General features: G+C 46.5%; 2 protein-coding genes, 1 non-coding gene and 1 pseudogene across 3 annotated transcripts; 3 read left to right on the forward strand and 1 right to left on the reverse strand.

Moving 5' to 3' along the window:
• The first annotated feature begins 24,332 nt into the window (after positions 1 to 24,332).
• Positions 24,333 to 24,474, forward strand: LOC126528694 (U4 spliceosomal RNA). Its single transcript, XR_007599083.1, has one exon. It is a non-coding gene; the product is annotated as a U4 spliceosomal RNA (small nuclear RNA).
• Positions 24,475 to 46,742: 22,268 nt separating this feature from the next.
• LOC126528315 (uncharacterized) lies at positions 46,743 to 63,997 on the forward strand. Its single transcript, XM_050176193.3, has 3 exons — positions 46,743 to 46,868; positions 49,909 to 51,064; positions 63,437 to 63,997. The coding sequence occupies exons 2-3, from the start codon at positions 50,099 to 50,101 to the stop codon at positions 63,902 to 63,904; spliced, it is 1,434 nt and encodes a 477-aa protein (XP_050032150.1). The 5' UTR covers positions 46,743 to 46,868; positions 49,909 to 50,098; the 3' UTR covers positions 63,905 to 63,997.
• Positions 63,998 to 65,081: 1,084 nt separating this feature from the next.
• LOC126528677 (U2 spliceosomal RNA) lies at positions 65,082 to 65,227 on the reverse strand (annotated as a pseudogene).
• A 6,007-nt stretch (positions 65,228 to 71,234) lies between these two features.
• On the forward strand, positions 71,235 to 121,591 carry LOC126528316 (thiopurine S-methyltransferase-like). The gene is made up of 9 exons (XM_050176197.3): positions 71,235 to 71,926; positions 72,133 to 72,231; positions 75,448 to 75,540; positions 76,862 to 76,991; positions 97,737 to 97,789; positions 100,760 to 100,834; positions 103,900 to 103,985; positions 107,217 to 107,261; positions 111,868 to 121,591. Exons 1-9 carry the CDS (start codon positions 71,904 to 71,906, stop codon positions 111,966 to 111,968), a joined length of 705 nt encoding a protein of 234 aa, XP_050032154.1. The 5' UTR covers positions 71,235 to 71,903; the 3' UTR covers positions 111,969 to 121,591.
• Positions 121,592 to 123,083: the final 1,492 nt, after the last annotated feature.

Here is a 123,083-nt window from a genome sequence, read left to right on the forward strand (position 1 = left end):
GCGTCAAGGTGTAAGACTTTGCTGGCGAATCTTCATTGCTCAAATCGAAAGAAAATACAGGTAATTGTTGGGAGCAATAGTGTGAATAAGTGCAGGGCGACAATTCCATAGATCCCAAGCGGCCGCCTTTACGAGACGTTCGTCTGCGGGATCGCCAGCCGTTTGTGCGCAGGCGCGAGTAAGAGCGGGCGCGAGTGAGGTAATCTGCCTGTGCACTACGGAGGAGGCTTCTTAGCGCGTGTTGTAGGTGTTTGTCCCTAGGCGTGCCGATATTGCGTAGTCCATCGGGTCGAGTTTTCTTACGCTCGAATGCTGGCTTCCGGTGCGCTAAAATAGGTGAAGCATCGGGACCATAACGCCCGATTTGGCGACCGCTGCACCGGACAGACTGTGTGGCACCTGCGCGGCGCTCGTGCTAAGTCAGTCATGGCGGATCATTGCTTTCTCGTGCTTTACGCCGATGTATATACCTTGTAAATAACATCACAGATGTTCCTGTGGGAGCAGCCAGTAGCGACGTACCGTAGTAGCCCGGGCCGCATATATTGTAAAATGTCGCGGGGCGTGGTAGTGCTGAAGGTAACGTCACAAGTTGGCGGCTGGATGTAATTATATTTATTCAATCGTGTTTTTTTACTAATTGTAACAACGTGTCATTATTTCGCATTATTGGCGGCCCCTTCACGATACCACAGCGGCAACGGAGACACCAAAGCTAGATCCCGGACTGGTCCGAGGGTTAGGGCTCGCCGACGCCCCAACACACGGGCCACCCTGCTTCCAGCTTTGATCCCCCGCTACCTCTTGGGTGCCCTGGAGATCCTGTGCCGCCTGCTTTATTGTAACCTCAGCCAGGTACTCTCCTGAGGCCTCCGTTTGTCGGTTACATGCGCCCTCCTGGAGCAGTGCTTGTAAAAAAGGCAATCTATTGTCGCGACGAAAAAAGCGACCCGCGACTTATACAACACCAGTCAGAACCTTGAGCCTTCAGACACAGCGATCACCAAATGGCGCGTCCGTGCCCACTGCCTCACCGCGCGGGCAGCCAGCGGCAGAGCGTAAACGAACTCGACCGCACTCAGCAATGCCGGCATGTCTAGGGGACAAACGCATACAACACGAGAAACCTCATCCGTACACTCTTAGGCAAAGTTACACCCTTTGGCTTGCCCCTTCTGCCACACAACAATAATCGTTATCTGCCTTGATGCGTTTCCTTTCTTTAACGCTGCGAGCCCGGAACTTTCCAGAAACGAACGGCACGCAGGTTATCAGAAGGGGCACTCCAAAGGGTGTAAACTGCTCTATGCTGATAACGCGCGCGCCGTTCGTTACTGGAAAGTACCGGGCTCGCAGCGTTAAAGAAAGGAAACGCATCAAGGCCGATAACGATTATTGTTGTGTGGCAGAAGGGGCAAGCCAAAGGGTGTAACTTTGCCTAAGAGTGTAGCGCCAAGCAGAGTCACATATTCAAGGAGCAAAAGCCCACAGATTTTCTTTCTCACGTCAGCTCTTACTCGCGCCTGCGCACATACGGCTGGCGATCCCTCAGATGAACGTTTCCTGCCGGCTTTCGCCTCGTAGGCGCCGCCATTTTCCGTCGTGTATGGCGGTGTCATTGCAGTGCGAAAAGAAAATCGCCCGATTCTGCCGAAGAGTCCAGTCCGGCCGATGTCCGGCCAACAAGGCCGTCAGCGATCCGTCTGCACGCTCTAAAGAAAGTTTCCACCCTTTGGAGCTTATCTTGTACCACAACAATAGTCATAATCTGCCTTGCTTGCCTTTCCTTTCTCGAAAATTCCGAGCTCGTTACTTTACTATTGAGAATGCTGTGTCACGCTGATATGGGGCATGCCGTTCCTGACCTGAAAGTAGTGGACGCGCAGCTTTAAAGAAACGAAATACGCAGAAGGCAGATGACGATTATGATTGTGGGATAACACACGTCCCCAAAGGTGCCAGCTTTTTACGGCGAAGTTGCTTATGGCTAGGATTCCGGGACTTTTACGTGGTGTAACGTCGACAGATAACTATGATCTATGGCTCATATCGCCGTAAGTCAGTGACACTGGGCAAGGTGAAGCGAAAAGGCATACATTCTTTGTAATGACGCATAAAACATGAACAGCATACGTTTCAATAAAAAAACAGGCTCAAAAGAAGCATGCGAACCAGGTTGGGGAACTACCAAGCACAGTTAAGAGCACAGGGTTTTATTTGTACGTCGCTTCACTTGATCTACCCCATCGTTTCTAACTCCTCTTCCTCATTTCTTAAGCCACACCCTCTACTCGCTCCTGTACGTCTAAAACCAGCGACGCGCCAGATGAAGAAAAGTTTGCCACAACATCATTAATGACAAGGCCCTCCTGCACCTACATCCAAAGCGAAGCACAGAGCGCTCCCCGCATACATTTCCCGGTAAAGATTGCTGTTCCGCAAGCTGCCGCGGAAACGGTACCTTGACTATGGCATACGAAGCAATGAGTGACGTAGCCACACTCTTGCACGTAAAAGAAGCCACCTAGCAACTGATTTGTTTTGCGACAGTGCCATGGGAAGGCCTCCTGAAGAGCAGCCTGCATGCAAGGTGCGACGAATTTCTTCTATCTGGTCCGCTCTTTGTAGGTGCACGAAATAGCGGCACAAGCCAACCAGCAAGTCGTCCAAATGATTGATTGATGGAGGTTAGTTTTTGCCGCAAGGGCCAGAAATGGCCAAAGAGCGCCATGGCAATCGGTGATGAATGGCAATAAGAATAGTTGAATATGGTGGAAATCAAGTGGCTGTGTATTGACCTAAAATATTCGCTGTCATCATCATCATCAGCCTGGCTACGCCCACTGCAGGGCAAAGGCCTCTCCCATACTTCTCCAACTACCCCTGTCATGTGCTAATTGTGGCCATGTTGTACCTGCAAACTTCTTGATCTCATCCGCCCACCAAACTGTTTGCCGCCCCCTGCTACGCTTCCCTTCCCTTGGAATCCAGTCCGTAACCCCTAATGACCATCGCTTATCTTCCCTCCTCAGTACAGGTCCTGCCGATGCCCATTTCTTTTTCTTGATTTCAACTAAGATGTCATTACCTCGCGTTTGTTCCCTCACCCAATCTTCTCTTTTCTTATCCCTTAACGTTACACCCATCATTTGTCTTTCCATAGATCATTGCGTCGTCCTGAATTTAAGTAGAACCCTTTTCGTAAGCCTCCAGGTTTCTGCCCCGTAGCTGAGTACTGGTAAGACACAGCTGTTATACACTTTTCTCTTGAGGGATAATGGCCACCTCCTGTTCATGATCTGAGAATGCCTGCCAAACGCACCCCAGCCCATTCATATTCTTCTGATTATTTCAGTCTCATAATCCGGATCCGCGGTCACCACCTGCCCTAAGTAGATGTGTTCCCTTACCACTTCTAGTGCCTCGCTACCTATCGTACACTGCTGTTCTGAGACTGTTAAACATTACTTTAGTTTTCTGTAGATTAATTTTTAGACCTACCCTTCTGCTTTGCCTCTCCAGGTCAGTGAGCATGTATTGCAATTGGTCCCCTGAGTTACTAAGCAAGGCAATATCATCAGCGAATCGCAAGTTACTAAGGTATTCTCCATTACCTCTTATCCCAAACTCTTCCCAATCCAGGTCTCTGAATACCTCCTGTAAACACGCTGTGAATAGCATCGGAGAGATCGTATCTCCCTGCCTGACGCCTTTCTTTATTGGGATTTTGTTCCGTTCTTTATGGAGAGCTACGGTGGCTGTGCAACCGCTACTGATATCTTTCAGTATTTTTACATACGGCTCGTCTATGTCCTGATTCCGTAATGCCTTCACGACTGCTGAGGTTACGACTGAATCAAACACTTTCTCACAATCAATGAAAGCTATATATAAGGATTGGTGATATTCCGCACATTTCTCTATCACCTGATTGATAGTGTGAATATGGTCTATTTTTGAGTAGCCTTTACGAAATCCTGCCTAGTCCTTTGGTGGACAGAAGTCTAAGGTGTTCTCGATTCTATTTGCGATTACCTTAGTAAACACTTTCTAGGCAACGAACAGTAAGCTGATCGGTCTATAATTTTTCAAGTCGTTGGCGTCCCTTTTCTTATGGTTTAGGATTATGTTGGCGTTCTTCCAATATTCCGGTATGCTCGAGGTCATGAGGCATTGCGTATACAGGGTGGCCAGTTTTTCTAGAACAATCTGCCCACCATCCTTCAAGAAATCTGCTGTTACCTGATCCTCCCCAGCTGCCTTCCCCCTTTGCATAGCTCCCAAGGCTTTCTTTAATACTTCTGGCGTTACTTGTGGGATGTCAAATTCCTCTAGACTATTCTCTCTTCCATTATCGACGTGGGTGTCACTGGTACTGTATGAATCTCTATAGAACTCCTCAGCCCCTTGAAGTTGCATTATCCTAGTTTCTTCTTCACTGCTTGCAGGCTTCCTCCCTTTCTAAGAGCATGTTTAATTCTACCCATATTTTACTTCCTTATGTCAGCTACATTACGCCTGTTCATTAACTTGGAAACTTCTGCTAGTTCTATTCTAGTTGTAGGGTTACAGGCTTTCATACATTGTAGTTTCTTAACCAGATTTTTCGTCTCCTGCGATAGCTTACTGGTATCCTGTCTAACGAAGGTACCACCGACTTCTATTGCACACTCCGTAATCTGCCACACAACGATAATATTCATTTGCCTTGCTTGCGTTTCCTTTCTTGAAAGCGCCGCGCCGGCTATACTTTCCTGTCTGGAATGCTATGTGATGCTCATAACGCGCATGTCGTTCGTTACTGGGAAGTACCGGGCTCACAGCGTTAAAGAAAGGAAATGCGGACAAGGGAGACGACGTTCAATGTTGCGTGGCAAGATAAAAACCCAAAGGGTGTAATTTTGTTTTACATCATACACTCTAAAAAAAGTTTACACACTTTGGGGTATATTTGCCACACAACGATAATCGTCATCTGTCTTGCCCGCATTTCCTTGACGGCGTGACGTAGATGCGACGCATACAAAATAGCGCTGATGGCCCCATATACTTTCGTATCGTGACGAGACCATGACGTTTTGCCTAAGAAACTGAAATGAAGGCATGAACCTAGCGTTCTTCATAAAACAAAACAGTTTTCCTCCTGGGTGAAAAATAAAGCAGCTAGCTCAAAGCCTATGATTACTCCATCGAAAACGCTTCTCGCTTCCGTCGTCTGCTTCATGAGCTAGGATGCGTGTGCCCAGAAAACAAAATGAGGCATCATACGTTGGCGCCAACGCGCTCGTGTTCTACCTTCAGACAACGTACTCGACCTAGCAGGGGTGATGAGCGCACGTTCTAGGCCACGTTATCGCTATCTCGCGAAACGCAAGTGACTCAGCTCGACACGGCCGGCTGAGAAACGCCGAATATCACCGATAGCGTTGCGCGCGCGGCAGAGGCAAGCGCCGGCGCTGCCATCACTTGTTCAGTTCGCCGGTTACTCGTACCGCGTGAAGAAACTTCAAGGCGCCGGCTTACGTACATTCCTTTTCATAAATTAAAAAGGCGCCGTTGTCATTATTTGTGATTGTGCGAAAAGGCCATTAATCTTGATTAAAATATAAACGCAGCACCGAAAAATGGACAACGCTCCAGAAAATTTGTTACGTTGAACCAATATTATTTCACACAAACGCGTTCTTTTAAAAAAAAAATGACGGCGCAAAACACAAATGCCAAAACTACCCGAGAGCGATGCAAATACTATGAGCACGCGTTATGAATAAAAGATTTTCATGGCGCTAAACAACGGGGAAAATGTAGCGATACGCATTCCTCTCGGCCGCCATTTCATATGGCTGCTCATTACCATAATTCGCGCAGCTCGTTGCACCACAAATTATGGTGGAAAATCTCTACAATGGCGGCCCAGCGCAACGTCACGCAGCGTCAAACTGACGTTTACTAAACGGCCCTTCCGGTGACGCTCCCCACAATATTCCTTCAGCCAGTCAGCAAGCTGACATGGCGCCTATTTTGGATCACCACCACATATTCGCGAAATCGCAGATGCACTGCAATGGCTTCTGTACGCTACCGCTCAGTTTCTTTTTGAAGCGCTAACGTCGCAATATAGCTGCCAACAACAACAAAAAAAATGTATTAGTCGATAAAATTTGCAACCCCGGACACGTCACGTTTCGTCACCTTGACGAAAACGCAAAATTGCATTTTGCGAAAATTCCGTTTCCCAGCACAAATTTCAAGCCACGCGTGCTCTCGACAGCCAATCAGAGAGTCAACATGGCGGATAGTGGCGGCCGTGCAGCCGCCATGCGTGTCGAGAGTAGAACATATGCCTTCGTTTCGCTGGCGATGATGCCGCCATCTCGCGGATTTATCGCAGAAGAGTATTCATTGTGCATGCAGCGTATAAAAAAAATAATCATGGGTGTACTGCAAAGCAGGCGACCACAAAGTAAGACGACACTTACCAGACCCTGTGAAAACGGGAGCACGTAATAGACGAAAAATGTCGCTCAAATTGTCGCCTCGGGAACAGCACAATCACACGACGGAAACGTTCAGGACCGGTGAGGGCAAGCTGCATGGCGTCATTCACGGTTCACGTCGCTTTCAGTCTGGTGCAGCATTAGTCGCGCAACACCACCAAACACGACGACCTGGTAAGGCATGAACTAGCGAGTGCGAAAATATGCAGAAATAATCCATACCCGACAGAGGGCGCGTGGGTGACCGTGACGTCAGGGTTCACAGTTACGTCTGTTGTGGCGCCACCTCGCGTACGCAAGCAAAAACAGCCACTGGCAGCGACATAACCTTAGAGATTTACACGGAAGAGATGCGAACAAAAACGTGGAGACAACCTTTATTGGAGTATGGCCTCTGAGACAGCCCGCTGTTAGGCCCTGTGCCAACGTTGGTGCGAGCCGCCAGACACGTGCTTTAAAGGGCTCACCAGGCCCCATATCAAATTTTGGTTATACGCTGGAAGTTGTTATGTGTCCTCGAGATAGCGTTCTGCCTCAAAAATTTTTTGAAATCGGCTCATTATAGCCGAGATAGAATTATTTCAGTGTCGCGAACCCTTGATTTCATCAGGTGGGCTCCACTGCCAAATAAGACGCTCTCCACTCGCCCCGTCTGGCCTACGCAAACGAAATGCTTTCCTTGCATTCTCCCATACGGGATCTCGAGGATCGCGTGACGCATACGTCACAGGCCCCGCCTGCATTTTTTTTTTTTGCTCCTCGCTTTTTTTCAGCGCTACGCACTTCCGCCGACGGCGTCGCGGTTGAGCTGTTGTCTCGTTCGCGCTGGGCACAAGGAAACATGACTAGCGGTATAATTCAGTGCTACACGAATATTGAGGCAGAACAAGCGGATCACAGAGCGTGATCACGCGCTGGAACACGGTAGAATGACGTAGTTTCGGTATCTGCGCACGTGACCGCACGATCGTGCGAACAAACTCTCTTGCTTCGCTGCGAAGTAAAACAAAAAACACGCAGACATTCCGTTTGTGTGTATTATTATTTTTCTAAACTTCAATTCGGTGTTTTTCCGTAGCTCCGGATTTTTGCCCCGTTTGCTGGTTTTCTTCCCCGCTACTGGAACTCTGTTGTTTATGGACCGCTTTGGCGGTTCGTAATTACTACTAGCGCCTATCTACAAGGTCCGTCGTCATCTACACCCTCCTGCTGAATCGTCCAACTCGAGTTCTTGCGCGGCTTCGCGAGTGCGAGTGCCCCCGCGGTACTCGCCGCGTCGGCGCGGAGCATCCAAGCTGTTGTCCGCTGCGTCAAAAAAGCGGAACATTACCGATGCAACTGCCATCCAAGTCAGGAGCGTCTCCTTTGGGGGGACAAGTGCGACGTGCGAAAACGGTACCCTGAGTATGGATACCACCATCATGGAGCAGAACAGTCCTGCTATCGTGGGGCACACCTCGGCCAAGAAAACGAAGGAAGCTACTGGCTTTCCATCGGATAAAAATGTAGCTCCAGCAGCCCCGAAAGGACCTCGCTCATCCCAAGGCCTGCCCGCACGACCGACACACACGTCTCCGGAGTCGCCAACGACATCGTGGTACAAAGTGGTTATCAAGCCTCGTGCTAGATATGACTTGTCCACTCTGCACAACCGTATCATTCAAGCGGCCCTGGACGCCTGCCTCGAGACTTCCCGATTTCAAGGTTTTCCTCTACACAAACCCACTAATACGGTCTCAGTATGGGTGTCTGCTGTGGCACTAGTTTATAAACTCGAAGAACTGCAACAAATACGAGTCTCGCAAGAATGTGTCCTTCCAGTCCAGACGTACCTCGCCAGTGGCACCGATTTAAGACGCTACGTAGTTAATGGCGTTGACCTTGACGAAGAACCCTTGAGGCTCCTGCAGGAACTATCGTGTCCCACACACAAGGTCGTGGCTGCTCGCTACCTAGGCAGCGGTCGTACGTGCCTAATCACGCTTCAAGATCCTAATTCCCCTCATGAACGTATCCTGTATTATGGCTGCGTACTGCGCCCGTGTCCGTTGAAGCCTTCCGTTGTGTACTGCTACTCCTGCTTTAGACAGGGACACATGAAATCATCCTGCCCCTACCCAATCAAGGACGACACCATGGAGGCTGAACCGTCAGCATCGTTTAGATGCGGCCTACGCCAAACAAACGATCATGACATCACTTCCACGACGTGTCCTACGAAGTTGAAGGCCACTAAGAAGACTCGACAAAGCCATTCTCGACAGCCAGCAAGGACCCCTCGAGATCCATCAATGAAACAAGTCCCTGTGTACAACTGTTACGCCGTTCTGGCCTCGCTGGAAGAGGACGCTAGCCAGGTGACAATAGCAAGTACAGCGACAAGTGATGCTGCCACTCCTACATATAGCGCAGCTGTTAGGTCGTCCACTTCACAACCGCAACGGGCATCACAATCGATAGAAGACACGCCGCTTCCTTTGGCAGGCGAAGAGTTCGAGATCGACGCTCGCCTGGCCACCCTTGAAAAGGAAATCCAACGTCTCAAGGAACGCCGTACAGTGCTCTGGCGTCGTCATGATGGAGCGCGGCCGTCGCATTCATCGTCGACGTCTAGTCCTGCTCATATGGCTAACCCGGCATCTGTGTCGAAACCTCTTTCACCCAAGAACTCTTGCGCTTCGTTGCGCAACAGCTTCAGCATCTCACCTCGGTTCTACTGGCCAATCTTAACCTACAATGGCTGCTACGTCTTCAAGTGTGCCAGAAGGCATCTTACAGTGGAACTATCGCAGGGAAGGTCGGAGAGCTGCGTCAGCGTCTCAGATATGGGAAGCTGTGTGTTTGGGCTCTACTGCTTCAAGAATCCAACGGCCTGCCACCCATTTCAGGATTTGTGGCATACTCATCGCCTTCAATGTTGGATCGTAGGAGTGCTACACCCGATGTCCCTCCAGGAAAGGCAGCAGCGTATTAAGATGCACTCTTGATCAGACCCGCGTTGATCTTTCACGGTGGTGTACTTTATGGCAAGCAGTCGTGGCCGTATTGGTTCGTCTCCAACGCACGCACGTTATAATCGTTTCATACTATGCCCGCCCCGACAGCGGTCGTGCGGCTCGGTTGTGTCTCGGCTGGTTGGCGCACCTACGACAGAAACATCCTGGTTGCCCCATTATCGTAGCAGATTTTAACGCGCCCAACATGTCACGGGGATACGCTATTTCCAGAGCGCGTGGTACGTGTGTGCTGGACACATTTATGGACGCCCAATTCACTCTGCTTAATAATGTGTCAGTGCCTACTCGTCGGCGTGACCACCCTCGCGCGCCGCCACACTCACCGTACTTTTCTTGGTGGCTAGGAAGGACGACCGTCTCGTGGTCATGTGAACCCGACTGCTGGGGTAGCGACCATCATCCGATTCACCTTGGCTTATCTTCGGGCGAAACAGGCCGCCTCCGCCGACTATGTCGAGTGGTGAACTGGGATTGATACAGGGCGGTATCAGAAAGCAATGTATCCAACTCCATGCTGGACCCGTCCCATTGTCTTAAGGCGTCATTAGTTGCGGTGACACGTGCGTCGTGGATTGATGAATCGCGAACCGCTCCTGATTTGCAACTTCTGCGTTTCTGGGCGTCGCGCCGCCAAGCAGAACTTGCATCAGAACGTGACCCTGCATCAAATACCCCTCGGTTAGAGGCCCAACGCCTTAGTGCAGTAGCTCGGCGCCATGAACACCGCTTAGAACGTGGCCGCTGGATGGACTGGTGCTCTTCTCTCGGACCTTCGTCGTCCAATGCCTCCATTTGGCGCACCTTCCGAGTAATGGAACGTGGTCGGTGCCCTCTAGATACCGCAGCCTGCGCCCTGTTGGCATCGGGCCAGACACCAGCAGTATTCGCAGAAACTGTCGCCCACACCTTTTCCGGCTTTGGACACAGCACCGCCTCCCTTCGTTGTTCAAAACTGCCTTCCCGCGGACGCAGGCACGCCGCCTACGCTCTCCGACACCGAGTATATACAAGCTGTCTTCACTATCGCGGAATTTTTAGCGGCAATAGACCTGTCGAAGTCATGCAAGGCACCAGGAGCGGATGGCATACCGTATGAACTTTATAAAAACACGGAAGGCAAGGTTCTCGAAATTCTGTTGGGAGCCATAAACGAAGCTTGGGCCACAGGATCATCCCGATTCTTGGCGGCATGCAGAAATGGTCCCTATTCCCAAACCCGGAAAACCCTAAGATAATATCGCTCATATGCGTCCAATAGCACTAACCTCAACGTTAGGCAAGCTGATGGAGCGTATGTTCGCGACACGTATTACATGGTGGCTCGAGCGGTACTCATGGTATCATCCTGGCCAAATCGGCTTCCGTACTCATCTAGGCGCAGAGGATGGCCTTGCGTACCTATCTTCTATGGTTCTCATCGGAGGCCGCTCCCGAAGAATTCGTACGATTCTGGCAATGGATATTCGTAGAGCGTACGACCATGTGAGTCACGAAGCAATTGTCGGAATTCTCCATTGGCTTCAGTTCCCTAGCCGTGTCTGCACATTCGTCGAAGCCTTCCTGTGCATTCGCACCTTCTCTATTCGCCTGGCTGGCCAAGCAGCAGGTCAGTTCGTCGCACATCGGGGTGTCCCACAAGGATCTCTGCTCGCACCAGACCTCTTCAATATTGCTCTCCTTCCACTAGCTTGGAAGCTAGCCTCGATACATAACGCACAGTACATAATGTACGCAGATGACATCACTGTCTGGTCAGTTGATCCTGAAATCTGCCACCAAGAACAAGTGCTCCAAGAGGCCCTAAACGTGACGCACAACTGGTGTGCTAAGATAGACCTTGATATTTTCCAGGACAAGACGACGTACATGTCAGTAGCGAACAAGTATGGGCGCCGTCTATTGGCACTCCGGCCTCTTCAGTTAACACTGGATCAGCAACCATCACACGAGGCTTCAACTCTCCGTGTACTCGGCCTTGAAATGGATTCTTCCGGATCAGCGGGACCATGGGTCAAGAATACAAACCAACAGGCCGCAGAAACGATAGAGTTGATACGTTGGATTGCGAAGAAATCTGGCGGAGCGAGCACCAACATGGCTCGCCTCCTTGTCCGTTCTGTATTGCAACCACGACTCGTCTACAGAGCCCAGTTTCATCATCTCACGAAGGCACAATGGGCTCGCCTTGAGGCCATTAATAACGAAGCCATGCAGGCCATAACGGGACTACCACGTCTCACTCCGTTGCCAATCCTACAGGCCGAGTCCCAACTCAACACTATCGACGAACTCGTACACCAACATCGATGCGTGCGTGCCCTAAAGCCATCATATTTCTGCTCGGCTGATTCACTGGACCGGTACATGGGACACGATATAGACAATCCAGCATCTACGAGACCCGATGTAGCTCGGTGGAAAAGGGCACAATTAAGTGACAATAAGTCTCTTCGTCGTCTGTATAGCCCGGTTCCTCGTCAGGCGAATGTCCAAGTTTCCCGCCTTCGTCGCGCCGATGATAATCAAGACGATGCGACTCTTGTAGCATACACTGATGCCAGTGTTAATGGCACCATGATTCACACAGCTCTCGTGTGTCCATTGATACCAGAGGCAGGCCAGACTTGCTCGTATGTTGCCGATCCTGCACCACCGGCCTACCTTGCTGAGCTCGCTGCCATACGAGACGGCTTGGCCGCGTTGCTACCTACTGTTCAAGCTGCTCGATACTCTCAACTCATTATACGCACAGACTCTACTCAAGCCATCCACGACATACGTAGGGTATCTCGGTCCACTCTATTCTCAGATAGCATTCACCGTCTTGCTGCCACTACAAATATCCTCATACGCATCCAGTGGGTGCCTCGAGCAGACCTGCCGGGTCTCCTTGAAGCAGATATGGCAGCCCACCCACAAATTATAACATACCCGCTTCCACATTTTCCTGAAGACGCCTGTGGACGGCTGATTCGGGAAAAGGAAAACCTCCGACGTACCACACGAGCTCTCATACCTCCGTGTGGGTCAGACCTCCCTGGTGGGTCAACCCGCCGAGAGGAGGTTACGTTAAGGAGGCTCTGTGTCGGGGTCGTACTCACCCCGTCTGTGACCGCTCCCTGGCCACAACAGTACCATGGTCCTTACGGCTCATCGTGCCCATTTTGCAACACAGAAATCCAAAATGTGACAGTGACACACCTATTATGGACGTGCCCAGGACTTAATCTAAGCCGTCTCCGCCACCTCCGGGCAACAGGCCTTCGGCCTGGCCGCCCACCCGACCTTGAACGTTGGATTCATAGAGGACATCATCGTTCCCTCCTAGATTTTTTGCACAAGTCTAATTTGTTCGTGTATTTTTAACATCCTTTGTTATATGCCTAAGGGCATGCTTTCGAATTAAAAAAAAATCAATTCGTCAATTCAAGCGACAGATGTCGCAGATAACCAATGTTGTCTAGAATAATTATCGAAGGCGTGTGTCACCACGAGGCGACGTCACACTGCGGACACAATTACGTAGGCGCAGGCGCACGATTACGTCACCATCCGGCTTGGAGCGCGGCGGCCGCGAGTAAAGAGGGAAACGGCGTTCGGATATAAATTTCAGATCTTTCCACTGCGCGTAGCGATGTAATACTTTGCAGACACGATTGTTATCGCGCTGGTCAGCTCAATATTGCCAGACCTGGTGACGGTCCCTTCAAGAAGGCCCGGCTGTAAACGCGAATTTCCGTGCATTCGCTTGCACGAGGTGGGCAGCCCGATCATTACGAGCGCACGGCAGACGACGTGTGTGCTTCAAAATACCCATCGTAAATGCAATGCAAAATGACCAACCAGGACATCAGAGACAGCGAAGCTGCATAAGCGAGCTCTCATACCTTACCTAAGCACTAGGATCCTATTTACTGCATTTTTTTAGGGTCGATTCATAATCCAAGGTTCCTGATTCATAATATGACGCCCGAGTCAGACTGAGCTGCTGATCACAGTCACCGCAGCGGTACAAACTCCTAGATGACCAAGAATGTGGAACCGGCACAACATGAGGTGATAACACAAAATTACGGATTACTGACATGCCTAGTTGCTATGGAAGTTGGAATGAATTAGTACAAATAACTTTGCATTACTGCTTTCTGTAAATTCAAAAAAATGTTTCTTGCGTTCTCGAAACAATTGTTATCGTCTCTCTGCTAATACCTAGTTTTTAGATGTCTTCAGCTTTGTAATATGTGAAATTACGTAAAACTGTACAACTTCGCACCTTTTTTGTTATACTTGTGTTGTGAAGTAGGTTCGTCGTGTATTTTTCCAAAGACTTGTATTATCCTTGAAACCTCGTCGCAACTCACAGCTGCGAAGTCTTGTAACCTCAGGGGGCTAAGTGTGTGTCAAGTATCATCTCCAGCTTCTCTTTGGTTCTTCCTTTAGTTGTCAGAAATCTATGCAGGTTTCCCGCTTATATGTCTGATGCAAACAGCTTGCACTAGTGATGCAAAGCTACAGTCAACAGCGGAGCTTGTGATCACCTAGCTTTTACGTGGCTTGCCTAAGTTGTTTGTTGGGTTTGGGAGGTTATGCTATGTTTTTCTAAGTTGTTGTCTCGGCGGTCTTGACGCTAGAAGTTTTCGAGCAGTCGCAGGCCGGGATCGCTTTCTCGGCAACATCGAGCGTTCAGGCACCTATTCTCGCGTTCCTTGTGGAGCACCTGATGTGACATCAGCTGTTAGGGATTTCTCGTTGTTAATTTCGACAAACTGAGTACGGTTAGTGAAGTAATCGATAATCCACTATAAAATTGGGCCAGGTCATAAGGTTATTTCAAGCTTCCTAATAAGTTTTGGGTGTGACACACGGTCGAAGACTTTCAAAAAGTCTAAGAAAATGAGGTCAACTTGTTTCTGGTGATCAGTAGAGGTGGTTACGTCATGCACGAGTTCGATTAGTTGAGTAACGGTAGAAAGTCCCTCACGAAAGCCATGCCGGAAAGGTGTTAGAATTTGGTGATCATCTAGATAGGTTATGTGCTTTAAAACGATGTGCTCAAGTAGCTTGAATATTGTGCTGCTTAGTGAGATTGGTCTGCAGTTTGAGGGATCTGATGTGCTGCCTAATTTATTTATTGGTGTTATTTTAGCTGTTTTCCATTCTTTAGAAAGGATGACAGGGATTTGTTAAATAGTATTACTAAAAACTTCGCAATCCACTCGGCATATCTGCGCAGAAATGTGTTAGAAATGTTATCAGGTCCGGTCCTTTTTTACTGTCTAAATTTAGTAGAAGGTTTAAAACTCCAGCTTTGGTCACAGTAAGGGGCCCTAGTTGCTTGCTGGTGCAGAGGCTATTGCGAGGTGCATTTCCATGGTATGTAGTAAAAATGGAACAAAAGTAGTTATTCAGTGTGGTTGCAGTATTTCGGTTTTCCTTCCCAGGACGGATGACCTTCATTATGTACTTTAGGATTTAAGTAACGCCAGAACTTTTGGGGAGAGTCCTTTAGAAAATTTGTTAGCGTATTTGAAAAATAGAACGTTTTAGCTATTTTGATGTTAGATTTTAAACCGTTAATGGCTAATTTTGATTTTTCGGCTGTTCCTTTTTGATGAGTGGCGTCGTTGTGTGTGTGTGTGTGTGTGTGTGTGTTTTTTATGTCATTGAACCTTACGCTTCGCATGAATTACAGTCCGAGTAATCCATGGATTATTCTTTCGGGTTATTTTAGTCTTGGTAGGAACAAAATTTGTAATGCAACACGATAGAATATTTTTAGACCTACGCCATAGGGTTTCCATATCGGTATTAGTGTCATCTGAAAGTTGACGAAACAATGACAGCTCTTCAGATAATGTGTCAAGTATGCTAGTGTCATCAGCTCGGCTATAGTCAGGATATGTTATTGTTGATAGGGAAGAGGGTGTAGTGTAATGAAACGGGACAGAACACATTATTAGTTTGTGGTCAGACAGGCCTTCTAGTATTTCTACGTTCGCGTCATAATAAGGGAAATGATTGCTCAGGAATCCTAAATCTAAAACGTTAGAGCTAGTTCCTTTACGCGGGTAGGTTCTGTTACGATCTGCGTGAGGTTCAAAGAAAGCATTATATCGAAAACAACTTCCGCGCAAGGTGAATGACGTTGCAGTGTACTCCAGTCGATGTTAGGGAGATTGAAGTCCCCTAGCAGTATTAGCCTGGCACCCTTAATATGACGTTGCATGTAAGTATGCAATGGCTGAAATAAGTTGAATCAGAAGAAGGACTGAGATAAACGCATCCAAAAATGATAACGCTACCAGAAAAACAGATTTTGCAAAAAACTCGCTTCCACCCCGTCAACTTCAGGCATTGTAACGAAAGGCACTTCATCTTTCATTAACAAGCCACGCATCTACCACATGTCGGCCAATCCTTACGAACTATAGCCTAGTTCTGGGAAATTATTTCAAAATTGTTAATGTCTTTTGTTATCCAAGTTTCCGTAATGGCTAGGAATTCCGGCTCGAAACCCACTAGTAATGACTGAAGGTGACCGAGCTTGTTGACAATGCTACGCGCATTTATGTTCATGAAAGTTAATTGGGACATTGCGGGCGGCGAGGGCGTAGGATTCGTGCTTCCGTGTCCAGGTTTTTTGTTTGGTTTGAAGCACGTGTAACAGGGCACACGTCTTTTTTTTTACATCGTCCCGAATGATAAAATATAGCTTCCCGTTTATGTTTAGTTTGTCATAAAAAGGAGACACTTTATCGCGGGAATCTTTTTTTTATTTGCCGTATTTCCATAAGTCTTTTTTTCTGATGTCGCGAACGCGGGGTGAAAAATCTTCACTGATGGTGAAGCAGTCCCCTTTAGTTTGTGGCAATTTCGCAAAATTTTCGCTTTGTCCCTGAAATCTAGAAGCTTCTGTATTATTGGCCTTGTTTTGTTTTCTTCCGGTCTACCTAATCTGTAGATGCGTTCGATCGCGACTTCGTCCAATTTCAAGGAACCTTTGACAACCTTTTTATTGACAGAGCGCTCCAGCGACTCGTTATTTTCATCATCTTCTGACATACCGTAGACTATGAGATTCCACCTTCTTGAGTGATTCTCGAGGTTATCTAGCCTTAGTTCCAAGGATGACACCACCTGCTGTATATTAGTGACCTGTTCCGTACACGAGGAAAGCTTGTCTGCAAAGAAAGTTAAGCGCTCTAATTTGTTGTCGATTGATGTTAACCTTCTTCTTTTATTGCTTCTATGTCCTCTGCAATATGTTTTAGCTGTCGTGAAAGTTCCGCCATATCGGGTCCGGGGTTAGTTTCAACATCGCTGGCATGCAATAGCAACTTTGTTATGTGCACTACGTCAGACACTGCATCGAGAAATACCGCAGGGCACGGCAGCACGACAAGACAACGCTCGCTAGAACGAAAGCATTTTCCAAAATGCTTTCTTACCCGCACGAGGAAGACAAGCGGATTATCCATCTGTGCGCAAGCCCAGCTGCCGTGCCCTTTGGGTTGTGGTGTCTCGGCGACAGCTTTTATAGCTCAGCACGCCCGCAGCGCCGCTACGCACGACTGGAACACTGCACTGTTGCTGCCGCTAGGAGTTGATGATGGTACGTCACAGAACCCACCCGAAGATTGCAGTATCAGAGGCGCCGAAGAACTGTCATTCTGGAGCAGTGGCACATGGGTGGCTCGGAAGTGCTGACACGGTTGCTGGTTTACCACCGGTATCACCAGCAGGCTGGCGATGAACTGCACGAAGACGACAAGCGGATTATTCATCTGTGCGCAAGCTCAGCTGCCGCGCCCTTTGTGTAATAAATGTGTAACACATAAATTTTGTCCGCTCTAGATGCGCTGTGAGATGCAATTCGCGGAATTGTGATATCATTTTTTCATTGCTGAGATACGGAGTTGAAAACTTCATAGTTTCGACAAGTGGACTTGTCCTTTTAAAAAAACGGCAAGTCCACTGGTCGTACCATTGACTGTCGCTTTCGCCTTGTTCTCGTTTTGCTCATTGTCTTCACGAAAGTCATTAACTTAATATTGTCGAATACTGTACCTGCAACCCGGAGCCGATTCGTGCAACGCACACCCGACGGTCCGCTGATTGCAATTTCGATGGCACTGACGAAAACGACTCGGCGCCGGCCAGTAAAGTTGGCTTTGCAGCGGCGCAGTTGAACATCGGACGTAATTTCGCACCCCGTGATAGCGCTCGGCGAATAGCGGTGCGAGCGGCGCAGGAAAAGTTATGCGCCACCGCCACCGTCATTCCAAAATGGTCCTCGCTCCCGTCGGCGGATGGCAGACTAGCCAATATTCTAGGGGCCATAGTTAGATATAGAACATAATAAACGACAAGAGAGGACACTCGAGCCCATGGAGGAAAGAAAACTGCCCTGGGGTACGCTCGATTCGCCTGCACCACCTGAACCAGTTCACGAGGTCCTGCACCATGCCATTCGCGTCAGCGGTGTAGCAATGGCGCTCGCTGAACCACGCCGTTCGTTTCAAAAGGCACAGGAAAGGTGCAGGGCTGTTTCATGATTTTGATGCACCCACTCCACAGTTTGTGCCTACTTGGCGCAGGCGTACAGGTGCGAAGCAGCAGCGCAGCAGACGATGCACTACAAGGGCGCGAGCACCGTTAAAACCCCGCTTACGCACGTCTGATGTGTATACGCAAGTGGGTGTGGTGGTGTGGGGGTGGTGGTGTGCATTTACGCCCCAGAAGCCCATGATACCTGCAGTTAAGGGAGCTCTCAAACTTACGCACTCCGTGCACATTAGTCTGAAAACATAACGCCCGCACCGCGTCCGCACCTTTGCATTCGTTTCGAGTGTCTCGCTGGGCCTGTACATCAGAAATCTGGCTGCACAATTTCTGAACTTCTCGTGAACTGCCGTGAACTAGTTCACAGTGGTGCTGGTGAATCGAACTGATGTCACTCTTTGTGAAGCTAGGTGAAGCCGGAAGTTGGCGTTGCTCCGCCATCACATAGGGCCGGTTCTGATCTCTTGTTTACATTTCTAGGGAAACCACGCCGCGCTGCTCGAACGCGTGCGCTCCGCAGCAAAACTAAACAAAAGGACGTAATCGCGATGTCTCATTGCATTACGAATGCCGAAGTTGTGTTGAAAAAAGATCATAACGAACTTCGCAAATTGGGCCGTGAGGTCGAATTGGCAGCTTTTAGTGGCTTTTATTAAAATAAACAAGCTTTATAAGGCCATCCAAATTAGATGGGAACTAAATCGAAAAACACTAGTGCACTTCTGTTTAGGCACCCTGTGCACTTCTCACCTTAGGGGGTGAGAAGTGTACAGGGTGCCTCATAATCATATCGCGAGACGTAAAATGCGAGAATGTTGTTTAATTAAAAAAAAAAGAAGACAGTTGCGTTTTTCGGCTTTTTCCTAGGGGTGCAAACGAAAGAAATTATTCTCGAGTCTTATTTCTGAGAAGAACATATTACGCTTATCTTACATTTCATACCTAAATGTAATGCCGTGCCAAACTGTACGTCCGCGCAACTAAGCAGCTTCTGTATTAAAAGCAGCTGCTTTAATTCTGTTATCCGGTGCACTATCATAAGGACAATAAGGAAGCAATTGAAGGAACGGCATGTCTCACATACACGTAGAGATCTTTGTATATCTGCTGTGTTTGTTGAAGAAGACAAGTATGGTACCACATTGGGCACCCAGTTTTATTGCATTGCAGACATGGTGAGACTGTCAAAAAAACGTTTTCCTTGCTTGAATCAAGTTAATAGATTTATACACTGCCCAAGACGGGTCGTTTATATTTAATGACAGCTATATGAATTGTTCAGCAGAACCGATTAGCACCCGTGCGTTTCCTCAGGAGCTAGCTCGCCTCTGCGCAACAGCCATGCCTCTCCAGCAGCACAATCCTTCGGAATAAGAGTCCTCATTTGTGTCGGCCCCTCACCTTCGAGGCTTCAGAAGTGCCGTTATGCGTTACATTCGAACTCTTTAACCGTGGTGAACCCTGTGAACTGCGGTTACATATATCTGCTCGTGTGATAGGCTGTTCACTGTGCTTGGGTAAACCAACCGCACTTCATTCTTCTTTTATCACAAATGAATCTCTCTCGTGTGCAAGTGCGACATATTGCGAGCCGCCAGTTTGCTGGCTAGATTTCCTGCTTTTGTTGGGCGCCGATTTCCGTCACTCAGATATCGTACAGCATGGTGACAAGAAGCGTACAGTCATGCACCTCTTGTGTAGCATTCAAACAGATAAATACTGCATTTTACTTTTAACACCAGCCCTCGCATTGCCCTGTTGCGCAGCTACCATCGTAAGGGAGTTTAGCTTCTCATAGAAAACTTCGTAACACTGAGCTTAGTGCCAAGAATTGGTGGCGCCGCGCTACCCCTGGTCGTCTGTTCTGAGTTGGATTGGTGCGGCTCGCTACGTGCTTGCGCTCGCATTTCCGAGCACAGCCTGGGGCCGAATCTTATAATGGTTCGGTTGGGGAACCGTTCGTTTGGCTTCACCTGATTGGCCAAAATTTTGGTTACGTCACAGGTCGTCAGAGGCAGCGGGGCGGTATCGCAATTTATGAATACGTCATGCATCTGTCAATCATCTGGCCAGCCAATGCGCGTTTCATGTGTGTCTTGACCCGACAGCGTAAACGCCCTGTATCACCTCCAGCACATCCGCTTCAGGCTTTTCGTTGCTCCTCCGCACTTGCCTAATTTCTCGGCGTCTCATGGGTGGTTGTTTGGAAACAAGCGCCCGTTATTCTAGAACGTCATTCCACTCAACGCTCCACCTCGGATCAACAAAGTTGATGGCAGCGCCGCCAGCCGACCGAAGTGGTCACTGCGCTGCGTTGATACAATTCTAGAGAAGCGCGGCGTCTTCTTCAGTCAAGGTGTGGCGCTCTACTCAGTTCAGTAGAGTGGAGGAAGAGCTTCGCGTTGAGGATTGTTTGAGACTATGGGGGAAAGTCTTCTTAGCTGACTACACACGCGTTTGGTGTACGTGGGTTCCGTGTATTCACTACCAAAAAAAAAAGAAAAAGAAGAGAAGAAAGGCTTTCTTTGCGCCCCAAGAGCACTGTAGCGAGTAGATAATGGTAATGAATTGTAGGGCTCAACAAAGCGAAGAGCGCGAACTAGTAGCAGAGTAGGTTAAATCAACGGTACGGGCGTAATTTATTACCAATGTATCCAACGCACTACACTCCTGTAAAGGATGCACCACCGTAGGTATAGTCATGCTGAGGCAAAGCCGCTGTAAGCGAAGGTTGCAATGTGGGTTTGTTGGTAACGCATCTTGAACAGGTGTACGGTACGGAATAATTTCGGGAAATGGACGGAATTCATTTGGACTAAACAGAGCTCGACCGAGGCAATGGTGTCTGGAACGCGGCTTCACCGGTGCCCACTTCGCTCGTGCGGGCTCGACGCCTTTTATTAATCTGACGTCCGAGAGCCGCGGGTTAGCAGCGGGGTCGCAAAACACGAAATGTCGTGCACCACCGAGTTGACCAGGGGGCTCACTCCATCTATTTGTCTGGCTGGCGGTTCGCTCCTCCTCCAAGCTTGCCGCTCGAGCCGTTAGCGGGAAGGTGGGCGCGGGTTTAAACTGTCGGACAGTTTGCGAAACAGTGCGCAGGGACCTCTGGCTCTTGCTTTCCCCTTTCTCTTGCTGGCCTTAACCAATGTCCTAGATTCATGCTGGGTGCGTGCAACCTTTCGTTGTACTTGTTTGGCAGGCTACACTACAACACGCGGCTGAACTCGTGCGTATGATCGTACACTGGGCCGAGTGCCTCCCGGATGGCTATCGAGCTAAATCAAGGGTCACTACATTGCCATGGTATCAATGCCGCAAGGAGTCGTCCAGCTATATTGACGAGGCTCGCTGGGCCTCGTCATCAGCCTAATCTGAAGCCTTTCAACAGTTTTTTTTATATGAGAGGGGACCGGACAAGAGACTCTGAAGAGTCTTGGAGCGTGCAATATTTTCACCACCATCTTCATCCCCATAATCAACATCTTCTCTATTATATCTGCCTACACCCTTTCCCCTACCCCGAACGTCAAGTAGGAGGTCAGAACGTTGATTCGGGCCGACCTCTCAGCTTTTCTATCATAATAAATACCTATCTTTGGTTTGCTGCAGCTTCGGTTCACGTGCATCATGCGGATGGGTTATAACAGTTTGATCGCACCGACGTCTACGACAATAAAACGCTTTCATTGTGATTGGTATTTTCTTCGGGCTTCGCTCTCTGGCTCCATGTGACGGCCTTCTTAAGCGTTGGCTTCGGGCGCAGTCAAATACACGTGACGGTGATTACGGTCCCCAGTGGGCTCGAATCTTCGCACCTGTGTTGTTGACCTATTCGCGCATAGTTCAAGACCAGGATAATCAAATTCCATAAATATCGAAATCTGACGTCATGCCAATCAGTATTGGAATATGCGGCTCATAATGGAGTTTATCGACGAGAGCTGCATGCCATTGGCTCGCTTCCAGAGGAAGCACAACTATCTGGAAATAATATGAACAGAAATAAGTCAGGAACGTTGAGCTAGACAGTGCGCCGGCTGCCGACTCATTAAAAAGAACACGCACACATACAACGTATTCAAGTGCATCCAGTAACAGTAACACAATCACGCGAACTTTTCGGACCATTCCGTACACCGTGGCTCTTTCGTTGTTTATTGGGCCATTCCACGCCAAATCAACCAGCGTGTTTCCGGACATTACAGATATAGCTAAAAGATATTCGAGATGTTTTCTCAAGTTAGAGGCTCATTCTACACGTTTATTTTGCTTCCCCAAAATGTTCTAGCATTTTGGCGATAGTTTTCCTTCGTGCTCAGCGCAGCTAGAAGGCATCAATCAACATTTCTTTTCAAAGGCGCCCCACCCCATCTTTCAACGCCTTATTTTTCACAAAACCTGATATAACAGCAAAACGGTGGATGAGCCCAAATTTGTAAAATTAAAAAAAAAAGTAAATTCATGCGAGCTGGGAGGTATGGCCTATACCTGCCACTTTTCCTGGTGCAAAATGTATGGGATGCCACATTTTATATTTGTAATATTTCGTTTGATTCGTTATAGTGCTTCAGTCAGAAAGAACTGTTTATTATGTAAGCAAAGCAAAGTGTGGTTGGCCTACTCATGCAGCCTCTGCAAACTGCACGCCACTCGAAAGCAAGCCACTTCCAAGTCGCTGGACCGTGCCTATACACAAACTTTCTTCTAACAGATGACAAACATCACACCACAAGGGCAGTTGCATCACGGCAGTGAAGCGCCGTATCCTTACATCATTTGCTTCGATCTTGTTCTCGAAGTGGTCGATGACCTTGAAGTAGCTGTAGTCGAAGAGGGTGTCGCCGTAATCGGCCACGTCTTTGCGGTTGTCAAGCTTGAAAATGGATGGGACTACGTCCGAGAGCCGCAGCAGCTCGGCCACGATGGCGTTGCCCCTGAAGACGAGGTGCAGGAGCGTCAGGCCATAGGCGTTGTTCTCGGCTAGGAACTCCATGGCGCCAAGTCAACTGCACCGTTTAAAAGACGGCGTTTCAACGAACACAGCAGTTCACACGGCGTGTCATAGAGACGGGTTTCTTCAAGCGTTAATTGCTAGCTGTAAGTTTCGCTCGGCAAATGTCTCCAAACAAATCACAAACTGTGTGGCAGCACTATCTGCGCCAAGAAACTTTTCAAAATTCTTTCCTGCGTCCAAACCCAAGGCTCGACTGGGCGGATATGCTGCGCGATCTTCCATGCGTGAAGCGAAGCAGTGATTAGCTTTGGAGCTACAGTTGCCTTTTGTCTTGGTGCGATGATTCCCAATTTTCATGTCACATTTGCCTGAAGTTCCAATAGGGCCCGCCAAATGCCCATACAAGGCGCACTGCAGCCTTTACCTCGTATCAAACGTAGTACGTGTTGTATCAAGGCGTCTTTTCACAGGTACGAAACATCGTGCCGCACCGAGTGAGCGTACCACTGACACGTTATCGTATTGAACATAACTGATGAAAATTTGCGGCTTCGTTCATGACAGTACTACGGCGTTTTATTGTGAAATCGAGCAGAGAAGGCAGGTTAATTAAAGACGACGACTGACCCAAACACTCCACCCCTTGAACTCAGGCGCATGTGGTTTCGAAAAGTAATCGACTGCAAACGGCAAAGCCACAGCGAACTCACAACACAATTACGGACGGCATTGATGAGGCCCTTTCGGACTATTTGGACGATTCATGCACTAATTTATGTGTTTGCACAACATCGCAAGCACGCACATGAGAACGAAAACTTGCCCCTCGTTCACTGGTCCGAGACAGTCAACATCCTTCGGGTTCTTGGCCGGCGAATGTGGCTAAACAGGAGCTAATGATGATTCAACATGGAAAGGAACCAGGGCATTTCCTAAATACTCAACTAAATTTACTGTAGTCGTCGAACATTACCACACGCTGACTTATCCACCTGTTAGCAGCAACCGGCGGCGTTAAGAGCCACCTGGTGCCACCTATGAAGACATGTTGAAAATAGTGTTCTACAAAACTGCAAATTGCTTTCATGTAAACACTATAACAATTTTCGACTAATATGTAAAAGCAATCGTTTAAATCAAATAAAGGAATGGTTTAATTCATCAGCCTTATTAGAAAAATATAAACGTTCTTAAATTGTCTGAGCAGGTATTGAGAAAAACCCAATGTTTACATGCGCAAAACTTGCAATCGTAATGGGGCCTCTTGCAATAGGGTCATATCGAAACATTAGGCCTTTTAGCTTTGCGCAGAGGCGGTGTTGTACCCAATGAAGTGATAACTGAGGGGCGACTATTGCTAGTTGAAAACTTTTCCCAATACCCCGCCGGGACGACGTGAAATACCGTCGGCCATGGCAATTTTCGGCAGGCCCTACGGGGCTTCGTTTTGCAACCAAAAATCAGTGTGCTTGTGGAACAATAAGCCGAGTACCATCAATTCAACGATCGTTGTAAAATCGCTTAATGTCCGATCTGCATGCGAACCATTCCTTCGTGAACGTTCCCACTTCTACAAACGCTAGTCGGCTACGTCTCTGAGCTTTCATGGTTGTTTCGTGAACCTGGGGTGTTATAAAATAGCGTGCGTGTCATCTAGGTCACGAGCAGCCGCGTACATCTTCGTATGTGGCATATTATCACAAGAGTGTATGACGAAATAAGGGATAGGTCGTGAAACAGCCGCCTACGCCCTGGTGCTCATGGTCGTTTCGTTAACTAGGTAGGCACCCCGCACACTGCTTCGCATAACATCGATCACGGTTGTCTGTCCTTAAATCACATACTAGAAAAACGCCGACCGTGCATCACTTCCGTTTGAAACCTTGCCCGCATATAGCACTTGTTGAACAGAAAATTGGCCATACAGCACCCTCCGCCAGTTTTATATTCGACCTCAGTTGCGTTTACAGTTGTTCCGGGAAGCGGCATAATTACCGCGTTGTTCATAAAATGACATATAAAGCTCTGGATCGCTTGCACGCACAATTTACTAGAAATGTCTTAATTAGTCTGCACACTTTGAAGAAACCAACTACGAACGACGCATGACGCATAAAAAAGGAAAAATAAAGAGAATAAGCGGGTTCAATGTTTATTGGCCGCCTTCCTATACATCATGGCACGAACGTGCAAATTTTGTCACAGATTGCGCATACCATCAATTTTGGTGCAACCAAACGATCGAGATGCGATTTTGAAGATTTCATAATTTGGGGTTGCGTTAAAATGTGACTGCCTCCAGATTTGCCATTTAAATAACCGCCCCCTTGGTTCAAATAACAAAAGTTAATTGATCATATTTTGTTGAGGATTCTGCTGCTACTCACGTTATGCTGCAAAATATGCCCGTCTCACCGAAGAACTAATCTGCAAAAACGCCACGCTCAAAATTTTTCAATAAAAAAAATATATGTCTTTTTAAAAACATGGTCCCCCTTATATATTATAACGCGGGTTCCATTCCGCCCAGCACAAGATGAGTTTTCAGACTTTTTTTATTTTAAAAGTGGCACATACCGGCAGGCCGCAGTGACCGAAGTTGCCGCCGCCAAAAAGATACATTGAAGAGCAGCACATTTTATTTTATTTAGTTGTTCAATGCTGCGAACCACCATGGGTTTCATTGAAGAGTGTCATGTACTCACTGACCCAAATTGGTCCGACGGTTGGTATCGAACGCGGCTCCCTCAGCACAGAAACACCGATGCCCTACCCATTAGACCACAGTTTGGCGGGAAAACCGCGATGTGACGCAATTTGGCGGGAAAAAGGTTAGAACACTGAAGCAAACCAGAAAGTCTGTCTTTACAGTATCGTGCTGCATCAGGCCCTCTGGACGTTATTTTGTTCCGTCGCCACACGCTGTAAACTCCCGCGTTCTCTCCGGCTGGCTAAGTGCTCTGATCGACGCGTTTTTTTAGACACTTTCGATTGCATTAACAGTTTTAGAAAACCATGCCAACTGAGTTTGTATAGGGATTCAAGTTTTTCTGTTCCGAATGCTCAACCTCGAAATGTTTATTTGTCGGCTTATATGGTCTTTTAAGGCATTTTTAGAGAACATATCGCATAAAACTATAGCTCTTCCTTAGGCCTTCCTGAATTCACCTTCCTCTTGAAAACGTCCACACAGACCGACAAGTGTACAAGTGTAGCGTTTATAGCCGCGTTGTATTTCCAATAACTTCTGCTGGCGTTAGCCCTTGAGCTTTCAGCGCGTGACAGCCAAATACCAAATGTTATCTCAACTTTCTCTTAGCCTAACTGCGTAAAGCAAATTTTTTCTGATGAAGACGTCTTTCAGCAAGCCTTTTTATATTTACTCACCTATAAAGAGTGTAGGTATATAAAAAATACGTGAATGTAAGTACGTGCACGTGGTAAGATCAAGGAGACTAGGAAATATTAACTGCCAGGACAAATGGATCAAATTGAGATCTATATTTTTATAAATCGAGCCAATGAAGGCATTACCGAGAAGAGCGCTGAAGGGACCACGTTGTCTGATATAATATATATATATTTTTTTTTTTGCAGAGCTGTGTTTGGGGGCGTATGGATGGGGAGAGCTTCTCGGTGTAAATTTTTCTATTTCTGCGTGCAACAGTGCAACACAAGAAAGGGGCAAAAGGCGAAAAGGGCCAAGTCGTCGTTCTCCACCTTCTATTTGTCCCCATCTTGTCTTGCTCTGTGACAAACCTTACAATGAAGCTCGTTTGACCTTTGCAGCGTATCAAATGGGCACAATACCCTCTGTAGCTCAATTGGCATCGCAGTGTTAGCCTCCTGACACCTGCAATCATCTGTGACCTCCTTAAAAGCAGTGCAAAAATTGCGGCCCTTACCTTTCTACCAGCGTGCAGGTACAAAGGGAAGCAAGGATGGTTAGGAGGTGGGTGGAGTAGAAGCAGAGAATGGGTATCACCGACGCAGTCGCGAAACCAGGGAATAACATCCTTGCCACTGTTTGCTCGCAGTTCCCACACAAAAGGGGGGGAGGGGGGGAGATAAAGAAGATGTGACGTGGGAAGGCAAGGAAACGCTGCGACTAGACAGGACAGTGGTTAAGAGCAAACGGGATAAATTTAGATTGAAGGTACAGTAACGAACGTTTCTTCTTTTTCTGAAAAAAAAAATAAGCCCTGCAAATATGTCAAGTGGACAACCTATGCAGGGTGCGCACAAGCAGTGCCGCAATTAATGAAGCGCCGCGCAGTGTCTAGGCGACACTGTATATATATATATATATATATATATGTGTGTGTGTGTGTGTGTGTGTGTGTGTGTGTGTGTGTGTGTGTGTGTGTGTGTGTGTGTGTGTGTGTGTGTGTGTGTGTGTGTGTGTGTGTGTGTGTGTGTGTGTGTGTTTGTGTGTGCGCGCGCGCGCGCGCGCGTATACGGAAGCGGTAGCACGTCAAATCGACACTTCTGTGCTACCATGGTAGCTTCGCGGCGGTGTCATTGCTGGAGGTCGAGGATGTGATACCGACCACGACATCAGTATTTGAACGGGGGATAAATAAAAAAAAACGCTGTGTGGTTAAATATGGGGATGGGTTCAAAGAATACCATGGTGTCAAAATTAACCCGGAATCCGATATTACGACGTGCCTCGTAATCCGATTGTGGTTTTTAATTCAGTGAAAGTTTACAAATTCTGCAACGACTCTATGTGCCACGTGAGGCATTGACAATGCTCAATTCTCTCAGAGGTTCTCACGGCTAATTATCCTAAATCAAACCAAACAGCACAGGAAGCTTCGCTTACATAAATTCCCACAGTGCGTGGGATGTGAAGATTTTTTCATGCGGGAATAGTTAAGCAGAAAGCAAGGAACACCGCACATTAAAAAAAAATCGTTACTTCAACCGTTGAGTATGTTTTCGACCGGTACTGTAAATCATTGCGATTTCCGTAGTCTTGACAGAAATAATGAGAAATACGGCCTTGCAATAGTTTTTTTTTTCTTTGCACTCACAAAAGCGTTTTAGCAATGATTGCTATCACGACCAGACAAAAACATATGTCAAGTAGACAATCTATGCAGGGCGTGCAGAAGGAGTGCAGTAGCAATTAAAGCGCACAGCAGGGTCTATAAGCGATGCGCCGGAAGCAGTTGCAGGTCAAATCAGCACCTCTGTATTACCGTGATAGCTTAGCGACTGTGTCAATGTTCGCGGTCGCGGATGTGATCCCCACCGTGGAAGCCATATCTCGACGGGGCGCAAAGTCGGGAGCCCCCCGACTACAGTGAACTAGAAGGAGCACCTGACGCCGCTGGTGGCGAAAGGAGTGGCGGTGCTGCAATCACTCACTCTTGCATGCGGTGCCTGTTGGGGGGCTTCAAAGCGCTTGGGTGGTGTTTCACCCGCTTTCTGTAAATGTCTGCTCTTTTTAGATTCGTGAACATTTCAGCTCGGGTCAACAGCAACGAGGCTCGTGGCTGATTTTGTGCGACATTATTCCTTTGTGCAGTTCTTATTTTCCAGGGCGTCGCTTAATGTGCTGTTGAAAGGTGTGCGGAAGAGAGAACACTCGTACGATGTAACTGCTTAATTTAAACTTACTTTCGTTGTTACGGGGACTAGGATTTGCTGAAGCAAAGCAAGCAGCGGGACTTTTGTAATGCAGGTCATTTGTTCTTGTGCCCATTATCATAGCAATTAATGCTGTCATTGCATTAGTGTGGAAAACTATTCAACGTATCATTCTTCGGCACCCTACAGGCTGTTGTGCGTGTCCACATACTCTGTGATGCCTGTATATATCGAGCATTTAGTTACACATTACATAGACCATTGAATTGTGCCCCTTTTTTGAAATGCTGTACCCATATCCCCAAAGACAAGAATGGCATCGTATGAATATCCTATCGACATCCACTGCCAGGACATCGATATTTTAGGGATGTGTACGAATACGTCCCGCGAATGTCCCTCACATGACCATTTGGCCACACTTTCCGTGTCCTGTGGACATCCGTTGCATGTACGCAAGGGACATTATGTGGACATGCTGCGTACATATTACGGACATATGCAGTGCCTTTTGCATAGCGTTCGCCATAATGTAAATTACGGTCACAAAACACGCCGTGTGATAGATGCAACGGGCAGAGTGCACTTACGCATCAAGAACAGATATATTCTGCGCACGCGTTACACTCGAACACACGTGTGCAGAAGTGCAGCTTACTCATTCTTCTAGGCCTTGCGCCAAGCACAATAGCCTTATTGAACTAATTGAAGTTTTCAAAGTAAATTGCGTCAAAAAATTCGTAGTAGGACATAGCACAAGCTGCAGACATGATAGCTTCGGATTGTAATTTGAACATGCAAGAAAACATAATTCTGCTCCAAGAAAACTATTAAGACATAGCTTCAATTGAAGCACAAATATTCACGTGCATGTAAAAAAAAATGTACACCTAGGATAACCTTCAGACATTCGTGGTAGCATATATAGAACAGGTCTGTGGGATATCCTTGGGACGTTCGTAATAGGATATCTGAGACTGACGTCCAGCAGATGTCCTATTTTTATCCAAAATGGTGCATCAACATCGTAACATGGTTTGGATGTCCTATAGACGAAGTGTTTTCACTGGGTCGGTAAACTGCTCGCCAAATCATGGTCACAATTAATTCAACAATGAGCAACTTTTCCATTTCAGCGAAGCTGCCGCTTGGTTCTGGCATGATTGTCATGCTAGTCCCGTCCTTGTGCTCATTCGTGTTTACTGTGCAGGCGCGACATGATTTTTACAGATGAATCTCAGTGACCTTTTCGGAATAAGTGGCTTCTGTGGTCGTATATGACCTCAATCCGCGCATGCACATTTTCTCTGCTGCTTTCCAATTCGTGAGCATTTCTGTTCACATCAGGAGCAACAAGTCCGGCTGTTCGACGTTATTAGATCATTAGCGCAGTTTTCGTTTTCATTTAACTCAACGCTTATAATGTGCTGCTGAAAGGTGTGCCAAGGAAAGAATGAAAGTGCAACGTAACAGCTTAATTTACACTTTTGGTGTTGCAAGTACTAGCTACGTGTTATTCCTCTGTCACGCAGTTACTCGATTGCGATTATGTGTGATCCGAATCTGCTCGTTCGAGTTCGTATAGACTGTTGTGCGCACCCTCAAGCTCTGTAAGCTAAACAAACTTGATCCTGGCTGCTGAACATATAGCAGTGATTATTTTCTATCGTGTAGAAAAAGTTCATCCATACGGGACTCAACTGCAATCGAGTTCCCGTGTTCTCGACAGCGTGGCTAGGAACAAGAGGCGAGGACAGAGGCGCTACAGTAATTTTGGAAACCACTTTAGCATCTGTGGCAAAAAAAAATAATGCCCGTTTCATTGTCTGATTGTAAGCAGAGAATACAGACCAAATAAAAGAAGTGCTTCGGGCAAAAATCTGAACAAAACCTCCTGCGCTCGTCAATCATACAGGTACGACGCAGTGTATGCCAGCGTTTTGTCATAGAATAAAGAACCGACTTTGTTTTGTCTGCTGCCTTTCAAGAGTGGTCGATCGTAGCGCCGCCGCTACTGGCGACGCCGCCGGAGCTAGGGTGGCTAGATTGGGAATGTCCATTCTAGCCACCCTACCGCAGTCACGCGGAGAGTGCCGCCCGCGGGACTGCCCTTGCTATAGTAAAATACAACTTTAAAAAAAAACCGGCAGTTTGCAACCAAGGCACACGGACCGCGCTGGGTTGTTATTCCGCCAGCCAATCACAGAAGCAAACAATATCGTCGTCGTGCGACCACTTTAAAATGGCGTCGTACTTGACACCATGGAGCGTCTGCTGTTCTTGAAGAGTCTTTTCATCGGCGGAAGCGATGAGGTGTGCAACAGACATGGACAAAGTGTATGGAGTCTGAGTATTTGACTCTTCAAAAGTCTGCGGTACAGTTCATTTCACCGCTGAGCACGGTTTACTCATGAAACTTCATTGCCAACTGAAGCGAAACTCGAAAATAAATAGTTGCAGTGAAGCAAACGTTTTATTTCAGTCTCAACATGCAACAACATAACAACGGCATCCTTCAAAACAGCCTCGGCATGCAGGGCACAGGCTGCAGCCATCGCCTTGGTCATTTAGGACGCCGAGTGCCAAACCAATTCGGCTGTCATATTATCCGACTCACAAGCGGCTTGCCGCCTGTTTCTACATGGAACGGCACCCAAATCAATAGTCAAAATTTTAGGCACTCAATTAGAGGGGCACCACACTATCGTATGGTGTACGGCACACGAGCGACTTGCAGGAAACGCGAGGGTAGAACGTATTGCTCGAGGATTAAACGTCCGAGCAACGGCATGGCCTAGCGACGACCTTCCACCGAATTCTCGTGACATCCCCCTACAGCAAAGGCAAGAGCGGAGACGTTTTGGACATCTTCACTTCGATTTAAACAGCCAACAGCAGAGGGACTGGCGTCGTATTCAGACGAATTCATACCCCAACCTGCACCACCTACACAGAATACACCCCACGAGGTTCACTGACGAGTGCCCGTGGTTCACAGACACACCCACACTAAAACACATCACATGGGAGTGCCCCAGGAGGCCTCCGCACATAGACAGCCCCATATTACACCAACATCCGCTAATGAGGAATAGGCAGTGGGAGGCATGGCTTGCGGACGAGGGTCGCGAGAGCCAGTTGGCTCTTCTGGACCAAGCCCAGCGAGCCGCTCGTGCACGTGGGGCCCTGGAATAGGGGCTCCAACCATCGTGCCTTATCTTATTTATATTCAATAAAGTTTTTACTATCTTACTCTCAGTTCAATAAATAATTAGGCTTTCACTGTTCCACTATAATACACGAATGAAAGCGTACAAAATTATGCGCCAATAAATATTTTTGCGGTTACCGCGTTATTTAGGCAACAAGTCAAGATTGACGTAAAAACAATTTGCGGCCTCGCGGAGGTCGCTTTGCAACCAATTTAAAGGGACACTAAAGCGAAACAATAAATCAGTTTAGACTAATGAAGCATTGTTTGAGAACCCTGCAGGCAGTCATTTCAAAAAAGAAATAGTTTGATTATTAGATGAGAAAATGAAGGTCCAAGTATCAATATTTGAATTTTGCGTCTAAACCCCAGCGCCGGTACGTCAGCGGAACGTCAGGGATGCCAAAGTATCTTGAATGAATGAATGTGTGTGGCTTAGTGGCGCAAGGGCCAGATGTGGCCAAAAAGCGCCAAGACAGTGTTAGTGATTTCGCGGTGATGATAATGAGTTCTGTGAAGATGTGAGTTGGCTGTAAAGGGGCCTAAAAATAGTGGCTGTAAAGTGCGTAAAATCTACGTGCTAAAAATTATGGCGATGACTAATGACGAATACTATGAACATTAAAATCCATCGTAGAAGAATGATGCATTATTTAAAATATGCGAGATGTTAAATTGCTTACAGCACTACTGCCTCGCCAGAGCCCTTGAACCACAAGGGCCTAGAGGCATGTGCTATTCAAAATAATTATCACAGCGGCATCCTCTGAAGAGAGGAGGCGCTACGAACATGTGGGGCTAATAACGTGCAAAACAACATCTTTCACAAAACCTAGGACTGCGTTGGTGTCAACGAGTGGTTCTGGACCAAGTAACATAACACGATGAAGGGGGATGTGCTGCCGGTATGCTAAGAGAAAATGTTTCTTTCTTTCAGCGTCGGCTTCCCGACACTCCAGTAGGACGCGGAGGACGGTCAGCCTCTCCCCGCATCTACCACAGGTTGGAGGCTCGTTTCCCGTGAGTAAAAAGTTATGTGTGCCAAATGTGTGTCCTATTCTTAGACGACAGAATAGGACATCTGTCCGGCGGGATTTTGTTACAGGAGGCCAGAAACCTAATGGTGGCTTTATTACATGCAGCTTATTATTTGTTTCCAGGTCCCACAAGTGTTGCCAGTAGTTTCGCAGTTTTCTTCTTAAGAAAGGCTTCAGGTCTGTGACAGAGACCGAAGCAGTAGGATTAACTGCATGCATTGAAATTGATGTGGCCATCTGGTCCGCTAGAACGTTACCCTCGATGACCCTATGTCCTGGCACCCTGCATATAATCATATGTTGGTTAGATATATATGCTTTGCACAGGACAGAGTAGAGTTGATTAATTACCGGATTTTTGTGGTTACAGAATGACATCAAGGCCTTCACAACACTAAGGGAGTCCGTATATATAACTGATTTCTGGAGTTTTTATTTCTTTATATGCTTTACAACCGACAACAGTGCGTAGGCCTCGGCCGTAAAAATACTGGTTTCCGGATGCAGTACGTCGGATTCCGAGAAGGATGGACCGACGGCTGCATAGGACACCCCGTCGTGTCTCTTCGATGCATCTGTGTAGAACTCTGTGCAGGAGTATTTGTACTGGAGTTCCCGGAAATGCATTTGTATTTCAATCTCTGGAGCATGCTTTGTGACTTGCACAAAAGATATATCGCATTGTATGAGCTGCCACTCCCAAGGAGGTAGCAGCTTGGCTGGATGCATTAGGCGGAGCTCGAGGAGTGGGACATGCATTTGATCACTAAGCTCTATCACACGCAGCGAGAAAGGCTGTCTTACGGAGGGACGATTATGAAAGAGTGTAGCACATGTCATATCGTTAATGGTATTAAAACAGGGATGTTGAGGATTAGAGTGGACTTTCAGAAAATATGTTTGGCTGATGTATGTTCTCTGCAGATGAAGTGACCACTCATTTGAATCTGCATATAAACTTTCAATGGGACTTGTTCTGAAAGCTCCAGTAGCCAGTCGGATTCCTAGGTGGTGGACCGGATCTAGCATCTTTAGCGCGCTCGGGGCTGCAGAATGATAGATCACGGCACCATAGTCCAACCGTGATCGAATGACGCACTTGTAAAGATTTATTAAACATTTCCTGTCGCTGCCCCATGTTGTGTGGGATAACACTTTAAGTAAGTTCATTGTTTTTAAGCATTTGACCTTGAGGTACTTTATGTGTGAAATAAAAGTTAATTTAGAATCAAGTATGATGCCTAAGAACTTGTGTTCTTTGTTCACAGGAATTCGCTGACCATACATTTCTATACTGGGTTCTGCAATGAGCCCTCTATTTTTTGTGAAAAGCACACAAGAACTTTTGTTGGGGTTCACTTCAAATCCGTTTTCTTCTGCCCATTTGGACACTTTGTTCAAGCCCTGTTGTACTTGCCTCTCACATACTGTAAGGTTGCAGGATTTGAAACCTATCTGTATGTCGTCTGCGTAAACAGAATAAAATATGGCTGGCGGTAATGAAGGACGAAGGGTGTTCATTTTCACGATGAAGAGCGTGCAGCTAAGTACACCTCCTTGAGGTACACCAGTTTCCTGTATAAAAGGTCGTGACAATACATTGCCGACTTTCACGCGGAATGTACGGTTGGACAAATAGCTTTCTATTAGGACGAGCATATTGCCACGGATGCCGATTCCCGACAAGTCTCTCAAGATTCCATAGCGCCACGTAGTGTCGTACGCCTTCTCCATATCGAGGAATACGGATAGGAAATATTGTTTATGTAGAAAGGCATCGCGAATGTTTCCCTCAATGCGCACAAGGTGATCGGTTGTGGGCCGCCCTTCTCTGAAGCCACACTGAAAGGAATCGAGCTTGTTGAGTTCTAGGAAATGTACAAGTCTGCGGTTAACCATTTTTTCAAAAAGCTTACAAATACAGTTAGTAAGGGCTATCGGACGGTAACTTGCCGCCAAGGAAAGGTCTTTGGCCTGTTTAAGAACAGGGACCACAATCGCTTCTTTCCATGTGGATGGGAGGTATCCCGTAGCCCAAATAGCGTTGAAAAGTGTGAGTAGTGTAAGTTTGGTGTCAGTATGTAAGTTTATGATCATGTCATACATGACTCTGTCAGGTCCCGGTGCAGTGCTTTTGCATGTGTTCAAGGCAGCTCTCAACTCAGCAATATTGAAAGGCCGGTTATAGGGTTCATTCTGTCTGGATTTTCGTATTATTGGCTTACATTCTTCTATTTGTTTGTATTTCAAAAAGGATTGCGAATAATGGTTTGAACTCGACACGCTCTCAAAGTGTTCCCGAAGTGAGTCTGCCTGATCTTTCAGTGTTTGACCTTGTGTATTTACCAAAGGAAGTGAATATGTTTGTCGCCCTTTCATCCTATTAACCCTGTTCCCGACTTTGGCCTCATCTCTTGCGACACCTGCGGCTGCGAAGAGACGATCGCGCACCTCCTCTGTGACTGTCCACGTTACAATGTGCAAAGAAACGTGCTCGTGACCATGCTCGAAAAACTGGACAATCGCCCCTTCACAGAAGAGAAAGTTCTAGGACACTGGTCCAGACGGGTTTCGGCACTCAAAGCCTTAAGGGCCTTGCTCAAGTTTTTAAGGACATGTGAATTGTGCGAACGCCTTTGACTTTTGTTGCGCGTAACATCGCGTTACTGTGTGCATTTTTCTTGTTTTTTTTCTTCTCTCTTCCTTCTCCTTTTATTCCCTTTACCCTTTTCCCCAGCACAGGGTAGCCAGCCGGTATTTACACTGGCTAACCTCCCTGTCTTTCCTTCCCTTTTGTCTCTCTCTTGGCCTCATGTGTGTACGAGTTGATACCTGATAAAAACTTCTGCCAACTCTCTCTTCTAGCCTGTCGGCGTGTTCGCCTGCCTTGCGATTTCACTTTCTTAAAGTTAAACAGATTCTCCGCAGTGGGAGAGGCGCGTAGCAACCCCCACGTTTTGTTCTGTTTCTTACGAGCGATCCTACAGTCCTCGTTCCACCACGGGACACGCCGTTTGCATGCCAAGCCATTCACTTGTGATATACATTTAGTTGCGGCATCTATTATGAAAGCTGTAAAATATTCCACAGCAGCATCAATTCCTAACGAGGACATGTCATCCCATGAAATACTACTGAGAGTTCGGAATTTCTCCCAGTCAGCTGTATCAATCTTCCACTTGGGAGCCTGTGGTGGATAATCGTTTTCTTTAGGTGTTCGTAGCAGTATGGGGAAGTGGTCGCTTTCGTAAGGATTGTTTGTAACTTCCCATTCGAGTTCAGGCAGAATAGAAGGAGAAACTATGCTGAGATCAATTGAAGAAAAGGTTTTGCTGGCAAGACAGTAATATGTGGGTTCTTTCTTATTCAGAATGCACGCACCAGATGAGAAAAGGAATTTTTCAACAAGTCGTCCTCGCACATCTATACGAGGGTCGCCCCACAGGTAGTTGTGTGCATTGAAATCACCAAGAACAATATAAGGTTCTGGAAATTCATTTATGAAGGACTGAAATTCATGTTTAGTTAAATTGTAATGTGGGGGTATGTAGAGCGAGCACACAGTGATAAGTTTGTTTAGGAGAACAGCACGAACAGCCACTGCTTCAAGGGGCGTTTGTAGCCGCAAACGTTGACACGCTATGCTTTTCTGAATAACAATGGCAACACCGCCCGATAATGCGAGAGCATCATCGCGATCTCTGCGAAACGTAACATACTGTAGGAGGAAATTTGTGTGTTTCGATTTTTAAGTGTGTTTTCTGTAGACACAGCACTTTTGGATTGTGTTTGTGGATGAGTTCCTGCACATCATCAAGGTTTCTAAGAAGACCTCTGACGTTCCATTGTATTAACTGTGTATCCATATTTGAAGTAAATAGGTGCTGTGTGTACGGAAACAGAAGTTTTAATTACAGAGATTTCAGAGATTAGATCACAGGCCTCTTTCGAGGCCCTGTAATCGGGGTCTTGCCCTTTCTGGAGCGTTCGAGGGAACCTCGCCGCTCCTTAGGCGCTTGGCGCCCCATGAGGATAGGTGTAGTGTCCATTGCCTCTTGTGAGGCACCGGACACGTGCTCTTGCGAGCGAGAAGTTACCAGGGAGAGTCCCGCCTTGGAGGGCAAGACCCCTGCGCCCACCAGCCCGGAGGTCGATGGGGCTCCCTGAGGGATTTGGCTGCGCCAGCCGTTGTCAGCGCTGGAAGGGACCTGGGAGGTTGAGGCAGCCTCGGCTGCGCCCACCTTCGGGGTCGATGGTCCCTTCTCCTCGGTTGACGGAGCAGCGCTAGCTGCAACCGCCGCGGGAACAGATGGCGTAACTGCCGACTCACGGCTTGTGGGTCGGACAGCCGCCGGAGGCCGTTGTGACGCTGCCCCCTGACGCGCCACATCGGCAAAGCTTTTCTTGGGCAGGTATGAAACCCGCTTGCGTGCCTCTTTGAAGGTGATATTTTCCGTGACTTTAATTGTAACAATTTCCTTTTCTTTCTTCCATGATGGGCACGACCGCGAGTACGCGGCGTGCTCCCCATCACAGTTTACACAGCGGAAAGCGTTCTCACAAGTTTCAGTGGTGTGTTCTTTGGCACTGCATTTAGCACAAGTATGGCGGCCTCGGCAGCTCTGCGAGCTGTGGCCAAAGCGCTGGCATTTGAAACAACGGAGTGGGTTTGGCACGTACGGCCTAACACGGAGCTTGATGTACCCGGCCTCGATTGACTCGGGCAGGACACTTGAACCAAAGGTGATTATTAAGTGCTTCGTCTGAATCTCTTTACCATCTCGCCTCATCTTAATTCTTCTGACATTGATCATATTTTGTTCGCTGAAGCCCTCCAGGAGTTGCGCTTCAGTCAGCTCAAGCAAATCATCATCCGACACAACACCGCGGGTGGTGTTCATTGTACGGTGCGGGGTTACTGTTATGTGGGTCTCCCCAAATGACACTAGCTTCGGTAGTTTTTGATATTGTTTCTAATCGCGGAGCTCCAAGAGTAGGTCACCGCTTGCCATCCTGGACACCTTGTAACCTGGACCAAAAACATCAGTCAAGGACTTTGACACAAGGAATGGTGAAATGTTTCGCACTGCTTTGTTTGGCTTTTCAGAGTGAATAACATGGAACCGGGGAAAATTCTGGATTTTGTGTCCAAAGAACTGAAATACATCTTCGGTGCGCCCTCGTTTCTGAGGGCGATCAGGAAGTTTGGGGAAAGAAGTTTCCATGAACATGTATAAAAATTCGGCAGCAGCGCCGACCGCCCACCACGGAGCCCAACGAGGGGACGCGGCAGAACTTGCATGCAAGTCTGCACGACGCCAGTCGTACGCCGCTAGTATAACCAAATATGATGTACCCAAGGTTGGATAGCCACACAGGGTTAACCCTTGCCGCCAAGAAGAAGGAAGTAAATAGAAAAAAAAATTAAATTATGGGGTTTTACGTGCCAAAACCACTTTCTGATTATGAGGCACGCCGTAGTGTGGGACTCCGGAAATTTCGACCACCTGGGGTTCTTTAACGTGCACCTAAATCTAAGTACACGGGTGTTTTCGCATTTCGCCCCCATCGAAATGCGGCCGCCATGGCCGGGATTCGATCCCGCGACCTCGTGCTCAGCAGCCCAACACCATAGCCACTGAGCAACCACGGCGGGTGAAGTAAATAGAAGAGAGAAGGAGACAGGAAAGGTGGAAAGTAAGGGAAAGACGAAGGTTGTAGGAAGAGAGAGACAGGAAAAGGCGACTGCCGATTTCCTTCAGGTGGGTCAGTCTGGAGGTGCCGTCTATGTGAAGCCGAGGCCGAAGAGGTGTGTTGCCTCCGCCGGGGGGCCTTAAAGGTCCAAACACCCAGCATCGGCTCAACCTGCAGGATCCCCTTTTCCCCAGACAAAGCTAAGCCGCGCACGGCTACACGCGGGAGGGTCCAACCCTCGTGTGCTCGGGTACGTGGTGTCGCCACACACCAAACGCCTGCTGACGCAGACGCCCCTGCGGGGTGCCAAAGTATGTTATCGCATTTGGGCCGCGTTGGCTGAATAAAGGTTCCCGAAAGTTGCCATGTTTAATATTTGGTTCCTTTAGAACACAATGTAGTCAATCTGTACCGCTATATATAGTTAGTAGGCCTTGGAAGATGCCATCAAAATCCAAGACGTCACAGCGGCCAGCTGCGGGAACTTAACTAGGCGTCGCCACCCGTATTTCGTTCTTGCGCTTTTTCTGGCTTACCAAACGTCTTATCGTTGTAAGAGTGGTGTTTTTGGTGTTGTAGAACCGTAATTTACTGATGCAGAAGAAATGATTGTTCACATTATTGTCCTGAAGACCCGTGCCAGCGCGTGTGCTCGTCACTGCCATTCGCTTGCTGCAGCCTGCACACGAGGATGCGAATCGACTTGATTTTGATTGTTTTTGTGAAGTGCAACGTTCGTAGACTTGTCTCTGCAATATCCTCGGACATCCTTTGTGCTCGTTCTGCGGTGCGCTAAGCAACTATGCCTAGTCGCCGGCGCAATTACTGTTTTGCACCAGGGTGCCGGATATGCTATAATCGAGTGAAAGACTCGCCGAAGGTGTCTCTTTTCAGCGTCCCGCAAGACGAAGAAAGGAGGCATCAGTGGGAAAGAAACTTACACCGTGAAGACAAGAAGCAAGAACTGCATGCCTACAGTATTATGGATATACACACCCTCGTGAGGGCAAGGTGCATGAGCGACATTGGTTGCAATGAGCACGCAGCTGAAGTTACAAGAAAAGTTATCAGCTTCTATTTAACTACACGGCTCCATTTTTTTTTCGGCAAAGGCATCAACTCGGAGCAACGAAGCAGAAGGGAAGCAGCTAAGCATCGGAAAATAAGTAAACCTGCATGAGAAAGCTGTGTAGTACATGTTTAAAACATTTGTTTCATTAAAAAAAATTGTGTTAATGCTATGTTTGTTTTGAATGAAGAGGGGGCAGGCAGGCCTAAATAAAAGAAAAACAAATTATATGTCAACGTGAATGAAGCCCATATGTCGCGGTGGTGCACCATATGAAAATGGGCATGAAAGAACCAACACCGTACTTGAACTCTTGAGGAGTCTGGTTCACTATGACCTTAATGGGAATTTTGTATATAGATTTTTTTCATTTCGCCTTACTCCATATTCTTAGGCATGCTCTTACAAAAAAAATTGTTTGTTTTATTTTGTAAAGATTGTTATTGTTGTGAAAAGAAATATTTCGTGCATGCACTAACAGTGAGATTTGTTATATTTTTGGTATCTGTGCCGTTCTTTGAGTATTCTTCGGTTAGGCTGATTTTGCTTATTTTTCACTGCTGCAACAATATTGTACACCATATTTGTTTTAATGCTGTTCCTCACAAAATGTACGAAATTGAAAGTGCATTCGAAAATAAAAGAAAATGTATGCGCTCAGAGAACAATTAATGTCGCCTGCTCGTTGAAATCATTGCTGGAATTATTGTGTACAATTAGAAATAAGCTTCTTTGATATTTTACAGAAAATAATTTTCATCAATATATGTGCCGTATATTTCCTTCCGGCGATAAGATGGCGCAAGAAAACTGTCCGCAACTTGACCAAGTGCGGTGAGCTTCGGCAAGAGAGCGGCGCACGCTCGACGCTAGCCTTAGCGGACCGCAGTGGACGATTACACAGTGATTAGTGGTACTAGATGTAGATAAAACGAATCACCGCGCTAACATTATCGTCACAGTAACTGCTACGAACTACTGCAAGCTGCCCACTTTGGTGGCGAACCAGCACCCAAATTTATGTACTCGCGAGGTCATCGATAACGCCTCCCGAGCCGTCGCAGTCACAACGGTAAAGTTCTTTGTTTTTTTTTAATATATAGCACAAAATGCGAATTGACGCCGTTCCGGTAATACAGATAGCAACAACTTACGCTATGCGGTGAAATAACCCGCAGAACTCGCATAGCGTAGGCGCAGGACTGCAAAAGGTTTCAGGTGAAAATGTTTGTAGCGCCATCTCTCGGTGGCGACATCAAGGGCCGCATGTCCTCAAGGACATGCGGAGCCGTCATCTGAGCACACTGGATGGATGGATGGATGGATGGATGGATGGATGGATGGATGGATGGATGGATGGATGGATGGATGGCGGCTATACCCTTTGTAACGGGCGGCGGCTGGCGCCACCTAGCCTTTTGCTCCCCCTCCCATTTTTTTTTCTTTCTTTATATCCTCTTCTCCTTAAACTAGTTTTCACTCCCCTCCTTCCCCCGAAATAGCTATCTAAAAAGTATAGGAAACATTATCTCCCCGATTTATGGTATTATCTCTCCCTTGACTTCATCCACCAATCCTCTAGCCTCCCCTTCGTTACTGCCACTCTTTTCTCGTCTATTTGCCCTCGTTCCCCGGGAAAACCCAATGCCCCTTTCATATCTGCCACTGTTCCCTCTGCCAGAGTCGGGCGAAGGTCTGTGCATCTCAGCACTATATGCTCTGTGGTCTCCACTTCGGCTCCGCAAGCTGTGCACCAAAAGTCCACGTCATCAAATTTAGCCCTGTATGTTTTCGTTCTCAAAACCCCCGTCCTAGCTTCGAATAATAGTGAGCTGCCCCGCGAGTTATCAAATAAGAGCTCTCTCTTAATCTCCTTTTTTGTGACCTATACATAGATAGCGCTGGCTTTCCGAGCATTCTTTCTTCCCACATTTTTCTTTCCGTCTCCTTCACCTCCTTTCCCACACTAGAACCACGTTGGACACCCTCCCTCGGCTGTAGGTATCTATTCCTCAGCTTCCTCGTTCTGAGTGTCCACTTTGTGTTCAGACTTTTCATGTATAGATATTTGTACACTTTTCCTGCCCATCTTTTTTCCTCCATTGCTGGGAGTCCCTGTTCATTTTAGCTTACTTATTGCCTCTCTACCTTCGAATGACGTCCATCCCATGTCCCCCTGCACTCCCTCATTAGGGGTGTTCCCGTGCGCTCCTAAGGCCAACCTGCCTACACTTCTCTGTCTCGTTTCCATGCATGCCTGAACTTCCGACTTCATGCACAGTACTGAATTTCCGAATGTGAGGCCAGGTACCATAACCCCTTTCCATATGCCCCTAACCACCTCGTACCTATTATAGTTCCATAGTGCCTTGTGTTTCATTACAGCTGAGTTCCTTTTCACTTTTTCAATCATAATTTTTTCCTGTTCTTCCAAGTACTTTTTGCCCTCGTTTAGCCATATGCCCAAATACTTGTATTTTTCAACATGATCAATCTTAGTGCTTTGTATTTCCAATGGTTCCCCCCTTTCTTCATTGCATACTATTATCCCAGACTTCTCTCTACTGAATTGCAGTCCCAATTTTTCTCCCTCCTCTCCACATATGCTCATTAGTTCCCGTAGCCCTAATCGGGTGTCAGCAAGCAGTACAATATCATCTGCGTACATCAGTCCGGCTAGTACTTGAGCTACCTTCTGCCCTTCAAGCATATAGCTTATGTCGGTTCCTAGTGTGCTCTGTTCTAGTCTCTTTTCCATTTGGCTCATGTAAATCATAAAAAGCAGAGGCGACAATGGACAGCCCTGCCTGAGACCTCTTCTTATTTTAGCTGGCTTTGTAGTTTCCCCCTCCCATGTTATCTCTACCTCATTATCTGTATAAACTTGTTGTAGGAACCCAATCATCTTTCTATCTAGACCATATTCCCTCAACTGGCTCCATAACTTTTCTCGGTTTACATTATCATAGGCTCCTCTAATGTCTAAAAAAGCTATCCATAGCGGTTTCTGCCTGGCTGCCGCTATCTCTATGCACTGTGTTATAACAAATAAATTATCATCTAGCCTTCTGTTTCTTCTATATCCATTCTGCAGTTCTCCCAAGATCGCTTCACGTTCTTCCCATTCCTCCATTCTCTTTTTCACTATCTGCATTGCTACTCTGTATATGACTGATGTGACAGTTATTGGCCTGTAGGATTTAATGTTGTCCTTGCTTCCCTTACCTTTGTAAACTAATATTCTGCTTGATTTCCAGGCCTGTGGAACATCTCCCCCTACTACTATTTGTTCAATAAGTTGTAATTTTAATTTACTTTTCTGGCCTAATATGCTTATCAATTTCATAGGTATGTCATCAGGTCCTGTCGCTGTTCCCACGGGGACCTTGTGTTCAATTCTGTCCCATTCCTTACTTGTCATTCCTCCGTACTCTTCCTCTAATTCTGTCCTGCTGTTGTCATTGTTCTCCATTTCACTACCCACTGGCTCTGCAAATGATATTTTGTTTGTTATAGGTGGGATCCACTACCCCTATTCTAGCCAGGGTTGCCAGATTTGGCTACTTTGCGCCAAATTCGCTACTTTTTAAGGCTATTGGCGGGGGAAAAAATGCCTTGGCTACTTGGCAACATTTTGGCTACTTTTGAAATAGCTTGACTACTGTAAAAATTGGATACAAACTTGTGTAGCTCATATTATGCAGCAACATTAGCAAATATTTAGGCCAACGCACGATGACGACACTTCAAATCTTTTCAAGCTGATCCATCATCATCGTCAATCTGACTCAGGCGCTTTCATTTCATGCAAAGGATTTCGCACTGGTGACGTCACAGCGTGTTCTATCTTTGCATTGACGTTCCGCCTCAGGCCTTCCGCACATTGGGCTTCTTCGATTTTTGGAGTTCTGGCAGCTCGCTGGCAGCCATACGGCAGTCAGCTAGTGCCGGTCCTGATAGGGAAGTCAACGTGAGGTGGGATCCTAAGCAGTGGCGTAGCAACAAGGGGGGCCGGGGGGCCGTGGGCCCCGGGTGCAAGGGGCCAGTAGGAGGGGGGGGGGAGGCGTGTCATATACGTCTGAAGACACCCCTCTTTCCGTCGGCTTGAGTGAGCGCAAATGGCAAAGAATGCTCCAGTATCCAGTAGCCCGAGCTCATGTACCCGATGCGTTGCGCCGCAGAATTGTCGGTTGCAGCTCTAACACCCCACGAAATAATTGCACGAATGTGCGGGCTGAAAATTTTACTTCGCAAAATGGTCGCTAAACTACTCGCCTTAGCGGAACGTTTCATGTGGGGTGCGCTCGTGCCGTGCATTCATGCTGGGAGCAGGCGTCGCTAAACATACAGTCGGGCGTTATAAGGCGTTGAGGCTCTTGGGCAGTGGCGTAGCAACAGGGGGGGCCGGGGGGCCGTGGGCCCCGGGTGCAAGGGGCCAGTGGAGGGGGGGGGGGGTGTCATATACGTCTGAAGACACCCCTCTTTCCGCCGGCTACACCCGGGGGGGGGGGGGGGGTGACTGAAGACCTATGGGCCCCAGGTGCCAGACGACCTAGCTACGCCACTGCTCTTGGGTCCCTCTTCCGTTCCGAACGCGCAGCGAAGACGAACAAAGACAGCAGCGAGAGGGCGTACAACGAGCGCGCCCGGCGCTCGCGTTTACGGCGAAGCGTTCGTTGAGAGCGACATTGCATGTGTAGTGATTTTTGAAGGAGAGGAAGAGAGAAGTGCAGTGCCGTAACTGTATCTCAGAGGAGGAAGCACTGCACAGAGAAAGGGGAGTGGGGAGAAAAAGATCAGGGAGAGAAGGAAAAGAAGGCGGAAAAAAATAACAAGAAGGGTGAAGAAGCAATGCGGGGCTTACAGCCGCGCTCTCAGCTGCGTGTCACAGCAAAAGTCAAGTAGGAACGACATTGCATAAGTGCGACCGTGAAAAGTCGCGAATGAGATTCGCTGGATCATCTTCAGACTCGGTGCCTGGAGTTCCTGGAATTTATCGCCAAATGGAACTTCTTACTTACTGTTATCTTTCACTTGTTCGTAACGATCTGTGTGTCAGTTGCATCATGCGAAAGGAACTTTTCCGAGTTAAAGCTGATCAAGACGTCTCTGCGCTCCGCCATGAGTGATGAAATGCTATCAAACGTAGCGATACTGACCATATATAAAAGAACACGTAAAAAATATATAACCTTTACTACTCTAATTAATGAGTTTGCAGAAGCGAAGTATCGGCAAAAGAACGTCTGAAGGAAATGTGTCCTTACCGGTCATTACATTAGTGCAAAAGGCTCGATGTCCCACCATGGTTTCTGCATCGGCGATATGTATACAATGTTCTATTTATCAATTTTGAATCGTTGTATTCGTTCTCTATCAGTTTCGCGGTGTTTAATGAAAGATATTTCTCCTAGTCCTAGCTAACCGTTTCTTTATCATATTGCTGTTGTGTGACTTCATGTCACAAGTACACTGTCTGTGTCAACTACACGGAATTTTTTAAAAAGAAGATTACTTGTGCAATAATATTTCCCGATATTCTATGACGTTATGTGTCTTTGCGATTACTAGGAACTTGGTAGCGTGAAAAATATGGCAGATAAGTTATAACCATACCCTGAATAATCCTTTAATTAGTGCTTATAGAGGAAGCACTTCAATTCGAGAATCGAGGACTCAAAGTCATATTATGAACTCAAGAAAAACTTCTTAAACAAAATTGTTTTGGGTGCTACAGCCTACAGTACTTTGGCACTGCGGGCGGCGCCCAGTATGGCAGCAGCGACAGAAATATTAAATAGTGGACCAGTGACGTTGATCCTTCAATCATCTCCATTGCAAGTGCAGACCAACAGTAGTGCAAGCTTTCGTTGGCACAGGTTTCATCACGGCCTTTTCTTTTATGATGACGCCAAGAATCGACGCGAAGCGTGCTCTATTCTGTTCCCAATCTTGAGGTGGTACCGCAGCTCGGATAATCACGTTTGTCCGTATAGCAGCAAATAAAAAGAAGGTTTTAACGATCAGAATAAAGAGAACTCGCAATTGTCATAGCATTGGCGCCCGCGCCGCAGGTAGGCAGGTGGCATTTTCTAATAGGGTGGGGAGATCAGCGTCACTGACACGCAATTGAATTTTCGTTTTCGTTCAGGGCTGCCCGCAGGTAAAATACTGCGCGCCATGGGACAAATACTGCGACCCTGGGGACGTGCGCGGTGTCCAAGGTGGCTGTAGTGGTACTGAAACCCGGAAATTGTCGACATCCTCGCCTTCCTCGACTTCACCCGGGGGGGTGACAGAAGACCTATGGGCCCCGGGTGCAAGACCACCTAGCTACGCCACTGATCCTAAGACAACCCGAAGCTGCCCGAAGTTTGCAAAATCGAACACTTCGGACAGCTGGCAGCGGGATCAACGTAAACATGCTACCAGCATGTATACTTTGTATAACAAAGTATTCAAACAAAGTATTCATGAATTCGCACCAACTAGCCCGCCAACGCATTGTACCAGCATGTCAGCGGCCGGTCTGGCAGGCGCGCTCTCGGCATAGTCGGTCCATTTATGTGTTCCCAGCTTGAAAATATACAGCTGCATTCGGGAATACGATCACTTTTGCGAGATTTCGCGTGACTGGGCACCTCATTTTGCAGAGCGTAACAAAAGGCCTGCGACGCGTCCGATGCCAAGACGCAAAATCGCACGTAAATAATCGCGAAAGCGATCGCTCGAGGATGCCTCGAGCTTTGACATTCTTCGAGAAATGTGTGCCAAGATTAACTCAAACATTTACACCTGAACTGGAGCTGTGATTCTTATTTGTGATAACATTCTAGTGATATTACATGCTGATCAAAGCACTCTTAGCTGTAGTCATTTATACATGCTTCATAATATTTTTGGTATGTTCCTACATTTACTAAAAGCAGCTTTAAGTGTTGGCTGTGATAATGTCTTCAGAGTTGCATAATAAATGAAAATACAACGTTTTTCCATAATGTGGAAACTTTTTGGCTACATTTCTGTATGTGGCCAAAGTTCGCAACTTTTCTGGCTACTTTCCGACATTTTTTGGCGACTTTTCACATTTTGGACCTGGCAACCCTGTTCTAGCACACTGTAGTTTTAGTTTGGTAAGGCAACCGCGCTGCATTTTGTTTGTTTATATCGTACGGTCATTCTATGGTACGGTATGGTGAAAAGGTTGCATGGTTCGCGCAGTCCAGGTAATTACCGCATTTTTCTTTCCCCACAAGCCGGCGCATTGCCCTGCTGCGCGACGACGGTCGTAAGATAGCGTGTCATAGAACGATAGAACTGTGTTGAGGCCACAACCACCACTGGGACGGCTTTATCGATGTCGAGTGTCACTGCATAGCCTCCTCTATTTATAAATAAAGGAGGCTATGGTCACTGTGACTTGCATTCTGCCAGGGGGCCACGTCAAGTGAATGCCCGGAAAGGTGGCCAATTAACAAGCAAGGGTTAAGATTTTTGTAGTGGTGGTGTTCGTGCAGCAGGAACCACGGCCGCTGGATATATTTATTATTATTATTCAACCGCCGTGCAGGGACGGTTGCATCAGGCGTGTGCATAAATGTATGCCTACTCAATCGGCTGTCAGCAGCACGGAGACTTGCTAGACGTGACAAAATATTGCGGTTTGTTTCGTTCCTCGCCATGTGCCGATGCCATTTGAAGTCTCTCAACTTTATCTGACCTACAAATGAACCGCGACATGAGGTATAACAGTATCCTGTTGGTTTCTGCGATCAAGTACTTGCTGCTGTGGCACACTGAACAACCATGCTGGCAGTTGATTTTTTTTTTTTCGGTGTATTTGCCTCAAGGTATTCGCAGTAAAAAAGTGAACAAAATTGTGGTCTTCTTGCTGAGAAGTTCTTTCCATGCTACAGTTGCATTGCATCTTGTCGAGAAAATGCATTGGTAGTTCACCAATCCTGACATTCTCTTTATCATACAAGTTGCGTTTGCTTTAAGAAAGTGACGCACACATTACCCTACCGCAATAATTTTATCAGAACAATCTTTTCTTTTGCTCAATGAAAATGTTTTCTCATTCATTCAAACTTCTGCATACGGTTTGGTCCACTGTTCTAGGGAACATGAGCGGAAAACTCGTGCAGTATACACAAAAGCCAGTTTTGATGCACCTTTGGTAATTGTTACCTTTAATAGAGAACTTGAGATTGGGGGGTGCAAGTGGCTTGCGTCCCCTAACCTAATATTCTCTATTATGTCTGATTTAGTTGAGGTTTTGACAGAAAGCCATATGGTCAAGTAAAGTAAAACATACAGGAAAATGGCCATTGCTGAAACAGCTTATGTAGTCTTAAATATGCGATGAAGTGAATTTTCATAGACCACACTGTGCATTGGTCTTGTGTTGGAGCTGCTTTCTTTCTTGCCACATTATGAAATTTACAATTTTGGCTTTAGTCTTGCAGAATAAATGTGCATTGAAGCATTTTCGCTCGTGCGTGAGAAGGTGGAAATGGTGTGTCAGGTCTTCACACCTCCTGAGCACTGTATTATATGCATATAATGGGCACGGTTCACTATTCACCATTCTTGAAATACAATATTTTTGTGCTCTGTTGTTTACATGACTACCATCCTTCTTTGCACCTCTGTCTTCACTAGTAATTTATTCATATTTTGGCCATAAGTCAGCTGGAGTTGGGTTCATTGCCCAATTTCTCTTGAACCTATGTTGTTGCTCATTGGGTGCATGTTTAATATGTTTCTCTGTGCTCTTGTGTCCATTGCAGCAATGCTTGCTAAGCTTCTACTGTTGGGCTGGTCACTGGATAACATAAATAAATGTAGCTGGGGTCCTAGTGCAAAAAGCCAGCTGCATCATCAATGAAAATGATTGTGTTGCAAAACGAGATTATGCTGTTTTGGCATCAAATTCTAGTGTGCCAATGAATACTGCCATTTTTGCAATGTGCAGCATAGATCACTTTCTAACATTGTGTTCATACTGAATTGATCATGATAACATCACACATAGTGGGGTTGCAGGTGACCTTTGGTGCTATGTGCATCATTTTCTCCATACTGCTAGTATATTGCAGTAAGTGGTCACATAATTGAATCAGCATCTCTTCTCCGCACTCATATCAAAACAGAGTAAGCAAGCAGTTGCACAATGGGTACATGAGCTTCACTTTGTAGGCATCTGCGCTTTTCTTAAGTGTTTATCTCTACACCCTCAATGAGAAATCTGCAGTTATATCAACAGTAGTCTTCTGTGCACTCCAAGGTTCAATGAACTCTGCCGGTAAGGGTCATCCGGCTGCTCTGATAGCCATACATGTTCCTGAGGTCACTTGATCGTCACTGCAAGGGTTATTTCACTCGCTCAGTAGGAGTCCTGCTGGCTCTGTTACTACGATTGAGATCACCATGAAATGCTGTGTCTGACTGTTGTCCAGGGAATTGCACATACATTTATTAATGCAGCTCAGGAGGTCACTATTTATTGCTGGAAGAGAACCCAGTGGAATTCGACGAAACTATATTATGTCTGTCACATTCATATTCGCTAAAAGAGTCTTAGAAAAAAAATTTTTCCCCCGCAGTGTGTTAACTGGGTGATGTGCAAATGAGATCAGTCTCAGTTTGAAGAAAGCAAGCTTATCCAGCATGACACTACCGAGCAGCATTGTGCTTGGACATTGCTTGTGAACACCACAGAGAGCGCTGGAAGACTTGCAAACTCGCGCCTAAACAAGAGCTCTTATGCAGGACGTCGCAGAGTGAGGAATGCCACTGGGTGCCGCTGTTCTACTTGTTGCCACATAGGCACTGCCTCTTGTAAACTTGAACCTTCTTTAAATTGTAGGACACATTAAAAAGTGCACAAAGGGATATAAAATATATAGGAAGCTCTTTTTAAACAAAAAGCATTGGGCACCTAACGACAGCCAACTTAACTGCATGAATTTGTGATTACAGGGGTGGCTCCAGTGTTGGCGCCAGAGTTTTGCTGTAGTGCGTCTTGGCATGAAGCTTTGTGCAACTTTGTGCCAACTGAAAAATTCTCTTTCTATGGCTAACGTCCTGTTGGTTTCTATCATTATGGATTCCATTATTTTGTTTTCCACAATGTGGTGACACTTTTCAGTTGGTCATCAATTCCTATACGCGACACAACCACAGTCTGTGACAGATGCCCTCTCACAGTAAGGTTAGATACTAATGCTTACATTTTATGCTTCTGGTTGTCTGCCACTGCAGGTGCATCCCAAAAGAGCTGTTATGAGGAAGCAGATGAAAGGGCACGGAATCACAAGTGCATAGCCTGGCCTAGGGAAGCTACCGTGCCTTCACCCACCCACTTAAGCACTGACCATGCCTTCATAGCGGCCATAGAAAAGATAAGGACACCAATTTTTTCTAAGAAGGAAGAAGGGCCCAGTTGACAAACATGCCAAGAGACTGTCAAAAATGGATTGACAACAAGTCGGGCTTGGTCAAGAAAGACGACGACATGCCTTGTTCACCCTCCCCCGGTAAAGATTACAAGCACACAGTTGCTGCACAGGAAAATGAGTGCGACTCGGCCATGCCAATCCAAACACAGTGGCTACAGGATGTACAAGTGAAGAAAGAGCCTATCAATGATGTTCCTTTACACCAACAGGAGGAGTGTAGTGTCCAAGTCTTAGAGCCACTCTTGAAATGCAAAAGTGAAGCTCAATGGAACTGTGACATTCCTGATCAAGCTGAGCAACCTCGAGAAGACTTTGGCACTACAGCATCTACAGTAAAGCTGGAAGAAGGGATGCAGCATTCTGACAAATGCAGAGTGGACAACGAAGAGCGAGCCTCCAATGTAGAAGGCCAGTTCTTCAAGCTTGCCCGCTGTACTTCTCCCGACGGCGAGGTTTCACTGCAGGCTCGGTGCCCCGAGTCCACCAAAAGCACCACGAGTCTGTCAAAGCCAGGACGCCGCCGCAGAAGCACACGGCGGGCTGTCAGCGGCACGTCATCAGGCACCAGGGTGCCACTGCATCTTCCAGAATCGCCTTTCTCGAGAGATGGTGATGATGTGGCTGCCCAGGAGCCTCCGGACGTGCGCTACCACTGTCCGTGCTGCAATATTGCGTGCCCCGAAGAGAGCTCCCTGGCCATTCACGTGCGCTGCCATGAAAGTGCCGGTGACAGGCGTCACTGCTGTCACCTGTGTCCTGCCACGTTTGCTCAAAAGCATGGTCTGAAGTACCACCTGAGCCAGCACTGGGGGATCAAGCCGTGGAAGTGCAGTGACTGTTCCTACGCATGTACCACGAAGCACGCTCTGGAGCTTCACATTCGCCACCGGCACAGTGGCGAGCGACCATTCAAGTGTGACTTCTGTGACAGGGCATTTGCCTCTCATTCCATTTTCATGGCAAGTGCCCTCTTTCCATCACTTAAGATGGATATTGAACATAGAGCATAGTGCTAATACATATGAAAAGTAAAAATTTGTGATTTTGTATTTGCTGAACCAACTTGAATGAAGTTTGGTTGATTTTAAGAATGTTAAATTGTAGGGGCTCACAAGAACAAAATTTCGATTCAGGCCGTGAACTGTGTTTCAAGGAAAATATAGATGCAAGTATGACAATCAAGCTCACAATTACAAGGGCTACTTTATTTGAAAGGTCCGATCAGTTGCAAAATGATAATCACAGTGAAAATCAAAACTGTTTAATTCTGAACATTTATATTCACTTTCCAGCTACTTCTCTACATAGTCGCCACGCCGATTGAGACATTTGTTGTAGTGTGGTACCAACTTTCTGATACCCTCGTTGTAGAATGCAGCCAGCTGTACTTCCAGCCAATTCTATATGTTGATTCTATATGTGTACAGTGGGTGGTCAAACACTTCACCATCATTTATTATTCCCTTAAGGGTCCCTTCAGGGACATTACATAAGGGGGGGGGGGAGACAGCGATAGGAAAGTGCCCTACATCAGCTCAAATAAAACAACAAAGGTAACAGAAAAATAAACAATAAACTGTGTAGAAAACATCAGGTATAAACAGACCAGTGAAAATATCTCAAACTGAGTAGCAATAAATTTGAAGAAAACTGTACACGTAAATGTGAAAAACGCTAAACAAAAGTGGCAAAAAAGAAGAGAAGGAAAGATAGGCGATGACACAAGCAACTCGGATTGCTGGGAGAGGAAACGTGAGGAAAAATGGCTATATTGGGTTCAAATGGGCTGATAGTAACTGCCTAAATTTGGAGGGATTTGACTCTGAAACCACGGCTTTGGGAAAACTGTTCCATTCTTCTATGGCAATGGGGAGCAAGGATTTGTTGAAGGCGTTGGAAGAACCATGCAAATGCTGTATGCAAACGCTGTATGTTAAGGAAGTTAAAGAAACGGCGAGATGAGCGTAACGGAGCATGTAATAAGTTCTCGCGTAGTGCAGGAAAGTTAAAGTATAATTTATGAAAAAGACAGAGCATTGCAAGTTTCCGGCGGAGTGCTAGGAGTTCGAGTCTGAGAGACAATTTCATGTCAGTAATGCTATGCCAAGGCGAGTACTGGGAAGTTATGAAGCAGGCTGCCCGGTTCTGAATGGCTTCGAGCGACTGAATCAAGTAAACCTGGTGAGGGTTCCATATGGCTGAGGTGTACTCCATTTTAGAGCGGACGTATGTTTCGTATGCTAGTTGCCTGATGGATGGAGGGGACATAGCCAGCGATCTTCGGATGAAACCAAGTGTTAGCACAAAGTTTCGTGATATAGTCCACCCAAGTTAACTTGTTAGTTATTTCGACTCCCAGGTACCTGTATGAGTTTGTTACTGATAGTGCCGTGGAGTTCAGCGAGTACGGGAAAAGGGTAGTGGAACGTTTACGTGAGATGTGCATGCATTTACATTTCGAAATATTAAGCTGCATAAGCCAGTCAGAACATGATTTCTAGATTTTGTTTAAGTCATCTTGTAACGATTCCTGGTCGGTATTATCGGCGATGCGGCGATAAATGACACAATCGTCCGCAAAAAGACTGACGGATGACAAAATCCCAGACGGCAGGTCGTTGATTAAAATCAGGAACAGAAGCGTAGCAGGAACGGAACCCTGGGGAACTCCAGAGATAACTTCAGTAGTTTCGGACGCATGAGTGGCGATGACAGTGAACTGTGAGCGGTTAGTTAAAAAGCAGCGAATCCAGGATAAGATAAGAGGGTCAAGTGATAAGCATGCAAATTTACACAATAGACATTGGTGAGGAACGCGGTCAAATGCTTCTGAAAAATCTAAGTAAATGACGTCTGTTTGGAATGAAGAATCTAAATTAAGTGAAGATCGGTTGTGAATTCAAAAAGTTGGGTTTCGCAAGAGAAGCCTGCCCTGAAACCATGCTGTTTGGGAAAGAAGAAAGAATTGTGATCGAGGGGATTTGCAATATGGGAGTAGAGTATATGTTCGAAGAGCTTGCATGAGATGCTTGTTAATGAAATGGGACGATAATTAGAGGGGTCAGCACGTTCGCCACTCTTGAAAATTGGCACAACCTTGCTTGATTTCCACTCGTCCCGAATTTGACTGGTATTGAGGGACTGGGTGAAGATGAGTTGCAGGAATTGGCTTGTGAAATGTTTCGTGCCTTTAAGTATTTTAGCAGGAATGTTATCAGGTCCGGGTGAAGTAGACTGCTTGAGGTTATCGATGAGCTTTGAAATTCCTTCAAATGTGATGGTTACGGGTGGCATTGGAATAAAATTTAGGCTCGGTAAAGTAATGCTTTTATCAGCTGGCTTGTGGGTGAAAACTGAGGTAAAGTAGGAATTCATTGTGTCTGATCACTCGTAAAGCGGAACGTCTGTGCCGTCATGTCTCTTTAAGGATTTGTTATAGGAACTGTTCTTGTTGGGCATTAGCAAATTCCAAAATTTCTTGGGGTTAACACGCAATATTTCTAGAAGATCGTGACTGCAGAATTTTCTTCTGGATGACCGCAGTAATCTAGTGTATTCGCGAAGGATGCCGAAGTATTTTTCCCATTTTACAGGTGATCCGGAGTTCTTGGCATTTTGTAAGAGGCGCTTCTTTTTTCGTGATAGCTTACACAGTGAGTTAGAGTACCATGGCTTTGTGGCATCCCCGCTGATGCAGATGAGCGGGACGTAGACGTCTACGAGTGATAAGATTTTGTGCTTAAAGAGACACCAATTTTCGTTCATGGATCTCATAGCCATGGACGCATGAACGGTGGTGAAAAAGTGTTCGAGGTCGGAGTTTATGCTTGCGAAGTTAGCTTTATTGTAATCACGGATGTATTTGATGGATGGTTGACAGGGGGAGATTTCAATCATCAGGTTAAAGAACAAGAGATTGTGATCGCTCAGCCCACTGTGACATGAAAAGGATTGAATTAGCTCAGGACTGGAAACAAGAATGAGGTCAAGAATATTTGACCCTCGTGTTGGCTTATTTACTGCTTGGAAAAAGTTTGAAGTGAGAACGATTTCAAGGAAATCTTTAGATTGGCGAGATGATGCAGTAAGAGCCTCCCAGTCGATGTCCGGGTAGTTAAAATCACCACAAAGTATTAGATTGGCGTGAGGAAATTGGGATTGCAAGACTTGAACTACAGAGTGAAGGTCCGTAATAAAAGAATGGTCCGTGTCAGGTGCTCGATAACATACAACTAGTATATTGGTACAAAAGGGAAGGCAAATTTTCAGACACATTATTTCGCTGTGGCTGTTTATCTCGAGTAAAGCGGATGAAAAAGTTGAATTCACAAGATCAAGAATGCCGCCTCCCCGGCGACCTATTCGATCTCGCCCGTAGATATGAAAGCACCGGTTGCTGTGAAGCAATTCTGAATAGTGAATATCGGGTGTTAGCCAAGATTCAGTAAATAAGGCGATGTCAGTGCTATGGTCTTCTAGGACGGCCTCAACTATTTCCTTTTTTGGCAGGTAGCTTCTTATATTTGTCAGTAGGACAGAAATTTTGTTAGCTTTAGCTGTGCGCAGGCATTCGACAGCTGGACCTGCGGCAGGGAAGTGTCGCGCGGGACTTGCGTTAACCGCTATGAATGTAGTTCTACAACGGAATCTGTTTCGGCATTGTAGGTGAATAGTTTTCTGCCGATAACCAACTTATCAAAGCGGATCTTAAATGATGTGTTAGTTTGTTGGCCATAAGAAAAAAGCTTTTTTCGGGCTAGCCGAACTTTAGCTAAGTAATCCTCATGAACTGAGGATGTGGTTCCTTTAAGTTTCTGTCCTGCAACAAGAATTCTTGATTTATCTTTAAAGTGTGCAAGCTTAACTATGATTGGACGGTTTTTGCCTGACTGGAAACGACCTAGTCGGTGTGCACGTTCAATATCTTGGCTACCAATTGTAATACCTAGGTATTCGGAGCAGAAGGAAGTAATGTGGGGCCTCAGACTGGTCCCAGCTTTCACCGAGTTTGTCCTGAAGTCCGAGGAACAATAGGCTTGTGTGTCGCAAGCGGTTTTCAGCGTCGTCGCACTTGTTTGTCAGTGCTTTAACGTCTGAAACAAGCTGGGCCAAGTCGGTGTTTGTTTTGGATGCAGCTACTTTTTCTGGGTTTGTTTCGATAGTTTTTTCAAGTATATCGACGCGCGCTGAAAGATAATGCACCGAGTCTTCAATGTTCATTTGAGCGGACCAGATCAAGGCAAGCTTGGCAAGTATGGTGCTCTGAGCGGATTCAATACAAGATATGGCTTGGTAAATTGTTTCCAAAGACGGCGGAGCATCGTTTCCGTTCGGGCCTGGGTTTAGTTCAACATCACCAGATAAAATGAGGAGAAGAGAAATAAGGTGGGCGTAGAGCCAGTGGAAGCAAGCAATACACAGCATCCTTTGGCAACATTCGATGACGTCTTTGCGACACGACACTGCTAGCAAAAATGGGTTGCTAGAGCGACACTACGTGGCATGGGGAAGATACATAACCTGCAGCAGATGAAAAAAGGGCCTCTGCATGACGAGTTGCGATGCGGTGGTGTGCCCCAAATGACTCCAGTGGTACAGCCGCTTATATAGGTGCCGGATTCCCGTGCTTGTGCCAGGTTGCCAGTTGACAGACTGGTCCACTGCTGGAAGCAGCGGATGCAGGTCGACGTGGTCGTTGTTGATGTAGTCATCGTCAGCTGGTAGCCAAGCAATCTTGTTGACGTCATGCGGCCCAAAAAAGCCTGAGCTTTCAGCGTTGGAGCGTGAAGTGGCGGGACCCCATATCAAGATTGCCTGCAGCAGATGAAAAAAGGGCATCTGCATGACGAGTTGTGATGCGGTGGCGTGCCCCCCCACCGAAAATGCTGCAGGAGCTTCTTTGTTGCAGCTGCACTATGCGGCCACACATTGTCATGAAGAAGGACTGTACCTGATGACAACATTCCTCTTTGCTTGTTCTGAATTGTTCTGAATCATTTCAGGAAGACTGTTTAGATTGCTCTTTTGTTTCTTCAGTTTGGTAACAGACCCATATCTCGTCCCCTGTGACAATTAAAAAAAACCTTCTCTTTCATCATGGTAGTGTTGAAGAAACATTAAGGCTACGCCCATTCGCCGTGTTTTGTGATGGTCGGTCAACATCTTGTGAATCCACGTTACACAGAGTTTGCGGTAGTGGAGTCTCACACTCACAATGGTATAGAGAACTGACCGTGAACATTTAGGAAACGAATCACTTAACACAGAAATCATGAACCGATGATTTTCTCAAAGTGCCTGATCCACTCACTGAACAAGATCATCGGACGACACTCACTTCCTTCCCTGCATTCCTGCATCATGAACGCTTGTGCGTCTTGCTTCAAAGTTCCTGCACCATTTCCTCGCTTTGCTGTCACTCATAAAAGTTGTTCATACTCATAACTCATGCATTGATGAATTTTGGCTGCATTGCACCCCTCAGCATGAAGAAATCGAATGACCGCATGCACTTCACACTTAGCAGGAGACTCTATTGCTTGAGGCATGTTTACATGCTCACTGCAAATTGACAACTGCGACCTCACGTGATTGACGGGCATACTAGAGACACTGCACAACGCATAAACGTACAGCGTCATCAGATTTACACTGTGGTTTTCATTTCCTGACCGATCAGACCTTGAAAAATATATAACCTTCATATATATCTCTCTTAACTACTACAATGCAGATATTACAGTTCTGTAAGATGCATCTGACGAGCTGTTTACTCTGCAGTTTTCCACCACGTAGCTTTCTTATTGAATATCTCATCATCATCATCAGCCTATTTTATGTGCACTGCAAGATGAAGGCTTCTCCAAGTGATCTCCAATTACCTCTGTCTTGCGCCAGCTGATTCGAACTTGTGCCTGCATATTTCCTAATTTCATCACCCCACTTAGTTTTCGGCTATCTTCGACTGCACTTGCTTTCTCTGGAACCCATTCTGTAATCCTAATGGTCCACTGGTTTTCTGCCCTATGCATTACATAGCCTGCCCAGCTCCTCTTTTTCCTCTCCTAATGTCAGCTAGACAGTCTGTCGCTGCTTGCTGTCTGATCCACACCGCTCTCTTCCTGTCTCGTTTAACATTAGGCCTAAATTTTTTCGTTCCGACACTCTTTGTTCAGTCCTTAAAGGGACACTAAAGGTTGATATTAAGTCAACGTGGACTGTTGAAATACCATCCTAGAAACCTCGAAACGCTTGTTTCGTGCGAAGAAGAGACTTATTTCAAGAGAAAATGCGTTCTGAAGTGTCCGCGTACCTCTAGCGCAGTTCAAATCGCCTGCCTTCTGATCGAGGAATGGTGACGTCATGGTCTCATAGTGACGTTGCTCGGTCGGTGAGTAAAACGCCGGCCGCAGGCGGCGCTATGGCTTTTATGCGGAAAACGCAAACGCGCGGCCAGAAACAGAGCCAAGACAGAGCCAACAGCAGCGCGAAAGCAGAACTATGGTGGTTAGTGGAAGGGTAAGCGCGCGACGATAAGCTGGTTTTTATTTTATGACGGCAACTTCGACGCTCGTTGAAATGGACGACCCTGATAACGACACATTGGCTTGCGATGCTGGGCTCGACTTCAGCTATTTAAGCACTGATGAACGTGACCTGCTGCTAAAAGCTCGCGTTGCGTACTACTACGACGATGGCCTGCTTTGAAAAGTACTCCACACGACTTCAGTAAGTCGGCGTTGAACTCGTAATCCTCTGGACGAAAGTGCAGCGAGCGCACTACGTGATTTTTCGGCTTTGCCAGCGTGCTGTGGCAGAGGTATAGCACTTAACCACTTCGAACGGAGAGGTTCACTTGTTGGCACACAGTGATAAGTAATGTTGGATTCGCCGCTGCAACTGCCCTTGACCAAGTTCTGCGGACCATTCGCACATCCCATGACATCACATGGACGTGGCATTCTCGCTGCTTGTTCCAAATGCAAGTTTCGCGAGCCATCAGGACCACCGCAGCACGACGCGATAGCGAAACAACTGGTACTCCAAAGCACGCGCGGCGCAAAGTCGAGTGAAAACGAAACCTTTCGATCACCCACACTACTCAAGGGTAACGTCAAAATGTAATTTTTTCTTAGAATCGAACAGAAGTAGACAAGTACCATTTTCTTCTGTCTTATAATCTAATGAAATTATCTTTTTAATATGAGTAGTTGAGTAATAGTGACATAAATTATGATGAGGAGTGTCTTCGTCATCGGGCTAGTACCGGAACGTCGCTGGGGAGTCTCAAATCGTGTCATGCATTTACGCTCTGTTCCTGATTATATTGATGCCATAGACGTTCTAGAGCATTGCTTTATCACTTTAACTTGACTTCATAGTAACCTTTGGTGTCCCTTTAAATTGTGCTCGAGCTTTTTTGTTAATCTCCAAGTTTCTGCTCCGTATGTTATCACCGTTAGAATGCAATCATTGTACACATTTTTCAACGACAGTGGTAAGCTTCCAGTCAGGGTTTGGTAATGTCTGCTTATGCACTCCAACCCATTTTTATTCTTTAAATTTCCTTCTCATGGTCAGGGACACCCATGAGTATAATCGACCTAGATAAACATACTCCTGCACAGACTCTAGAGGCAGACTGGCAGTCATGAATTCTTGCCCCCTTTCCAGGTTATTGAACATTATCTTTGCCTTCTGCATATTAATCTTCAATACTACTCTTACACTTTCCCAGTTAAGGACCTCAGTCATTTGCTGCAATTCACCCCCAGGTGTTTTGACAAATTTTGTTTTCTCTCCCTCCTCAGGGTGTCTACCAACCGGGAAACTGGGAATTCTCAGGGATTTTGAGTAGTCTGGAAAAACTCAGAGAAAACTTAGGGAATTTGTGCCTCTGAGTTTTCTCTGAGTTTTCTGAGCAACAACAAGCAACAGGCTGGAGGAGTTGCCAGTGTACAACCAACTTTCCGGATGCCCAATAATTTGGATGGCTTCGTGGCACCACCTCGTGCCCCATAGAGTCAATGTATCAGACCGTCTGAAATTTCAGACGCAAGAACCCTTTGCAGTCCGATTTTCCGGACTTTTTGCCGTGACCGTAGGCCTGAAACAGCATTAATGAAAGCTACCACCGCTGCCATTCTGATTACCTCGCCGCCTCGAACCGGTGCTCTCGCATGTGGATCCGTTGGCAGCCGTAGCCACCACTGCGGCAACGCTACACCTAGTTGCTTCGATGTTCGCTATTAAGCTTCTTGCCGTTCGCTGCTGAATTTGCTGCTGTCAGCAATGGCACCAACTCTGCCTTTGTGGTCTTTGCAATTGCCTTAGAAGCTTGGAAAGCATGTGCGTTGCATAATGGCGGTTCCTGACAGTCAGCTTTGCCTCTGTACAGAAATGTTACTTGGTGAAGCATATGCAAAAGTACTGCAGTGAAGCATAAGCGTGGGAAGGGGCTATGACACGGAACAGAGTGTCTTCCTTAATTATAAACGCTTGCACCTGGGACAGAGTGTCTTCCTTAATTATAAACGCTTGCACCTGGTATTTCCTGCCACAGTACGAGCACTGATATGCCTAATACATGTACCAACAGGCCTTCAGAGCGTTTTCGAATGTGCATGTAGCAGTTTGAGCCCTTAAGAGCATTAAATGACATACATTTATTTTTTCCAACTGGCCGATTTTTCGGACGTTTTTGCGGCCCCTAGAGAGTTCGAAAAAATCGGACCTGGACTGTGCAACTGACCAAGAAGCTGCTTCAAATGGTCCATGGAGCGAACGAGTGGCGGAAGAAGGACAAGAACAGAAAGAACCTACGCATTGAGGAATGAAATGGAAAGAAAGCACGCTGCCGCCGTTTTGAAGGAGCTTGAGTTCAAAAAGTGTTAGCTGATGCCGAGATGCAGGTGTCCCTCATCCAAACCAAAATAAACTCTTTAAAGCAGTGGAGCACTACACTGAGGCTTTGTGCACAAGCTGAGAGTATGTCAGGACAGTTGACATTGACTTACGAGCTGTTGAGAGAGAATCTCAATTGGGACAAAGTTCGGGCCTCATACCACTGAGTTTGCTGTCAGTTGATAGAAATAGCTCATATTCGAAAATATTTCTTCTGTATGCATCTCCTTTTTATTTGTATTTGAGAATGTCCGACTCGATTTGCAATTTTTTTCGAATATTTTATTTGCTGTGCATTTTAATAACCCCTGCCTTCTATTCTCTTTTTTAATAGCATAAGCACTACTCCTTAGTATTCAAATTGGATTAAGTCGTATTTAAAAAAAAAAAATTCATATGCTTACTAGAGAGTGACAGCATTGGGTGGTATTGTTTCAGCCCATCTTGACATAAAACTTAGTTCTGCGTCACTCAGGGAATTTTGCAAAGGCACTCGGGGAATTTGGAGCGAGCCTAGACCTCACTAAGCTATGGTGACTGCAGATTGCCCCTACCTAGCAAAGCAACGAACGGGGCTAGTTGGTGGACGTTCACGATTGTATTGCGCTTAGTGTTACACTGACGAACGTAAGGAAGAAGTGAGACGTATGCCGTTGTACGTTGACGCGGACGTATGTTCTGCCACACACGTCCGCGTCAACATACAGCCGCATACGTCTGCGTCTTGTTCCTTATATTCGTCAGTGTAACACTAAGTGCAATACAATTATGAACCCTACCTAGCACTTCTGAAATTTATGTAACAGAGTTCTAAGTACAGTGAACAAAATCTTAACATGCATTTTCGTCTACTCTAAATGCTTTATGACTGGTTTACGAAGTTGTAAGGACTATGGATTCTGGCACGCCGTGCACCGACTTGTTTGCTGCTGCAGTTTGGGCATGCTCAGCTGCTAGAGTTCTGAGAGAACACTGTGCCAGTCCTGAACTGATGATAATTTTTTTTTGTAGCTGTTGACTTTGTAATTATAACTACGAAGACTCGATTCAGGATTCCACAGATAATTACAGCACCTTTTCTGTGACCTGTTCATAGCGTGCACCAAGTGCAGTGGAGCTTCGGATATGGAAAACTAGACTATCCATATCACCGAAAGCAGAGGTGATAGTCATTCTATATCACAAACAACCTATGCGCGCGTGCCAGTCATCCTGGTGCTGTAGTTGAAGACCATACAATGACCACGTCACTGAAAACTGTCAAAGTTGACCCGTCCAATTGTGCACTTCTCTTGGAAATGCAGGGGAAACCTGTTCTCCTCTCTTGTCCCACCTAGTGCTGAATGAACTCTGCTTCTGGCAGCACGGTTGTACTGTGTGTGTATGCACTGGTGGTGTGATACTAGGACATTGTCACATCAGGTTTTGGTGATCTGAATAGTCTCTTTTTCGCGTCAGAAGTCGCACTGCAGTAGGCATGCAGTTTGGATCGTCTTCATTAATAAGTAATGTAATTAATTATTAGTTCCTCTCTCAATGAATTAAAGGTCTAAGCTATACAATAAAGAAATAAAAACAACAAAACCTTTGTCAGCAGTACTCTTTTAAGAAAGGAGGAGTTGCCCTAGGCTAATGGTGACCATGGGAGCACTTTCTTCTGGTGTCTTGATAAATGGACCCCATGGCACTACTCTTGGGGGGCGAGAGGTGGGGGGGGGGGGCTCAGGGCCAGAGCTCCAGCCTTCACAGCCTCCTTAATGCAGTGTTGGTCCATAATTTTTCCTTTATCAAGTGCTTGCCAAACTTGTTGCTGTGCTACTGTTTCCTCCAGTGCTTGCCTCAACAACGCAACAGCATTTTGATCTAGAACCATTGTTTGCAATAGGTGGCTTTGTGGACATGCATAACCTGCTGTAAGAATAGCTGTCATGAGTACCACTTTTTTATCTGCTGGGCAATATTGCCTGGGCTCCCAAAGCACCTAATATTTTATCCTTCTGCGACCACACTTTTGAGATGCCAGAAACATGATAGCAATGATTGGTGATGAAGTTACGATCATTGCTTGAGTGAGTTATCTAATGAACATTTGGGAATGTTTAGCCTAGTTGGACTATCTAAGCAGCAGTTTCTGTGAGGTCTTGTTGGCAGTCCGTGAGCGTACGTTGAGTTCGCCTTAAAATATCAACTCTACACGATTTGTGAACTGGGCTTGCAAAACGATATTAACTGTTGCTGAATTGGGATCAATTGGGGAGGTCTCGTGCAGTAGTGAAATAACTGTAGAAGTGCAGGTTGGTAATTTTATGACCTTATAGAGGTGGTTAACAGTTGTGCGCAGTAAAATTTCAGTTACGGGAATGAAGTTACTGGAATCTGGCGTTCCTGTGTTATTCCTGCCTGTGGCTTCTCCAAAAGTGAGAAACTTGTTTTTGGTTAAGTGGATGTGGTGAACTATCTTGGAGGGTGGAGGAGAGGTGTGCCATGAGAGAGTCTGCAAATCGCTACAACAGCTCAAGGAACCATGAAAACGTGCTCCTTTCATGCGCACAACATAGCTAGCTCACTGATACAGTGAAATATTGTTAACTTGTTACTCATTAATTTCGGAAATCGAATCATTCATGCTTACGCTCTGGCCCCGGCTAGCCATACATGCATTATTTTATGGCATGAAATTCCCTTCAATTCAAGCATAATTGGTCATGCAACATTTGACTTGGATGACCCTCACACCACCCCTGCACAATTGTACAACACAAACGAGTCATACATACATCCGTCATACATAGCGTACAGTTTAGATGTTCGGGAATAGGAAGCTACATTGAGGCTGACATGGCCGCAGAAGTTCACAACCAGAAATTCTTAGGTTGCATAGACACTGTGGGAGCAAGCAAATCCTGCCGAATGCATGCGATGCCAAGAGGGTGCATATCCATCACTGTGCTAAGGCTCTTTGCTGATAGGCTAAGTGCATGTGCAAGAACAAAATCATGCTACGACCATGCGCAATGCAACTCTTAAAGCCACACATTAGGATTGACAAACTGCTGTACAATTCAAGTGTGATGTAAAGAACATTCGAATCTTAATTACGTGCTGCACCAAATACACTCAAACTTCACTAGCTTGCTCCACACAGCTTGCTGTGGCGTGTATGGATTAACATGCAATGCACAATTCAGGTTTGCAAATTTGTAGTCATCACCCTTTTGAAGTGCAATTGGTGCAAAGGGGAGACAAATGCTGGCTAGGGCGGTAGGAAAGGTAGGCAGTGTGGTGAAATTGAGTTTTCCCAACCTGAGCAACAGAGCCAGTTGATGCAAGGACGCAGGGGTCGTTAGACGTCTAGGAGAGGCTGTCGTCCTGTAGTGAACGTAAAAAGGCTAATGAAGATGCTAAAAATTCTTTTGTCCCCAATGCAGGTCCACAGACGCATCCACACAGGCGAGAAACCCTATGCTTGCCTACTGTGCCCAGCCACCTTCAGAGACTGCAGCGCCAAGCGGAAACACCTTCTTTTGGCTCATAGCACCGCGAGGCCCCACACTTGCGAGCACTGCAGCAAGTCCTTTGCCCTGCCGGAGCAGCTCAAGCGCCACGCGCACACACACACCGGCGACACGCCCCACCTGTGCCACTTGTGCCCTGCACGGTTTACTAGGCGCTCGTCGCTTGTGGTTCACGTGAAAAATCACACAGGCGATCGCGCGCACCACTGCGAGCAGTGTGAAAAGCGCTTTGTGACTGCCGCGAGACTCGCGGAGCATGTCAAGTGCATGCACTCATCAAAGCCGGCGTACCCGTGCAAGCTGTGTCCCAGGAAATACAAGCACAGTGGTTCCCTCAACGCACATGTCCGAGCTGTACACCTTGCTGAGGGGAAGACGTGAACCTTGGAACTGTCTACGTATGCTGGAATCGTGCATGTGGTAATGTATACTGACATGTAAATAAAGAAATGCCTATTTTATGTAACTAAGAAATCCAAGTTCTGTTGAGTACTGTATTTATGGACATAATGCTTGCACTTCTTTTCGTGGAAAGGTGATGCAAAATTGAGTGGGGGGAATGGATAACTACATGGGGAAGAGAGGGAGAGAGATAGCAAAGAGAGGAAACGCAGGGAGGTCAACCAGACGAGCATCCGGTTTGCTACCCTACACTGGGGGAAGGGAAAGGGGGAACAGAAAGAGGAAAGCGGGATAAAGAAAACACTCTGTGCACGCAGCAAAGCGCCTGGAAATCAGTCAAGTCAAAGCAAGTGCTTCGTTGATACGTTAGGCTGCCGTCATTCTGCTGTCTGAAGCTAATCTTGGTGCTTGATAGCTGGTGATGCACGTTGAAGTCGCCAGTGAAGACCAAGGAGCCGGTGGGCATCAGCAGCACGTTGCAGTGCGTGGGAGTATATTCGTAAGCTAAACCCCAGCCGTTCTGACTTCATTTCAAATATAATGATGCGGATGAGCCATGATGCTTACCCAAGAGTTGCAAGTACTGAATTGAGAGCATCCAGCACTTGCATTGCACCTCGCGCTGACGGAGTGTGCAGGTTATTTAAGAGCATTCTAAAAGTATTCACCAGAGACCAGAGCATCATAGGTGGGGAAAATTTTGATAGAACATTAGAGGTGTTAAATATAAAAATGAAAAATGTAGCTATAAATCGGGGGTTCTCACGCCTGCCACTGTAACCTCTAGCAAAATATACTGCCAAACAGCAGAGCTACCTTTGTATAAGAGTGCAGGCTCTGTACCGTGTGTCCCAGCTAACATTAGCCAAGCTGTTCAATGAAAAATAAAGTTTAAGAAACGCGGTGCACGATGCGATCTTAAGACCTACCGTGTTCGGTCGTCGGGCCTCTAACAACCGAACACTGCAGGTTTTATAATTGTATCCCGCACTGCGTTTTTACAGAGAAGCTGTTTATGGCTAGGGTTCCGTGAAATTTTCATGTGGGCAAGCAAAAGCTATCATCATCAGCACTGGCTCGTACCACGTTAAGCAAGCAAAAAATGCAATGGGTCATCCCTCTTGTAATGCAGGGGTTATATATACTCTGTGTGCAAAAACCGTGGGCCGACCTGCGCCAATGGTGAAGCAGGCTTCAAGCACTCCGCCAACTTGCAAAAATAAGTTTGATATCTTCGATCCAAATAGAACCCATATCAGATATCAAGCTGATAAGAACAGATGGTACACTTTGACCCGCTTTGGCCACGTCTACGTTCGCAGCGCCCTCTCATTGTCGGCGTCCCAAGTGCTTGTGTCTCCTTCCGCTCTCCGTAGTGGCAGTCCGGTCAGAGTGTTGTGCGTGTCTAGTTTCCTCCGGCTCCTTGGGGTGGAGGTCTTTTGGTCAGGTAGATACCAATAAAGGTTTCTCAAATATTTGCTGCGCAACCCACGTCAGCCATGTCTACGTTCGCACTGCCTTCTCTTTTTCGGTGCTCCAAGCGCTTGCATATCTACTTTCCTTCCGCTCTGCCGTGGTGGCGGTCCCGTTGAAATGTCGCATGTTTCTGCTTTCCTCTGGCTCCTCGGGGCAGCGGTCCTGTTGTCCATGATAATGTGTATTTAAAGAAAACTCGGTGTTGTGTGCTACCCAGCTTCACAGTGTGGAATGGCTCACGATTTTTTTTAAATGTTTTTTCATTGCACAGCTTGGCTAACGTTAGCTGGGAAACACGGTATGTATACGCATGCAGGAGCTGTAAAAACCATTTATTTGCACACCCTAGCAGAACCTAACGTCATTGTGAGTAAATAAAGTGACTTTGTCTCGACTTCCTCACAGTTGGTGTCAACACAAACGTTGTAACGGACGAGTGTCAGTGTGACAACTTTCAACGAGCAATAATTATTCGATCAATCGCCAGGGGGCCGAGAGCATTGAGTAAGTGTGCTATTGATTCTACGGGTGACTGCCAGTCTTTATTTCACAAACATTTCAATGTAATGGCTACCTTGTTTTTCTGGAATGTGAAAACTAGCTACAACCTCAAAGCGACCAGCATTTTACTACAAGGAAACTCTTGCAGTTCCCTCAGAAACCATTGCAGTTGGAAAATTAGCGCTAGTCCAGAGACTGTTCTTAATCTGCAAAGCTTTCAGTTTTTCGTTTTTTTTTTTTTTTCTCCTGAAAACGAAGCTTAGCCAATCGACTTCACTGGCATTCAAACTCATTCCTGGGACGATGTGCATTCGAGTTGTGGGCTTGCTAACCACTGCATTACTGCACACCCTTGGATATGTTAATTTGTGCAGGGCTTCCCTCGCGTCACGCAGGCTCCGAGAGCGGTGGCATTTGTTCACGTATTTTGGAGGTCACAACAGGCAGTGCAATAGCGGGAGAGGATGATGGCATGCCAAGAAAAATGATTCATTTAGTTAAATATTATGAAATGGCTGCGTCCGGCTGTGAGAGCCCGCCGCTTTCGCAGCAAAGTTGAGGCCCATAGGAATTGCCGATTCTTTTTGTACAAGTCTGCAGGGCCAACAAGCGGTGAAAGCAGCACCTTGACTGGTCATAAGGAAAAAAAAAAATTTTCTCGCTGCAATCTTTGTCTGGATGAAAGCAAAACAATTCCCCTGTCTATCTAGACTTCTTCCAACGAAAACAGGGATCCCAAGATAATGCTGCGTAAGCTCCAGACAACATACACACTAGGTTACTAATACAGCACAAGTTATTGCCAGAACTACATCAATATGTTGTCTGTATTGATGGTTGTAGTACGGTTGCTAGTAGATTTTTGTGATTAGCGCCTTGGTTCAACAGCGGACAGCACAGAGTTGCTGCATATGTTGCCGGCTCCAGGCGACGGAGGCATATGCAGGAACTCTATAATGGCGAGGAACTCTAGGATGCCGCACTGAACAGCGCCATGAAAGGGGGAGTTCGTTCAGGGCATGTGGAACAGACAGCGCACCGGATAAATACAGTGTGCAAGGTGCGACTGGCGCGTTGTACCATGGTGGCACATTATTTTTCCTAGGTAGCGTTTCTGAGCTCGCACATCACAAGTTTCTCTCTGCACCGAACTTCTGCAGCGAAGATGCAAAGCCACTAACAGTGGAGATAGGCTTCTGATTTCACTACACCTTTTGTTTTCAGTGGTAAATGCAAGTACTTTACTTCTGTTGTTCCTTGGCCATGATTGGCCCTTGTGCCTAAAACCCCATATGCAACCATCATCATCACTTCTATTATTATAACTGGTCGCTGCAGATGTGTTATGTTATGTTGGTATGACAAGAGATCACTACCACAAAAATGAACACAAAAGGGTCAAGAAACGGATGTCTCGCTCAACAAGTGCCCTTAATGGCCTGGGGAGTAACTTGTGTGAACACCCTGAATTTTTCATTGGAATTGCATGCAGTATCTCATTCACATGTCTAGATCTCTCAAATACTTGAGCAGTATGCTGGCAGAAGGCTTTCTTGAAGAAAAATGGAACAGACGTGGACAAAGTACTTGACATTTTGCCCCCAACAAGGGGCTCTGTGAGGCCCTGTCGCCCGTTGTTGTGGTCGGTGGCTGTGGTCGAGGGTTGGTGGCCAGAGATTGGAACAAAGGCGCCATGGCAAAGGGCACGTGCACTCACATTGCGGGGCACGAGGACCTTTCATCCGCTCACGTGTTTCACAGCAAAGCTGTTAGCCCCTTGTTGGTTGAGATTTTTCGTGGGCTCGTGCTCACCCAATGACAGTACCGCCACCTAGCGGCCGCGGCCACTCAGTCTTCCAATGGCAGCTGGAAAAGGGCTTTGTGTCCGAGTTTCCGCATGACGGAATTATGTTTTCTCGTATACTCGAATTACAATTCGAAGCTATCACGTCTGCAGCTTGTGTGTAACTCGTACTTTACGAATTTTCTGACACAACTTACTTTGAAAAATTCAATTAGTTCAACAAGACACTTGTGCTTGTCGGAGGGCCTAGAAGAACGAGGACGTAGGCTGCATTTCTGTACACGTGCTTGCACGCATGACTTGTTTCGCTTGTGGTGGTGCTTGTCTAATGTCACTTGTGATTGCCTAATGTTGGCAACAGCTTTGCTGTACATCCACTTTCACAGGGTGAAACGGAGGCGGATTCGTTTTTACGTACCCACTTCATTGCGTTATTTTTCAGTGGATTTAAACTTGTGTATTAAAATATAAACTATGCTTTGACTATAACAGCTAAAACCTAATTTGTCATGACTAAATGTCTGGTGCTTCATGCTGTATTTATTATTTGCAGTCTAAATTGATTTATTTTAAAAAGCAATGTTCAATGCCGGAAAATGGCACGTCAACACCAAGTTTAGTTAAAGGCACTTGACATAGTAAACATAAATATAAGCTATACGTACAATTGGTCCTTTTTCTTCATTTGAGAGAAAGTGGTGTACAAAAATTCAGCCTTTTGCTGGTAGGCTGCTGCAACTGCCTCAGAAGGCATTTAGCTTGCTTTCCGATGGTTAAGGAATGTCAAAGGCATGAGCTCAGCAGATACCTTTAAACTGCGTCAAACTCCCTGGGACCCAGGGGCCCGTTCTAAGAATACTGGGATCTTATGCACCACTTTTTATGTAATTACCATGAACTATACTTTTCATTTCTTTCCTGAGAATTCTTTGTATTGCTTTCCCATTTTTATTTGTAACAGTTTTGCAAGCACATTATCATTGTAAACATTTTTAGCTCTCATGTATCAGTTTTCTGTTGTCATTTGTTCCAAAACAGCCCCCTTACTCTATGCTCCCCTTGGGGCCTGTAAGGTACTTTGAAATGAATAAATAAATAAATATATAGCTAGTCTGAAGAAAATCATTCTATTACATTAGTGAAATATTATGACATTTTTCTTTGTTAACTGTTGAGAAACAGCTGCATTTACAGGCTGTTGACTCTTGAATTTGTCCAGTATGATTACCAACTCTCGTAACTTGTTTAGTGCATGTATACATTAGCCAATAAAATGACAAGTGTAGGCTTGGAGCACTTTTATGATTTATTTGCATATAAGGAAATTAATCAGTCGAGAATTGTGGTGTATGTGTACGGGTTGCATGCTTACTACACACGTATAATCAGCAGTTCAGTGTACACATGACTTCACTGTAATCAATGAATGCCATAGAGTGCCTTCATGGGAAATTTGGTTATATTTTATGGTCTTCTGAATTATCTGCAGATTAACAACATGGACATTATCCACTGTTAAATATCCTTTTCTATGGGCAGCTTTTGGGGATGGGTAAAGTGATGCATTGCGTTAATTTTATTTGAAATTATGCATGTACCTTTTTGCGAATACTTTGTACAACACCAAAAGCAGGCTAATGGAACTATTCAATTCTTCACTCCATCAATCTTTTCCATCATATAGACAAATATGTTGGCATTCCAAGTCTCTGGTACATTATTAAAGTCTTCAGGCATTGCATATAGCCTATGAAGGTTTCCAAGCTTTTAGAGCTTTTTTTACGCTATTTCGTCAGACCTTGCAAAGCCCTTCTGATCTCGCCCCCAGCTGTAGCTGCATATGGAACCTCATGTACATGCAAAGGGCACACATGTTGTGACATAAAACATAGACTGTGTGTATGATACCATACAGGCCATCAGTCTGTCCTTTCTTGCAGCTTGTAAAAAGGATTTCTCTGCAGCCCTTAAAGGAGCCCTGAACCACCTCCCTGGCTTGGTGAAAAAAAGAAAAACAGTCAGTGGATAGCCTACGCTGCTGTGAAAGTTTCAGCCAAGTTTTGAGTCGTGCATGCTGCGTGGATCTCACAAGTGTAGCGTAAAGTTGCCTTTCTCTCAGATGCTCTCTTTTCAACAAAAGCCTGCTCCTGATTCTTTTCTGGATGCTTTATTTCATAATGTAGCAGATTTCCACATACGACTGCTTCTGGCCAATAGCTGACATCAATCAAGACGGGTGTTTGGATCGGTGCACTTATTCTTAAGTTCTCTTACTGTTCATATTTATTGATGCAGTTTAATACACAGGCTGAAGTAAGTGAAAATTTGCTTTTGAATTTCGGTAATAATTGCATAATTTCTGAAGAAGCCGACTATCGTCCGCTCACGCAGGGCTGTGGCCGCCCGCATAAGCATTAAACTTTGGCCACCCTGCTTATCGGCATCGTAGCTATCGGGTCTCACTAATTTCGACTAGTTTCGAACACTCACCTAGCCTGTAACCACGCAAAACTAAAGGTCAGACCACACGCCCACTTGCCAGCGCGCGCGCACTATAGGCCGCTCCTGGTCAGACGCCTCAATCGACAGACCGCTTCGTATTGAGCTATTGATAGTGCTTCAAAATGCACAAGTTTGATGTGGCTACTATTTGCCGGTCAAGCTGGTGCAGGACAAAGCCAGTCCACACCACGTAGCACGGCCAGACTGGAGCATATGAGCATGAGTGGGCACTAAAGCAGACTAAAGCCTGTTGTGCACAACGCAAACGCTGCGCGTACATACTGTACCTGTGGTCTGCTACGCAGCGTAGATACCGCGGCTGCCACGGAGTGCCGCGACGAGTCTGCTGGCTCAGCCAATGCCTCCTTTGGTTCAGCACACTACGGCTCGCTGAGGACAACTGCGTTTAGTGCGTAGGCGCCAAAATTGGAAATATAGTGGTGCGTATGTAAACACCCAAAATAAAATTTGAACTGCACGCCACAGTGGCGTTCAGTAGGTTGAGCCTTGTGGGCATGCACCGCCCCGCCGTAGCTTTCGCAGTACAAGAGATTGTAGAAGGAGCAGGAGCGCCACGAAGGGGGTCATAGCTAGGTGGCCTTTGATTGCCAGTGACTCCGCTTCTGCTGAACGCATTGAATTACTTTTTTGCGGGGAAGTGTTACTGAAATAGTCTAACTTAACTTCAAATGCATTTCTCGGCTTACATCAAAAGTGGTCAAGGGCCTCTTTGACAAATGTGTCAATAATATCGCCGATGACGTATTGCACACAAATTACCTTTGTCTTTATGCAAGTACATTTTATTCCTGCCCATATACACATCTTACTTGCTTATATATCGTTTCCCCAATCCTTCTAATGTTGTTATTTCTATTTTACATTGTTACTTTTTCTCTCTTGTACACGGACACTTTATACAAATATCTCTACTGCCATATTGGCTTCTCAGCTGCCACTCTTGCGCAAATGGGTCCAATTACAATCCATAAATTCGATTCCTATCGGGCTCGATCAACCGCGACCGAGAGTGCACCGTGGATTCATGCTCTGTTGTCGCTCGGTAACAGGGGTGTTACTCGTTTCCCGAGTCGACCGCAGCAAACAAGGAGGGCAAGACCAAGCGCTGTCCCAGGCTGCTACAGCCGGACAGCATGCCTAGAATACTCAACCTGTACTAGCCTGAGTTGTACGGAATGCACGCAAACGCGGATGTACCAACGGTGATTACGTCACCACTTATACCACAGCACGCTACAGCATCGAATGAGAAAACCTGAAACCACGGAGCTACAAGGAAACGCAGTTACAAATCAGATGCGAACGTAGAACCACCCGCGTTCTTTAATCGGACTTTGGACTACTAAAGGCTGTTTCACATGCTGCGATAGGAGCGACAAAAATCGGTGCAGTCGCAGGCATCGCAATGCGATTTTTGACGTATATATAGTAGCAACAGGTCCGAAAACGAAATAAGTTTCTTTGATCATTATCATCATCATCAAAGCTCGCACATATGCTTGCAGGATCTAAAAAAAAAAATGACATGGCGGCCTCCTGTTATCTATTTGGGCTGCAGTATCAGTTATCACGTTTGTTTTGCGTGGTTTTTATAACATGAGGTAACGGCAAACGAGGTCGTTCTCCTTACGCTTAAAGACTTGTCCTAGTCGTCCCTCAGAGCCCGATTGCACTATGGGCCACCGTTGGAGTTCGAGGTGAGCTTCATTTCGATCATGATTGCGATGCTACGAAGGAGCTTCTGACAGCTTGCGCGGAGAATTGCGAAGCAGCGATTGTTCGCGACACTCTTTACCTTGTTCTTAAATAGTGTTTAGCTGTAAGTGCAGCCGAGCGCGCTGTACGCAAAAGAGCTTCCACGCTTGTAATCGCACTACACTAAACGGTTCCATCATTTGTTCAGTCGCAAGAAACCTGTGATCTACGCCAGGGACCAGAAAGAGTTCTGGTCGATCCGTTGGAAAACCGGAGACACTCCGTGGCAGACGCAAGGCATACATCGGTGAGTAGGCAAGCAGGCTATGAGGCTGTGTTACAGACTGGTCAAATTTTTTTCCATTTTTCCTCTTCAAGCGCGACTGTCAGAACACGGTGCTTCAGATCAGATTGTGCGCTCTATACCCCTCAGTGCCTTTTGCTTGCTGGCTGGTGGCTTTTTGTTTGCTTTTCTAACACTGTGAACAGCTGCTGGCCGCTCGCGTGCTGCCACTGTTATTTGTTATTGATGCGGCAAGTACTGCCAGTATGCTTCACCGCAACACGCGTCTGTACTGCGGTGAAGCTTACTGAAGCACATCAGTCATTATTTATTTACTTATTTATTTAAGTACCTCAGATACCCCTATTCTTGTGGTTTTACATGAGGAATAGATAAAGGGGAAAATGAGATGTACTCTCGGATAGTCACTTTCAGTGTGCGCTGATTGGCTGGTTGAGCAAAACTGAATGAGCTGATTGGCTGGCTGAGCGAAACCGCTCAAATCATACAGTGCACCGTGTACTTAGTCACACGAAAGCGACACTCTTGTCAAAAGTGATCGTCCGAGAATATATCCCCTGATGTTCACTAGTATAGACAGGTGGAGGATGAATGACTTTTTAAGGACTTATGCGAAGCGATAGTCAGTGGGCGAAAGTGATGACGGAGTGGTTAGTTGACGATTGTTATAATTTGTGGAAAATGGAAAGTCTCGAGATCTTGTGGTGGCATTTAAGACAATCAAGGTTGACCCGAGCGTTTAGTGTTGTGGTGGTTGTAGGATAAGAGTAATCGGAATAAATGAACCTCATGGTGCTTGAAAGGTTAATCTGGTAGGGGTCCCAAATTGTGCAGGCGTACTCGAGCTTTGGCTCTTCTAGCATTTGGCAGGCAAGCAGTTTTACAGAGAACGGGGTGTGATGCAAGTGTATGTGATGCTTATTACGAGATAAGCAGGCGTCGAGATATTAAGGAAGAAAAGTGGGAGCCATATAAATGCTACACCATGGTGTGGAATACACGAACCAATGGTGGTAGGAAACTAGTGCAGTTTTCTTTGTGTTAAGGGCCATCAACCACGTGTGGCACCATCTTACTATGTGATGCAGATCACTTAATAATTTATGAGAGTCATGATTGTTATATTGATGCTGTGGTATTTAAATAACGCAGTCTCTGGTGAACAAACCAATGTTAGAGAATATGTTATTGGGCAGATTGTTTACATGCAAATTAGGAAAAGTAAGCGACCGAGTATCATGTACTGGGTCATGTCTGAGGCAACTGGTGTGTTATGGGATGCTCGATTGTTAGCCTACACAAACTATTGTCAATTAGCAAGGCAGTCATGCACCCAATTTAGCTCAAGAAGGTTAACGTTCAAATGTGTAAGCTTTAGTAGAAGGCGTCATTAAGCAACTTTGTCAAAAGCTTTTTCAAAACCTAAAAAGAGTGCATCTACGAGTACAGTGATATCAAGGCTGAATCTGATATTGTTAACAAATGAGACTAAGTTGGTTAGAACATGAGCGGTATTTAAGGAATCTATGTTGGACGAGCGGAGAAAGATATACAGATATTCATAATTTTATTATGTTTGAATACATTATGTGTTCAATTAGTTTTGAAGGAGCACTCGTGTTTTTTAAGCGGTTTTCTCGTGATGACTGCGGGCCATTTTTGTGCACAGGAATGATTTTGCCAAGCTTTGAATTGTGGAGTATGATGGCGGTAAATGGTGGTTGAGAGGGAGTATTGCAAAATGTGTGATAAAAGTACACTGGAAATTTATTTGTGGCTTTTTAGTATTTTTACATTTATGCTGTTGATTCTGGCCGACAATGTTAGTTTAAGGCACTCAATTATTTTTATTACGGCATTAGCTTCAAATGTGTTACCAGGCATCACTTGGTGATCAGAGTGGGGATAATTGAGAAGGTTGCCTATCGGCTCTTCAGTAAACACAGAAAAGAGAGTCGAAACTAGAGTTTCAGCACCATCTTCATGCTGTACAGGGAAGTTGAGATCATCACATAGTGATATCGGTGGGCAAGATTTAGGGTTCACAACTTGTCAGAACTGTTTAGCATTGTTATAAACGAGAAGAAAGGGAGTTAACCAAAGGGCCCAATTTTTGATTAGTCATATCATAAGAAGCCAACAAACACTGACACCAAGGACAGCATAGGGGAAATTACTTGTGCTTAATAAATGAAATAAAGAAAGTATAAATTAATGGAAGTGAAAGTGGATGAAAAAACAACTTGCCGCAGGTGGGGAACGATCCTACAACCTTCGCATATCGCGTGCGATGCTCTACCAATTGAGCTACCGCGGCACCGTTTCCCCATCCACTTTCTTGGGTATTTATGTATCCTAGTAGAACCCTGGGAGTGTTTGCCAGCGCCATCACTCCCAGACCTTGGCGACGGATGTAGAACATCCTTTCTGCCGCAGGTGTCACAAGAACGTGATCTTTTTTTGGGTGAAGGCAACCAGTCAATAAACCCACACATGCTACCTGAAGGCAGCAATGTTGCCGGATTCGAGACCCTCGTTATGTAATAAACGAGAAGAAAGGGGGTGAACCGAGGGGCCCGATTTTTATTAGTCATATCATGAGAAGCCAACAAACACTGACATCAAGGTTGTGGGATCGTTCCACACCTGCGGCAAGTTGTTCTTTATCCACTTTCATTTCCATTAATTTATCGTTTCTTTATTTCATTTATTAAACACAGGTAATTTCTCTTATGTTGTCCTTGGTGTTAGTGTTTGTTGGCTTCTTAGCATTATTATGTAGCAAAGCGGGTAGGGTGGATGAAAAGAAGGAATGCTTAGTTTTGGCGGCAAGAGATTCAGGTTTCTTTTCAATGTTGCTGTACCTACTCCATGCAGAAGGGGCATGGTGTTCCGGAATGCGTATAAGGCTCTTGCCGAAAGCTTTCTTGTTTCTCTGTAGCGGGAGAGCCTTTTCGCTCATATGAGCTACCATGTGACACTGAGTGCAACATGCATGAGTGCAAAATGTAGATGTCTCTTGTGGCGCGTTGCGGCACGAGTTGCAGGGGAGGTGCAATGGTGTGCCGTGGTGAAGGTGACTTGAGTCGTGTACTGTGATGGAAGGATCAAGCACGTTGCAGTGTCCCTTAGTTGTGCACAGGAACCTTTTCCACATAGTAAAGTCTTGCTCTTTCACTGATGCACTTTTCTGACCACCCCACTCTGCAATCCTTGCAGGCTTCTGGACCAACACCAAGAGCTGGTCCTGGCTGGAAAGCAAAATGCCCGCGTGTTCATTCCACTGTGTGGAAAGGCCCCTGAACTGTTATGGTGAGCTCCTTTTTTAGTGTACTCTGTTCCTTGACTGCCGAAGTATGAATAGCTTGGATGCTCCGTTTGCACAGCGTGTGATTTTTTTTCTCCTTCTTTTTCACACCACAGTGGTGGCACTGCTTAATGGTTGCATTGTCTTGATTGGTTCACCATTGTCGTCGTCACGAGCCTATGTTGTGTCCACTGCACGACAAAGGCCTATCCAAGTGATCTTCAATTACCTCTGCCTTGTGCTAGCTGACCCATCTTAGACCTGCAAGATTCCTAATTTCATCACCCCACCCAATTTCCTGCCGTCCTCGACCACACTTTCCTTCTTTTGCTACCCATTTTATAACTAATTGACCGCCGTTTATCTGCCCTGTGCATGGCCTACCCAGCTCCGTTTCTTCTTAATGTCAACTGGAGTATTGGCTATCCCCGTTTGCTCACTAAACCGTACCACTGCCTTCCTCTCTCTTAACATTACACCTATTATTTGTCGTTCCATTGCTAGTTATGCAGTTGACCGTAATGCTGGTTAACACAGCAGACAAGAGGGGTTCATTGCGTGGGAACAAGGCACATGCTGGTGTGAATATCATCCACGATTATCCCTGAAGTGCGGTTCCAGGGAACCTCAGGGGTCTTCAAGAGAGTTTCAAAGGATTCAGCAGAAACTGTAATTTTTTAACTCTAATGCAGTGACTGAAGATCATTTCAGTAGGAATGACTAAGTAGCCAACCACTAGAAAGGCCAATATTTTTGCAGCTAGCAAGCTTAAAATGTAGCCACCTTGGCACAAAATATCATTACATTGTCTGGGAGTATTCTGATAGCACTGGAGTTCTCTCTGTGTTTTTTAGGAGTACGGAGAGGTTCTTAAACTCGCATTGGGCTGTTCTCAATAATTGAATTAGAATAAAAGAGTGACTCAAATTTGGCGACATTTATTTTCGTATCCCCCCCTCCCCCCTCAAGAACATTTCTGGGAAGAGAACCTTTATAGATAAAGGTTAATGGTGCCTGGTGACTGCATTACTATTGTGCCTACCTATAATGAATTCAAGCATCACCTCATATGACCACACTGAATGGTCAGAGTTTATAGAGCACTGAAGTACAGTCAGGCTGATCATCACAACACCTTTTAAGTGGTCGGTGTGCACCATTATTGGACTGCTAAAATTCTGAGCCAGCAGGCTCGAAAAATGGCCACTTTGGCACAATATAGCCAAACTTGATAACCCTGCTTGTGACCCCATGTAGCTTAATACCCATTTAGGTAATTGAGTCCGGATTCACTGTTGCGCCCATCTCGTGGCTCTCTTCCTGTAGGTTCTATGGTCGTGCTCACAATGTTATCGGCGTGGAGTACATAGAGCGGTCAGCCAGCGAATTCTTCACGGACAACGGCCTTCCCTGCGAGGAAACGACCTGCCATGTGCTGAAGTGTAAAGTCTTCCGTGTAAGTAAGCCTTGTCCTGCTACTGATCAACAGTAGTCAAAGAAGGTGCATCATGGAACATTTTACGAATACGAATACAATTTATTTCATGTTTGTTCGAAACATGGGGAGATGGAAGAAAAAGCTGTTGAACAGCAGCTTGACAAGCTCCCACCCCCCTTGTTTACATAGGCAACAGCAGCTCATACAATATACATATGCAGATCAGCATACACGCACACACACACACACACACACACACACACACACACACACACACACACACGTTTTGATGGATATTTTTTACATCACTAAAAAATGGTGAAAGACAATTTCCGTAAAATATATACAAGTACGAAACGTAGTGTAAGTATGCATGATTGAAAATACTTCGAAGATTTGAAAGAACAGCAGTTATAAAATCAAACAGAAGAATTAACAGGTACACAGAGCATACAGATCAAACCTGAGAAGAACTTTCCATAAAAGGTAGTGCATAGGTAGTACATTTGTAGCATTTTAGAAAGAAAAAAGAAGGAATTACTTTTTCTCAACGCTATTTCTAAACAACTAAAGGAATAAATCTCTGAATTCTGTTTTCAAAATGCTCATCATATCAATTTCTTTGCGAAAAGAATAATTTATACACTTCGTACTGTGTGTCGTAACATTTGTTCACCGTAATTAGTGTGGTTACGGTGGACTTCCCAGTGCTCAGGATGTCTAGTTGTATAATAACGGGTGTTCGTTTGCAAGTTTGCCAGATTAATTATGATATTAATGCCTTGTTTCTTTTCATCTCTTAACTCTTTACAAAGGTGATAGTTATACAAATTCTCTATGTTAATTAGTCTAAACTTTCTAAGCAAGCTGTCTGCTGAGTAGTCTGGTGATTTTGACTTGTCTATGTCAAAGTCTTGACGTAAACAAGTCCACTTGTCGAAACGGTGGCTCCGGTGATGCCACTTGTTTAAGCACCATTGATCCACTTTAAGTCTCCCTGTGGTTCTCTTGTCTTGCTTGTGCTGCTACGAAGCTTCAGAGAGGGGCAGCTCGGAAAGGAGGGCAGATGTGATCTGAGTGAATGAATGGTAGGATGACAGATGAGGATGAAGAAAAGAGACACCAGAAGTGCTCCCTCACAGCTAAAGCTCTCTCGCGCGTTGTGCTGTCTTGTTTATTTGTACACGTCTGTTGTGCTAGCCAAAATTCATTGTAGGTCCATACCAACTCATCCAAATGGTCAGCTTGACCAAAATGTTACCTTTGACTTGTGGAAAGAACTTGGCACCTTGAAGGATGAGAAAGCAGGGCTAGCAAAGTAGAGGAAGCCAACTGTGGCTTTTTGTATATGATGTTGCTTTTAAGTGTTCCAAGCTAAAGTAACATGCCATAGCCTGGTAAGGGAAGGATTTGTCATTGGCAGTTAATTTTTTTGAAACTGTGAAGGATGTGGGGTCTCATACGGGCTCTTGGGACAAAAGAATGACAACACAGTAGTGCAGACAACCACAAAGGCATTTATTGCACCCGTCATGCACCAATGCCAGCTAGCTGAATTACTGCCGATAGAACGTGCCGATGGGTGCTGATGAATCGAGGAGGTCTGACTCACCATGACAGGATATCGAGCAAATATGTTCACTCTCATGCTGGAAACTAACGCCTAACCCTTCTCGTGTACAGCAAACATGCAAACGGTGGCGTGTTTGCATGATCACGTTCGCCCATCCTCGGTGTCCTGCTCCAAAGCCTTTGTCAGGATGGTCCTGCGAAGTGTGCCAGCGAGTTCCTAAAATGTCCGTGTACATAGCCAACTCCAAGCCAAAGAGGAAGAGGCTACTCCGTCTTGTGTCCAATTAGCCTCACCGTTAAGTTGTGTTATGAGCTCAACCATTGCACATACTATTCCGCAACAACACTGACCGGCGACAGCGCTTAGCTACGCAGACAAGCCGGATTACAGGAGATGTGAGAGCCATGCAGGGAAAACATAAGGGGCTGCATGAGATTCGAGGGTCCCCACATCCTCCCCACCTTAAATTGCTACATATTCTGTCAAAATCATGCTACATGGTCTAACATCAACGGGAGTTTTTGCAAGCAAGAGATAGTACATGCAGTGGTGGCTGCACTGAGGAACTGTCTACGCACTTTTGTCAATAACCAGCAAGCCGAATATATCTCTGGGATGCACTGCTGGTGTCTGTTGGTCACAGCAGCTACTCTGCAGACAGATTGCATCCTGCTGGCTAGAGCCGCATTAGCTGTTGGTGACTGCTGGTGGCTCTTGTACCAGCCACCGAGGCTTGCGAGCTGGACACAGGTGGCTGCTGATGTCACTGCACCGAACCAGCCACAGGCATCTCCATTGCCTGGGGTGGCTTGATTGTGGTGCTGGGTGGCAGTGCAGATAATGTGTAGGTGACAGCAGACCAGCGGTGACTCCACTAATGCTGCATGTACTCAGCGCACTCAACAAACATAGAATAGTGCAAGGGAGAGGAATTTACCATGCGCATTGCCCGTGGGGGGTACGATGTTTAATTTGGCCAGAAAAATATCGTGTGGCTACTCAGATGCTAAATTCATGTGAACCAAGCTTGCTTTCTTGATTCGAATGAGTAATTCCGATTCATGCAAAGCTAACTGGAATGAGGGAAGCACATTGCGGCACCTCAAAGCCACGGTTAACCAGTTTGTGTCCCTGCCTACACAACAGACAGCTGTGAAAAGCCTTAGGCCTAACGAGTCGCTACTCTGACAACAACCGGCACCCAAGAACAGCGCCCAAAGTGGGTGAAAAGCAGGCAACTGCAAGGAAACAGAAGCTCCGTGACGTGGTTTTACCCCCTTCGGTGCATTCGGCATCCGAGTGGATGGTGCCCACTGTCCCGGATGGTGTCGGAGCTCCCAGTGCCAAGCAGCAATGTCAGACAACCCCTAATGGGCCATTAGAGCCCCTAAAGGCTATATGTGCACACATATAACCTTTGGCCATATGTGCCATTGGCCAGCTTCCGGAGCAATGGCTCCCAGAGTCAAAGAGATAGAAGAAGCTATTTATATAACAAACTCGGACTACCTATGAGGCTTCCATATTGTCACGTGGTGGTGACGTAGAAGAACACAGTAGCAATACTGTGAACGAGAAAACTAACTTTTATTGGGCGAACTTGTGCCCACAAAACAGGCTACACTTATAGCACAACGAAAGCGGCGAACACAGTCGGCGATCGTCGGAAATCTGATCAGCGGGTCAAGCGCGTCGGCTTTTATACAGGATCGTCGAATGTTCCAGACTAATCGTTGGGACCCGCGTGCCTTCCACAAAGTTCTACACCATTCGAGTCAGGCGAATAAATCAGATAACAGAAGGTTCGTCGACAACAGACTGTGGATAGAAGCATCGATAACTTTCCAGAAACTTCGGATACATGCAAGCGCGTCCCGCGCTGTGCGATAAGATTTGTTAGGCGGCGAAACGTGGTCGCCCGATAAATATAAGTACACGTGTCAATACCCCCCTCTTAAAAAGCATCGTCCCGATGCTACAAATATAAGAGAGCGACACACAAAAGGACACTTATTAAACATAAGTAACAAAACAACGAAAAGAAATCAAGTCTAAAAGTCAGTTACGCGAAGTCCCAAAGTTCGTCAACGCTGGTGGTACGGCTTGAGTCACACAACGTGGACAATTTCAGGTCGTGAGCGACGCCGCTGTGACAGCGAAATGCCGTCTGGCACGACCTCATAGTCCAGTACGCCAATACGTCGGATGATCTTGTACGGTCCGAAATAGCGACGCAAGAGCTTCTCGCTCAGTCCTCGTCGGCGTATAGGGGTCCAAACCCAAACACGGTCACCGGGCTGGTACTCGATAAAGCGTCGTCGGAGGTTGTAGCGTCGGCTGTCGGTCCTCTGCTGGCTCTTGATCCGGAGGCGGGCGAGCTGTCGGGCTTCTTCGGCGCGCTGGAGATAGCTAGCGACGTCAACATTCTCTTCGTCAATGACGTGGGGCAGCATGGCGTCGAGCGTCGTCGTCGGGTTCCTGCCGTAAACCAGCTTAAACGGCGTGATCTGTGTTGTTTCTTGCACCGCCGTGTTGTAAGCGAAGGTTACATACGGCAGGACCGCGTCCCACGTCTTGTGCTCAACGTCGACGTACATCGCTAGCATGTCGGCGAGGGTCTTATTCAGGCGCTCCGTGAGACCATTAGTTTGCGGATGGTAGGCAGTTGTCCTCCTGTGGCTTGTCTGGCTATATTGCAGAATGGCTTGGGTGAGCTCTGCTGTAAAAGCCGTTCCTCTGTCGGTGATGAGGACTTCTGGGGCGCCATGTCGCAGCAGGATGTTCTCGACGAAAAATTTCGCCACCTCGGTTGCGCTGCCTTTCGGTAGAGCTTTTGTTTCAGCGAATCGGGTGAGATAGTCCGTCGCCACGACGATCCACTTATTCCCGGATGTTGACGTCGGAAACGGCCCCAACAAATCCATCCCAATCTGCTCGAATGGTCGACGAGGAGGTTCAATCGGCTGTAGTAACCCTGCTGGCCTTGTCGGTGGTGTCTTGCGTCGTTGACAGTCTCGGCATGTCTTGACGTAACGGGCGACGTCGGCGGTAAGACGCGGCCAGTAATACCTTTCATGTATCCTCGACAGCGCCCGGGAGAATCCGAGGTGCCCAGCAGTGGGATCGTCGTGTAAGGCGTGCAGTACTTCTGGACGCAGCGCCGACGGAACAACAAGAAGGTAGTTGGCGCGGACTGGTGAAAAGTTTTTCTTCACGAGTAGGTTGTTTTGAAGCGTGAACGAAGATAATCCACGCTTAAATGCCCTGGGGACAACGTCGGTGTGCCCTTCCAAATACTCGACAAGGGCTTTTAGCTCCGGGTCCCCTCGTTGTTGATCAGCGAAGTCTTCCGCGCTTATTATTCCAAGGAAGGCATCGTCGTCCTCGTTATCTTGCGGCGGCGGGTCAATGGGGGCGCGTGATAGGCAATCGGCATCTGAGTGTTTTCGACCGGACTTGTATGTTACAGTGATGTCGTATTCTTGTAGTCTGAGGCTCCATCGTGCCAGCCGTCCTGAAGGGTCCTTTAAGTTAGCTAGCCAACACAACGCGTGATGGTCGCTGACCACTCTGAATGGCCTGCCATATAGGTAGGGGCGAAATTTCGCTGTAGCCCAAACGATGGCGAGGCATTCCTTTTCCGTTGTGGAATAATTGCCTTCCGCTTTTGACAACGACCGGCTAGCGTAAGCTATCACGTGTTCATGTCCATCTTTTCTCTGGACTAGGACGGCACCGAGGCCTAGGCTACTGGCGTCAGTGTGGATTTCGGTATCGGCGAGCTCGTCGAAGTGCGCAAGTACGGGCGGCGACTGCATGCGTCGTTTGAGTTCTTCAAATGCGTCAGCCTGCGGCGTTTCCCACTTGAACTCGATGTCACATTTAGTTAGCTGTGTCAGCGGCTCAGCGATGCGTGAAAAGTCCTTGACAAATCGCCTGTAGTAGGCACACATGCCAAGAAATCTACGCACTGCCTTCTTGTCGGTGGGCTGCGGGAACTTTGCGATGGCAGCTGTCTTCTGCGGGTCGGGGCGGACTCCAGACTTGCTGATGACGTGGCCTAGGAACAGAAGCTCATCGTAGGCGAAGCGGCACTTTTCTGGCTTCAGAGTGAGCCCTGATGACTTGATGGCCTCGAGTACTGTTGCGAGCCGCCTAAGGTGTTCGTCGAAATTTTCGGCGAAGACAACGACGTCATCCAAGTAAACGAGACAGGTCTGCCACTTCAATCCTGCTAAAACCGTGTCCATCACGCGCTGGAACGTTGCAGGCGCCGAGCACAGTCCAAATGGCATAACCTTGAACTCGTAGAGGCCGTCTGGGGTGATGAAGGCGGTCTTTTCGCGATCTCTTTCGTCGACTTCAATTTGCCAATAGCCAGACTTGAGGTCCATCGACGAGAAGTATTTAGCGTTGCAGAGCCGATCTAATGCGTCGTCTATCCGTGGGAGGGGGTATACATCCTTCTTCGTGATCTTGTTCAGTCGACGATAATCGACACAGAAACGTAGGGTTCCGTCCTTTTTCTTTACCAGGACAACAGGGGATGCCCACGGGCTTTTCGACGGCTGGATGATGTCGTCGCGCAGCATTTCGTCGACTTGTTCTCTTATAGCTTCACGTTCCCGCGTCGAAACTCGGTAAGGGCTCTGGCGTAGTGGTCGAGCGCATTCTTCGGTTATTATGCGATGCTTTGCGACTGGTGTTTGTCGAATCCTCGATGACGTCGAAAAGCAGCCTTTGTATCGTCGAAGCAGACTTCTGAGCTGTTGCTGCTTAATCACGGGGAGACTTGGACTTATGTCGAAGTCTGGCTCGGGAACTACGGTTGTCAGGGTAGATGCGATAGAATCCGCGAGGACAAAGGCATCGCTGGTTTCCACAATTTCCTCGATGTATGCGATCGTCGTGCCCTTGTTGATGTGCTTGAACTCCTTGCTGAAGTTTGTCAGCAACACTTTCGTGTTTCCTCCGTGCAGTCGAGCGATCCCTCTTGCGACGCAAATTTCACGGTCGAGCAGTAGACGTTGGTCGCCTTCGATGACGCCTTCTACGTCAGCGGGTGTTTCGGTGCCGACCAAAATAACAATGCTGGAGCGAGGCGGGATGCTCACTTGATCTTCAAGCACACTCAAGGCGTGGTGACTACGAGGGCTCTCCGGCGGTATTGCATGATCTTCCGACAGCGTTATTGACTTCGACTTCAGGTCGATGACTGCGCCGTGTTGGTTGAGGAAGTCCATGCCGAGAATGACGTCTCGTGAACACTGTTGGAGGATAACGAAGGTGACAGGGTAAGTCCGGTCGTGAATGGTAATTCTTGCCGTGCACATTCCTGTCGGCGTAATCAGGTGTCCTCCAGCGGTCCGAATTTGAGGGCCTTCCCATGCAGTCTTAACCTTCTTCAACTGGACGGCGATGTGTCCACTCATTACGGAGTAATCGGCCCCTGTGTCGACTAAGGCAGTGACTGCGTGGCCGTCGAGAAGCACGTCGAGGTCGGTGGTTCTTTGTCTGGCGTTGCAGTTGGGTCTTGGCGTCGGATCACGGCTGCGTCGTGTTGATCTGAAGCTGGAACGTCGCGTCGTCAAGTCGTCTTTCGTCGGTGTAGTCTTGGCTTCCCGACTTCTTCGGGACGGCGGCGTGTCGTCATGAAGTCGTCGAGATGGTTTCTTCGTCGTCTTCGTCGGCGGCGGAGGATCTTCGTCAGTTCGACGAACAGCAACCGCACCTCCATCGGTTGCTGCTTTTAGTTTTCCGGATATGGGCTGACGGACCGGCCCCGGGCTGGGCCAGTGTATGGTCGGCGCTGCGGCGACAGGTAGCGGCCTGGTGACGGCGAATGGGAAGCTCGTCGAGGGCTCCACTGAGTGGCGGCGAGGTAGTCGGCGATATCGCGAGGTCGTTCGCCAATCTGTGGCCGCGGCGCGTTAACGGCGAAGCCTCGCAGTCCCATCTCCCGGTATGGGCATCGGCGGTAGATGTGCCCCGCTTCTCCGCAGTGGTAGCAGAGCGGGCGGTGGTCAGGAGCGCGCCAAATGTCCGTCTTCCTCGCGTAGGTCCGCTGGGCGACGGGTGGTCGTGCTGGCGCTGGCGGCGGCGGACGACGGAACTGCGGCGTGACAGGGCCCTGGCGCGGTCGCGGAGGGGGACCTTGACGGCGTGCGACGGCGGCGTAGGTCATCGCTTGCGGCTCAGGCTGGGGCGATACAGCGGCTACTCCAAGTTGTTGTTGGAGCTCTTCACGCACGGCGTCGGCAATCGAAGCCACTTGAGGCTGTGATGGTGGGAACAGCTTTTGTAGCTCCTCACGCACGACCGCTCGGATAGCCTCGCGCAGGTCGTCGGTGGCCAGTGATTGAACTCCGGCGTAGTTCGTCGAGTTTGTGCGGCGGTCGAATTGCCGGTTTCGGATCTCGAGTGTCTTCTCGATGCTGGTGGCCTCGCGAAGAAACTCGTCCACGGTCTTCGGTGGGCTTCGTACCATTCCGGCAAAAAGTTCCTCCTTCACACCACGCATCAGCAGGCGGACTTTCTTCTCCTCGGGCATTTCAGGGTCGGCGTGGCGGAAGAGACGGCTCATTTCTTCCGTGTAGATCGCGGTCGTCTCATTAGGTAGCTGCACCCGGGTTTCTAATAGCGCTTGGGCTCGTTCTCGGTGTACGACGCTTGTGAACGTCTGCAGGAAGCCGCTTCGGAAAAGTTCCCAGGTCGTTAAGGTGGCTTCTCGGTTCTCGAACCACGTCCTGGCCGCGTCTTCCAAAGCGAAGAAGACATATCGCAGTTTGTCGTCGCTGTTCCAGTTGTTAAAGGTAGCGACTCTCTCGTACGTCTCGAGCCAGCTTTCCGGGTCCTCGAAAGTTGAACCGCGGAACGTCGGAGGCTCCCTGGGCTGCTGCAGCACGACGGGTGACGCTGGGGCTGCCATTGGGGTTGACGTGGTGGCCATCTTCCTAGTCGTCTCAGGCAAAAGTCCGTGCTCCGGGGGCAGTCCTTGCAGCCTGCGGCTACCTCGCTGGTTCTTGGCGACGTTGGTGTCTTCCGAGTGAGGGCTTGGGTCACGGCTTTGTGGGGGCGTCCGGTACATGAACGCAAAGCACCTCCACCAGATGTCACGTGGTGGTGACGTAGAAGAACACAGTAGCAATACTGTGAACGAGAAAACTAACTTTTATTGGGCGAACTTGTGCCCACAAAACAGGCTACACTTATAGCACAACGAAAGCGGCGAACACAGTCGGCGATCGTCGGAAATCTGATCAGCGGGTCAAGCGCGTCGGCTTTTATACAGGATCGTCGAATGTTCCAGACTAATCGTTGGGACCCGCGTGCCTTCCACAAAGTTCTACACCATTCGAGTCAGGCGAATAAATCAGATAACAGAAGGTTCGTCGACAACAGACTGTGGATAGAAGCATCGATAACTTTCCAGAAACTTCGGATACATGCAAGCGCGTCCCGCGCTGTGCGATAAGATTTGTTAGGCGGCGAAACGTGGTCGCCCGATAAATATAAGTACACGTGTCAATATTCACTGCCTTCAGGCTTGCCAATGCTCCACTGGCACTAGGCCTTGCTCTTTCAGGATGCAGATCATGTGGCTTTCATACCAACGAATATCTTCCAAGAACTTCGGAAAAGGCTTAGCTCGTCATTAAGTTCAAACATGCCGCAGCAATCATCCCTCACAAGAAAGCATGACGCTGATGCTAGTGAGCAAAATCCACGGTATGTGTATGCTTCAGTTCAAACAAAGATTATCTTGAACCGAGCAAAGCTGTCAAATCTGTGATTCGGTGCACCAAGAGCCTCATGTTGGGCGCCAGATGTGGAGTCTCAAACGTGCTGTGATGACAAAGGAACGACAGCGCAGTAGTGTAGACAATCACGAGAGCATTTATTGCTCCTTTCATACATCAACGTAAGCTAGCCGAATTGCAAACAATAGAACGTACCTATGGGTGCTGATGAATTGAGGAAGTCAGGCTTACCATGACAGTGTATAGAGAGTCAATATGTTCGCCCCAACGCTGGACGCCAATGCCTAATGGTTTACATGTACAGCCACGCGAATGGTGGCATGTTTGAAAGGTAGTGTTCATCCATCCCGCTGTCCGGCTCCGAAACCTTTCTCAGGACGGTTCCGTAAAGTGTGTAGGTGCGAGCGTGGTACGACTGCACACAGCCGACCCCAAGCCAAAGAGGAAGAGGCTCCTCCTGTTTGTGTCTGAGTAAACCCGCCATTATATGGTGTTAGCAGCGCAACACTCGTGCTATCTCACATACTATTCTGCAATTACACCGACTGGCGGCGGCGCTTAGCTATATAAGTAAGGCATATTATAGGAGATGCGAGAGCCCTGTGGGGAAAACAACATACGGGGGCACAAGAGAGTCGAGCATCCCCACGAGGAGCATGCCTTTCTAGCCTGAGGACAGTTAAACTTCAATATAACAAAGTCAGTAAATTGGCACTTTGCTTCGTTCTATCGAAATTTTACTACATGAAGTTCTACATCGTATTAAAGAAAGCACAGTCACCAGCCAATTTTTCTTATGCGGAAGGGGCCATAATAAAATTTCCAAGTAGTCAGACAGTCAAACAAAAAAAAGAAATTTGAATGAAAAAAAAAGAATGTTCTTTAAATTTGAGAGTTGACTACCAAAGTAACAACTTGATGCTATGTTGATGAAGATTTATATTTGCAGAAGCTTTCGCATCTGCTGCTGTGCCGCAGTGGTTTATTGCCAACAACACCTCCAATGTTGTCTAGAGTTGGACGACACCGAGTGCTGTGTTCATCGTCCGCGCATCATGTCCGAAAAAAACCTAGCCAGATTCAGTATGACTTTATGAATTGTTCTGTGGAGGAGGTGGTGTTGCCATGGTTTAAGTCTGAGTGAGGTGTGGCATGATGTTCAAAATGTTGGTTGTCGTTATGTATTCATTCCACAGAATGCCATCTGTGGCGACAGCTGTCCAGTTAAAATTGCTGTCATTTCTCACGAAATCTGATGGCAAGAAAGTGCTTAAATGAGTTCCGTACAGTAACGTGCGTCAGACTTCATATCTGGGATGAATATGTAATGTAATTGCTTCTGAGTGAAGTTGAAAACGATTGAAAGCAGTGTGTACCGTTATGCACGAGTGATAACGCACTATGGGCCCAGTACAAGAAGCTATGACCCACAAACTGAATGATGAAAAGATAAATTATTGGCCTCGCATTAGGAGACGGGAGGACAGCAGCAGAGATTGGTGCCATCTTGTAGTTACATTGTTCGTAGATAATGCAACAATTGGCTGATTCCCCGTGCTTTTGTCGATCACAGTGCCTAAATCCTGAAACGTGGCCTATGTGGATCTTTACAAGTGGTATGATTGAGGAGCTCTCCCGTCCACCTCAGTTTGGCTGACAGAAGAGCTCCTCAATCATACCAGTTGCAAAGCTGGTATTAGTAGCGGTATTCTCAGTCATTCATTTTTGGCGTACAGTCACTTTTACGAGATTTCGAGTGACCAATAGTGGATGTTCCAGCATCTACGGGCAATAGTGTTCCCGGCAATGTGCCAAGACAGCATGCTTGGTGCTGTGCCAGGAGCTATGGTGTTGGCCTGCTAAGCACAAGGTCACGGGATCAAGTCCCAGCCGCAGTGGCTGCATTTCGATGAGGGTGAAATGCAAGAACATCTGTGTCCCGTGCATTGGGGGCATGTTAAAGATCACCTGGTGGGGAAAATTAATCCCGAGTCCACCCTACGGCGTGCCTCATAATGAAATTTGTAGTTTTGGCATGTAAAACCCCAAAATTCAATCTAACTAAATCTCACAAAATGATTTTGTGTTTTAATATGAACAAGACTACTACTCCCACTTTCTTTCGGAAGGTGTACTACACTGTTCTTACGTGTAAATCTCATTCACTTTCACTGACAATTTAACCTACTGGCTGCTTCCTACAAGAGGCCATCGTAGCAGTGTTAGTCTCTGTGGTAAGCTTTTACCATACTATCTGTTACAAAAGTTGCCAGATTGAACACAAAGCCTGATTTATCAAAATTATTTCATTTATCAAGGTGACGCTTGTATACCTCTTATCAATATTGCAATTTTGTGCACACTGTAGCATGATTGCATACGCTCGACATACCTAGAGTTTCATTTTAGGTACCTCCTAACTGGGTGAAGTGTGCGTATAATGCTACAGTAACACCTTAATATAGTGAAGTGGAGTACAGTTAAACATTAATATAGCAAAGTTGAATATAATGAAATTCACGATATAACAAAGTATTTAAGTTTTTATAACTTCTTGTCTGTAGAACACCATGTATGTAATGAAGTGTGTTTATGCACGATTTAAATGTAATGAAATTTCGGTGCCACCACGAAGGAATAATGAGACAATAAATGGAAACCTCTGTGGATGCAGATGGTCAAATTGTTGAATTACACTCGGCGGCTTGTGAGCGCACCTCTCAAATCGTGCGCCAAGCTACTGAGAGTGACTGCTGAAGTAGAGCGGCGCCGTGTTCTGTACAAAGTCCTAGTGCGATAAGATCCTATCACGCCCGCGCGTTGTATGCTTTCAGTGCGAGTGAAAGTGTGCTGTAGGGAGCCGAGAAGGATGTTGGCTGGACGAGCGCAGTCTTCCCGTGTGAGCAAGAGGGAGAGGGGTGCGAGCTTGTGGTAATGAGATCGAGTGCACACAAGGGAGGCAGGGGGGGGGAGGGTGCAGGCTGATGCATGTCTCCTTTCCTAGCACAGCCATGGCTGCCAGTGTGGCTGAGCGCATAGCCAGCCCACGCACCCTGTTTTAAAGGTAATCTGCCGCACGTGCGAAGACTGGGCAAGCTGAGATGGTGTGGCATCCTACGCTGTCTTTCTGTGCGTTTGGTGCAGGAGGTTGGTAATCTCCAATTTGGGAGACACATTGAAGCGAGAGGCAGGCGGAGCATTTGCTCCCCACTGTTCGCGCTTTCCGTGATAGCTTTGTCCCCCTGTGGGTGACACTATCAGACATGGGGGTGGAGTGGACGCGAAAGCGTGGCTGGGCTGTTACCCTTAGCGCCACCGATTTGAAGATGTCACCAATACGCCATGAAACTGTTGTCTTTCGTCGCCGACTGTCAGATTTCACAAAATACTTTGTTTCTTCTCATCCAATTTTGCTTTTTCGATTGCCCAACAATTCTGAAAATTTTCCAGCCCCTGCCGTTTAAGACGTATCCACTAGCGACCGCACTTGTTTGCAAAAAATATTGAATTTCAATATAACGAAGCATATTGCCAATTTTACTGACTTCATTAATCTTGGTTTAACAGTATAACAAAATATATATTACGAAGTAAGTGAAATTCTCGTTGAAATCAACATAGAGGTTCATATTCCGGTACATGTAATAATGGACATAACAAAGTAATCTTGGCTTCCCCTTCAGCTTTGTTATGAGAAAGTTTTGCTGTATAAAGCAATGTGTGGTCGGTGGTACATAGGATCGAATCTCATGTCTTGCAGCACTTCAGCCCAATGCAACTAGACCACGTATGCACGCATACTTCTCTCGTGCCAAGGTCGCCTTTTGAAACGTCGGGCACGTGCACGCCATGCCAGTTTATCGCATCCTTCCCTTGTGACAGCTAGCGCTTTGATATGCTGTGTTAGACTGTACTTCCTTCGCGAGTGCCCTATGAAGTCTGTAAAGTCTGCCTATAATGCTATCATGTAAGGGGGGCACAAAGCACTTTAAATTACTTTCTTATTTTCTTAAACAATTTAAAAGAAATTTGCACAGCTAATGTGTTTTTACCAGCTGATTTCAGTAATGCAATTATTTTATTCCTACGAAAAATATTTTGTAGGCTATCCAAAAATGGATGTTCTGTGTTTAGGCCCTAATGAGGTAATTAACAGCAACTTGCACAGTAACGTACAGCACACTGAATCTATGCTGATTGTTCATAGTGTTTAGAATCTCACCGATGCCACCGGTTGTTGTGAATCGCACCGCTGGCACGAGTTGTTGCAAACTCAGCGCTGACGCCCGTTGTTGCAAATGGGTCGCAAGCCCCAAGGGTAGCGTTGGCCTGGCGGCCTGGGGCACTGGAAGCATCCGAAGGTCCCGGCAAAGCATGAGTCGACTGGTAACAGAACAACTTGTTTATTCTAACATCGCAAAAGAGCGGGCGGTCAGGTCGACCGAAGTGGAGAGACGGGAGAGCACGTAACTCAACAGAAGAAATCGGAGCCTCTCTCTTGGCGTCCGGGGGCAGCTGCTCTTATACTTTCGCAGTTGAGGGCAAGAAGGAAGACCTCGTGACGAGACCACGTGACGGCGGGTACGGACGAGCTGAGATACATGTTGAGACGAGTGTAGTGACTCAACCACCGGCCGGGCGCCGGACAGACCTCCTCGCTTCACACTTGGGGAGCTCCTCTCCCCGGCTGCCGCGCTTTGACAAGCGTGGGCACACACACACACACGCACACACGAAGACACGTGGCACTGAAACACGCCTGGACGCGCTTGGCGGGGAGACTGCGGGAGCTCCGAACGGGCCAAAATGTCCGCCGCTTTGAACGAAGCTCCGGCGTCCGTTGCATCCGCGCCGGCTATACCGCGCGTTGTAGGCGAAACGTAACAGACCGCCCCGCCGGGGGAAGGAGATCCCGATGGTCAGGGGACTGCATCCGCTGTCCGGAGGGATGTCGCTCGATGATGCTCATAACCGAAGTCGGGCGTCCGTCGGCGTTTCTTGAGCGCAGCGCACGGAGAAGGCCTCGTTCTCTCGTTCAGGTTCACACAGGACACTGCAATGTGACTTCGGGAGAGTTGACATTTTTGTTCTCGTTCCCGGCAAGCGTTAGAACTACGCCGAAAGTCAACCGCTCAGTCAGCAAGCACGGCACAACCCTCACTAAGCCCTGCCAGGCTCTTTCCCCTTTTATACTACTGCCTAGTTCCTTACAGTAGTTTAGCAGCACTCAGAACGCGTCCACAAATCGGAAAATTGCACTAGAAAGCACGTCATCACTTTGAAACACTACACAAAAGCAATATGTTAAAAATCCTGCCTCAGGAAGAAAAACATCAGTACCAAACAATTTTGAGGCTGATTCCCACGTTAGGGGCTTCGACTTAAGCCATCGGCGTTACCGTTGAGACTCCCCTTTTTGTAACGCACCTCAAAGGAATGTTGTTGCAAAGCGAGGCTCCAGCGCAGGAGGCGGCCATTTGTGGAAGAGATAGTCTGCAGCCATTGGAGAGGGCAGTGATCCGTCTCGAAGCATGCGAAGCGGAGAACGCAGCGAGCGACCGTACACTAGCTCAGCTGGCGAAAACCCCGTAGCCGCATGCGGCGCGGTCTTTAATGCCAACGTCACCCCAGGCAGACACAGCTCCCAGTCAGTTTGTTGTTCAAACCACAATGCTCTCCACACGCGCTTCATGACGGAGTGGAGCTTCTCAACGGAATTCGACTGTGGGTGGTACACTGAGCTGTCTAACAGCTTTACCCCACACCTTTCGAGAAAGGCTGTCGTCAAAGGGCTAGTAAACACTGTGCCCTGATCTGATTGGATTTCCGCAGGAAAACCAACTCGCGCAAATATGGACAGTAGTGCATTGACTATCTCAACAAAGCTGAGTTCTTTAAGCGGCACTGCTTCAGGGAACTTTGTCGCTGGGCAGATCACAGTCAAAATGTGTCTGTACCCCGTGGCTGTTACCGGCAGAGGTCCCACTGTATCAATAACGAGCCGTCTAAAAGGCTCCGTAATGATAGGTACCAACTTCAACGGCGCCCTCGATTTGTCCCCTGGTTTGCCCACCCGCTGACAGGTGTCGCATGTCTTCACAAAGTGGTCTGCGTCCCGAAAACACCCTGGCCAATAGTACTCTTGCAAGAGACGGTCCTTAGTTTTCTTAACTCCTAGGTGTCCGGACCACGAACCCCCATGCGACAAGCGCAGCAGATCCTGACGATAGCATTGAGGCACGATCAGCTGATCGAACTCCACTCCTCTGCGGTCTAGATACTTCCGGTACAGGACCCCACCTCTTTCCACAAAGCGAGCATTTTTCTTGGCGATACCTTCCTTGACAATGTAGCGGATGTTTTCTAGGCTGCCATCCTTCTTTTGCTCGGCTATCAAAGCCGACCGGCTGACTTTTAGCAACCTATTAAGTCCATCTGACGTAGGCGCGATGAGCAAATCTGCAGATAGCTCTTCTAACTTTCCCGTGTCGGGCATTTCCTCTCCAGTATCTGGTGCCTTCAACGCTACAGGCTCAATTTTATTCAGTTCGGGCGTGCTCTGAATATCAGCTTGCTGCGCTTCTGACTCTTTCTCATTGTTCGACAACGTCGGCCCCGCAACTACTGCCTTTGCAGCGAGCTCCCGAACCTTCGATCTGGTTAAGGCCTGAACGCTAGCCTCACGAAACAAAAGCCCCTTCTCGCGCAGGAGGTGATCGGACCTGTTCGAAAATAGGTACGGGTACTGGGGGGGCAGCATAGATGACACTGCGGCCTCCGTCTCAAGCGCTCCGAAAGGTCCTTCAATGAGCACTTTTGCTACGGGCAGACACACGCTATGAGCTTCCACGGCTTGCTTGATCCATGCGCACTCGCCCGTGAACATATCGGGTTCTACGTAAGAGGGGTGAACTACATCCATCGTAGCTGCGGAATCGCGAAGCACTCGGCACTCTTTCCCGTTCACGAGGAGGTCTCGCATGTAAGGCTCGAGAAGCTTCATGTTCTCGTCAGTGCTGCATAATGACAAAAACACGACTTTTGTTTTTGTTTCTGGACACTGCGCCGAAAAGTGACCCGGCTTCTGGCACGTATAACACACGCGCGCTTGCCTCGTCTCGAACCTCTTTCTGCGTTCGGCTTCGGTTGCCGCCGTCTCCTTACGTTCGGTCGGACTGCTTTCACTCGCATCCGCACTACGTGTGTCCCCCTTTGCTCTCATGGGCGTGAACTTCGGCCTCTCAAACTTGGAGCCAAATTCACCCTTTTGACCGTCCTTAGCTCCGCGAGCCCGACGCGTCACAAACTCCTCGGCTAGCTCGGCGGCTCTAGCCACCGTACTAACGTCTGGCCTATCCAAGACCCAGTACCGCACGTTCTCAGGTAACCGACTATAAAACTTTTCTAGCCTGAAACACTGCAGAACTTTCTCGTGGTCACCAAACGCTTTCTCTTCTTTGAGCCACTCCTGCATGTTTGACATTAGCCTGTAGGCAAACTCTGTATATGACTCACTTTTGCCTTTCTCATTTTCCCGAAACTTCCGACGGAACGCCTCCGCTGACAGCCTGTACTTTTTTAGCAGACTCGATTTCACTTTGTCGAAATCCTCGGCCTCCTCTCTCTGCAAGCGAGCGACTACGTCGGCCGCCTCGCCGGGTAGCAAAGTGAGCAAGCGCTGTGGCCACGTTTCCCGAGAGAACCCCTGCTTCTCGCACGTTCGCTCAAAGTTAACCAGGAACAAACCAATGTCCTCTCCAAGCTTAAACGGCCGCATCAGGTCAGTCATTTTGAACGATACTCGTTCTCCTGCACCGTGTGCCTGACTTCCATTACGAGCGCGTTCCATCTCTACCTCGAGACGCTTCATTTCCAAAGCGTGTTGACGGTCGCGCTCTTCTTTTTCTTTTTGTTCTTTTCGTTCGCGCTCCTGTTTCTCTTTTTGCTCTTGAAGTTCGCGCTCCTGTCTTTTTGCCCGCTCCTCAATGGTCTCAAGGCATTCCGACAGCTCGTCATCCTCAGCTTCTAACTCAAGAATAGCCCTTAGCAGTTCCGGTTTTCTGAGTTTGTCTGAGACATCCAGACCCAACTCTCTTGCAAGCTCCAGCAATTTCGGTTTGCGCAACGACTTCAAATCCATGGCTGCTCTGAATGCTGCTTTCTCTACTGCCTACTATTGTCTTGCCGCAAACTAACCCGGCAGCAACGACAACCACAATTACCAGCTCTGTTTCTGACACTAACAAAAGCCTGGCAAAACTCAGTAGAAGAAAGTCCCGCACTCACCAAACCTCGCAGCCAAGAATTCAGCGCAGTCGTTCCGCTGCAGGCAACCAGTCATCACACAGGGCTCGTTGCACTGCTCCCGGATGGCCGTTTTGCTGCTCAGCATACAGTCAACCGCATATCTTCGCTGCTGGCCTCCGTTGTCGCGATCTCACCGCTACCAGCCAGTTGTTTGAATCTCACCGATGCCACCGGTTGTTGTGAATCGCACCGCTGGCACGAGTTGTTGCAAACTCAGCGCTGACGCCCGTTGTTGCAAATGGGTCGCAAGCCCCAAGGGTAGCGTTGGCCTGGCGGCCTGGGGCACTGGAAGCATCCGAAGGTCCCGGCAAAGCATGAGTCGACTGGTAACAGAACAACTTGTTTATTCTAACATCGCAAAAGAGCGGGCGGTCAGGTCGACCGAAGTGGAGAGACGGGAGAGCACGTAACTCAACAGAAGAAATCGGAGCCTCTCTCTTGGCGTCCGGGGGCAGCTGCTCTTATACTTTCGCAGTTGAGGGCAAGAAGGAAGACCTCGTGACGAGACCACGTGACGGCGGGTACGGACGAGCTGAGATACATGTTGAGACGAGTGTAGTGACTCAACCGCCGGCCGGGCGCCGGACAGACCTCCTCGCTTCACACTTGGGGAGCTCCTCTCCCCGGCTGCCGCGCTTTGACAAGCGTGGGCACACACACACACACGCACACACGAAGACACGTGGCACTGAAACACGCCTGGACGCGCTTGGCGGGGAGACTGCGGGAGCTCCGAACGGGCCAAAATGTCCGCCGCTTTGAACGAAGCTCCGGCGTCCGTTGCATCCGCGCCGGCTATACCGCGCGTTGTAGGCGAAACGTAACAATAGCGTGTCGTAAGCTATACGTCGTTGTTTTAGGCCCATTCCTGAGGAATGTTATATGTTGTCAAACTTAGTCATAAAAAATGCCCACTTTGTTAACAGGAAAGTATTGGGTTGGGAATTTGTTGCGACTAAGGTTGACAACCTATAACTTCCCTTTAAAATGGCCTAAAACACTAATTTACAGCTTACAACACACTATGAACATTCAGCATTGATTCCATGTGCTGTACATTGCCATACAAGTTGCTGTTAACTAATTAGGCCTTAAAGGGGATCCTGTTTTGGATATCATAAAAATATTTATCATAGAAAAAAATTAATAAATTTTTGAGGTCAGCTGGTGAAAATAGATTCACTGTGCAAATTTTATTCAAATTGTTTAAAAAATAAGAAAGCTTTTTTGAACTGCCTCATCTCGCCTTAGAGTGCAGCAGTTTCAAACATGCCTCTACATGAAGCAGGCAGTGTGCATGTATTTTAGGAAGTGTCCTATCATTTCTATTTAACCCTCTGAGGGTCAGTGACATGAATATACGGCACCGTGAACAAGTCTGAACTGCTCGATGCCGTACATTTACGGCGCCGTCTGTACATTTAAAACGCGTGCCAATTTTCCAACTTTTTCTTTTCTGGCATGTGCTGCCATTATGTGGGAATACAGGGAGTCTTTTTCTCGCGCCTCCCTTTCTCGGTTTTCGTTGCACGGTTTGTTTTAGAGCTAGTTTGCTCTGGTGCGTCTATATACTACCGCTTGTGCATTGGCGCACACGGGCGGGTGGCAGTTTGGGTTTTGTTCCACGGGCGGTTTTGGCTTCTTGTGCTTGCAAAACTGATGGCTATTACTTTACTAATCGCTCAAAAGGCGACCGCCTGTTTCTCGCTGATTTAGTGCTCACAGAGATGCGCATAGGAAGGATGCCGCCGTGCATGCGTTTCCTCTTCTTCCCTTTTTTTTTTGGAGACTCTAGAACTAATTGCCTCTGGTTGGCGATAAGATGAAGATTAGCGGAAGTTTGTCCCACATTTTGCTTTTTTGACGGGCACACAAGCACACAGTTTTCTTGAGTGCGCTCACCTACGCAGTTCGATTACGCTATGGACATAAATATTAGTGTAAGAGCAGGAACATTTGACACTTGCAAAATATTCTCGTGTGTGCATTTTCTAAGCCTTATGTGTATAACAGTGCATAAAATTTTTAATTCTTATAAGTCTATTTCCTTTTTTTATTGTTGTCATTCATGAATAAACAGTACATATATACCAATGCAAAATATATTTTTCTCACTTTACGGTCACCCTAGAAAAATTACGGTAAATTTCTTTTTTTTTTTGAAATTGGTCCTTCAGAAGAATTGGAATCTGCAATAAATAAATCGACCCTGGGCGGTTGCCTGTGGCAAAAAAAGAAAAAGTCGACCCTCAAAGGGTTCACTTGTTTCTTGTGGTTTCAGTGTATAGTGGTGCCAGACGCAGAAAATATGTTCGTTCCTTGTCTTTAGTGAGTACACTTAATCCAGTCTCATGGCCTGTTGTTTCCGCTTCTTTGGCAAAAGCGCTAGAGGCACGCATCATTTCCAGACGTCATACTCGTCATGCTGCGTGACGTGTTTCTTGAAATGTAGCCAGTTTCACCATTGCATGATACTTGTATTTGAATTCACATTGGCCCTAACATATGTTGTAAACTCTAATTGGGGTGTTGTACAGTTTTCAGTCAGGTGCACACTTTTGCAGTCTTTGGCTAAGTACATTAGTCTGAGGGTAGCTAAACATTTATACTCGGTACCAGCGTAGAAATTAAGCATAAGCTCTGCCTACAAAGCAGCACTGCACGTTCCATGTGTGCCTATGGGTTCTGCAAAAATTTCCAAAAGGAGCTGATATTGAAAAAAAGTTGGCCTGTACTGTGACGTCACTGAAATGAGGGAATCTGATTGGCCGGTGCGTTTGTACAAGTTCTTCTTGATTTGGACAGTGGCGTACCTGCCATGGCAATTATTTGGTAGTCACTGACCTTAGGCTTCTCAAGGCCCATGCACTATAAAGATTGGGGAACCCTGGCGAAGGGAACTCCGTCATACAGCTTTTTGTGCTTACCAGCCACAAGCAATTTGGCTTGGGAACTTTTGTTGCAGCTATCGCATTTATTCTCGGTTTTTAGTAGCCAATTTTAGAATTTTACCCTGGCCAAACGGGACTGCAAGTTTCGAGCAGCGATATCACTATGATTTCCATTTACACCTTTCTCTTTCAGCGAAATAAGTTTCTGTGTCTCCCTTTCTGATCATTGCAGACTCTTGACCACCGTTTGCAGATATTTGTCTGCAGCATATTCGAATTCAACAGGTGAGTTCTTCCCCAGTGAGCTGAGGCGCGAAGATTTTCTGATTTTATTGCTATAGAGATTGAACGGACACTCGAGGTTCATTGGCACCCTCGTGCCTTCATGGTGTCGAAGTCACACGCACAGCTCACGCGCAGGGGTTTAAAAGGTTTTCAGAGATGCAAGCGACGCACAGTGCATCTGGTTGGAAAAGTCATGAAGCCAAGTAGACGCACCCTCACCCTCCCCTCAGTCAGCTCGGCAGCGTAGCCAAGGCAGTGTTCTGCCTACCACTGCTGGCATGAGCATTACACACACGCATGCTAGCTTTCCCGCTGAATATCTGCGTGCACGCACTGGTCTGGGTGGAACAGACAGTACATGTCATGCTAAAACTAACCGTACTCATTTCACTGGGCGCTGACAAACAGTGACGGTTTTATTATGTTTATTCCAATACTTTCAGTGCCCGTAGGCACTACAGAAGGGAATGGCAACAAAAGATCAAAAGTACACTGTTACGTGATGAAGTAGCTGCAGCATACAACAGTCATTGATGACTGCTTTAAATACGGAAATGTTAATGACGTTGGCGGTGGAGGTAGGGAAGTGGCTCCAATTAGTCACCGTCTTCAGGATAAATGAATAAACAAACTAGTTCTACAAAGAGAGAGCGCCTACTAGGACATTAGAGGGCTCACAAAGTAGTTCCGGTCCTTCATTATCAAAGATTTTATAAAATAACAATAAATAGAACATTTTCCTGCATAAGAGGTGGTTAGGAAGGTGTAAAGATGCTTTCTATGGACAGCACACTTGAAAGCCTTGGGTAATTAGATATGGTTATGCACAGATTCAGTTTGAATAATAAAATACTTGTCATTTGGATCCCGCACCACGTGCGCATGTTCGAGCTTGGAGCATACAAATCTTTTATGCAGTGTTAGCTTTAGTGGTGATGGTGCTCTTGCGAAGTTGTGATGTAAGCAACTTAACATTCTGTTAGCATTATTGACCGCGTAATTAATGCGAGTTTGCCGGGAAATATTAGAATTTATGTGCGTTCCTGGATATTTATGCCAAGTTACTTCATATAGCTCAGAACCACCAGTGTTATAAAGAGGAAGACTAGGAGAAGGTGCTTTGCAAGATATTCTCATCGATTTACATTCTTTAGGGTTAAAAAACAATTGCCTAACACTGCACCAGTTAGTGACCGTGTTAAGGTCAGACTGAAGTACAGAAGATTCTGAGTCAGAGGACATTACATGGTTAATTACAAAATCATCATCATATAATCTAATAGGTGGCTGAAAAATGTTAAGCAAGTTGTTAACACAAATTAGAAAGAGAAGGGGCCCAAGAATAAAACCCCAAAGTGAAATGAACAAGGAGAGGAATTTCATTCATTAGTGGTTACATATTTTGTTCTCTGATCCAGAAAATTTTAAATCCAGCTATAATGGTTGATGTTTAATTTACTTAGTTTAAACGAAGTAGTTGGTGACCAGCAAGGACAAATGCTTTGGGAAAATAGAGAAACGTGTAGTCAGTGAGGTCTCCATTGTCATAAGTAGAGGAAAGATCATTTGTAAAACAAACTGGCATTTCACAAGGGAGTGATTTTCTTAAGCCATGCCGACCTGGCCTGAAAAATGAGTTGGCTTTCACAAAGTTAACTAGGTGTGAGTAGATGATGCATTCTAATAGCTTGCTGGTTAGTAATATAGGTTAGTTGTTGCTCACTCCTTTGGAACATGTGGCAGCCCTCCCGGTTCGGCTGCTCTCTGCTGCTGCTGACAAGCGGCAACACAAATTTGAGCTAGTGCTACCTTGGCAGCAGCTAAGGCTTTCCTGTACATGAAGACAACTTTGCATTTTTTTTGCTTTAAAACCAGGCAAGTAATTGCGCCAAGTGTTACATTGAATGATCAGGACATAAAAATGTGACCCTTCTGACATATTTTAGCAAGAACAAAGCAGCAGTAAGAGCAACATCATATTTCTATGATCTTAAGAGAAAGACACACAACTCTATACTGTGGCCTTTGAGGGTTGAGAAATAGATTGTTGACAACTACAGAATTCTTAGTCGTTTCGTCATCTACTTTAACCTTAGAAGGCTTTGTTAACTAAGTGTCCAGAAAGCTTTTTTTGCATAACTGGGATGTTATCTTGTTATAGTATGCTCCTGGTTTCCGCACATTAGTGCACAACTACAAAAACTAATGCTCTTTCAATATAGCCATAATAACTTTTAATGCTTCTCATATCTTTGGACTCCATCAGTCAAATACTACTCTCTGCACGGTTTTAGGCCTCCTCCATCTTTTCTTTGTCCTTACTGACTGTGCGTGAACCTGCGCCATTGTACTTATGCGATGCGATAATTGTAATGCACTGTGCATCATTGCACTCTATTTTGTTATGGGCATTGCCTGTAAGATCATTGTGTTATGTCGCCTGACCTTGGAGCACATTGGTGGAGTTGTTTTGTTTCCCGCAATCAGACATCACTATCTCCTTGGCAGTTCTTGAATTGGTTAATTTTCTGTCTGGCCGGAGGCATTGCTTAGTTGCGAGATGTAAGGAAATCCTGCCAATAGCAGTGTTTATCAGTGCATTGCTGTAAGCATGATTGGTAGCAGGGATTTCTCGAAGTCCAAGGAAGGGGCAAGTGGGCCTTGTGAGCCAAGTTTTGCGCTGTCAGCTGCATGCAGAAGAATCATGTCTGGCCCCGATACTGAAGAGAGCAATGTCTATCAGCTGATGAGGTTATCATATTGAAAAGAAGGAATGCTCCAGGGTCCCCTGGATACTTGGCTTCTGTCATTGCTGTTATAGACTATTAGACGTGCGTGCACACTTCCTGTTTCTAATTTGAAGAGTTAAAAAAATTGTGCTCATGTTATTTTGCTAGGGTTCAAGCTGTATACCAACTGCCCGATCCTGGCAATACTATGGCTTTAATAGTGCACCGTGTTTTACTGCAGAGACTGCGCTGGAACAATGGACATTGTTTGGGACAGGGGTGCCCTCGTAGCTGTCAACGATGACGAGCGTCCAAGGTAAGTCTGAGGCAACAGAGATTCCTTTTGCACAATTATTGGGTTAATCTCCACTTCATAATATGATTGGTTGTTTTTTTTACTGTATTTGCCCTCTTTTTTTGGCAGTTTAGAATAGCTGCATTGTCTTCCCGTGGTTATCACACCATTGCATTCTGATAATTTGTAACTTATACTCTGAGTAATATGTGCACTTTGTGTCTGCACAATTGTGTCATGCAGTTGTGTCCTATGAAAGGTTTAAATTGACGTTGAAAGCTGTTGTCGCTGATGTGACTGAAATCTAGTCATGCCATGTGACAGCTGTCCAGTGGCTCCCTGGCCTCAACCATATGTCTGTAACAAGAAATAATCATTGCTGTGTCATTGTTGCGATGAATTTGCTACCAGGTCTTAATGCCATGCGGGTCACCGAACCTGTCCAGCTGTGGATCATCTGCATTGGGAAATGATCATCATTGTGCCTTCGCGACTGTGATTAAACAAAAAATAAAAGTTGAATGAAAGCACTGTCACTAGTGTCAAAACTGGGAACGTCTCTGAAGATGGACACTGCATCCATTCATGACAGTCGGAGTAGTGGATACAGCTCTCACCGACAAGTTGTTTCTTAGAGTGCAGCTCTCAGGCGGCCGTTCCTGCATTGAGCGTTGGCGTTCCTCGGCGTAACCGAGCAAACGAGCACAGCGAAAAACGAGAGTGAACGTGGAGTGCGGTGAGGGATGAAAGATGGTGATAGCGAGGAGGAAAGTGGAGGAGGAGGGCGCAGCGGGACTGTGAGGCAGAAAGCGGAGGAGGAAGGTATGGCGAAAGCGTGAGAAGAAAAGTGCAGTGCCGTGGCAAGGCCGGCTCTGCGGCGATGGCCGCTATGAGATGGCACCAGAGTAGCATGCAGTGAGCGCGTCCACGGACACCATATATGGAAGCAACGCATTGCGTGAGTGGAGGTCTGTCTGTGGCGGCTGCTGTGAATTGTGCCCGTGCGCTGCCTCTTGCAATCTCCCGATTAGTGAGGAAGTCGTGCCACACTTCGGTCTGTTTGCAACGTGCCACGTGAGACAGATTGTCCGCGCCAGCCAGTACATTGTGAAATGAAAACGTATATAGAGCAGCACTCAAATTTTGCGTTGGGGAGTATCGTAATCAGTGAAATTTTTTGTCCAGTTTCGTTTGCCTTTAGCTTATAATTTCCACAGTTCAATTAAAAGCAACAAATAATTTCTCGTATGCTTTCCTTAGCTTCCTTATTTGTTGGCTACATATGGTCGTGACTAACAAAAACCAGTTCCCTTGATCGAGTGGATGTTATGGGTGTTACTATAAGTTGGAGTGCGTAGAAACATTGACCTAAGAATTCTTCATCTGCAGCATGTTGTGATAGTCATCCAGGCTTGCGATGGTCAGTGCAGACCCATCTCAATAATTAAATAATTAGCTTATTTTCATAATTTAGCTTGCCTGAAGGCTTTACAGAGAAAGACAAGGACATGTATGGGTATTAGTGGCTGTATTGAATTATACTTGGAGATGGCAGTGATGGAGGCAGGGAGTTGTCACTGCTCTGAGCCTTTTGATGCAAGTGAGTTGAAATAAATATTAGTGTGACAAAGAAACTCGCCAACTTTTTATGAGTTATTAATACATGGTCAAGCAGTGATCAAACAAGCTTGAGCTGACCTGATGAAAGTATGTGTACTGTCAAAGGACTCGATAAATTATAATTTTTTCTACAGGAAACTGGTAAGGTTTAAGCAATTCCAACAACACAAGCAACATGTGGATTGTCGTGCCTTAGATTGCAATGGTCTCTACCCAAGTGTTGGCCCATCTGTGCATCACTGAATCGTTTTGTTGGCTGTACTGCTTATATGGATATCAGGAGCACGAGTGCAGCACCTTGCAGACAGAACTTGTCAAAACCATATTTATGCAGTTGCACAAAGATTGCTGAGCACCATTAGCCATATTTGTGCGAGTGTATGAATACAATATTCCAGTCATTGGCAATCAAAGTGTAAAGGCAGTATGAAGTAGAAACATTTGGATTTGGCATATACTCAGTGAACAAAAAACAATAAGCATAAGGTTAAGAGACAGGAGACATCAGTATGGTTTAGAGAGCAAACTTCAATTAGCTGGTTTTCTAGGTGACATAAAGGGAAAAAATTGAGTTATGCGGGCCCTGTAATATGTGGTGCGGATGACCGGTGTTGCATTAAAGTCACAGAATGGGAAGCGCAGTCGAGGACGGCAGACAACTAGGGGGTCTGATAAAACTAGACAATTCTAGGGCATAGGATGGTGTCAGCTGGCACAAGACAGGGATAATTAGGGACTGCAGGAAGAGGTGTACATCATGAGTAGGCGATGACAATGGATTCAGGTTTTATAGACAGTAGATCGTGCGCCTGACGTGCTTGCTTTGGCTGCCATGCATCACTGCCGTAGTTTTGGAACCAGTCGAGTGTACTCTTACTTACACTCTGCAATGAACTGGAAGCTAGGGCACATGTCAGCCAATCGGCAGTGAGAGCTGACTGTGTGCTTCAGAGAAGGTAAACTGGCTTGTCCATTCTGCACCACCGATACCCTGGAGAAGCTTTTATTCAGTCGACATTGTGCAACGGGTGATCAACATTGGACAGCGGAGGAATGTTATTCCTGGTTTCCTATTCTGATTGGCTGACATGCACCATAGCTTTCGTTATACTTCGCGGGATCATTAAATGGAGTGTATGTGGAGTTGGAGTTAAAAAGGACTAATTTCAGTCTCACCGTGAGGTTATTCACTGGCTTTGTGTGTTTTGAGGTTTGGTTTGCTGCAGCGAGTGCTTCAGTGATCCTGTTTCATTCGACATAAGCTAAGGGTAGCAAGATGCCACACATTATCGGGCATCGCAGGTATTCCATCCCTGTTGGAGGTTTGTTAATGGAGAACATTTGCATGTGCAGTATGCATGTTTGTTTTAAAGTTCTTGCTGTGAAGTTTGTACTAGAAAATGAGGCCAGAGCTTAAAAAAAGAAGGGTTGCACTGTGCACTTACTTTTTTTGTCGACTTTTGCAGGTATGCAAATGTCATCAAGTCTCTTCTGTCACCTGGCTTTTCCTACGGACTTTGCACAGTCGTGTATGATGACCCATCATTCAAAGGTCAGTTCTTTAGTCCTGTCAGAGTCTCTTAACGCTTTTATGGTCATGAAACTTCTCCGTAACGCCATGGGAGAGCTTCATATGTTGACCGCGCCTTCCGCGAGGTGGCGCTAGGGGTCCTATGGGGGCAACGACGAAAGTGCACGAGCGTGTGGCGTGTGTGCAGCCGGGCTAACCTGAGGTGCCGAAGACTTGCTGTGGGACGGGCTCAAGGAGTGTCCGAAAAATCAGACGAGAGGTAGCAAGGTGTCCGAACTTTCGGCAGTTGTTATAAATTATGGTCTATAGGGAGAATTGCGGTGCCACAATGCAGACCGAATAATCGAGCATGTCCGAATTTTAGGAGTCTGAAAAATTAGTCGGCGACTGTATTTACTTGAACGAGTTGCATCGCAACACATCTGCGTGCGACAAGCTGAGTATCAGGTTCACTTCTAGTATTTTAATAACGGATCATATGTAGCTCATTTACAGTGAAAGGAGAAGCGACAAGGAGGTAGGCTGGATAAAAAAAAATTAAATTATGGGGTTTCACGTGCCAAAACCACTTTCTGATTATGAGGCACGCCGTAGTGGAGGACTCCAGAAATTTCGACCACCTGGGGTTCTTTAACGTGCACCTAAATCTAAGCACACGGGTGTTTTCGCATTTTGCCCCCATCGAAATGCGGCCACCGTGGCCGGGATTCGATCCCGCGACCTCATGCTCAGCAGCCTAACACCAGAGCCACTGAACAACCACGGCGGGTGTAGGCTGGAAGTAGACTACAGTAAAACCTCGTTAATACACACCCGCATAATAAGTAATTCTGGTTTAAGTGCAGTCACGATGAATCCCCTCTCCTGTTGCCATTGAACCTAATGTATTGGCTGACTGCTTAAGCCGCAGTCGCTTAACGCATGCCAAACGATTAGTGCATAGTATTTACTTCATTTTTCAGTGTGTATGAGCATGCAATTGGTGAAATGTTGTGCCCACAGACCATAGATAGCAAAATTGCAGCACACGGGCCTTTCAAGCACTGCAGTCACCGCCGATAGTAACGTCAAAACATGGTAGCCATGATGTGTTTCCCGCTCCAATAGCTTCTGGCGCTTCCATGTCGTCGTCATTGATGACGCCATGGATGCTGGCCCTTCCGTATCCAATGTGACTGTTGCACCGTCACGAGGGCATTTACAGAGAAGTGGGACCTGAAGAAACTGACTCGCAGCCTTACTTTTTTTGAGGATGCCGTTGTCGCTTCAAGGCCACCACGGCGGCAAGTGAAAATCGCAGATTTTTTGCTTCCTGCTCGCAAATAAATCTTGTCTGCGTGTGTGTTTGAGTGAGAAATATAGCATGCTTTTTTGGCTGGTTAGTCTATAGCCACTCATTTGCCATTGTCGGGTAATTAGCATGTCGCTTTGTGCATACCTGTCCATGTTCCTCGCCAACTAAGTATAGTGAAACCTCGTTGAACCATAGTTGGCCGGAGCTTGGGAAAAAGCACATACTAAACGGCAGCACTGCTTAACCAAGATAGCATGAGATCGCCCACTTACCTGTCAAAAACGAAACTCGGAGAGAGTGTGATGAAAGGGGAAAAAACATGCAGTATTTATTTACTTCGCGTGACAAACGTGTTATTTTTGTTTGGTTAATGTGTATGCAAACGTTGCTCACAAGAGCAGTGGAAGCCAGAACACCCTGGTCCTGGCAGAGCCGAGTGAGCATAGCGTGACAACGTGTCCGCTTGACTTTGTCACTTTTGGACACAAACGCACTTTGCGTCTCTGGAGGCCTTCTAATTCTCCACGCATGGACTGTGCATGCATCATCAACAGCAGCACAGGGCACCGACGCCAATGGCAAATACACCTCGAGTGTTCTAACAATTGTTATTGCAGTAAAAACGTAAAATAAAAAGTAAAAGAAAAAGTAAAAGAAATGTCCTTTTCTCCCGACTGCACATGTGTCTGTCAGTCGTAGTGATTGCAGGAACAAAGTGAACCACTGTGTCATGACGTGATGTCATAACCTGCTGGGTGCTAAATGAAAATCGGTTCGTAGAAGCGAGTATTGTAGTAAATTATTTAGGGCGCTCTGACATTTGACAGTTTTTCTCAAGGGTTTAGAGGACCTGAACATTCAACCACCATAAAAAAAAAATGACAAGCTGAGAATGTCATGTCAGTACTGCTTTAGGACAACGGCCAACGAGGCATGCCGTGTTTCCAACATTTATTCAGGAAGATGAAGGTGAATTATTAAGCAGAGTGGCAGCTGCGGCGTTCAGGCACATCATTAGATAATTACTTTACTCGTGACTCGTGAGCTGAGCTTCCAAGATTTGTGGCGGTGTTGTGACACGTGATGACGATAGATGGCGATGATGATGCTGCACTACTCCTTTAAATGGATAAAGTGTTGTTTAGGCCGGTTGTCTCATGCATTGGACAGATGGCTGGTGGACTGTTCAGCCTACAAAATGTGTGCCAAGGGAAGAAGAATTCAGTGGAAGATGGTGGAGGTTTAAATGACTGATGAAATTAGAAAGTCTGTAGGCATAGAACAGAGTTAGCTGCCATAAGACAGTGGTAACAGGAAACCACTGAGAGGGCTTTGTACTTTGCAGGGAGGCCTTTAGTTTCTATACTTTGTTTCATGCATTGCAGGCAACGCTCTGAAATTAGTAATGGGAAAATGAGACATCCACCCAATTGTAGCATTTGCTACAAAGGAAGCTCATATGTATTCCTCAAGAGAAAAGCCTCTCAGCTGAAGAAAAAATTCGTCCTGGTCCGGGACTCGAACCCGGGACCACCGCCTCTCAGGGGCAGCCGCTCTACCATCTGAGCTAACCACGCGGCTAGCAGAGTCCTGGACTAGGGCAAATTTTTATCAACTGCGAGGCTTTTGCGCAATCCGTATGGGTTTCCTTTGTAGCAATTGCTACGATTGGGTCGATGCCTCGTGTTCCCTTAATTAATCACTTCTCTCCACCTTGCGGGTTTCCGCATAACTATTACGTCAAACACCATGAAAGCTAGAGAAGCTGCTCACATTTGCAACCATAAAATAGTGTCATATGGGAAAGGAAGGTACAGGTATGCATCGTGTAATTCGATCAAACTTAAGCTTCTCGCTTTTCTGTCTCAAAATATGACGTACTTATTATCAGATAAGTAAGGATGCCGTTACTAGGTCACTTATCTGTTGTGTAAAGTGAAAATGTGTGTGTTCTGCAGGTTTCCCTCGGAGTGTACCAGATGATGAGGTCGTCAAGCTGTTTGGTGAGCATATCTTATCACTTGCCCTAGAATTTGACACTGCTAGGACAACTACCTTGAATAGAGATCTTTTCTCTTGTCATGTAAAAGCTCCCTACCAGAGTTCTTGCTTCTCACTAACACTGACTAATGTTTCACCTATTTTGTGTAACATTCAGCCACCAAATGGTCAGTGTATTGAGAATCAGCGGTCTTGGCCAGTCCATGTCTTAGTCTACATATGTTAATGTATGTTTTATTAATTTCAAGCATACTGGCAGTCTCAATAGGGGTTATCGTTGAACCTCATTCTAGCGAAGTTACATCCAGCATAAAAATATGTACCGCCATTGTATCTGATATTAGTTACAGGCTTTTCATCATTACCCTCTGATGTTTTAGATCTGCTTCATTATATCTGATAATTTGCTTTATCGGCGTTTGTTACATAAAGGTTAAAATGCATTGTAGGAAGTGCACGAACATAGCAGACATGTTAGGCTTGTGTGAATAAGCAACATTTTCAAATTGCGATTTAATATTATGCTATTTGATATTCATTTTGACTCAAATTTCAGTATGTGAAGTTTACGGAGCATTCGAAACAAACGAATATGCGTATTCGCATATAAGCTGTACCCCTGATTAGAACATACGAAAAGAAAAGTTTGCACGTAAACCCGCAGCAATAACTGCATGCAATGCCCAAATATTTGCAAAACAGTCTCCATTTGCATATGCATGAATCATCCACGTTGTATGTTCAGTGAGCAGTTCTGTTTGCCACCTCGTCGGCGACTCTGACAGTAGAAAACGTTGCTCTAAAGGCGGTTTTACAGCAACACAGTCTATGCTGCCATGAAACTATACCTCGAGCCTTAGTTCGTGCTGCCATGAAGTCACACCGCAAGTCGAAATTTGCGTATAACCCATGCTCTGATTTTATGGCTAACGTTGAAAAAATTTTGGTGCATGTTATGCGTGCAAAAATTGTGGTAAATTTTAAAACATGTATCATTGTCAGCTTCGGTTTTAGTGAGCAAGTCTCATTCAACTGCTCATAGCCAAGGCACATGCAAGTAATGAATTCGTTTGCAGTCGCCTACTGGTTTCTGCATTGGCTCAGTTATTCAAACATACTATTTGTAGCGGCCGTACTAGCTAGGCCTAACACTGGTTAGGTCTAACACTCAAGCAGGTAGTATGGCAGGGGTCGGCAAACTGTCTGGGGAAGAATTTGTTTGCAGTCACCTACTGGTTTCTACACTGGCTCAGTTATTCAAACATACTATTTGTAGTGGCCGTACTAGCTAGGCCTAACAATGGTTAGGCCTATCCTGGCACTGGTTAGGCCTAACACTCAAGGCAGGTATGGCAGGGGTCGGCAAACTGTCGTGGGAAGTTTGCTGCTCATCAATGATTGGACTCCATATCAGACACGTGGGGACTGAGGACTGTAAAAGTAGTAGACGTGCCTACCATGTTTGTCTGTGCGCTTGAAGAATGGAATGGGTTAAGCTTTTGCAGCCAAGGTTGCATTTCACAGTAACACGAAAACTCATGAGAGAACGCAAAATGTTCCTGCAGCCTCAAAAACCACAAAACTTTTAATCAATTTTAATCAAGCACAACAGTGAGCAAGAGTCTGTAAACAATTTTTGTGATCCACTGGAGTTGTAAGAAATGTCAAGCTTGCATTTTGGCATTAAAATATTTGAATAAAAGCACTTTGAAAATAAGTTGACTCCAAAAATGAGCCTGTTTTTTTTTTTTTTTTTTGCAAATAAGGAACCGACTTTTCTTAGATTTGTACATCTGGCCCTTACTTCAAAGTTTTGTGCGAATTCCACAACTATTCGAACTGTTCGAAATTATTCGACACTAATTACTACTCGCTTCGACTTTGCTTCGAACCAGAAAATTTATAGTTGCACAAGTACAGACATAATACATGCAAAACGAGTTGGTACAGAAGTACAAATTTGTTACATTTTATGCAGTGGCATGGCAAGATTATTGGACATGGACGTGCTATATAACAGTGACAAGATGGCAAGTTGGGCTAGTTAGTTCATGTTCATAATAGACAAATCTTGAAGTGCACCAGTACACGCTCAAACAAAGAGCAGAGGAAGCAGACAGGACAATGCTTCACCCACATCTGAACATTTTTATTGGACACAAAGGCTACAAATAGCAATTACACATTTTCTTGTGCAAGCTTCAAGATCTGTCCATCATGTAAAAGTACATGCAGCAAGGCAGGCTTAAATCCATCTCTGTGTTGTAGTTCGTGGTTTTCTAGTAACAATAGGAAATGTGTGTGGTGGGTCGAATAGAAAAAATTCCTAATTGAATGCAAATCTCCGAGAATAATGACGTTTCAACACCAGATTGAATACTGAGTATTTTCTCATTGATAAAGGCTATGGAGCCTCCTTGGTAAAAAAAAAAAGAAGCCTTAGTTGCATCATCCGATAGATGCAATGCTGTTCACATCTGGACGTCTATTCTACTCAGGAATTTGTAATGAGAAACAACTGACCAGTGATCGTATGTGGTGCACAATCAGCATGACAGTAAATAAATACAGGAACACCACATCACCAGGTGTACATAGAGCGCTGTATTAACTCTAGGGAAAGATGGCAAAACTACAAATGAGCCAGTACAAAAAGACATACTTTCTGATCACACACTGAAAGGCAGGTGGGAAGACATACTCTGCTAGACACTGACTGAATGGCATAAATATAAAATGTCTGCTTGGCTACAGTTTGGCTATATCAGATTAATTTATAGTGTCTATACTGTTTGTTAAAGATCCAAACCTAAGCATAAACAAACATGATACAGTAAACCCTCATTAATGCAAACTCTGATATTTAGAAATGTTGCCCAAGCCAAAATGTTTCCCATCCTGGTGTCAACTCCATTAATTTTTCACCCCTTAGCTTCGAGAAAAGTTTTCGCACCGCACTCCGGACGTCCCGAAATCTCGACTGTGAAACTACCAGGGAAAGGTCACCACCCAAACGCTTCCCTACTTAGTGTGCAGCTGTGATATCTGCAAAAAAAGTAAAACCGCAGTAGAATAAAATGGCTACCTTCGAGTAATGACGCCAGCAAACCTTGGTGCATGCCTCATTGCGCCGGGTCGAGCGACAAAGCTTGAGTCATGGTGGGCAGATCTGCCCGCCAGGGCTCTGGATACTGGATAACAATCCCAGGGCTAGATCTAGTACTCAAGGTCGGTAGGATGAGTGGACGCTCGCTCATAATGATGCGCCGGTGTTCTCGTAGGCTTTGTACTCACTCATACTCGTATTCCTTCACACTAACCGGCTCACACTAACACTCATACATACTCGTGTCCACTGCACCACTGACCGGCATGCACTCGCATGCCTACTCTTGTGCACTCACATTCGCCGACAGTCACTCGTGTTGATGCTCACATACACTTAAAATCACCGTCACTGACTTTTCTTTGCACTCACGGTTAACCGGCACTAACTCCTGTTGATACACACGTCTATTCATAACCTCTGTCGCTTGCTAACGTTTTTATCTCACACCTACGAAATCAGGTGCAAAAGGGCTATGAGTTAGTGTACTCGTGAGTGAGTATGCCGATCTGTGATTATTAAGAAGAAGCTTTAGCTCGGGCCCAGCTCCGACGTGGCCTATTCAAATACATGTAAAATGCAAAAACGTTTTTCTGAGGTGATCCCTGGAACGATTTTAATGAAATTTGTTGCACTTGAGGGAGAAAGTTCAATTCTAGTGACTGCAGTAAGCAGAATTTCGATTTAAAGCCTCAATTTTCTGAAAATAATTTTCAAAAATTCGGAAGTTAGAAAAAGATAGACACACAAAGTTTATAAATTAGTAGCTTTGCATCAAGAACAGGTATCATGGTTCTGTAAATGGCATCCATTAGATCATTCAAAGCGGACAAATTCGCTATGTCAATTTATATCTTATATGAATTTGTTAGATTGTGTGCAAAGGTTCTGCAAAAATTGTATTTCCATATTGCTGAATTTTTTTAGATTCATGTGTAACATGTCAATTTTGTCCGCTTTAAAGGTACTATCAGATGCAATGCACAGAACTGTGATATCATTCTTCCTTGCTGAGTTAGAGAGTTGTGAACTTGATAATTTCATTTTCTGAAAATTATCTGTTTTTGCCAATTTTTAATAAAAACTGACAATCTAAATCGAAAATTCAAAACCAACAGTCAATGTATTTTAAGTTGTTCTCTTAAATACAACAAACCTCGTCGAATTTGGTGCCCTGGATGCGAGAAAAACGATTTCTCCTTTTAAATGTATTTAGATAAGAGCACCCAGGGTAAAGCTTCCTCTTAACGCTGTATAGATGCAATCACTAGGAACTGTAATTCTGTACTTGCAATCCTATGCTGCGTGTGATTGGAGAAGAACACGTGCCTTCGATGCCTGCTCCAAATTGCCTCTTTTGCAGGGTACAAAACAGCGAATATGAAATTTGTTAATTGCTCATGGTAACCCGGGCAAACTGAAACCTGTCTCATTCATGAGCTTACTTGTTTGTTTAATCAGGCTATGGCACCAAAACATTCTCGCATCTTTCATGTTTGCAGGTGACTTTATGACGCTGACAAAGGTGATGCAGTCAGAGGAGGAGAAGCGTTTTCACATCTCTTCCAGCATCGTCGAGACCCTTTGGCATGGGACAGGTTGAGCAATGTTGTGTGCCATTATAATCCCTCTTACTGGAGTGCCAAAGTGTAAAGCAGCAACTACATTCATTGCTGCAACTTGTTTAGGGGACCCTAAAGACGAAAATAACTACAGCTGTGTTGTGAACTACACTTCTACGATACCAAAGAAGCCACTCTCGCCATGGGATGAAGATTGACAAGCCAGATAAGAGGCAAGAACGAAAGATGGGTGGCGTTGCCGTGATGTCGTGGATATTGACAAAGTCCTAGTTTTTTCTAGGTACAGATGGACTACATTGTATTCTAATGGAACCGAAGACTTATATTGGGAAGTTTTGAGAACATGTGATGTCACACTGATGTTCTGGTGCTGGAACTCGGGCGCGAAATTTAAAAAGAAGTAATTTGGCCGTCATTTCCTCTTCTGATAATGAACTTCTTATTGTGAAAGTAACCAAATTAGTGTTTGAAAGACTCATGTAGTGATTCTCCTTAGTGTTTCAATGGAAAAATCAGTCAGGCAATAGTGTAGTTATTGTGTGAAACAGGAAAAGTTGGTTACTTTAGTGTAGATTATATTAACAGTGTTAAAAGTACATGACGTAAAATGTAGGGTACACATGGTGGGCATTGTAGCCAAACTAATTTTTACTGAACAGGAATTTTAGGTGTAGCAGGGTTCTGAATGGTGGCAAAAAAGCGGCAAAGAAAGCAAAGAAAAAAACATGACAGAAACATATCTGCCGTGTTTAGTGAAAGCTAATTTGGGATATTTTTTTTAAGGTGGAAGCGCTTCTCTCAGTGAGAAAAGTGAAAGTAATAGTAATGAAGTTACTCAAAAATGACTAAATTTCACGTTTATTTACAAATTGTCGGAGCAATAGAAGGCTATTGTTAAAGGCCAACTGCTACGAACTTTCACTTTGGTTAAATCGCTTACAGATCAGTAATCTATACTATTGAAGCAATCTTGACAAAGATTCAGGGCCACAAATTGCATAGTTTAATATTAGCAGCCTGTAAGACGTTTCGTGCTCCTGGTCGTTAGTGGATGTGACCTAAGTGCCAGCACGCCACTTCTGAGATGTTTTAGTGCGCTGCTAAGAGCTGCAAGCACTGCCTAATTTCGGATGTCATGCTGAGGAGCCACACAATCTCAGTAACATATTACTTCCGGTAAGTGGTAGCAGTGAAATTTCCTGCAGTTTTGGTGTCAGAAACATCTATTTTTGGCAAGCTTTTCATAAGGCATCCACTTGTATTTCAAATGTAAACTTCACATGAAGACTGCTTGGTGTCTACACTATCTGAAAGGAGGTACTTCATACTGTCTCAGATTTCGTTGCAGTTGGCCTTTAATTGTTGCACAACTCGCCTCTGAAAAAGGCTATGTAGCAGCTGATCCTGCCTGCTCTCCTTGCAGTAATGCCGGGATGTCTGCGATAAGCATGCAATGCGTATCGCAATGGGTTGGCGGTGATAGCTGTGATTGGTAAAGTGCAATGACCCTTGAGGAGGTTTCCTGGTGCCAGAATAGAAAACCGAGTGCATGGTGGCAATCCCATGCGACATGGCTGGGCAAGTAATGCGAGAAAGCTGCCGTTGCCGCCGTCTACCACTGTCGACTGCGCTTGTGCCCTCGCTCCTTTGATTGTTTACATGGGATCTAGCGACCGGAAAACGTATCATACGATTGCAGTCTACCAATATACCAAATGTTGCTGCTGAAAGATAGTGTTTGCTGGGGACGTGTTAACCTGTAAAAAAGGCGTATAACTGTATTGGGTCATTTTCTGTGTTCTCAGTCATGAACGTTGTCGCCGGGAAATCATGCGAAAAGGGATCATATCAATGATGTTCTACTGTACTACATCTCCAGAACAAGATGCATTGGTAATTGGTGCTGCCTATGGTTTTCAATACGAAGCGGGAGTGGGGCTTTGCCCCATACTAGACAAGTTCAGGAGGGTGAGAGCAGCCCCTGCACACCCCCGTAATTGGTGCTTATGGTCTGACTTTGTCCTGGTGGCTCGATAGCAACGGCGGCACTAGTCGCTTCTGGTCAGCTTCTACATCATTCAGTCGGTCACATTTGTTTCCTTTTCAATGTTAAGAGTGGAGACTGGACAAAAAGCTGAAACACCTTCAGGAGGGTCCTGCCTCCTTCTACAGTCAAAAGCATGTGTAGCAAACGGCATCTTTCCTGGGACAACCAATGGGCACTCCAGAAATATTTACCGCTAAGAAAAATAAAGAAAAAGAAATATAGTGGACTCGCTTTAAACGGAACTTCAAGGGACCAGGGAAATTGGTTCATTTTCTCAGGAGTTCCATTTACTGAGAGACAAAGCTGAATACAGTTCCATGAATACAAAACCAACCAACCACGAGGATGGTGTTCCGTTTAAGCGATTTCCGTTTATCTAGAATCCACTATACACAAAAAATTAGCAATTACATACTTGGTGTAGTATAAATCAAAGAATAAGTTTGCAAAAACACATGAATACTGAATGCATGTTATTCGTACTGTAAATAAAGACTCTGAAAAAGTGTCTTTATTCCATGGAAGTGCAAACCTAGCAGATGGGAGCGAAAATTCTCATAATCCCACGCCAGTGGTTCTTCCTCTATTTGTGTGTATTGTGTCTCTGTGTCAGAGAGGCACAGGCAACTGGGAGCCGATGTCCTGCTGTCTCTTGAAGGAGGGCTACCTCAAAACGATACAATGATGGATCTGTGGACACACTGAGATGACTGCGAGGGTTGCAGCGGTGGGCATGGGTGTCAGTGTCAATGCCTTCTTGATGGCATGGGATCTCGCTGTGGCTTGTCCCAGCACTGTTCGCCGTTACTGTGAAGCAAGCCACATAACGGTTTTGTGAGCTGTGAGAGCCCAGGAAGAAATTTCACTTGCGTCACTTCTGTGGGCTCTGCTAGCTGACACACCGCTTTGTCCTTCTTGGGGTCAGCACTGATACTGCAGCACCCACCGACATGGCAATGCAGGGATGCTATGGCCAGAGACGCTCACAGCCGGCCCCTTGGGGCCAGCTGTAAAAGCAGAGAAAAATTAAGTTGGCTGGCGCATGCTCGAAGTGCAAGCTTGGCACGTGCAGTGTCGTTTTAGAAGCCTGCCACATTGGTCGCCGCAGCTGTGGCTCCGCTCGTCGGCTTAGCCCTTCTGCCAAAATAAATGTAGGAATGACGGCACAGCCCTTGGGCTGCTGTCACATCATCCTACATTACAATTCGTTGATACAATGGGCCAGAGGGATTTCACTGATTGCCCGCGTAGTGTGCACTTCACCTGCATTTAAGGTGACTACAGCTTCTTGCAAGTGTTGAAGTACTTGGTCCACTTGTGTGTCATGTTCATCCATTGTGCACCCAAACACGACCATGTCATCTTTCAGGCAAGCTTGGCCCTTAAGTCCTTCTAGCACTCTCTACATTTCCCTTCGGAAACTTTGGAGAAGTTCCGGCGCTGTGAAAATTCCGAAAAGCAATTGGAAGAACTGAAATTAGCCAAATGGTGTCAGGAAGCTGGTGTACTTCTGGAGCTTGCCGAATAGCTGGCCTTTGCGTAGAGCTTGCTAAACTGTGTAGCTCCAGCAAGTTTTGCCAGGCAATCTTCAATGGTGGGCATTACAACCAGTTCCCACAGAATGTTCATGTTCGATTCTCTGAAGTTAATACAAATTCACTGCTTGCCTCCTTGCTTTTTTGCAACTACCACAGGTGCACACCATTCTGTGACCTCTTCAACCTTTCTGGTAATGCCCAGGCTCTCCATTTTTTTCTAGCTCTCATTTGACACAGAGCAACATGAGCAGAGGTACTCTCCTTGGGGGCGTAATCCGCCTCTTTCATGGCGCTATGGCGCATGCGCCCTGCCCTAGCGGATGAGTCGCAAAACGTTTTGGAAGGGTCGGGCGCGTGGCCCGCGCGCCGGGAAGTCCCCCGAAAAAAGAAAAAAAAGAAAAAGAAAAGGCGCTCGGACGCGCCTTGCTGCAAGCACTCATGCCGTGTACCGCGTTGAAACCCTACTGGTAGCTTGAGGTTGGTGCGGTGCCGAAAACGTGCATAGCGTAAGACCGCAACTCCACTTTAAAAGACAAAGCGGCCAGGGCATCGTCCGAGTTGTCCGGACTGCACCGTGAGCCAGGTAGTTGCCGCCTTTCATGAATGGCTCGCTAATTTAACGAAAAACCCGTGCGTTACACTTGGGCGACACTTAAGTACGTCACGTTGCTGACGAAGTCTGTTTGCAGCGTTGGTCCTCACTTGCTGGTGGTGGCAGCGCGTTCCTGACTGCACGTACTCGTAAGGCGCGGCAACACTGGGTCGATACGATACCGAAAAGACGCTCACTCCAATGATTGACCGACTATTGTGCGTCACTGAAACCTTCTTATCATACCAGGTCGACAACGACGCAACCGACGAGTGCGAGTTGTACTGCGACAGGCTTTCTTGCCGAAGGCACCAGCAAACTCAGCGTGCTGACCATCGTTCGACCGAACCCCGCGCGATCGGCCATCGAACGGACAGCACAATAGCGACAGCGTCTTCGCCTGTATTTATAATTAATCGTGCTCAGAATGAGTCAAGCACGCCTACCAAGTTGAAATGCACAAGATTTAACCCTCTCAAGACATGCCCACGAAGTTTTAGCCAATGTCGATCCTGTTGAGCGAAGGTTAACCTGGAGCCGTCGAGTTCGTGCACTCGCTACCGGCGGACCTGAACTGAAATGTAAGCAGTTAGGTCGAACAAAACTGCTTCTATAGTTCAATTCTGGCCTTAGTGATTTGAAATCAGCTACACTTCACTTCGCACGACGCGTACACAATAAGCGGTAAGCCGGCGACACAGCGCTGTGCCAACATCTGTACGTCACCGTACCGGTAGGCTGTCGGCCGCATTCGCTATCTATATGGGTGGGCTTGTAAGTGCTGCTTTGCCAACACATTTCTTAATTTCAGAGATACACTGTTTGCCTCTGCGCCAAGCGGCAAACAAGAGACGATGTATTCGGTATACAGCAGCATAAACAACCGCCTCGCTCATTTATACCAACGCCGTGTGAGCGATGGCATCCGCGCGTTTTCGTGAGAGAACAACATGGCCTACAAATGAGCCCTTATGCGAGCACAGTTTTCTCTAGTAATGCTCTAGGGCACACTAAAACTGTAAGTATGATGGAGTTAAAGAAAAGAGAGAATGAGTTAACAGCCCGTAATATATGTATCTGGATCACAGTTGCCGTTGTTTAAGTGGTTCAGCCGCTCATATTGACTCGTCTCAGGATGTAACAACATGGCACATATGCGCAGATATGCATGTTTTGCTACATTTTGACACTATTTCATATCAGTGATGGGCCTTTTCCACAATATTTGACGATAACAAAGACCTGCGGCTCTAGATGTCAATGTAAACGAGTGCACTGCTTTAATAAATCTGACGCAGAAGGCTGCGCTCGAAGACCTTTTGAATATGCGAAACGTCTCAATAATATGTAAAAAGAATACAAAAAGTGATGTCCAAGTGCAGAAATCAGTGACAAATTCCAAGGCAGCCGTGCCACCAAATGGAACTCAGCGTGCCTTTATCGGCTGCACTGTTTGCAGAACAGCGCACTCAGGCCTGCTCACCCAGTAGTCATTGAGTGCTACATGGCTTCAGGAACGACATGCTGTCCCGAAGAAGCCATTAATAATGATTCGGGATCCATGAAACGCACAACCGACGTGCACTCAACGTGGGCGCCGGTACACAAATTAACCGGCGAAAGCCCCAGGACCCTTCCAAAACGTTTTCAGCGGCGTGCAGCAGAGAGCAGCAGAGGAAAATGAAAGAGGCGGATTGCACACAGGCTGGCATCGGAGAGCAGTAATGTATTCTCTCGTGAGGAGGCCCAAGCCTGTTGTTAGATTGTGGTGGGGACTCACGATGGCGGTTTGGTCACTTACCTTACCTGTTGACTCGGTGACCTGTAGATATCGAGGGACTTGATTACTGATTACAGGACAACCAAAAGTGCATTGCGCAGCTCATTGATCACGTAAACTTAATCTTGGCATGACTGCAAGGCTGTATTAAACAGTCCAGCTGTTGCTATGCTGGTTCGGCCTGGTCCAAGCAACTTTTTATTTACACTGGATCAGGTTGCCCATAACTTGTTCATCTAGAATCTTGTTGGTATAGCTGTCATGTCTGCACTGTTATTTATATTGAACTTCATGGGTAAGCCATTGATGGCTGCACCAATTTTGCATGGCCCAGGGTCTTGCCAGTCTGCTAATCCTACCAAATAGACCTCTTCTAATGCAGCTTGGTGTGTGCCCTTCTTGCCTTGCTTTTCTTTTGCACAGATAAGCATACGGTAGCAAAGTGTCCTTTTTTTGCTACATGCGCCGCATCTTTTGCCATTGGCTGGACACTTAGCATGTGATGGCGGGCGCGTTGCTGAGGTACACTGTTTGCCCAAAGGCAGTGTCTGGTCAGGCTTGTCCTTTCAAGAATACTGCTTTGGCTTCCCTTTGCTCTTTGAGAAGCCACACTTGGTGTCTGCAGCTGCAGGTGACCGTAGCTGAAGCTGTAGCTTCTTTTGTTGCTGTTTGGTTGTTTCCCTGTTGCAAGCACTGGTGATGGCAGATTCCAGGGTAAGCTCAGCCTTAAGTTGCAGCTTTTTGTTTAACTGCATGTCTACGAGACCAACAATGAGCCTGGTGCAGGTCGATTTTTGTTTTAGCTCGTACTCGTAGGTATTGGCTAGTCTATGAACATAGGTGACGAATGCGTAGACTGTCTTGTGTGCTTCTTGCTTGCAGGTGTTGAGCTTCGCATGGTTGTAGATAACTTTTGTCCATGGCACCAACGTTTCGCTAAAGCAGTTGCATCACTGCATTGTTGTTGAGTTTCTTGGTGTTGGATAGCTTCAGCAAGGCTATAACGTCTGGGTTCTGGGTTTCACAACACATAGTATAGATGACTGCGTTTACTTGCATCATGCCAACTTGCTTCTTTTGTCTGTTGATGACTCTATATAGCACTCCCATCTCGTAAACCACTGTTTCTACACCTTGGATGACAGAGAGAGAGAGACTCAACTTTTATTGAGCCCTTAGTAAAGGGTAATGCGAGCTGGCACCAGATAGGGTGGAACCTTCTTCTCAGGTCCCATATGCGTCCAGCAGTTCCTGGCCCCTAACCACCAGCGCGAGCTGGGTTGGTAGGTCAGGGCTGGACAACAAGGTCTCCCATCGCTCAGGAGGGTTGGGGGTAGGGATGGTGGAGGGTTCTTGAGCTTAGTGCACTCTGCTAGGATGTGTGCTAGAGTGCCTTCTGATCATCTGCAAAACGGGCATGAAGTGTCATGCTCTGTTGGGAACATCTTGTGCAAGAGCACGGGATGCGCTAGCGACCCCGCTTGCATGCGTTGCACGATTGTTTGCTGCCTTCGGCTGAGTCGCGGATGCGGATGGGGAAGTCTACATCTGCCGCTTCTGTACATTTGGGTGATGTCTTTGTAATTTGTCACGGGGTGCGGTAGCTCTGGCTTGTCCTCTGTCCGGATTGACAGTTCTCGGGCATAGTGGTCGGCAAGTGCGTTGCCTTCCACTTGCGAGTGTGCCGGGACCCACACGAGCTCAACGGCCCGTCATGGTGATTTGCATTTGGCGAGGATCGCTAGTGCTGCGTGAGAGATGTTCCCCTTGCGGTAGCATGCGTAGGCGGTCTTGGAGTCTGTGACCACGGTCCTCACTCCTGGTTTTGCGAGTGCGAGGGCCACGGCCACTTCTGCTTCGGCTGTATTCGTCGTCCGTATCGACGCGCCTGTGACCAGTTTACCGATGGTGGTGACGACCGCCGTTGCTCTGGTGCCGTGCTTGGATGACTGAAATCGAGCTTCTTCCAGCAGCTTGATGACGAATGGGTTGAGTAATTATGAATTAATGTGAAGCAATGGGGAGAGAACAAGGAAGCGTGCGACCATGCTCGTTGGTGGTGTGTTCGTGACGTGCTAGCCCATAAGCCCTGCACTTCTCTTTATTGCACTGAACACAGCTCGCACTAGGGGGTGCTACCAATTGGCTACATATACGGAACAGAGTGGGGCTGCGTCCTGAAGTGCAGACATCAGAGGCAAAGCCATCTTGGCATAGCGAAGTTTCATATTGGTGACTGCTTGCGCTCATGAAGCCACTGCAATGCCTGCATTTGCTGCCTTCTGCTTGCATGATGCGCTCCCTACCGCTACCTCCACATCACAGTTGGGTAACGAACAAGACATGAAGATTTAACTGACCAGCCGGTTTATTTGATCCCAAATAATGAGTCGTCTAGCCTGCTCCATCTCAGCTTGCATGGGAGAGAGCTTTCCCCCACCATGGCGTGTGATCGGTTCTCCAGCCATCAAGCTACACAGCTACATGTAGCTGTGTTTGCGCGCAATGGGACTGGGACAATGACAACGATGAGTGACATTTTGTTTCAGTATTCTTTTTTGTTTTCGTGCCACTTTGCCACAAATTTAAGCCTTGATGAGCCCATAATTCTTTCATAACAAGTTGATGTTTAGCACCTGCCCTGTGGTGTACTTTACATTCTTTGTCCCGTCCATTTAGCACTGGTAATATGGTGTGCTATACTTTCAGGGAAGCTTACGCAAGTTGCTCATACTGAGACCAAATGTTAGGTGCGCTACAAGGCGATATAGAATATGTGATGCCTTTGCCAGTGCCATTTTTGCAGTACGGAAGCTGCTTCACACACTTTGAGGAAGCGACAGCTTAGTTTAAGGGGCCCTGGAACATGTTATGTTAAACCTGATTAACACCCTGTAATGAATGTGATGTCTTTCAGGGAATGTGTTCTCGAAGAAATTCTTGACACAGACTTCACATTGAGAGGCAGAATCGGTTTATTACTGTCAGTAATGAGGTAAGAATTACAAGAGGTGCGTATTCAGAAAGAGGTGCCACAGTAGGTGACAAAACAGGTGAAGTGTTTACTTTCCCCATTCTCCTCAGCCAATACATTCTTTTCAGCCGGGGCACCATTGAGAGCCTATGCGCTCCATGTAGCTATTTCCTTTTTTTTTTTTCTTTATATGGTACACTAATAGTAATGTTTCAAGGTTGCTGTCCAACAAGGGTGCCCAGAAGTAGCAAAGGTAGCCAAGACATGCTAACTGCTTGCTTTGTTGTTTCCGAGTTCTTGAAGGGTTTGTATATACGGTCCTAAACGACTGCCCAACTGCTGGCGTCTCTGGGTTGTAACGTCTGCAGTACTGCAGTCACTGACGGTGGACAAGGCAAAAAGGAGTGTGAGCCTTGAAATTTGCAGGTGAGAGCAAGTGATCCATTATGTGTGAGATCGTAGATTCTTCGTTGCATGCAGCAGAATAGTATTTAGCTTGCATGTTCACAGGAGCATTGTCCACATATAAGAATCGTCTTGATACCGTGTCCAAAAAAGTGTTTCAGTGCCCCTTTATTAGTAGTTGTATGTTGTAGTAGCCTCAGTGTTTACTGCCTTGGCTGTCTTCTTGAAGACAGGCAGTGTTTTTTTTTTTTGTAAATAAGTGAATAAGTTACTTAAATCCAATAAACAGAGGAAGTTTGCACGATGATTTCTGTACGCTTTTTCTTCACAGAAGGTACTGACCTCGGCAAAAAGACTACACGCCTGGACTACATGCATTGACTTCATTGAATGTGTGTTTCGTATTCAAAGAAACTGAGTGATGTTTGGCCTTTGAAAAGGAACTGTAATGATTATCTTATAGTTTCTCCAAGTTTCCCGAAAGCTTAAATACAGTGTTGACACCATGTTTTTAGGTTCTAGGATCATTTTATTGCATTTAAAAAATGGCATTAAGAAAAAAAGAAACAAAAAGATGTTTGTGGGTATTTTTTGCATTCCTAATTAAGGGAGGGGGCTGTGAGTTGTAAAATGTTTTTATTTTTGGTTCAATCTGAGCTAAACTTTACAGTTGTGATTAGTCTTTCATGCTCATTTCAAATCTATCATTAGTTTTTCGATAGCTACTCTGGTTCAGAAAGACTAAAAATAAACCCAATAGGTACTTCTTAATGGGCTCTTTGGTAATTTGGCATTGCTAAACACAAAAAGTAAGTGCATGATGCTAATGCCAAAGACTGTCTCAAGGGATTGATGCTATTTTTATTTGTTTGAAAGTGTTCTAAAGATAAGAAAGTAGACCAACATTAACTGTGAATATTTTTTTTTATTTTCACTCATGTTTTCGGCGTAGCTCACCTGGCACATTACACAGGCTTGGCTAGCCAGCATCAGCCATGATGCGGTGTAAGCTGTTAAAAGTTTATATTTTCTATTGGCCTCGAGCTCCCCCACTGGAAAAGCTAGCGCCACCGTTGGCTTGACGTGGCATGAGGGATCACGTGGGCACAGCGGCCGCGTCGGCTGCTTTGGAAGCGCCGAAGCAAGCTGAAAACGAAAGTTCATCTCATCTGCTGCCGCGGTTCTGATTAAGTGGTGCGGCTTTACCGCCTTGGGTGTCTGCTTGACAACATCTGGAACTACTATAATAGGTAGTGGCTGCCTTTGGAGGCGTGCAGCATGGTAGGCTACTGCTTGGTGCCGCAGTGCCGGACGTACGCAACAGAGCCCGGTGTCAGCCTTATTCACACGTAGCCGCAGGGCAAGGAGCTGCGTGAGGCTTGGCTGGCGAAACTTAGAACTGGCGGACAGCCGTCGGCTACAGCTCGCGTATGCAGCAAGCACGCACGCGAGCAAGATTTCTGCTACGGCGCTGGGTCTGCGCGATGTTCGGTGAGTAGCAGAAAACGCGCACTGGACACGCTCGTCCACTCCCGCTGCCCGGCTAATGTCGGGACAGTTTGGTCTATGAACTTGTTGATGCTAGACACTGGCAAGTTCTCTGGAGCGGAAAGGGAGCGGTAAGACGCATATTAAAGAAAGGCATGGCGCATTGCCATGTTTGTGTTGTGAATTAATGCACTGGATTACAAAAAGAAGCAGAGGGAAATTGCACCCTGAGAAGACCGATGAACATACAGTGCGACGCAACTTGAGAAATAATATAAATGTCCAAGAATTTAGAAGACAAAAAGAGATTT

Source organism: Dermacentor andersoni, chromosome 9, assembly GCF_023375885.2.
Source record: "Dermacentor andersoni chromosome 9, qqDerAnde1_hic_scaffold, whole genome shotgun sequence".
Taxonomy (NCBI): domain Eukaryota; kingdom Metazoa; phylum Arthropoda; class Arachnida; order Ixodida; family Ixodidae; genus Dermacentor; species Dermacentor andersoni.

Bases quoted from the DNA above. Each gene is read 5' to 3' on its own strand.
- LOC126528315 (XM_050176193.3), top strand. From the start codon at position 50,099: ATGCCAAGAGACTGTCAAAAATGGATTGACAACAAGTCGGGCTTGGTC. The intron at 51,065-63,436 runs GCAAGTGCCCTC...TCCCCAATGCAG, and splicing joins CCTCTCATTCCATTTTCATG to GTCCACAGACGCATCCACAC.
- LOC126528316 (XM_050176197.3), top strand. From the start codon at position 71,904: ATGGGCCACCGTTGGAGTTCGAG. The intron at 72,232-75,447 runs GTGAGTAGGCAA...CAATCCTTGCAG, and splicing joins CAGACGCAAGGCATACATCG to GCTTCTGGACCAACACCAAG. The intron at 107,262-111,867 runs GTGAGCATATCT...TCATGTTTGCAG, and splicing joins TGAGGTCGTCAAGCTGTTTG to GTGACTTTATGACGCTGACA.